The sequence below is a fragment of the Neopsephotus bourkii genome, unplaced genomic scaffold (assembly GCF_033783945.1).
Source record: "Neopsephotus bourkii isolate Nb327-2 ecotype Australia unplaced genomic scaffold, CSIRO-AGI_Nbou_v1 NB_1638, whole genome shotgun sequence".
NCBI lineage: Eukaryota > Metazoa > Chordata > Aves > Psittaciformes > Psittacidae > Neopsephotus > Neopsephotus bourkii.
This window is the reverse complement of record NW_026902113.1, coordinates 7,971,730-8,093,388: the sequence shown is the minus strand read 5'-3', so window position 1 is coordinate 8,093,388 and position 121,659 is coordinate 7,971,730. Positions and strand designations below refer to the sequence as shown.

Here is a 121,659-nt window from a genome sequence, read left to right as displayed (position 1 = left end):
GGATAGTATTCAGGGTAAGCAAGACACTAACAAAAGGAAACAGTTCTCATGTTTTTCAGATTACATAGAGCTAAAACATAAGATTGTATGGCAAATGATTAACAGAGGACCAACATCAATGCTTACCCATTTTTAGGTGATACCTTGAGGAATTTTAGGCACATAACCGTGTTTTGTAAGCAACTTATGTTACCTTACCAGTATTATTATAAGCCATTAAACTGGCTGTACATAACTACCAAACTGTTTTGTTATATTTGTGTTTTGTTTATATTGTATATGTTGTGAGTGCTGACACAGTGAGAAAGAAAATAGCTGAGGTTCTTAGGAAGCTAATGCTCTGAAGCAATTTTAAATATTGATCCTGGGTGAGCAAGAAAACCTGAATGATGCAGAAAAAGTAATTTATTATTCCTGGGCTGATACCATCAAGCCATGAAATGGATGGAGATAGAGACAGGCAAGAGTGGCATCTCAGCTGGAAGTCTCTTACTTTCATTTGTTTAACTCATTGTAACAGCTAGCCTAAATAAAGAGGCCCTATGAGACCAGGAAATCAGGTTGTGATAGAACCTGACTTTGTAAGTGCCATTTAATATCTGTTTTAATATAAGTAAATAAATGCTTAATTAATCCTTCCTTTTGGCTCAGCTGGGAACCTTGGGGAATAACATACTTGTTCCTAAGTTGGGCACTGAAGCTCAGAACATGTGATTATTCATAGAATCATAGACTAGTTAGGGTTAGAAAGGACCTTAAGATCATCAAGTTCCAACCCCCCTGCCATGGGCAGGGACACCTCACACTAAACCATATCATCCAAGGCCTCGTCCAACCTGGTCTTGAACACTGCCAGAGATGGAGCATTCACAACCTCCCTGAGCAACCCATTCCAGTGCCTCACCATCCTAACAGGAAAGAATTTCCTCCTTATATCCAATCTAAACTTCCTCTGTTTAAGTTTTAACCCATTACCCCTTGTCCTATCACTACAGCCCCTGATGAAGAGTGCCTCCCCAGCATCCCTATAGGCCCCCTTCAGACACTGGAAGGCTGCTATGAGGTCTCCATGCAGCCTTCTCCAGGCTGAACAGCCCCAACTTTCTCAGCCGATCTTCATATGGGAGGTGCTTCAGTCCCCTGATCATCTTCGTGGCTCTCCTATGGACTTGATCCAACAGATCCATGTCCTTTTTATGTTGAGGACACCAGAACTGCACACAATACTCCAAGTAAGGTCTCATGAGAGCAGAATAAAGGGATAGGATCACCTCCTTCGACCTGCTGGTCACACTCCTTTTGATGCAGCCCAGGATACGGTTGGCTTTCTGGGCTGCAGGCACACACTGAAGCCAGCTCATGTTCATTTTCTCATCGACCAGCACCCCCAAGTCCTTCTCCTCAGGGCTGCTCTGAATCTCTTCTTTGCCCAAGCTGTAGCTGTGCCTGGGATTGCTCCGACCCAGGTGTAGGACCTTGCATTTGGCATGGTTAAACTTCATGAGGTTGGCATCAGCCCACCTCACAAGTGTGTCTGATGCCAACCTCATGATTCATTAGTAAGGGTCTGTAGAAGTAAATGTTAGCATGTAGGTTCCACAAAAATACTTTTTACAAATAATTCTGCACATTGCACAAGTTCATATGAGAGAAAATGTATTTTCAGCCAAATAGACTTCTATGTAGCCAGCTACCAAAAGAAAAATAAATGGTTTGTTGTATAAAGAAATGCAGGTTTTGCAATGTCTTTATTCAGACCATCACCAAAATAAAGTTCATTATTTGAAAACAGAATTTAAGAGCTATTATAAGGATTGCATTCACTTAGTACTTGGGTTGCTTTAAATGAGGCTTTAATAAAATCTATTGTCATTGCTGTAGCTAAAGGAGGGTAGATTTCCTCTTGCTGGATCTGAACACTTTGAGGATGGCTGGATTATTATTGTGGAACACAGGCAGAAGTAATAGTTCAAAAATAATTAAACTTGACAGCCAAAGTTGATGTTTTCATTTGATGATAACATTTTTTTTATCTCATGCAGGTATTTGTCAATAAGTTTCTTGTCATTGTTATTTAATTCTTTGGTTTGCTTTCTGGATGTTGAATTCAGTAGCACTGACATAATATTTTGCTTACTTTCACCTACCACAGATGAAGACGAAGGAATTCTAGATCTGCAGTGAAACTGAATTGTAAAAACATTTTCTGAATTCTGGAATTTTTTGTTTGAGGCCAAGATTTTTGTTTATTTTTAAATAATGTACATTTCACATTCATAGAGTCTTGGGAAGACAATTTTGTTTTTAAAATGAAAACGGTAAGATGTTTCACTGGAACACACAAGCAGAAGCAGGCTTTTCAAAATGTATAAAGTTTATTCAAGAACTCAGTTTTCAGTTAATTCTTGCAACTTCCTTTTGCATCAAGCTATATAAAGACAAACAAATGTCATTACTAAAGGACTGTGAAATAGGAACAAAGAGGGTTGTGTTTGGGCAATCACCAATGAAGTTTTGCTACCATTTTGGTATTTTTACTTTTCCACTGTGTAACAATACCAACCAGTTACTAGAACTGTTGTAAATAATTATTTTTGAGGGTAAAAAAAATGCAAACAATACAGTTCACTGATGTGAACACTGGGTAATGTGTTTTTTTCTTCTCCATTTGCATAACACATTTGAAAATAAACTAGAGAAGTGCGTAGTCACTTTCCTGTGCCATAATTTTCTGTTAACCTCTAACTGCTTACTGAAGTTTGATTCAAGTAGAAACTGTAATTTTGAAGTATTGAAGAGGGATGGAAATGCATCCACACAGAGATATCAGAAAAGATACTATGTGTGAACCACACTGAGATTAACAACAGTTCAGATTCTGACTACACTGCGGTAATTTCAGCATAAACTTCATTTCTTCACTAGCCACACCTAAAAGGAAAAAAAAATCCCCATATTATTCTTCAGTGACGCAAAATTGCCATTCATGCTTTAAAAAAACTCATATAATGCAATTATATTTTCAATGCCAGTTTTGTAGCATAATGAAACTAAGAATGGAATTTAAACACTGAAGAGGGGCAGATTGGTGTTCTGGTTGATGGCAGAGCTGATGCTTGTACAACTCAGGATCTTCCTGTGATCTGAGGCAAGTCCAAAGTTTTACTTCCATGAGAAAGGCAGTATCTACTGCAATGTATAACTGACATGCCAAAATGCTTAGTAGCGTTACTAGCCAGGAATTGCACCCCTATTTTCCCAGCTGTATACCACGGCTTTGTAAAAATAACTAACCCAGAGCAACTTTAGTGTAAGGAGTTGTAACAGAAGTGGCTTCCAAGTACTCAGTAGTTTCAGCATTAAGGGTTAGTTTCCAGTAGTAACCTGGGAAGCCAAGATTCAGTCCCTTGGTCTGTATTAACTGCAAATCACATTTGAAAATGTGTGTCCAAACCAAAGGCTTAAAATGCATTAACTTTAAATGCTATGTTTTCATTGCCAGCAGGAGAGGCAGACTGTAACTAATATACTTATTTACAGTATCTGGCTAATATTTAGGGGTTAGATTAGGTGAATGAGTAGTTTGGTACCACATGGAAGTGGGCATATATTCCTTGGTGCAGGAAACATAGGTATGGTGACAATTCAAATGCCTTTGCAACTAGATAGTAGCTGAATTCTCTAAGGACTCAAGTCCGGATTTGCTGCTATGGTGAGTATATAAAGGACTGGAGACATTACAGCCCTCCAAGTTACTTGTAGCAGCAGTTTATCAGCATCTGGCACATACAATGGAATTTGCTGTCCTTTATTTTAATACTCATACTTTCTACCCGGTGAATAAGCTAAGCCTGCTTATAGGTTTTTTTTGCAAAGCCTGCAACATGGAGCTGGAAACACCTAAACTGCCTTAAAAGGAATGCTGGAGACCGTTTCTGTTAGTCTACCTCAGCTGAGGGCTTAGTTGTAGAAAGATATAGTTGAGATTTATAAACAGATATAGTTGAAAGATAATAGTTGTAGAGATATATATTCATCCCTTTAGGGCCAACAGCCCTAGATTCACTTCTGAAGGTAGACATCTAAGCACAGGAAAAGGGGATTTCAGAAATGGAAGATGTGTGTCTTCCTCCTTTTCCCTTAGGGAACATGTTAGCAATCAGTACTCTCCAAACAACATGGGAGACCTCAACTCACTTGCCTCCTTTGCCTGGGGGACCCAAAAGCTTAGCTTAAGCAAGTCTCCTACTTTTCCTATTGAAGCGCTTCTAGTCTGCATTAATTACTGAGGGCTCCACCCTGCTAATGAAGGGCAATTTTAGTATTGTACACTAGACTCATTGGATAAATTACAAAGGCAGCCCTTGAGGCAGGGACTACCCAGAACTTTTACCACAATAGCAGTGGATACTGCTAAGTGGGGGCTCTTTCTCAGCTCAGTCTTTTGTTGGTATCTTGGATCATAACTGAGTGTTGGGTTTCTTCGCTTGTCCACCAGAGCTGAAGTAGAAAGTTAAAAAAACAGCATAGCTTTAATAATTCTTTCATTCTGATTCTCCTGCTTTAAGGATGGTGATTCCTTTCTGTAAAGGATGGACATTCCATGACTGAGAAACAGTTACAGGTTAAAATCTCTAAATAGACACCAAGGCACTATGTGATAGCAGCTCCTACCTGGGTAATAATATCATTGAATATATAGAAAACAGCATCAAAAGAGTTAAAATCCCATGATTTTAAAGAACAGACTATTCAGTGCAAATCTTGCTATCCAGAGGTGTGCAAACAATTTATTTGTGTTTAGTGCAACACTGTACAGGGGAATAGGTCTGCAGTTGTGTTTCTCTACAAGGTCAATAAATGGTTTGTCAGCTCTGGTGAGCATTTATTTTGTATCCAAATGTAAAAAATAATACCGATTAGTTTTACTCTCTCCATTTGTGATAGCATCTCGCTCTGACAGGATCAGAAGTATCAGTCAACAGCTGCAGATGGAAATGAAACAGTCCTCTTAATTGGATCCTGTGGGCTGCAGAAAAGGACTTTGTTCCCCACCGCCCAAACAGTTCCTTGTGTCAGACAATCTGGAGCCATATAGGGTTTTTTTTCTTTTTACTAGTCCAGCTGGCGAAGCAAATTGCCCTGTTGAATTAGCATGGGGTTTAAATGAGCATGACAGTACGGGCAATAAAACAAACTACTGCTATTATAAAATATATTGGCATATTTCTCTGTTGTATAGTGAACATATTTGAGACATAGGTGGCATAAATGACTCCTGAAGCTTTTTGTATTGGTTATTTTTATATGAATCTCAGTAATAAGTAAATCAGCGTATATGCTGACAAATTAAAACAGAAAGCTATTTGCAAATTAACCTTTTACACAGAACTTATACAAATACCACATTTTTCAAATCCTGTGTTATTGCAAGAACAAAATTGCATAGACCATTTGCTGGCACTTTTCGAATTCCCCAACTAATGCTTTGTCTTAGCATTATTCCCTCAATTTAATTTCACCCACTAATGCAGTAAGTGTTACATGTAGTGAGAGAAAAAAAAACACAGAGCTCAAAAATATAATAGTGACATAATCGTCTGACTAAGTAATAGTTCAGCAAGGAAACATATTCCTTTCTTTTATGCTCTCTGTAAGGCTGTTTTCAAAGTGTTACTGATAGAACATGTAATTTGATTCAAGTCATTCTTTTGAAGCTGAAATGTCATTTGTGCTCTTCTTCCCTTTTCACCCTGTAGTCCAGAATAGCAGATACAGATTTGTTTCCTAACTGAAGTACTTTGTTGTCAAAACTCTTAAAATTCTGGTTTTGGTAATGCTCTTCAGCAGTAATATAAAGACCAAACTAGCAAGGTTTTTTTTTCTGGTGCCTCACTGGCAGACACGGCTGTATTCATGGCAAGTGGAGCCCACGCCAGCCACTGACAAATAGAGCTTTCCGTCTGGGCAAACACAGATTTCGTAGAGCCCCTGAGAAATACCGGATCCACCCCTTGTACCCTCGGGCAATTTGGGCAGTCGCACAGTTTCAGCATCCAGCAAAAGCTAAATGGGAGAAAGCAAGACAAACGGACTTGTTAGAGATAATACATACAACACACAACAGCCTGACTGTCTAAGCAGTGATTTAAGAATAGTCTTCTACCCAGACTTGTTACAGACAAAGCTCTCTGAGACCTAGGCTCTCACAAAACACTGGAACACAGGAGAGGGATAAGCTGGTGACTATCCTGTTCCTTTGCAGTGACCTTCATGTAGTTCAACAAGGCCAAGTGCAAGATCCTGCACCTGTGTTGGGGCAATCCCAAACATGGATACAAGCAGGGTGATTGGGGATACTGGTGGATGAAAAGCTGGATATGACTCAGCAACGTGTGCTTAAAGCGTAGAAAGCCAATCACATCCTGGGCTGCATCAAAAGGTGTGTGGCTAGATGATTCTCTCCCCCCTCTACTGCACACTCGCTGAGACCCCATCTGCAGCACTGTGTTCGAATCTGGAACAGTGTTTCTTTATCAGAAAGACATGGACCTGCTTGAACAGGTCTAGAGGAGGCCACAAAGATGCTCCAGACTGGAGCACCTCTCCTATGAAGACAGGATGAGACACTTGGTTTTCTTCAGCCTGGATGAGAGAAGGCTCCTGGGAGATCTTAGAGCAGGAGCCTACAGGAAAGATGGGGAGACTCCTTATCAGGGAGTGAAGTGATAGGATGAGTGCTAACAGTTGTAAATTGATGAGGGGTAGACTTAGATCAGATAGTAAGAAGAAACTCTTCCCTGTGAGGGTGGTGAGGCACTGGAACAGGCTGCCCTGAGAATTTGTGGATGCCCCATCCCTGAAAGTGTTCAAGGCCAGGCTGGATATGACCTTCAACCCTGCCCAGGTTGAACAACCTGGTTGAGTGGAAGGTCTCCCTACCCATGGCAGGGTGGGTGGAGCTAGATGACATTTAAAGGTCCCTTCCAATACAAACTATTCTATGGTAAGATATGGAACCCCTGCCCATACACTGAATAGCAGCACATAGGTGCTGCTGCTGCTGGACTTTCGTCTGTCCTGGCTTGAGTGCTGACACTTTGCAGCTGTGCCAGCTTGTTAGGGATGGACATACAGGTTGGTCTGGAGTTCCTCTGTGGAAGAACTGGCACTGTACACTCTCACGGATGCGCTAGACAGTCTGCTGCACGAGGCGTGCTGCTGCTGATGGGGCAGTTCTTTGTGACACCTCCTTAATTTATCAGCTTTGGGGCTGAGTGTCTGCTCTGGGTCAAGGACCCTATTTGGGTGCCTGGGGATCACTGTGCTGGTGGGGAGCTGAGTGCTACTGCAGTTTTATTAGAGAGCATTTATCTAAGCTAATACAGCATTATGTCAATTGGTGTTATTATTTAAACTGACCCATAAATAAAAGTCTTATTATTGGCACTATTAAGTTTACTATCCTGTCTCCTAAAATCTAAGGAACAAAAATAAAAGAACTTGAAAAAAGACTTGAAGTTGTTATTTATATTCAGATAGCAACATCAACTATAGTTACAGAAACAGAAGGGTTTGTACTCACCACACCATCACTGCTGTGAAGTTTGATATCCATCTGGGAAAGAGCTTCAATATTCCCAGCTTGCGCTTTGATATTAATTCCTCGTGGTGCATCCATGCTCAAAGATCGAGTTGGTGATTCCAGCCTGAAAGCAGGAGCAGGAAATCTGACAGTAGCACATTCTCATACGTTCCTTTATTTTTGAAAAATAAGTAAACTTTGAACAAGCACTTGAGGAATCTCGCCTGAAGTCATAGGAAAGATGCAGCTCCTGTTTTCTTCAGGCAGACTTGCAAAAGGAGGAAACTATTTAAAAACACCGAAGTACCCCTAACGAAAAATACAGATGAATTCATAATACGAACAGAAGGTGTTATTTCCGTATATTGGTAATTTATTCTTTAAAACTGAAACCCATTTTTACATTTTTCAGTTTGAATTTATTTAGTTTTTGACATAATAAGTTACTGAAATGAATACAAGTAGTGCCATTTGGAAGTTTCATAATCAATGGGAGTTTTGACACTGCTATCAGTCAGAGCAAGATCTTAATTTGTGTGTTCTTTAACTAGATGTCATCTGAAACCTAAAAACCAGTAACTCCCTTTGACATAAAAAACATGCACTACGGAAAGCTGGAAACCCTACAGTGCCACAAGATGGCAGGAAGGTACTGCAGGAGCTGAGTAGTCACCTCATCAGGTCAGCTGTGCAGGATGATGATTTCTGTTTTCCAAGGAGATAAGGCTTTGTTTCTTCACAATTTTGGTATCGTTTCCACACTAAGTAGCAGGGATACAAGTAATAATTAAAAAGCATGGGATGAAAAGAAAAAGCCCAAGTTCAGCAACAAGCTAGTGATTATATTTCTTCTTTCTACCATCACCTAGAACTGCTTCCTCAGGAGACATGGGGAACACTGCAAGACCAGAGTTAATACCTACTGGGTTTTGTTCCTGATGACAACATCCTGAATTTTATACTATCAGCCAGTACTAAGCAGGTGAATATTATGGCTAGAGAAAATTAACCAGTTTACTTTATATCCATGTTACCTTCTCTATTCTGTATGCTCCCTGGACACGCAAAGAGCTATGTGGGCTTTGTCCACAATGCAGAACTCAGACGTGTCCCTGCTTCAGATCTGCATGTGCTCACCCACCGTGTCTTCTGGAAACGTAGGGGTGGTCATGTATATGTGCGTGCACATGTATGTGCACGCACTCCCAGCAGACACTGTGTTGGGTCCATGCATGCTCAACAGCTGCTGCCAAGCTGGAGGAGTGGAGGACTGTGCCCCAGCAGGTCCTTTACTAGGTGTGCATTAGGTACTGAGCGTAGATACTGACTGCCAATCAATCACATGCTAAAGGAATTAAATGCTTTTAAACACAATCCTGCTGTAGCTCTCATGGGTTTAATTCACTCAGACTGCTTCAGTTCTTCCCTTTTTAGCAGTTATTTCATTAAAACTAGAATTTAAAAGTCAGTTGTGCTTGTGAAAAACTTCAGTTCTATCTTAGAATTCTGAAGAGGCTAAATACAGCTGCTATCTTAAAACCTAAACCCATGATATCTGAGCACAGTCTCTGAAACTTCATCTTTTATCCCCAAATCTGAAAATAGGCAATATTGGCTTATCACTGCTGACCAGAGGCAGCAGCAGATTCTATCTTTGATCTTCAAAGGTTCCTTCTAACCCAAACCTTTCAATGATTCTATGATTTGCCTCTCCCCACCATCTCCTGGGTTAGTCACTTTCAATTAGTTTAAACTTTGGATTGATAACTTAAATTCCTAGCAATGGATGACTGCATCATGGCTCCATATTGGGACCATATCCATAAAATAGTTTGATGCCTTATCGCATGTCTTGGAGATGGCACAAAGTTCAGTAATGTTCATGCTGAGTACAAGGGCACAAGTATGAGTCTGTTCTGCATCAGACACCTGATATACTGTTAGCAATATTTATTAAGCAGTGTTTGTGATTTAACAACTTTTCTATGACTTGTTTCTTCAGATTTACACTTTTATGAAATTGAAAATCAGTTTTTCCTTGAGTGATTTACACAGGATGTCTGCTTCATGGCAATATTTGTTGATGCACATTTGTAATCATTGTATAATGAAAAATCAAAGTCTGTATTGTCAATATTTAAAATTTAATATATAAGTGTGTGTCAAGGTAGTTGACTTGTCATAATTTGTTTTAGCAAAAAAGCTATAAACAGTGAATTTTTTTTTTTTTTGCAAAGTATTTCACCTATGTAAGTAATCAGTATGAAGGCATAAATTTTTATTTTTAAGCTCTATTAAATATTACAGGAAGGCAGACTGGGACAGATTTTTGAAGAACATATCAGACCTGGAGTTTGAAAAGCAATCAAATACTGGAGAAATATTTCTTAGTTTCTACCAAAATTAATGCTGGCAAGAAGCCTACAGATTTCAGAAGCACTTACAGATTTATGACATGACCTACATACAATTGAAATTACATGTCAGAATTAGGTTTGCTATATTAAATTAGGTTTGCTATATTAATCACAATCCTATATTTCTGCTGTTTATACATGTCCTATTTCTAGATTAACTAAGGGTGGATTTACTTAACTGAGTAAGGCATTGGAGCTTCCTAAAGATGGAAACTACAGTGAAACTTAAGCAGTGATTTTAATGCTTTCTGGAAGTACAATGTGTGAGATTTTAGCAAAGGCAACATATGAACAATGTGTTTCTTCGTAATGCATTCAAAGCTTCAGTGTCTCAAGCACGGATGTACTAAAAGGGAAACAGGCACCTAGAGTAGAAATGTAGATCAAGTTGAACCTTGACTTTGAATGTCCCTTCTCAGTTCCCAAATGGATCCTGAAGACACATGACTTCCTCAGCCCCTTAGATACTGACCTTAAAGTGGCCTAAAATTCTTAAGTGGTCCTGCCCCTGAGGCATTTCCAGTCTGTCACTGGTGGGCAGGTTTGTATTTCTCCTTTATGCTTAAGGGTCTAGAGACCACAGAACTACTCTAGCAGAAGAACCGCGTGAAGGAGATACTTGTACAAGCTCAGAGTGTCTTGGAAAGATACAAATATAGCACTGGTGGTGTTTTAAATAGACATTTATAAAGCAAAATAGGCTTTTCTTAAAATCAGTGACCAGTGGATATACTTTAAGCACATGATGGGAGGAATGATTTAATCAGTCAGAAAATACATGAGTGTGTGCACATAATGGCTGATAAGAATGTTTCAAAATCTATTCCCTAAGTAATAAAAAGGAGAAAGAGAGCACGCTGGGCTGAGCAAAACATTGATGTGCATCCCTCAAAAGTCTTGGCAAAAGAATTTGGTTTGCTTGCAAATGCTAGAGGGTGCTTGAAGACTGAGAGGACAGAAATTGTCTTAGAGGTTTTGGTCATTATACAGTGTTTGTTCGAATTTGAGCAGTAGAATGATGAAGGAATATATTGATACCAGTCACTTTTTTTTTTTAATTACAGGCATATAAATTATATTTAACAAAATGGAGTGAGGATCTCTATCATCTAGAGGAATTAATCTATGTAATGTGCTGTCCTAAATGAGACATCTGTCACAGCCTGTATCTCATTTGGGAAGATGGATTCTGTACTTAGGAATAGCTTCTAGGTACTGTGGTAGCTTCCAGGGGTCAATTAGCAAGTGGTGTGGTGCAAGAGGAATTGATTGGGATGGCACAACATTTGATGCCAAAGACCTGACACCCCCATTATATCTGTCCAGAAGAGTACTAGCTGATGCCTGACCCTGAAGACTGCATGCCCAGAAAGGTTGGAGCACATTAATTGTTCTCCAGGAGAGCATAGCTTTCAGATTGATTTCATCCAAATGTCACCCTGCTTATGTGTCCCAAACAGTTCCCCAATGAGAACCAAGATGTGGGGAGCTCAGGCAGTTGGGGGGTTTCTCCCAAAAGCACGTTCCTAATTTGAATTAAGACACTCATGTAGACATATCCATGGAACGTGAAGCAATGCAAACTATACCTAGGCCCACTTGCAGAATAGGTATTTTGCCTTGCTCTCCCTCACCTCAATTCCTGCAGCCACCTGGAGCTTTGTTGGCAAAGCACAGGGGAACTGCACAGTGTCAGCTAATGAAAGGCAGGGAAGAGTGGGGCAATCAGGTCCCTGATGATATTTCATAGCTCTGTCATCTGCCTGATATTGGTCCTCCAGTAGTCCATTGCAACTAAAGCAACCGGTTGCAAGGAGAGTAATATTTTTATCACCGTCTTCTTATTTGTTGTCAAGAGAGTTCCAGAAGGTGACTATACTGTCTTGGCTTGCTACTGAGGAAATCTGGTGCTGAGGTGTGCAGAATAATTAATAATTGATAGTTAATAAAGGACTGTGTGAAAGTCTTCTGAGGGAACCTGGGCAGCATTCAGGCTCTGCATCTGAAACCATCCCAACAACTTAAAGGCCTGGAGATTCCCACCTTTTCCTATAATTATGGTGACAACTTGTGGAGATAGCAGATCACCAGAAGTTGCTCAGCTGGGTGTTTAGGGAGATTGTGAGGGGAGTGACATCCTGCTGCGGTTGTGCTAACGCAGCAGCCAATAGTGCCTGTGCATGCTGCAGGAATATTGATCTCTTCTTTCATCCTGTTCCGGCAGGAGACAGAAGGATACCTTGCCGATCTTGTAAGTACCACAATGCATTAGAAAGCTGTGTTTTAATGCTGCAGAGAGAGTACTACAGTTTTCTGGAGCCCAAGTTTCCTACCACAATGTGGGGTTACTTGACTACTAGAGCAGGACAGAGGAACCGGCTTGATCTTGTTCCTTCCGGCCACTTTTTGTCCCTTCCATCTTGTGAGTCAGCATCTCTCCTGAATTCAAGGGGGACAGAATTCTTTTGTCAGACTTGGAATGAAAATTCCCCACGTGTATGCGTTCCTCCCAGCACCTACCAAAGGAAGACCAGCCTCACTGTAAGTGAACTGGACTGGCAGGTGGACACTGCCTCTAGAACTGTGATGCACCAAATAACTGGTGTGTCCACAAATAAATACAGCAAACTTTTTTCCTTGCTTTATGGTTAAAATAGCATAATCAGTTTTACCATACAGAGAAGACTGTATGAAATGTGAACTGTCACTAAAGTATTAAAGGTATGGTAAAGAATTTATCAGTGCATAGTGTCTTAATTATTAGAGTTAAATACGTTCTTGTATCAGTAAAGGAGAAATACCTATGTATTTTAGCCCTCACTCAGCCTTAATTAAAAAGGAAGGGCCCCTGCACATAAAAGAAAATAAAATATCAAATATACTGGACTTGATTTATTTTTCATTATATCAGATTATTTCACAGGAGTATGTTAGTTTAGTTCAGTAATAAGATATTGGTATGGTGTCACCTCTATTGTGGGTATTTTTTCTTTTGTGAAGCTCTTTTAACCACTTAAGGAACACTAGGTGGGTCCAGGCAGAACCCAAATGCTGGCTAGTTCATAAAGCCTTTTCATTAAAAGTCTTTCACAAATCTTTCCAGTATTGATTTTTATGAGAGTTCATAAAATATACTAATCCATCACTTCCACTTCTCTAATATATTCAGTCTTCTTCCCATAGTGCTTTAGTATAATTAAAATAAACAGATCCGTGCAAAAGTGCCAAATAAATACATATATATGTATAAAGGTTTGAGTTAAGAAGTCAACCATATGAGGGGCAGAAGGTGGTGAAAGACCCCACACCCCTTTCTTTCTGGCAGTTAGTCTCTGTAGGACTGAAAATGCTGCTTCACATTTGTTCCTAGGCGTTGACAGGTGCATGGGAAAGAGAAAAGATTGCAAAATATGAAGTAAAAAGAGGGCAGATAGATAGAAAATGCAACTCACTGGTCAGACAGGACTTGTCATTGGTGAAGCCATACTGACTGTCTCGAATCACCTCCCTGTCCTGCATGTGCCTTAACACAGGACAACCTGTTCCGTGACCTCTCTAGGCACAGAGGCTGACAGGTCAGTAGTTCCCAGGGTGCTCCTGTCTCCCTTTTTAAATAATCGGTGCAATGTTTCCCTTTTTCCAGTCAAAAGAGACTTCACCTGACTGCCATGACTTTTCAATTATCATGGAGTGGCTTGGCAACTACATCAGCCAAGTCCTTCAAGACTCTGGGCTGCATCTCATCAGGTCTGACAAACTTACAAATGTTCAGGTTTCTCTTCTTGAGAGAAACAAGAAGAGTTAGAAGAGCAATGGCTACAGGTCTTATTACAGTCTATAAAGATACAGAAGCACTTAGGTTGCTTAGGGTACAGGCGCAAAAATGGGGCATAGAGCATCAGATGCTGTTGGCAGATAACCGAAAAATCTTTTCACATTGTTAAGGAAGAAGCCCTCATAATGTCTGATGTGCAAAAAGGAGTCTTGACATGAACATCTGACCTTGAGTTCAAGTCTGACTTTGAACAGGTGAAAGGGGAACAGAAATTGAATTAGGCAGTGATTGGAAGTTGTGGAGCAGAGGAAGAATAGAAAAGGTAGGAAATGAAGTTAAAAAAAACCAACCAACCAACCAACCAACCAACCCACAAGGCAAAAGAAAGAAAAGAAAAATCTTTAAAAAAAGCAACCTAAAAGGATTCTGTGGGCTTAACTGGCCTTGGTTCTCTGTAGGTGTCTGCTTTCAGCCCTGCTTTTTGAATGCATGTTAAACTTTACATGGCGATAGGAGTATATTGGCTTTTTGATTAGTCTGAAAGCAGTTTAATTCTCTGGCAGTGAGGCTAGACATTGTAAGAAAGCAAAGCATAGACAAAGCTGCATTAGTTACACAGAAAAAAGGGTTCTCAGCATTTATTTATGGTCCAGTATACAGAATTTCAAACCATTTTCTCTCTTTATGAGGAAGCTGGATTCCTTTTGACATGAGCTGAGCAAAACTAAGCTGGAGTTGTAGAGGTAGATAGTGAGCAGCAGGTTCACACTAATGCCAGCTGACAATTCCCACCCATAGTCACTTATCTCCCAGCAGCTTGCTGTTTTGAGGTCAGGGAAGTGGGGACGGCGATCAAGATGTGGCAAGAACATGATTACCCAAAGCTGTGGATCTTGGTGTTCTGCCTTGTGGCTTTTGGTTGTTTGCCAGCATGTCCAAAGGCGAAGAAGGACAAAACAACAGGATTGAGCTCTCAGTCTCAGTATATGCCTCATTTCTGTTTTGTTTTGTAAAATCATTTTCTTTGGAACGGCTCCTAAATTACATCTTCTTACAAACAGGAAAGATGAGTTTCACACCATGTTCCAACAACCATGTATATCTTAAGGACATGGAATTATTATTATTATTCAACAGTAAAGTCCGATAGCTCTTACAGAATGTCAAAAAATACGAAATACTAATGACTCATTAAATCTTCCCTGATCAGTTTTTGCACAGTAATAGAAACACAGCAGTTAGTTAAGCCTTGGCACAAAATTCTGATTTGACATAACTACTGTAAATTTTTGAATGTTAACTGATTTTCTTTCAAAAATGCACCATTTTGCATCACACATACTGAATCTCTTCCCTTAAAGGTGCAATAATCGCTTCCTAAGATGATGCTGGCTCCTGTATTCCTTCCATTCTCTTCGATAAAGACTGAGCTTTACTGAGTTAAACTAAATGAACTATAATGAAAACAGTTGACTGAAAACCAGCATCCGTTTTCCTCTGTCAAGCCTATTAGTTGGTCAATGGTTATACTACATCACCCCAATTAGTGTAGCTTATCTCAAAGAAACCATTTTCCAAGGGTTATTACTCTTGGGATTTGTTTGCATAAAAATGCATACTTTGTTTTATCTACAGATACTGTAGTACCTACCGTGCAGATACTGTTTTATGTACAGGTCCCTTCTGCTGAACCCCAAGTTAGTCTGTTGATTATGTCACAGTAAAATGTAATATGAAAACTAGTATGTTTCTAATGCATCAAAATTATATAATTATTCAAAATTAAAAGAACATTTTTTGCAGTTTCTTTGACGTGCATCTGGCTACTTTGCTGCAGACAAATTTACAGGAAAACTCATAGCAGCACAAGATACAAGAACTGTACTTTCAACTTAAGTATGCCAAGGCTAACACCTCTCCGCAATAAATTTTTTGTGCTAGTAATAAAGAAGATGATCACCACCACCTTGTGACAATGCAGAAAAGTTGTCTGATAATATTGGGAGAAAATAAACAGGGTACAATTGAATTCAGAGCAACATACTGTGAGAACTTCTGTTTAGAGGCCAGTGTACATAGGAACTGCATGAAAGAAAAATTACTTGGCTGAATGAAGCAGCTGTACATAAAGCACCTCATTTTTCTAGTAATTCAGAAGCTTTTAAAAAAATCTTCAATAGCACTGTGTTGCAATTTAGACACCATAAAATAATGGAGCAATTTGTTATAATTTGGTTTTAAAAGTCACTTGTTTCTTGACTATCTTCTGCTTATTGCTTAAATGCATTAATGACAACGTCATTTTGGAAGGTCTATCATTTTGTCTCCAATCACGTATGAAAGCCTCAAAATGTGCTGGGCTTTTCTGGTAGTTTGTAACATCCCTGATCTATAGAAAACAGACAAATGCACACTGTAATGCATGAAACATCCCAAATACTTCAGTAATGGCAGAGCTATTCTAATAATTACACAAGGATGTAGTAGGTTCTGCTTTTTCTGGTAGCCTTCTTCCTTGGGACAGTTATGTTCTTGACATTTACATACATGAAAATACTGTCAGTCCTGATGTATAAAGCACTAGCAATTGTTACAAGAGGGCTACTAATAGCAGTACAGGACTTTGTATGGCATGTATAATACTGTTGAAGTATTCTTTCTTTTAAAAAATAATTCATTATGGAAAATTAGATTAAATCAAGTGTCAACACAGTTTAAAATGCTAATAATGTAGGGTTACTGAGCTTATAAAATAAACTCTCAAATCCGTAATGAATGTTGTATGATCAAGGAGATCTCTATTAAGAAGTTGCTGTTACCTTTATAGCTACATTTTCTGCAGCACACAAAGTTTATTAGATTCCCCTCCCAGATGTCTGTGTTCCTAAGGGAACATTACTTGATCACTTCAGGCTGAGTTTTCGATTCTGGAGGGGACAAAAAAGGACCACTGAACCACTTCCCTATTTCCCTTTCTGCCAAATCTCAGGAAGTAGCTGTCATATATGACACATCTGGGCTTATGGTGCTTGGCTGAACGAAGTGGAGCTACAGTGAAATTATAAAATCCCATTGCTATCAACGGAGTCAATATTTAATGAAAAGCCACTTGGTGGTGGAATGGAAAAACCAAGAAGACAGATCACAAATACTCACTAGGCTCAGCTAAGCGCAGCTCACCTATTGGGAATGCATTTTCTAAAGCTGAAAGATGGCCTTACAGAATCTTGAGTCACTGCAGTAATGGATTCTTAGACTCTGTGAGGTTTAGGCTAGCCAATCATTGGATAGAAATAAAATAATAATCAGATTCTATGGATAAATTCATTTGTCCACAGATCAAATTTTTCCATGTTTAATCCTTTATTTATTTTATCCATGAACTTACTAAAATCTTACAACTCTTAACAGCTGGGATATGGAGTCAAGTCTGTTACTTGCTCTACTAAAGAATCAGGGTTCCTAAACTTCAAGTACTGCAATATCAGAGCTGAAGAACCCAAGAAAACAAACTACATTGCGTTCTTCTAATGATGAGGACAATCAGTATAAGATTTGCATCCTCTTTTGTGCTTCAGGCTGTGAGCAATTTGATGACCCAAGATTTGAAGAAATGAGAGATTGTGCTGTTTTCCGCAAACAAAGTTGCAGATTTGCAAGCTTTAAGAATGAAGTAAATTACAGAAAAATATTGGAGATGAGAGGTCCAGAGCAGTACAGAAAATCAGAAAAACCCTCAGAACAAGAATTGCTGGAGTCAATAGAACAACTGTAGAAGATAACAAATATAAATGTAAATACAAGCATGGCATGCAGATGCACAGTTAATGAGATTAGTATAAAAAAATAATCTGAATTAGATGTAGAAGATATACAGAAGGTTTTGAAGAAAGAAGAGGTCCAGAAATGGATAGCAATGAAAACATTATTTTGTAACAATATTTTGAAATTCTCAAAGTCTTTAGTGAGTATAAGACAACTCTGTTTATTTACAACTTAGAAAGAAAAGACACTTCTTTTAGGTAAATATGATGGTGTTATCACTTTCGTGAAAAGACAAAGTTCTACCATGGCCAAGGCCTCCAAGCTAATTATTAGGTTGGAAGGACTCATTACCTTGTGCCTGCTATCAAACAAGAGCCAGTAATTGGCAGCATTTGCTAATCCTAGTTACAAGGTTATATAAACTATGATTAACGTTTTTGATGGATTTATGGAATATAGGGTTATAAGTGGAAGAACTTTACTCCAGGATTTGATTTCCCAGCACAGTGCATGGCCTTATTTCTTATGATGAGTTTTTATTTCTTCAGAGAAACGAAACATGGCATAAGTCCATGATTCCCTTAAAATAACGTAGTTGCCTACAGCAAGGAATATGGGTGATGCCCTGTGCACCCTTCAAAATGAACAAAGAGAAATAGGCATTGCTAGGGCATAATTAGTCTTATATAGTTTCAATGTCTTTGTTAGGATAAAAATGTAATACGCCCTAATGGTCCTTGTTGCCTTCCATCAAGAGGTGATGAGATTTGAGGTAGATAGCTACACTAGGTGTCTAAATGAGTTGAATCAATTCCATGCGAACTATCTGCCTGAGCAGCTGTGAACCCCTGGGCCCATGCTCCACATGCATCAGTCTCTCTGAAAATGCATGTGTGGGTGACTTGTGGGAGGATTCCTTCACACTTTAGTGAATGAATGAAAGGAAAGGAAAGGAAAGGAAAGGAAAGGAAAGGAAAGGAAAGGAAAGGAAAGGAAAGGAAAGGAAAGGAAAGGAAAGGAAAGGAAAGGAAGGAAGGAAGGAAGGAAGGAAGGAAGGAAGGAAGGAAGGAAGGGAGGAAGAGTGCTTCTGCTTGAAGAGAGGGGAATCCTATATCTGGATGAGCATCTGAGATGACCCTCTAGGTCTGGACTCTGGTGCATGAGTTCAGCCTGAATATATAAGAGCAAAATGGTAACCACAACTGCGTGCTGAATTATCAGCTGAATCACATGCACAAACAGTGAATAAATCATTTAGGATCAGCCAAAGTGTTAGGCAGATACAGATGAGGAGATTTTTATCTTTAAACCCTACTCCATATGTACAGGAAGTGTGGCTGATTTTTAAAGATGACTTTTTTTTTTTTCCAGCTTTTTTTTTTTTTAATGTTAAAAATGATAAAGGACGAAGGGCAGATCCCTGAGGGATCCTTTTGGGTGGCAGTCTTAAATGCTGGGAGTATTTGCTGCTCTTGAAGATGTCAGCTAGTATGTTCTTCAGCATATTTTCCTTTAATTAAAAAATTTCTTATAATTTCTTTTTATCTTGAGATAATCTGTGTTCAAAATTTGTTCTGTATTTATGTTCTAAATCTGAGTGGGAACAGATGACAGGAAAACTCAGTTAAGAGATTCTGGATTCAAGGGAATTGTTCAGCATATGCATAGCAGGCACCAACACGGCTTACGGCTTACGGGTGATCTCTGTGCACAAGCACAATTACAAAGCCAGATTTGAAAAACAGATGTTTCCAGTTCCCAAGGTTTTGATTAACAGAACTTAGTTCATGTAAGCAATATGAAAGCAATATTCAAAGTACTAAGACAAATGCACTTACATGTTCTCTTAGAAAGAGAATAAACCAGTGCTCAGTTTTAACAGCATTTTCAGAAGACTATAAAAGTTAATTTAAAACATCTATAACTTATTAAAAAAACACAGAAGATATGATTATTACAGTGTAGTTATGTATTTACTAGTTCTCCATCCATCTTAAATATTGAGGTATTTTTGCCTGTTTGTCCACTGTCACTCAATGCAGAGCTCCTGAAGGAAGACTAAAAGATCAGAACTGATGTATGATTAAAATAGAAGCTTCTCTCAAGACTGACAGTTGTGATAAAGAGTGGTAAGCAGAGCTAATTCAAAAAAGGTCTCTGTGATGACCTCAATTTTATGATTTTATGATGTGCTGACTCTCCAGGTAATTAAAAATGGCCAAGGCCCCACTGAATGTGATTGAATCTGGCATATCACAGATGTTCCAAGCATGGCTATCTTTTTCAAATGACTTTAATGTACTAAATAATAACTTCTTGTATTATAAAATTTTACTCTCATAACACTATTTGCATCACTGTTGTAAAAAATCAGGTTAGTATTTTAATTATGTGTATTTTCATAAAATTATCTTCCTTGTTTAAATTTGCCATGCCTTTTTTACATATCTCAACCAATTTTTTCTTTAATATGCAGAAACACAGAAAAAATCAAGTAACTGGAATTGATCAGTACATTCTGCTCATAGTATCCACTTGTTCTGCATTAAAAGAAACACTCAAGTGAGGAGGGCTTGGCTGACAATTGGGTTACACCCTTCCCCTCTTGTGATTCATTAGTACAGTGTCTGAATGTGCCACACTCTCATCAGATTCCTCACAACTGAAGTATCACAACTGCACACACAGGCAGAGGAGAAAGAGTGAGAGTAGCAACAGTGCATATGTACAATATATCTTGGAGGAATTACTGTTATCAGGAAATGCTTCCCTTTCTTCTTCTGGTGTTTACCACATGCACATCCTCATGGTAGGTGACTCCTGTTTCCTATCTGATATAGGTGCAGAGAGGTATGAGGTGAAAGATAGTAAGGGATACTACCCAGCTCAATGCTAAGTTTTAGACCAGTGACAGCACAATTACAGACTTACAAATATTGCTACAGGTGGTCATCTGCAAGGTGTCCGTAAGTGTGACAATCATTAATGAAGTTTTCACGGTAGCTTGCTCTCTGGTGGAGTATGCTGTAATCACTGAGGACAAGTTCTCTTGGCAACCTCCCTGAGCAGACTGACATTGTCAAATACCTAGTTTAACAGCGTTGGTGTAGAAAATCATTAAAACTTTGGTCTCTGCACTGCAGATATATGGCTGCCCCACACAAGACTGTCCCATACAAGCAGCAGAAATGACTCCTATTGATCTTAATGTGTTAAGTGACATCTCTGAAAACTTGAGGCTTTAGAATGAGCATCAGCAGCTACCTGACTGTTTTAACTGAAAGTCCGTTCTGACAGCGAGCAGAAACTTGCATGTATTCTCAGGGAGACCTTACCTTGCACAAAGGCCACTAACATCAGTGCATGGATTTCCTCTCCTCCTGATGTATCTATCACTCACAGATTTCAAAGGCCAGCAGTCCTTTGAAATAAGAAACATGTAGGAATTCAGGAGAGCAGCTCTGACTGCCACATGGAAACAGATTGCTGTGAAATGTCCCTCCTACCTCAGGAGTGAAACCTCTGTGAGAGCAGGACAGACTTCAGAGTCAGAACTACAGAAGGCAGGATGATCTAATCTGCAGAGGTTTCCTATGGTCATATGGTCCATATGTAAAATGATATATCCATCCCACAGGTGAAGCGCTATGGTTTGTAAACTAAATTGCACTGAACAAGATTTTGCAACAATATAGGTGCACACAAATAGAGAGTAACACAACACAGAGAAAGCGTATTGTGCTTGGAAAATGCTTTTCACTTTAGGATTAATATTTTCAAGTAAACTCACTGCTTAAAAAAGGCTGTAAGTGAAGTAGTACCCAAGCCTTTGCTAATAAGATATTTTGAGATACCCCAGTCATAAATCCTTCTGAAAATGTAATAAATATGATATCCTGCATCATCTGATCATTATAAACGATTGCTTTTTACAGATTTGAGTCCAACAGATAAATGGAAAGAAATTTTTAAGCTTGCAAAAGAAATATTTGATGGTATTCTTAGTTAACCTGAATGAAATAAAGTATATGAATGCAAATTTCTATCTAGTTAATTAATGCCAGGGCTCATAAAATTACATTGCAGTAGAAATATCTCACCAGTCAGGGAGCAGAGATGCTTTATAAATACTGAATCATAACCATTGACTTACTTCTCCATTACATAATTCATTCTCCTCTGACTGACTGGGCTTTTGATTTGCATAATGAGTACAAATAAAAGTCACTGTACTCCAATTAGTCAGATGGTATTTTTAGGCAATTAGCACGTAAGCATCAGTATTACAACTATGATTAAGCAATGATTTAGCAAATGTTTTTTACCCTGGTTGCTTCTATACATCTCTTACTGGATTTCCTTCATAATTACTACTCAAGCAACCATATATCCCCACAACTTCAGTTTCCAGCATTTCTCTCTGTCTTATTACACAGTTTAACCCTAGCAAATACTTCAAGTGCAAAAGGAAATCATATTATCAGTGAGAAATGGAAAGGATAAAAGTAAGCCTTCATAAAGAATCACAGTAAAGTAGAAGCCATAAGAAAATGGAGTTATTTGATGCCACATAACAGAAGTAAAAATTGAAGGGGACATATTTATTCTGAATATACAGATAGGAAGGTCTACCAGCAATCCATCAGTACAGTGATTTACCTTAACCAAATACTTAGAAGACACATAATTATGCCCTCAAATTATCAATATTCTATAACATGTAGTTCACAACCTAGAAAATATATATTTTTATGCTTTTAAGCACTGGACATAGGCATTTTATTAAAATATGAAGCAATGCTTCTAAAATTATATATTTCAAGTTTCAGTGAATGTCAGTATTATATGTTTGTTTAAAAAACATCTGCTTTTCTGGGAATTACTGAAGTCTTTTGAGAATACACCCACATTTGGATAGCACTTTATATATATATTTATAATGATACTTTAACAAAAGTTGATTCTCTGGAAGAGTGGAATCATTCCTGCTACAGTGCTATGCAAATCCAAGAAGGGTGGAAAGCTGTGGGTCACTTTTGAACTTGTATGTAAACCCTCAGTTGAAGAATTGGCAAAATACCACAAACTGACTGTACTGAGAGTTAATTCTCACAGGATTTGTGCTCAGAAGAAACAGTTTCTGGCTGTCAGACATCCATATGCAGCAAATATGAGAGCAAAGCTAGTACACATTCATGAGCATTATATTAATTATGCATAGTGTGCAGTTAGTTAATAAATGGAAAGATGTCACTTTTGTAAGCACATTCCCCTAAGTTTGGGAAATGTGTGAATGCTCAGCTCAGAAACATTGTTTTGAGATTTAAAGAATTTTGCTCATTCATTGTTTTGCCTTAGCCATGTAGACCACAAGAAATGAACAATATCAAAATGACAAAACCTTCAAGGATATAAAATATAGAAAGAATAAAATAATATGCCAAAAGTATTCTAAAGTGCTATAAATTATTAGAAAACTATGTTAGCATCAGACTGGAAAAATGTCTAAACTGAGACGCTAGTTTTCACATCAAGATTCTTATTTGATAACTGGGGATATAAAAGGGTATGTGTGCTGGCATGAGGCTCTCAAGAATACAAGAAGAGGCTACTTCCAGTAACTAACATGGAACTTGTGGAGAAGCTGGCTTTTAGGAAGTTTCTATAAAAGTCTCTCTCTACATCTGCTAGTTCCATTAGTTACTGTTACAGTTTTCCCACCTACATTTTGGGTTACAAGATATGTATTTGAATATGAGCTTCCATAATTCTATTTAACTTCCTTCATTTAGAAAGCAAGGCACCCATTTTCCATTAAAATGTTGTTGGCATTCAGTTAGAGGTGGCAGCTAAATTCTATAGAAGCCCCTGGAGACCTGATAAAAAATAATCAATATTATAATATGCATAAACCTATATTACATATAACACAATCCTATTGATATTGTTATTCAGCCAGGAATTATAAAGCATCAGTTCCCTCGTCATCTTGAGGGAAATGAAACCTTTATCCATTACCTTCATTTACCAGACTATGAAACAGTTTGGCAGGCATAATGAGCTGGATTGTAGCAATCCTTGTGTTGAATGCAAGCCTTTGTACAACCAAATAATCCAGGAAGAAATAGCACAAATAAAGAGGAGACAAACTAGAAGCCAGGACATTCATCTGGTTCTTCTTCCAGGTTTACTTTTGTAACTGAAACCCCCTGGTATCCTCTGGCTCTTGGATGGATTCCCTAAACAAGAGTAACTTGTGCTTCCTCTTGCTTGCTCTGCTGTAGTCCCGTGACCATATGGAAGATCTGATTCAGCTACAGGAGAGGAGACGTGACCCATTAAATAGGTGCTTGTTGAGGTCAACAATAAAAATTGCTAGATCGTGGATATGAGCCACAACAACCCCATGCACCGCTACAGGCTTGGTGAAGAGTGGCTGAAAAGCTGCTTGGTGGAAAAGGACCTGGGGATGCTGATTGATGGCCTAACTCTGCACCTGGAAAATGTGAGGCATGTGAATTGCTGGGAAAAGTAGGAGTCCAGACCTATTTCTGTTCTTATTAATGATAACAGGCTAATTCTAATGAGGTACCTCCTCAGTGCTGTTTTTCTGCATAGGCTATTTCCTGGATGTATCAGAACCTTCCTGTTGACTATAAGCATGCCATTGGGATGTCTGTCAGAATTTTATTCTGTGCAATACCCTGCTTGTAAGTCTGTACTGGTATTGCAGTCTTATATTTTGTAAATGAAACTAGGTATTTTATTTAGATTTAAGAAATCCAGGAAAGGAATTAAAAACTAGGCAATGTTATTTTAAACCTAGGAAAGCTTCATTTTTGAAATTTCTGTTTTAGTTGTTGTAATTCTTCCTACCAAGTTGGAAGTAAGTGCAAGCATATCTCTTTATGGGTGAGCCATGAATTCAGTCTATTAGACTGAAAAAGACTCTATATGTTTCCTTCAAATTACGGAATGAAAAGACAGTTACTGACCGCAGTATAATTGCATTACTCTGTCTCCATTACTTAGCTATAAAAAGATATGTTCTAACACACTTATCTCTTTGTTCCCAGAAAAGCAGTCTATCTTGAAATTCGGCATTTGGACAGGAAAGCCAGCAGAATGTTTAAATCAGAAGGCCATTTATGTCAGCTTTGTTTCCAATCCTGCCCTAAATCTGAATGACAGAGAGTGAATATGGCCTCTGTTCATGTGACACTAGCACAAAAGTTATGAGCATTAACAGCTTTCCAATCAGCTCCTTGAAACATGCAACTACATTTGAAGTGGATGGGTTTTCTTGAAGCAGTATTCCCTATATTTAATGCTGCATACCATGGCACTTCATATCACATTCATCTAGCGTATCATATTCACATGCTACAGCATAACCACTGAAGGAAAAATAGAGGAAAAATAGAAGATTAATAGACAGTGAAAGTGTGACAATAAGGCTTGAGGTGAGCAAATAGCTCTAATGTGGAAAAGGAGCATATTCAAGTTTAAAATAGAAAAGTAATACTTAAAATGTCATTTTAAATTTTCATAGTGAAGCTTTTCAGTACGTAGTTTCTTGTATTTAACAATGTGGAATGAAACAGAATATTTATAAAGCATTAAAAAACAACCATTCATTGGTAAACGCATTTGAGCTCTTTCACAACAGAATGCCTGAATTTTGTTTACAATGGCATTTAAGATTACCCTTGAAAGTAACCTTTTTCCAGCATGAGTTTTATAAATTGTTCTTTTCTGCCTACATCTTAACTTAGCATCTACACTGCAGACAAATACATTTGCTTCTTGATGCTCCCCTCTGGAGCCTTCCATAGAATCACTGCCACCTCTGCTTTCAGACTTAATGCTGATTATGATAGGGAAAAATAAATAAATAAATAAAATTAAAGGAACAAGGTGCTTTGAACTGGGTAAGGGCCTGCCAGGACATGAGTGAGTGGTGTATGCATTGCACAGCTTCATGTCCAAATATTCAGCATTTTTCTTAGGGTTAAGCTAACTTGCCCTCTAGCACACGTGTTTAGCAGCTCTTAGGATTTACGTCAAACACTAAGGTCAGTTGCAAGTGTCAGTGTTGATGTAGCCATGTAGGTGTTTCTTTGACGTTATAATTCTTAGCAAACTTCTGTAAATTCTGGAAGAACCTGTACTTCCCACTATTTTAAGTTAACTGAAGACAGAACTGAATGAGACTTTAAAAACTACACTTGAGCTCTGCTAACACATAGCAACATTTTAGCTCAAAGCATGTGTTTATAATTGTGGTAAAAATCACTAAGGAGATAAGCCACTCATCAGGTTATTTGAATTAATCTCAATTAATTTGAATTGCCTTCAAATTACATCCTGTTTCAAAACCAGGGAAAATTTATAATAATAATAGTTTTTTATAGTCTGAAACAGTGTAATTGTTTTTGAATGAAGTGCAGATAAGAACTTAAAATTGACTACAACATAATGAATGTAGGATAAAACTATTAGCTTTAAGCCTGTTAAAAAATTAATTGATGATGCATATGAAGTGAAGTAATAACCACAGAAAAGAGTTGATATGTACCCAATGAAAATTTGCAGAGATTCTTGTCTTTGTAATTACAAAATTCAACTACCTACCTTATAAAAACAGATAATGACAGGAGATGACAAATCTACAACATAATGAATCCAATCCCTACAAAATCAGGCAACGTTCACTACCATGCATAATCCTACATATTGATCAAAGTCTGTCACATCCAAATTCTACCACAGTAGAAGACACGCACTTTTGAAAGTGGACATCAACACGTAAAAACTAATGTCTTAAGCTCATGTGATCTTCAAATGCACACATATCTTACTGTAAGTAAATCTTAAATATCAAGGAGAAAATTAAAAGAAGTATCTTAATGGTCTCCCTCTCATTTGCCATTCTTAATTTGAAAATTCAGTCACCAAGATACAGACTGTTTTTGAAAACTTTAATCATCTTCCATTACTCTCTAGTAGTTATCCCTATTGGAGAAAAAAAAAAACTAAGAAGAGAAATTATGACAGAAAGTAGCAAACTGCCAAGGAATGAAAGTACAGAAGTATACTTGTTAAAGAGATCCTCTTTCATTTCAAACCTTTCTTTGAACTGGCTTTTAAGAAGAAACATAACAAGTTCATGAACAGAATGTAATTTGAGTTTATTACCTCATCATAACCAACTTATTACAAGCTAATTTGGGATACTTAAAATGATGCAGAAAGAAATGCTATCCCTGAATTAAGGGGCTCTGAAACATACAAAGTAGTTCATAATGATTTTCTCACCCCAAACTTCTCTCAAACAGAACATTGCACATTTCCAAAGTGTTCTTACTAGTGTTTCCTCAGACTGACAGTAGTTTCTAAAAGTCTTGACTAATTATAGGTCAATGACCTGCTGCAGACAAGCAACTTCTGTCGCAACATAATAGAAAAAGTCACACCTAAGGTTACCAAAGCTGAAAAATAGAAGTTTACTGAAAAACTTTCCACAGTATATTATGCAGCATTAAATATTCACCACCAACAATAAAGCATTCATAATACCTTTCAAAATCGCAGAGCAATATATAATTTTCATTTAAAACAGTAATTTGTTTTAAAATACAGTTCTGCAAATGTTGAAAATGCCATGTTCAGAAAAAATATGAGTATCTATAGTAAACAATGTTTACCTATTAGATTTATGTTTTTATGCATTAATTCTTACCTAAGCTGTTTAAAGGCTTCTGCTTTCACAAGTGGTGTTTCTACAGAATGTTCAAAAAGAGCTCCTTCGGGCCCTGCAAAAAATAAAGAAAAATACTATATATAAAAGTTCAAATGGAAAGAAAACAGCAACAGTGATTTATATGGCCACATTGATATTAAAAAAGAAAATGAGTAACCATATATTAACAGTTAATAAGACAATGAAAATATAGCTACGGTACTACTATTACAGCATTGATTGGAACAACCCAATACATGGGTAATGTAAAAATACATGTGTAAATTTGAAAATGAAGTCCAAGAAGTGCAAAGACAGAGAAATTTTAAACTACTTGAGACAATAAAATAAGTAGCAAGATTTTTAAAGTGCAGCTTCCATTACAGTTAATAGAATTAAAATTCCACAAAATCTTTGCAAATGTTACAGACCTAAATATTCATAATGGCAGAAAGCCACTGGGAAATAGCAGCATTAATGCACTAGTGAGATGGGTGGTGGTGGTAGTGTAACAGGGAATGAAATGGCTTATCTGCATATATTAAGCTTTCACCTCTGAGTAAAACCATGCCTTCCTGTGAGAAAAATTAAGTATGACACTAAAACCCCCAAAATAATCTCAGGGCAATTTTTTTTTTTTTTAATGGCCCTAAATAGATTTCTTATCTTCATTACCTACTTTATATTTTAAACTGTAAAGAAATAACATCAAATATGATATGAATATTACTACATTTACTGTTTTATAGACTATTACTTATGAGTTTAATTCTACAATACACAAGCTCAAGATACTAATTTTCTTAATGAGAGGACTGAAGTCAGAAAGGTTGATTGATATCCCCTACACACCCTATCAAGCACAGACTATATGCCTCTTCAAAGTCTAACAGAATGTTTATTCATACCCTCAAATTGTCCCCTACTTACCTTACCTTCTGAGCAGAAGTGTTTAAATCAAACATACATCTTCACGTTGCACTTCAGCATTAACTACTCAAACTGTAAACCTTTCCATATAACAGAGCACTAGAAAATCACTGACAATTCTCAGCAAATCTTTAAGACATTGTGAAAGACAACCAAGCAGTACAAGTAGTAAACCGGAGAAAGGGCAATACAATATGCTTCTCCATAAAGATAACGATCCCCTCTGCCCTGCCACCTTTTCTTCAAGAAAAGTGGAGGCTAAGCAAATACATGCTATTAATTTCTTACCTTCTCACCACCAAAATATTACCCAATACAACAGTCATGATATATAAATTATACTTTGTACCTGTTAAAAAGTTTTTTTGTGCAGTACTTGAGACCATTTTATATCAGCTGAATGAATTTTATTGCACATAATTTTATCTGCTTTTTTCCCTTCTATGGACAGCCTTCCAGGTGGCAAGTTTGAAAGCCAGGCAAGAGAGTGAAGAAGTGGACTCCTATGGCTATGGACTCTAGCCATTTGTGCGGGAAGGTTCTGTCTCCAGCTAGTCCTGTGACTTCACTCCTACTGCCATGACAGTATTATTAGTTATAAAGCAGTAATTTATTTGCTAGCTAATACACTGTTACAAGGTGGGTTTTACTGTCACCAATGCCAACTGAATGTATAAAAACCTACAAGAAAAAATGTTGATGCTCGATACTTCTGTAGCAGAGTAATAGATGTCTGCAAAAGATGCAGGTCATTACTGAATATTGAAAAGATTGTAATTGGAGTACATCTCCGGGTAGCATTAGTTGTCATGAAGGGTTGAGCTGAGATTCATTTTCATACACTTAAATTTAAATGTCTTTGATGTAGGTGCCACAGATAACATAGAGGCAGAATTCAGTTACCTAATCATATGTACCTACTGTAATCTAAAACACCCTTGTTCATCATGCTTAGCCTTCAACTGCCATGATCAAATGAAGTGTCTCTTGTAGATAAAGTGATATCCAAAGGTGATTCAAATACTGCTGGATGATCAAGTTTTAGCATATGAACTCAGCCACTATATTCAAGGGAGATGAGTGAGCCGTTGAGCTCATCCTAAAGTAGACAACTGTATTTGGCCAGCAGAGTAGCTCTCCCCATGCCAAGTCTAGGTGCCTCCTTCATGCTGTAGACTGCATTGACTGTGTTGACTTCAGGTTCAATTCAGTTGTCTAAACCCGAGCATCAAGACCTGTGACCCTGTGAGGTACCTGAGACACCTTGCTGCTCATGGCTTTCCCCAGGCATTTGCCCTTATTAGGAGAACAAAGAGAGGGCCTGCTGCTGTTTCATTCTATCGTATGGGCCAGAAAACATCTAACTGAAATAGCATGAGGTCAAACATACCAAACTGTTGGAAAATGACAATTCCTGAGGTGTTGGATTGTACTAACTTATTCTTAGACTTTTAATTTTTCCTGAAAGATCCTAAATCACAGGCATTTGCTCTCTGCTACATTATATTTTAGTTGAAGCCTTTCAGGTTTTCTTACAAATTGTTACTGAGCTTTTCATAATTCACATAAATAAAATCAAACTAAAACTAAAATCAAATAGTCCCCTATATTGTATATAAAATATTGCAAGATGTTTGTGTATTTTAAGCCTGAGGTATTCTATTTCTTATGATATGAGCTTTGCAAAATTCCACATTAATCTTGTTCTTTATCTAAAATATTTAAAAAATTATCTCAGTATGCAAAGTACTACTAATTAATCCTTCATGCTAATAGTATCATTTAAATCACAATTTTAATAAATTAATTGGAAGCAAAGTAGGTATGAATCTCGTCTCACTCTTATTAATTTTACACTGAAATAGCCTCACTGAGTTGAATGGGTTTGCTTTTACCTTGTACTACAGTGTAAAAAAGAAACAGGCAACACGTCTTTCTACAGTATCTGCTAAAGTAAACAATTGTCCTTGCAGTGTAAAGACTAATATTGGAAAAGTCAGAATACATGTTTTAGCATAACAATTTAAACTCATGTATGAATTATTTTTCCTTACTTTGAGCAGAGCTAGACTTTTCCAAATCAGTTAACAATTATGCTGTTTTTCATATCTTTGTTAAACATGCTTTTCTATTAAAGTTTAGCATCCCATGGGCAAACAATAATTATTTGATATGGTTTCCTGGTTAAACACACTTGTAATTTCAATTAGGTTAAATAGTAAAAAACTTAAGATAAGACCCTCAGGCGTAAACAGAATTTATTAACACATTTATTATAACTTAACTTTGGCTTTGAAACACTAATTGTATATTTACGACATTTGTAGTTTTGCACAGTGACATAATATGAATATATCAATTCAAATTAAGACCTCAAGATTTCAGGGGACCAATAATTAGCAAAAGTTAATCATGATAGTTGCTCTCAGGTTAAAAATATCAAAAATGTAATTCAAAACAAGCTACAGAATATTTCTTGTTATTCGCTTTGATGGATTCTTCTGCTTAAGGAGAAATCACACCTTGATACATCTCCATTAATGCAACCTTATACCTGGAAAATGAATGTTGACTTTATCAGGTCATATGAGAGGAAATAGCTTTTCATGTGATAAATGACAACTTATTTTGTAAATGTGTACTTTGGTGATTTGAAGAAAGAGCCTAAGACAAACTTGTCTTTGAAAAATGGCATTTAAAATATATTACAAATACCATTCTGTCACATATGTCTACACACAAAGCAGAAATACAGTGGCTTTCACTTTGAAAGATAAAATCATACAAAAATATCAGAGAGAATCTAAAAACGTTTTCACAAATAAAACCCAATTCAACTCAATTTGTATTATCTAGAATTTTTTCAGCCTCAGTTAACTGTGCATTACAAACATTTAATAATTCAGAAAAAAACACACCGATCACTAAAATATACATATATATACAATTATTATTTTACTGTGATATGCATTATAATTTTGCTTTTAAAAATTCTTACTGATTACTTGCTGACAAAGGTTAGAATATCTACAGATTTCTATTCCCTAATGAGGTAAAACCAGAACCTGTGTTCACAAAATGATGTATTTAAAAATGGCATTTTTCATCGTGTTTTCCTTGTGGCTATTATTTGGACATTTCTCAAACTGTTACAAACCTGTGACTCGAAGTTTATCTGTGCCAATTACAACCTCATTTTCATCCACTGTAAAAAGTGGTTTGCCGTCCTTTGAGTTGATCTGAAATTGCTGACCGTGGAATTCTACCATTTTAGGACCTGCAAAGCACAGTAGAATAATGGATTAATTACATCAGTTTTCTTCATCTTTCTATATAAATTGCTAATAATTTGAATTGTAGTCTTAATAATTTAATGACACATTTAAGTATGTTAAGGATCATGAAGAATTCTAAGGACAGTGGCCCTGTAAGTACTGAAATTGGGTAAGTCTTATTTACAAGGTCAGATTTGTTCAAAACTGTGCCTGAAGTCATGCTTTCAAACTGGGTTTCAGGGAATTTAGGAAATCCCTGATGAACTGATCAAGACAAACATTCCTGCTTTTGTTGCTGAAACTGCTGAGATTCTCTGATCAGTGTGAGTCTATCATATCTTTGTTTTTTTTTTTTAAATAAAATCTAATTATCAAAGTCCTTGCAGCATCATCCCTTATGATTAGGGAGGCTTAAATGCTTTAAAATTACAAGCATCCCATGTAAGAGCAGGACCCTCAGCTCTTCATAGCAAATGTCAGTTTGGTGCCACACACCTAACAATTGTTACTGATCATGTTCCTAGAAAAGTTTAAAAAAGCTACAAGAATATTTGCAGTTTGATCTTGTACTCCCCAAATTAAAATAATTATCTGCAAGACAGTCTTTATGTATTATCAAATCGTAAATTCAGTAAAACATCCTGTTCTACAACATTGACTTGGTAAGCGGATATAAACCAAACCCTTAAAATATTACCCTTTCCACAACCTGATCAATTAAAAATTCATACAACGTAAATTTGAGTATCGATTTGAGAGTCATCATCTAACTCTGTGGTCAGAGTTAGAACTACAGAGAATGGTCAAAGCAGTTAAGACTCCTTTTTAATAAATGTTTTAAATAAATTTTTAATAAATGCATTTCACAGACTATTCATGGGAGCGAGAGGTGCTGAGCTGCTTCCTTTCCAGCAGGAACCTGTCTTACCATGCCTGCTCCCGTAAATGTTAAGTATATTCCAGGCAGTAATTCTCAAAAGAAACAGCATTAGGATTATTTTTGTTTTCCTTCCACTTAAAATGACATTAGGTGGTAGATGATAGGCTGAGAGAGTTGGGGCTGTTCAGCCTGGAGAAGAGAAGGCTGCATGGAGACCTCATAGCAGCCTTCCAGTATCTGAAGGGGGCCTATAGGGATGCTGGGGAGGGACTCTTCATTAGGGACTGTAGTGACAGGACAGGGGTAATGGGTTAAAACTTAAACAGGGGAAGTTTAGATTGGATATAAGGAGGAAATTCTTTCCTGTTAGGGTGGTGAGGCACTGGGATGGGTTGCCCAGGGAGGCTGTGAATGCTCCATCCCTGGCAGTGTTCAAGGACAGGTTGGACGAGGCCTTGGGTGATATGGTTTAGAGAGAGGTGTCCCTGCACATGGCAGGGGGTTGGAACTTGATGATCTTAAGGTCCTTTCCAACCCTAACCATTATATGATTCTATGATTCTGGTACTTCCTAAAATCTGCATGGTAGCTGATGTGAGAGATGCATACCAGAAAGTTCTACAGAATTTGCTTAGAGATTCTCTTGGCAGACACAAAGGATTGCTTTTAACAGCACACCAAGCACAGAAAGGGTGATAGAAACCATAATATCCTAAACTAAGGCAACATTTTTAAGGCATAAAACCTGATACAGGTTCTATTTAAAGATGGTTAGGACAGGAAGCTGAACTCTGAGGTAAATTATACTCTGCTGGACATGTGCACCCTGACACAGCTTTACACATCTCAATTCAGCTATTCTCTAGAACTCCTCCAAAGCACAACTTTATTCTGAGAAGTGTATTGCAAAAAGTGAAAAGGTGCTGAACAGTCATCTTTTTTACAGCAAAAAAAGCAGTTCTGGTTAACTGAGGCAAGGTTAGATCTCTATGAATGGTTGCCTTCCACAGATTCAGTTCTAAGCTGAGGTTTTGTAGTGTGAGTAATGTTTCAAATAGTAATTAGAAAGTGTTTTAAGTGTATTTGAATTATTGTGCAAACTTGTGAACAATATGAAGTGAGTCTAGAAGACTCACAAATACATACTGTTAATTTATATATAATTGTTAATTATTTACACACAATTACAGAAAAATACTTTCATGTGATGAAGATACTGTGTGTTTAGAGGAAATGTTATCTACTGATTTCCTTGGTACAAAGGCAGTCATCTTTGAAAATGAATTGCCAGGTCTCAATAGTGGCCCTTCTGCTCTTTCCTTCTCAATACTTTGGTAGACACAGAAGTTTTAATAACTTAATAACACATTGGGAAAAAAAAAAAAAGAAAAAAAAAGAAAGGATTTGAAAGAACCAGAGTGTGACCTGACTTGCACGAGGCCTAACTTGATCCCTTCTAGGAGAACTGGCTGAAGGAGAGAAGCCAGAGAGTTGTAGTCTATGGGGCGGAGTCTAGTTGGAGGCCTGTATCTAGTGGAGTGCCTCAAGGGTCGGTACTGGGACCAGTATTATTTAATATATTCATCAACGATTTAGATGAGGGAATTGAGTGTACTATCAGCAAGTTTGCTGATGACACTAAGCTGGGAGGAGTGGCCGACACGCCAGAAGGCTGTGCTGCCATCCAGCGAGACCTGGACAGCCTGGAGAGTTGGGCGAGGAATAACTTGATGAAATATAACAAGGGAAAGTGTAGAGTCCTGCATCTGGGCAGGAACAACCCCAGGTTCCAGTATAGGTTGGGGAACGACCTGTTAGAGAGCAGTGTAGGGGAGAGGGACCTGGGGGTCCTGGTGGACGACAGGGTGACCATGAGCCGACACTGTGGCCTTGTGGCCAAGAAGGCCAATGGCATCCTGGGGTGTATTAGAAGGGGGGTGGTTAGTAGGTCGAGAGAGGTCCTCCTTCCCCTCTACTCAGCCCTGGTGAGACCTCATCTGGAATATTGTGTCCAGTTCTGGGCCCCTCAGTTTAAGAAGGACAGGGACCTGCTGGAGAGAGTCCAGCGCAGGGCAACTAAGATGATTAAGGGAGTGGAGCATCTCCCTTATGAGGAAAGACTGAGGGAGCTGGGTCTCTATAGTTTGGAGAAGAGGAGACTGAGGGGTGACCTTATTAGTGTATATAAATATATAAAGGGGGAGTGTCACGAGGATGGAGCCAGGCTCTTCTCAGTGGCAATGATAGGACAAGGGGAAATGGGTACAAACTGGAACACAAGAGGTTCCACTTAAACTTGAGAAGAAACTTCTTCTCAGTGAGGGTGACGGAACACTGGAACAGGCTGCCCAGGGAGGTTGTGGAGTCTCCTTCTCTGGAGACATTCAAGACCCGCCTGGACACGTTCCTGTGTAACCTTATCTAGGTGTTCCTGCTCCAGCAGGGGGATTGGACTAGATGATCTTTTGAGGTCCCTTCCAATCTCTAACATACTGTGATACTGTGAACATTTATCTTCTCGATTTGCTGAATCTATTTCACAGGATGTCTCGTTAAAAAAGGGTTTTTCATGTTTCTCATAGTAAGAACAGGAAAAACCTTTCTCAAACAGCGTGAATTGATTCATCTAATGTGTGTATCTGCATATTGCCAGAAAATTGGCAGTTATTTGTTAATTCTATGTTATGGAATGTAGATTAATTCAGAGAGATGTGACGTAAAAAAAGAAAATAGTTGTAAGATCATCATAGAATCATGAAAGAGTTTGGGTTCAAAGGGACCTTCGGAGGTCATCTAGTTCAAACCCCCTGCAGCAAGCAGGGACATCTTCAACCAGATCAGGTTCCCCAAAACCACATCCACTCTGGTCTTGAATGTGCCCAGGGATGGTGCATCCACCACCTGTCTGTGCAACCTGTGCTAGTGTTTCACCACCCTCTTTGTAAAGAATTTTTTCCTCACGTCCAGCCTGAATTTCCCCTCTTTTTGTTTGAAACCATCATCTCTCATCTATCACAACAGGCCCTGCAAAAAAGATCTTTTCTTATTCTGTTCTGCTATCCATAATTTCTGATAACCAATGGCTGTCACCTACTCTGTATGCTTCACTTTTCTCCTATCACCTAGAATCATTGAAGTGTTGAATATAAGCCAAAAACCTGAGTGCTTTGGGGTATTGCTATGCAATTTCATTTTTTAGTTAATTTTTATTAAAGCACCTTACTTAAAATAAGATCTCAATAAAAGTGTATTAAAAATGTAATACTCCTACAGATTCAGTTCTAGTTCCATGAGTAATACAGTACCTAAAGATGTAAAGCCATTGCGTTCAGAAGCATAGAATTAGTCAGATTTTTCATATGGAATGGTGTGGAAGTACTTGCTGGTCTTTTGTTAGAATTAATATGTTATTACAGAGAACATGCAGCACATTGTGTGTATACGTTTTATGTCCAAATCATACATCTCTCATCACCTTGAAAAATGGCTCTAATACTTTAATAGAACACTTGCTGTTCCTGTTTCCTCTTTTTCTCTCAGTTCTCCTTTTATGCAATGGATACAATTACGCCCTCTGAGACCAAAGTAAGGATGCCTTACTGTCAGCACTTCTTATACTTTGTTGTTCTCTATGATTAAACACAAGTCTAGAGATCTCTAAAAAATCAGTTCTGAATGATTATTACAGACACTGATCATGCAAACACTGGCAACTGGTACTTTCCCCTCTCAGTATGATTTGCTAACTAAATGTCTTTATCCATCTAGGCATTGTCTTCATAAAATACTCAATATAAATATAAAAAAAACAAACCAGTGAAACATTTCACTGTAAAATGGATTATTGATAAAACGATGGCAGGAATAGGAGATCATGTTTCTCACGCAGTGATGTGACAGAAAGGCTATGGTGTCACATTTTCTCTCAGGCCTAATGAGTCCAGAATGTGTTGCATGATGAATAGCTTCATCGGGAAAAAGTGAAACATGCAGTCCTCACATATGTAAAATGGAAAGGCAACTACCAAAGGAGAATGAGGCATGATAATTTGAAACCCTGTATAAAGAGACAGCAGCTGATTTGAGTCACTCATCCCTGAGTGAATACTTTAACCACTCTATCTTCTCCATAATGGGTAATTCTTTTTCCTCCAATTATTATTACTATAAAGAAATCCATGGGTGTATTTTCATAAGGCCAACTCCAGCACTGTGTTTCAGGAGTATTCTATTCTTGCCTACTGATCTGAGCAGAGGACAATGTGAGAGGACCAATTAAACAGATGGGGCATGACTCAGTTGCCAACATAGCTGTCCAGTGCCATTACATATACTTTGGTGTTCTCTGCCTGGCCTTCAGCTTATTTTAGATGCCCTAGAATACGTAAGACTTCTGCATTGGACTAGAAAGTCTGACATGGGGTCTGTAACCAACCTGGGTCCTTCCAGAGTGTCAGCTGAAGACAGGGCAAGACAGAATCACAGAAGAATGCTAATCAGAGGTCACCTCTGGAAGTCGCCTAGTTCTACTGCCTGATCATAGTAGGGTCAGCCTCATTGGAACCCAGGTGAAGGTGATCATGGTCTTGTTGAAGTGGAATTTTAATACCTCCGAGGAAGGGGATCCACTAGCCTCCTTGGGCAACCTATTCCCATGGTTAACCTTTCTAACAGCCATGTCCTGGGTTTAGCAGTAGCAGTCAATTTTTCTCCTTCTTGGTAGGTGGTGCTACCAATTGTTTTTTTTGACTTTCAGCCTGGGAACAACGTTGATAACACCGATGTTTTCAGTTGTTGCTCAGTAATGTTTACCCTGACCAAGGACTTTGTGAGTCTCTTGCTCTGCCAGGGAGGAGGGGAAGCCGGGAGGAAGCAGAGTCAGGACACCTGACCCAAGCTAGCCAAAGAGGTATTCCACACCACAGCATGTCATGCCCGGTGGGGTAACTGGGAGTTACACAGAAGGACACGGGGGCTTCTGGGTCGGACTAGTTTTTTTGGCGAGTGGTATCGTATGCTCTTCCCCTGTTATTTTTTCTTATAATTGTTGTCATTGGTGGTAGCAGTGGTGATTTGTGTTGTACCTCGGTTGCTGGACTGTTCTTGTCTCAACCCATAGGATTTGAATTATTTCGATTCTCCTCCCCATCCCTCTGGGATTGGGGAAGGGGGGGGGGGTAAGGAAAGAAAGAGGGAGGAAAAGGGGAGGGGGAGTGAGTGAGCGAGCCGTCTAGCTGGGTTTAAACCATGACAGTTCTTTTTGGTGCCCAATGTGGGGCTGCAAGGGGGACTCTGCTGTCAGCTCCCCACCCTCACACCTGGGGGGCCATCTCTACCAGACCCCCCTGCCCCAGCCCTGCTCCTGCCCATACTGTCCCACACACCCTGCCACTCATGACTGTCCAGCCTCGGGGAAAATCTCTTGGTCCTCCTATATCGTCGTCTAACCCCAGAAAAGACCCAAACCTGACTCTGCTTAAGTTTTGAAATCAGACGAAATGGTCGTGGGCAAAATACACTCTGTATGCGTGCCAACATGGTGATCCCCATCACAATCAGCAAACAAGTCTCAACAGCATTAAAAGGACATTAAAAAACTTGAAAACTCAAACGATGCTGTAAATGGTCGGGGGGGGGGGAGGGGGGAGATCTCCTGTCTTCTTTCTTATTGGAGCAATATTTCTTCCCCTTCTATCCAGTTGCATTTTGCTTTAATGCAGCCTATGACTGTTGCTTCTTGCCCTTTTGCTGTGCATCTCTTGAGAAAAGTCTGTCATTTTGCCTCTTGCCCTCCTAGTAGCAGGCAGAAGTTAGAAGCCCCCTTTAGCCTTCTTTTCTGTAGGTTAAACAAACACAACTTCTTCAGCCTCTTATACTTCCACTCCCTGATCATCTTAATGGCATCCTATGTGACACTGCTCTGTTTGCTCATAGCTGTCATACTGGAGAGGGCTTACCACAGCATTCCAGATGTAAGGCTGGAATGATACAGACCAGTATGCTATTAGATCTCACTGCCACAAGGGTACACTGCAGATATGTTCAAGTAGTATTCCAGGGTGGATGTGCGTCTGTGTGTCTTCTGCAGATCTGCAGAAATACAGGGGTCTAGCTCCTTTTTTGCCCACTAACTGCCACTGAGAGTCTCCTTAATTTTATGAAGGAAGCATTGTTACACTTAAAATGACTAGTCTTTTAGATGTACTTAATGACCCAAATTCTACAACAGATTATAGTCACAATGAATTTCAGCTATTTTAAGATGACCTTTACAAATTCAACTAGCATCTACCAATGACAATAATTCAATCTTCTCATTACTTTAAAGGATGAAAACACAGGAACTATACTCGCCCTCAGCAACAGCTATTATCTTCAAATTATCATCCAGTGACTTATGTTAATGATTACTACACCATACGAACCAAAATATGTTTGGGATTGCAAATTTACTGAAGACTGTAAAAATTGAGAGGGTTATAAAATATTGAAAAATTCCCTTTTTTTTCACTTATTTTGAATTCCTTCCTCCCACTGAAATAAAGACTGGAGCTACTCAGATGAGTAATTCCTCTCTGATGAGAGAGGGGTAAGCACTATCTGCTTCTTTTTCCAAATAAAAAAATATTTACCAAACATTACCCTTTTTTCAGGGCTGAGCTAAGCTCTACAGATTTACACGTATACTGCTTTCCTTCTAGACACAGTCAGAGAAGTGACAGCATAGAATTCAAATCCCCTTGGCCAAGATAAATTTTCCCTTAACTGTGATGCTGGCATATACACATATTGCAAGTTGGCAATACACATAACCACCTGATTGCAGTTGGTTATGTTAGTTGTCTAAAGGATGTTTAAAGTCTGGCTTAAGTCAGCATTGCTGACCCTGAACATTATCACGTGTTTCCTCACACAGATTATCATATTTGGGGACAGGCTCTGTAAATCTTGCTATGGTAAGCATCTTACTATAAATGGTACATAGACTATAATGACTGTTTTGGGGGTTTTTTTGCAAAGATGCTTTTCAATGGACTCTAAATATTAAAATGCAACTGTAATGACTGGTTCTTTTTGTAAGTAAGTTTTCATTGATATATTCTTATCTATCTTTAATTTAAATGTATATTCATTGCTACTTTTTTCTGCTATTTGTTTTAATTATTTTCAACATTATACTAATTGAAATACACAATGGCCTTACAAAAGACTAATAGCATATGCATTTAATGTAGAACAGAAACATGTTTTCCATGGAGTAAAAGAGGGAATTAGAAAAGAGTATCAGACAAAAAGTCTGTAGGATATTTTAGAAGCCACCTGTTGTTCTCTAAATTTTGCCTGATCTGAGTCAACAACTAAATTTTACTTTTAAATAAAAGTGGCATGTGTGTGTTGATATAATCAGATTCACTGAAAGCTAATATTTTTATACTTCTGAAAGTAAAAATCCTTACTTTAATCTCCTTGGAACAAATATTGTAAGTTCATGATCACAGAAAGACTTAATCACCTCAAAAAATACTTCAATGAAGTTTCTAATTTGTATTTCTATTAATTGCTCCTATGTTGTATCTTTCCTTCTTATAACCCAGCTGGAGAGCAATAAAAGTTGTACAAATAATCATCTTCCTGCAGTACAAAAGTCTTCAAGAAGTATGTCCTGCCTTTTATCTTAAAGATAAGAAAGAACTTATTTGGACAAAAATGGAGTTTTTAATGAAAGACTTCTGGGAAAAATAGAAAAGAAAAAGCTAAATGATTTTACAATGTCATTAATTAAGTCAAGTTTATGAAACTGGCTTCAGGGTTTTCCCTGTGAAAACACCATCAAACTCTTCCTGCATACATCATGCTTCCTTAACACTGTTTTCTTTCTATTATGTCTCTGATGAAAAAAATACCATCACTTGAAAATGAAATATCGTAAGAAATATATGATAAGAAAGCCAGAAATTATTTGATGGTGGACAGTAGTGGTTTATAGATGGCAATTAATGCTAATGAAGCAATATATCAGGTACTGGCACTTAGTTTCATTAGAATATTCTGTTTGAAAAAAAAGAGGGGTGGGTTAGCACAAATGCTCTCATTTTAACAGCTGTTCAGATTAATTGATGGACATGAAATCTCTAGACATAAGTCTGAAAAACAGATCTTTTCAAAAGCTGACCCTACTTTTCAGTGAAGATAGTTGGAAGCATGCTGCTTTTTAACTACTTTCTACTGGAACACCACTGCCAAATCTGACTGCATTACATTCACCCACTGGTAGGCTATATATATAGGCATATGTTTGCTTAGGTGAACTATCATTTAATGTTTGATACCAATGTTGCTCTTAAGTATTTGATAATTGACTATGTATTCTGTATATTTCTTCTACATATAGTTTTTATTCATTATCATTCACCATTGACGAAGTTTGATAATCTTTTAGACTAGGTTGTTTTATTATTGCCAGGTCGATGAGAACCTTGGGCAACATGATCTAGTGTGTGGGGTCTCTGCCCATGGCAGGGGAGTTGGAACTAGACTATCTTAAGGTCCTTTCCAACCCTAACCATTCTATGATTCTACTACGGCCCAGGGTGCTATATTCCTTTTTTGTTCTAGGACTGAATAAGACTTTGAAGTGGTAAGTACAGGAATCTTCAAGATGATGGTTGGCAGCTTTATTTAACTGCTTTCTTGGATTATTGAAGAAAGTTCTAGATATTCAGCTCTGAAGGTTGATGAACAAGCTGTGATAATAAAATCTGAATCTTATTCATGATTTTAAACACAGGAGCTATTCTAACGAAAATAGTTACCATCTGTTCTGTTGACATCCTTGCCTTGCTTATAAGCATCTCTTCCTGTGGTGTTCTTAACTCCATCTGACTCTTCCACACCTTTCCACATCTGTGCTTTCCTTCAATTCCCTCCTTGCTGTCTGTTTGGTCAACATCCTTTTTAAGTCCCATTTCTCTCAGAAATGTTTCCAAAGTCCCATAGCAATCACATGTCCGTAAACCCTCAACTAAAAGTCCCATTTCCTTCTTTTTTTTTTTATTATTAATTTTTAAATAGAAATTATTTACTTGCTTTTAATATTAGTTTCTTTGATCATATATGAGTTTTAAATGATTTAAAAGAGTAGCTCAAAGAAAATGGGTATCTCTGTCAACCAGAAGGATACTGAAGTCAAAAATGATTAAAACACAGAAATTTAGTCTTTTCCTGACAAGCAGTTAGTTAAATACCTTTGCATTGAGTGAGGCTTCTGAAAGCAGTGTAATTATGGAACACAGTCCAAAACAACAGACCTGCAGCATGTTTTTTTAAGAGCTACAATGTCCAGATATCTCCTTCAAGAGGTACGTCATGCAGGTGAACCAAAGAGCATGCAGAAACTTTAAAACTAGAGTGCTCATGGTGGAAGTTGCTTGCATTTAATGTCATTTGCATACATCTGTGATTCATGAGGAAAACATTTCTCATTCTTTCATACTATGTGTCTGTTATCTTCATGTGACGAATTTCATAGAACTTCTCAAGTAAAGATTTATTTCACATCTGTCTCGTGAATTGCTTCTATGGAAGACTGGATATTTAAATCACTCTTAGTAACTTATTAAAATATTTTAACGGATAATTTGAATCACAATCTTCTTTGAGTTAAAAGGTATTTCTGTTATGATCTTATGAGTAATACTGTATTATATTGTCATCTTTGGAACAATCCAAAATTGATCTATACAGTTCCTTCACAATGGCAATTGCTCCTATTTGTAAGATGAATAGAGTATTAAGACATAATACCAGCATGCTGACAACTGTGGAAGGCATTAATTCTTTAGAAAAGGCTTGTGAATACAAATTTAATCAGCCACACACCTATTTTTCACACTTCTAAGGAAACATCATCTTACATGCATGCATTCTTTGACTGTCTAAGGACAATGGCTAAAAATATCAAGCTATGTATAGATGGTTGTTTACTTCAACATACTGCCACTTACCCCAGTCACTGTTATTTGGCCATGTCTTTAGATATTAATAGAGTTCTTTACAGTATTAAGTTTCTACTGTTTTTTTCAACATTTTCCATCAGTCTAAAACTAGTCTGATTTCGTATTAGTAGTATTTCATGTTAGTATTTACCAAGGTACCAACCACACCAGACAGCAAATAAGTCCAATTATTAATGAATTCAGTAAATAGAATTGCCAAAGAGATTACTTAAATATCAAACATTTAAAATAATATGCAAATGCACATTAGCACTTTCTTTTGATGTAGTTTTGATTTTCCCAGGCTCAAATCATTTTTTTACCCTCTTACCTAAGTATTTCTTGTAAAGCAAGCCAGAGTGCTGTCAAAACTTTCCTACTTCAGTGTTGTATTTGAACTGCCTTTGTACTCTGAACACATTTAAAAGATGTGAGATGGAGGTCTTCCAGTGTACGCTCTCTTCCTTCCTACTGGTTTACTCATATACACAGCCCCTCTGCACATCTGGGCAACTTCTTGACTGGTCAGCACTAAGTATTTGGCTTTTCCTTAGGAAAAGGTTAAAGATGCTTGAGATCAGAAGGTACAATAATACAATGAATTGCAAGTTACTGGGAATAGAGCCAGAAAAAAACAGGTGATGAAAAGTGAAGAAACAGAATCACATTACCAATAGGGAAAAATACAAAATATGGGTAGTACTTGCTCTAAATGAGTCATTACTTACAAGACAGTTGCCATTCAGCGGAACTCTCCCCACTAAACAGCACAGTCCATATTCTACAACACGGGTATGTATTGACCCTTCTTTGTCTATCAAGTCTTCAGTTTACAAGTTTTCTTCAATCTAGATGGAACCAAGCCCTACAGAGCAGATATTTTTAACTTTATATTTATTTAAGGCAGGACATTCCATCTCACTTTCTGTACTGCTCTTAACACTCTCAGAAGACGATTAAGAGGTGACTGGGAAGGAGAAAAAAAGAAAAGATGGTCTGAGATTCGTTGCTGCTTTTGCCAGGCAAGGTAAGTTCTATAGCCAGTGCCTGGCACAACAGAACTAGAATTTCTTTCCTCTCATTAAAATATATCCTTTACACTGCTTCCAGCACAGAAGCTCTGTTAACAGGAAAGATACATTATGCATGAATAACTAAGACTACTCATTTCTGGACCTCAGTTACATTATAGGTGCCAAAGTCCAAACAAGAAAATCATCTGCATCTCTTTTCAGTGCTGACCTTTTTTCCCCAGCAAACTCTCTTAATTGTTCATGCTGAAACATTGTGTGAGAAGCCATGTACCCTCCAACTGCCAAAAGTACATCATGTTTCCATCTTAAATTATGAAGTTGCCTTATTTCAGTAGGGACACAGCCCCCCAGGTGCATCATGAGTATATTAAACTATGGTGACAGAATTGAGTTCAGCAAAAATCAAAGCAGCTTTTTTCACTTTCGTGGAAAAGCACCTGCTAATGATGGGGTCACTCATCTTACAAGTGGCTAAACTCAATACAGGACTGAATATTCATGAACTTCTGCATACCACACCTTTCCTATTAGCAGTTCTAGGTCATGCAGGCTGGACACAGCCTGTCAAACAATGCATTATGCCTTTGGGCTACTGTCGGACATGATTATATCTGTAAGTTTCTCAGACTTCGACAGTGATCAGGTTGGGCAAATTAGTGTGGTGGCCAATGATATGTTCTGTGGTTTGCCCTTCCAAAACAATCTCCTGACAACTTCTCATTAGGCAGGATAGGCACATGACCACAGTGCAGATACACGTCCAGTCCCATGATGGGCAGCCACAAACAGTACAAAGCAGACAGAATCAACACTGTAAGTTACAGAAACTTCAGGTTTGGTCTTGTGGTCACTGTATAGATAATTATTGCAAACTATTTACTAACTTTACTACTAATATCAAATTGTGCATTTTAGCCCTTAATTATTATCAGAATGAGATATGAATGCTACTGTCATGTTTTGATAAATGTTTAGGGACATTTTCTTATGAAGAATAATTCAGACCTTAATTATTAGCTTGAATTACAAGAGATTTAAAAAAAATTGAAGGCCAAATTGTGATTAATTGAATAATTATGCATTTTTAAGGGCAACAGCTGTCTCCTTTTTTACTATACTTTTTATTTGAAGTTTGTTTTAAAACAGTGAAGATTGCAGTATGTTCAATGAATTGATATCTTAATTCTTCAAACGGGAACTGTCACAGAATTTACAGCCCCATCAGCATGGAAAAGTTGCTCACCTGGGCCTCAATCTAGTAAAATATTTAAGCACTTAATAATAACTTAATAATACTAAGTTAAATAATTAGGAATGTATGCTTTGCTGCATGAGAATCTTACAAGAAGCAAGTTAATAAATTGCTACATTTTTCTCTAAAGTCAAATAAAGGTTGAAAATTATTAACAAAACTATGAAAAATGTGTTGTATGTGACACATATTGTTGACATTCTTGCTATAAAAATACAACTTAAAGAGTAATACCTGCTTATTCTTTCTGCCATGATCTATCACCTACATCTGTCTAGATCTATTGATTGCCTCATGTAAACCAATGTATTTTACTGCTACCAAATACAGTAAAGTATGTACATTTCTGTGAACTGGTTTCCTTAAAAAAAAAAAAAAAGTTACTTATTTTTATTCTATACTTTTTTAATTTTAGGATATCTGCTTAAATGTTTTTGTCTCTGCTATACTAGGAAATGAAGTGAGACACACGAACCTCTAAGAAAAAATTATTTTCTTAGAAAACAATTTGCAACTATCAATAGATTATTTACACAAGAAAAGGAGTAACTTCTGCAGTGGCCTTTCTTGAATAATTCTGCAATAAAGAAGTGCTTCAAATATTTACAGAATCAATGCTGAACTGAGCAACTGAAAACATACTGTCGATACTCACTGAGTGGCAGCTGGACTATCAATATATGGCCATAGCAGTAAAAAATGATCACATTTACTGCTTTGTATCCTCAAAGCTCCTTGCAAATATTCATTATAATGCTTCCTAAACAGCAAACAAGGAAAAGTCACTTAAGACTTACCCACATTTAATCTGCCTGTGACTTCCCCATTTGAATTGCGAGCATTAACAGTCACGTTGTGAGTAGACTGGAGAAGCAGTGATGAGTCCTGGAGTACAGAGGAGAAAAAAACCATCCACAGTGTCATCAAATAAACTGGGCTGGTATTTTTCAATAAACTTCAACTATATCGGGTTTAAAATAAGAAAAACCTAGAGAACATGTTAGGTGAACAAAATCTGTGTTTCTGGACCAGTGAACATGGTTGCTAACATTTGATCTTTTATAAAAAAATGCTTAAGCGCTAGATCAGCTACATTTCAATACATAATTGAGAGTCTATTTAAGTGAATTGTGAATACCCCACTCTGCAAATTTGCACTGTTATATTAATTGGTGTGCATACTGATTCCTCAATGGTCCATGCAGCCTATATGCTTTATCTTGATTTTTGACACCTGGCACTGATTCTCCCAGCAAGGAAACACAGAGAGAGTGATGGAGAAAGTGGCAGGTTGACTAGCTCAAAGCTGACTTTAATACATGACAGTACAGATAAGAGTGTCAATCTAAATTAAATCGTCTCCCTGTCCTCCACTCAGAAAGATGACAGAAGTGTATTAACAGACTGCACAGAATCACCTGCTTGTGCACATCTCTGCACCATGATTTGACCCTAAAACACTCTGTGCTGTATCTAGTGTTCCAGAATACTAAATCACATCGGAAGGTCACAAAGCAATGGTGCTCATAATCGACTTAATTTTCCTGCACCACAGCTGGGACATATGCAGAGCAACTAGATCCTCAAGGCTATCCATGGTACTTACAGAAGCCAGGGCATGCTTTCTGCTGTAACTGGTATCTTCATTCACTCCTAGCACACCTTATCACAATTAAGAGTCTAGCTATAGTAGACAATTCAAAATGCAACCAACGTGGAATTACTTCACCAAAACCAAAACATACCCTTGTGTTAACTCATGGCTTGGTGTACAGGTGCTTTCATACTAAAGTATACTTTCTGTCTAAAGGACAGGAACCTTTCTCAGTTGCCAAAATATCAGGAACATGATATGAAGACAGTATCAGTAAGCTGTTGGCTTATGACACTGGTGATACTTGTTCCTAGATAAATAAGCGATTTTCTAACTACTGAAATATTGTATATATTGTATATATATAGTACATATATAGCTTCTAGTAGTTCTTCTAGACTCAAGAGTTTCTGCAACGCCTTGAAAGGCTGACCCCTGAAAAGCACTCCCAAGTCATGTTTCCATCATAACTTAATGCTTAGAGTGTGAGATAACTTCAGAATTTTGAACACATTTTATGTGAAGAATTTTACTACAAACACGTGTTTAATAAGTGATAGAAGGAATACACAGTTTAGAGTCCAACTTATACTTTCTTTTCTTAAACAAAAGGCCAATATCTTACAAGTAGGAAGATAAGCTCTCTCAAAAGGAGTCACTAAGTGAGCAAAATAGATGAATCTCATTTTGTAAATTATATCAGGAAAATGTGAAAGCACAGAATTGACAAAAATTAGGAAAAGTCTTAAGAAAAAAAAGTAAGCAGTGTGATAGAATGAACATTAATGGTAACAAGTTAGTATGAGGTGAAAAAGGAAAGTCGACAAAGATCAGGTAAATATATCACAACGAAGTACACATGATAAATGACTCGCAAATCTGAGCATCTTTATTACACTGATCTGACTGTTGCTGGTCGATTTAAAAAATAAATTAGTAATTTTCAGTATTAAATGAGACCTGCAGCGTCCACATGTATGTTGCTGACTAATTAAAATTTAGTAACATATTTATAAATGCTCATCTTTTATCATTCATGAATATGTATTAGCTAATATAGTGGATGAAAGATTGGACTTGAGCTGGCAATGCCTACTAGCAGGCCAAAGGCCAATCATATCTTGAGCTGCATCCAAAGGAGTGTGACCAGCAGGACGAGGGAGGTGATTCTGCCCCTCTAATCTGCTCTTGTGAGACTCTCCCCCGCACAGTACTGCATAAGTCTATGTCTGTCCTCAGTACAAGAAAGACACAGACCTGCTGGAGACGGTCCAGAGAAGGGCCACAAAAATGACCACAGGGATGGAGTACCTCTCCTATGAGAAAAGGCTGAGAGTTGGGATTGTTCAGCCTGGAGAAGACTCCAGGGAGACCTTATTGCAGCTTTTCAGTATGTGAAAGGGTCCTATAAGAAAAATGAGGAGAAACTTTTTAGCAGGGCGTGTTGTGATAGGTTGAGGGGTGATGGTTTTAAACTAAAAGAGGGGAGATTCAGGCTGGATGAGAAGAAGAAATTTTTTGCAATGAAGGTGGTGAAACACTGGCACAGGATGCCCAGAGAGGTGGTGGATGCACCATCCCTGAACGCACTCAAGGCCAGGCTAGATGTGGTTCTGGGCTACCTGGTCTAGTTGAAGATGTGTCTGCTCATTGCAGGGGGGCTGGTCTAGATGACATTTGAAGGTCCCTTCCTACCCAAACTATTTTATGATTCTGTGAAGATGCAATGGTGCTGCCCACAGCTCTGTGCTGGACTCATAATGAAGGCATAAACTTGTGATAGGTTCCAGAAATGATGCGCAGCAAGTAGATTTCAGTTAGCAGACTGCAAGGAGAAAATTATTAAGGCAAGAAAGCTGCTATGATAGCTGAGTGGCCTAATTCTCTAACAGGCAAACTTAGAAAAAGAAATCATAACAAATAAGCAAATTTATGAGAATAAATATATAGATGGCACTCAGGAGATCAAGGTACAGGCTAATAAGCCTCTATAGAGTTCAAATATTTTAAAGAGCAAGCTAACAGATAAACAGAATACCCCCAAAGAATTATCGGTTCATAAGGGGCAAAGACATGCAGCAGCCTGAAGGCTTTAATTAATGTATGTTACTATCAGGACAGTTCATTAGACAGCTAAACTTCTAAGAGCTGCTGCCTTACCTCTTACTATATAGGACTATATGTACTAAGGCCTGGAATGAATACAAATGAGCTAAACCATGCCAAGTACAAGGTAACCATGCCAAGTGCAAGGTCCTACACCTGGGTCGGAGCAATCCCAGACACAGCTACAGGCTGGGCAGAGAAGAGATTCAGAGCAGCCCTGAGGATAAGGACTTGGGGGTGTTGGTCGATGAGAAAATGAACATGAGCCGGCTTCAGTGTGCGCTTGCAGCCCAGAAAGCCAACTGTATCCTGGGCTGCATCAAAAGGAGCGTGACCAGCAGCTCAAAGGAGGTGGTCCTGCCCCTTTATTCTGCTCTCGTGAGACCTCACCTGGAGTACTGTGTGTAGTTCTGGTGTCCTCAACATAAAAAGGACATGGAACTGTTGGAACAAGTCCAGAGGAGGGCAACGAGGATGATCAGGGGACTGGAGCACCTCCCATATGAAGATAGGCAGAGAAAGTTGGGGCTGTTCAGCCTGGAGAAGAGAAGGCTGCATGGAGACCTCAAAGCAGCCTTCCAGTATCTGAAGGGGGCCTATAGGGATGCTGGGGATGGGCTCTTCATTATGGACTGTAGTGATAGGACAAGGGGTAATGGGTTAAAACTTAAACAGGGGAAGTTTAGATTGGATATAAGGAGGAAATTCTTTCCTGTTAGGGTGGTGAGGCACTGGGATGGGCTGCCCAGGGAGGCTGTGAATGCTCCATCCCTGGCAGTGTTCAGGGCCAGGTTGGATGAGGCCTTGGGTAATATGGTTTAGAGCGAGGTGTCCCTGCCCATGGCAGGGGGGTTGGAACTTGATGATCTTGAGGTCCTTTCCAACCCTAACTATTCTATGATTCTAATCTATGATTCTAAAAGAGCTTAACATTGCATTAACATTTTTGGAGGGAAGAGGGAGTTCTTAAGTGTCACCTATGCTGGTCTTAAAGAGTTACATGCCTTAATGGATAAATAAACTCAAGAGAAATTCATTTAAGCACAAAAAAAGTTTTCCCACTGCCTATGAGACAGAAAAGAATACACATAAAATCAAACCTGAAATACAGGTTTAGTAATGCAATTTCACCTTCTAAGAGCTGCTACTGGAAATACTTGTTGCAGAAAAAGAAAGGCTTAACAGATGAAAAATATGCTGTCATTGCTTAAATTTCAGTAATCAAGCATTTTAACAACCTCCTTCTGATAAATTTATTTACATTTTCTCTTGCTTTATCAATACAAAGACTACATTTTTCCCTAGGTTCAGAAAAGTCTCATAGCCAGCTATTTGTTCTTGGTGAGGATGATTGCAAGTTTGAAGTAATGAAAGAGCCATATCGGGCTTTTATTCTCATTGAATAGTACTTGAAAGGTGCCATTGTTTGACTGGTTTATAAAACATGGGTCATTTCGTAAGAATTTAGTTTACAGACAACAGCTCTGAAAAAGATTCATTTATTTGGGCAGAAACAGATACTGTTCTACAAAAAATTCACTAGAATAAGTTTCAGAGTTCATCTGGCTAATTAAAAACAAATTCATATTCTCCCTTCCTCTTAACCCAGTACTTCAATAAAAATCTTTTCTACCATACACATTCTCAGTGCAATTTTAAAGTTAATCTGCTTCATTAATATTTTCTTTGACTAAATATGTTATTCTTTCTTTACCTCAATAACAACAGTTTTCTAGCTATGTAAACATGATTAAATCCTGAATATTTCCATTTAGTCTGGTAGATTTTATATATGTAGACATATAAAGATATAATACATTTAATATCATTGTCCTAAAAGTGACAAAACCTGAACTTATTGGAGAAATTGTAATTTTTCTGATAGGATCCACTGATTTTAGAGATATTGAAACTATTATATAATGGGTGAATAAACAAAACAAGCAGCATGACAGGGAAGTCTGCACTTAAAAAAAAGTATCAGTAAAAATAATGAAAACCTTCCTCCACACTCTTAAAATGTTAGCATTACTTACATATAATGTAATATTAAGGAATGTAATAAAAGGAATTTAATTCCTTTTAGAGCTACTTCTTATCACATGCCTAAGAGAAAAACAGCAATTCTTCCATAGCATCAGAACACTGAACTGACCATTCTTGTAAAGTATGCAAAAATGTGTGCATAGATGTATACACACACATACATGCACACACGCACATGTATTTATATTTCCATGACAGCTGCTTAGAATTTGCCTAAATTCAACTGTTCATCAGTGCATTAATGTAGCATTATTGAAAGATTATCTGCTTAGTGGTAAGATTATCACTTACCACTCGAGAGTGGATTTCTTTGGCATAAAGAGGGAATAAGAATTCAGACTCCCCTTCCAGACGAAGGCCTTCTTTCGTAACACGCAGGTGTCCCATTCCAGTCTGAGGAGAAGATGCAAGAATTATTAGCATTTTATTATTGGTGCTGTATTTATCTTTTGTTATTTACACAAACTGAAAATTTCCAGAGCTGCTTGCCTCCGGTATATTGATTTAGATAACCATACTAATGCATTTAAAATTCTGAGAGTTCCTCATCTCTTTGAGGAGTGTTTTTCTTTAAGAAATTGTAGCTTTTAAGAAAAAGTTATTAAAATTGGGATATTTTTAAGGAAAAAATATAATATTACAGTCATTAACTTCAAAAGAAGTGTGTTTGTATTGACTGAAATAGTCTTTGTACTTGCTTTCTAAAAATGTCATGAGCAATAAACTTTTACATGACTCACATAAGACACACCTTATGTTAATGTTTTAAGTTTATCAGTAATGTACAAATTTTACAAGGAATATAATACTTCTAAGCTTATTGAGGAGACAATGAGGAAATTTTACTTGCTTCCATTTTCAGTTATTACTTCTTTCTTTTTAATTCATTTTTCCTTCCTTGGTTTCCCTACCCCCCCCCCCAATTCTAGGTCAAGGCTCTATCTTTCATGCTATCATCTTCATTTCTATCACCTACTTGTCGGTTTTTGTACCTTCCTCATTCTTAGTTGTTCCCTCATAATTTTAACCCAGTTATACTTTCCAGCCCATATCTTATTTCCTTCTTTTTACTTTCCTTCATCATTATTATAATAGAATTGATAATGTGAAAAATGAGTAAGGAATTGCTTCATTAAGTACATCTGAGGACTTGTGAGCTTCAGCTGCCAACTATTTCACAGGTATTTAGCCAATTTGCAAAGGATTCACCCCTCCCCCTGCCAGAAAAAAATGAGAGAACATTTGGCAAAAACTTTGCAGCCTTACAGCTCCGGCATATGTGAAAATATTTCAAGTCAACTGCTTCAAACTACAAAAAAGAGGTGAGAGGGCTAAACAAGAAACTGTAAACCCCAAAAGTATTTCCACTGTAAATATTTTTTAAGGTTGCTCTTCACATAAGTAGAGAAGAAAAGGGTGCCGATGATACATCAATAAACTGTTCATCTAATGAATCAAGCCTACCACCAATAAAAGTTATAACTGAGACTGTTTTCAAATCTATGTGCTGACCAATGTCATTATATATTTTATATATATGTAATGCTAAATAATATGTCTAACCAGCCTTTAATGAATAACTGGAGCACTGTAGCTGTTTTTTTTTAAAACAGATTTGAAGAGAGGAAAGGAGGAAAACAAGCTTTGCTTAAATTCCATAACGTAAGACAGATTCATATCAGCAGTTTGCACCATTGGAGAGTACAATGTGATTCTTCCTCAGCAAGGATTTATTTCAGGAAAGAGGCTTTTAGAATAGCTATTTATGGAATCTGTTATTCAGGGTCAAATATTTTACTGCTTTGAAATATATAATGTACTGACTTTTCTCAGTGGAAACAATTTCCAAATTCTAGACCATCACAAAGCTTTTAAAGAGTATGCAGTATACAGTGATACATCTCATGAGACAAAACTGAAATGATACCTATGATGAGCCCCCTACGGCTTTCATACTCACTATTCCTAGCCAGCATTGTGCGATTTAGAGCTATGTTTTTCTAGAGAAGACTATGGACAGTTTTTTCTAACTTGTAACACAAAACAGAGATCAACACCAGAAATAAACATAGTTTTTAAGACAAACACTTTTGAAAAATATGACATGAAGTATCAGGATATTCTAAAGAAATACCACTAACAAATGGCACTAATTTACGTAATTCAGTTTACGGTGTCATTACTTGATCTGATCCTATGCCTTTTCTTGTCAGGTGAAAGTACATTATATTAGTCATCAGGTTTATACACAGTTTGCATATTATTCTGGAATATAAAGAGCTATTATATATATTATATATATATGTATAATATAATAACTATATATAGAGTAAGCATAAAAAATAACATTGTCAAATCTTAAATTTATAAAGGCAGAGGAAGAAGAAACAATTATTTCTTGCTCTGAAGCAGACTGGGGAAAATTAACAGGCTCCTGGGTAGGAGTCTCTATCCTGCCTTTGGCTTTGAGAGGAAGAAATTTTTAGTGGAGACAAAACCCCTATAACTGATGTTGAAAAAAAAGATTATGCAATTGAATATGCATACTCTTTTAAATGTATTCAGATTTTTAGGCAATGATTATTCTAAAAATGCTATATAGGTAAAGGAATGTAATATCTTTGACATCAAGAATAATATGATATGCGACAAAATGCAGCACTTACCTGTAAATTCTTATTTTTCAGTAAATACAGTCACATCATTCAAGATTACTTTGTGTGAGTATGTTCTGAGTATGTCCTATTTTCTTCATCACATATTTCATTTAAGCATTGACACAAAACTCACATTCTCATATGTTTTAATAAGAGTTTCCTTATCCATTCTCATTGATCATGAGGGAAGTGCAAAACTGTAAGGAATTTCAGACTTGGGCTACCTGCATGTATGACTATCTGTCATGATTAACAGACAAACTCTGTAAAGTGCAGGAGAATCTACAAAAATTGCATTTCATATAATGAGCCACACTTCTATTACTTTTGTGATTATAAACAATTGTTATTTCCTTAGTACTATGATATTTGAGCATCCCAAGATTGTAGAACTGAGTTATAAAGTACTGTGAGATGGAGAAATTCTATTATGCCTCTTATAACTGGCAAATTGAAGTTACATAGAATATAGAAAAGAGGGATTTAGGATAAACAGCCACCCTCATTCACTGAGATCCAATGCTAAGTTCCATACAAAGTAAGAGTATAATAGTTACATATAATGTTCTCTCAACAACCACTCTGCTTCTTACATTACCATTTAGGAAAAGCCAATTATTATTTACTGAGTATTGTGATTTCCTCAGTTATGAAAAACCTTGATGCTTTCAATTTCGAGGATTTGACTCTGTTCCTATTCAAATCATTGAAGAAAAATATTTCTCTTGACTTGAGGAAAGGGTCCAAATATCAGTTAGATGAGGATTTTAATGCAGTTATACAATGAGGTATTGACTGGGGGGTAGAGAACTGCTTCATTAAACATAGCAGATGTACGGCAAGTCTGGATTCTTGTTACCCTGGTGCTGGTGACTGTCACTGCTTGAGTGTGCTGGCACTGAGCTGTAAGACATTGTTGTGCATATAGCCATGAGACTCATGTTTTCTAATTATTGAAAGCCCTCGGTGAGGCAGGGACTGAGCTGTGCAGAACAGGAGGATGAAATGCTATCTCTGTGGACACTAAGCAGATTTTGCTATTGCTGCACAGAGTTGACTGGCATGAAAACTGCTGGCAGCTGCCAAACCCTTATGCAACAAAGACAAAATTTAGCATTAGTGTTCACAAAGGTGTGACCAGTTTTCATTTCAGAACTGCTAGGCATATTCTAATTGGAGTAACAGGATGTCTTCAACCACAATAGAGGCATTTTTCATCATTTGAAAATGCTACCAAGGAATTAAGTGCTTGCAGAAACAGAGACATGGCCTTCTACAAAATTTCAAGCTCTGAGTGTTCAAGTCTCATAAAAGCTCAAAAGGCTCTTTGATCCAGAAATCATGGTCTAAAGGATATTTGACAGCTATTCAGTGAATTGCCTACATAGGGATACTCCAAACCATCTGCAGCGAGTAGCCACCACTACTAGTAGCCTAGGTAAGACTCACTGTGCTATTGATCATCTGGATGGGAGTACCATCTTGGATGGGTTACTATTCTCTTAGACTCTAAACACAACAAATGTAAAATATTTTTCCTCTGAAATAAGGAGAAGCAGTCCCGTTCTTCACAAAGCCAGTAGACAAGTGCAGTATGTCCACAAACTATGGAAAGGCCCTGAAATTTATTTCAGAAGAGTATAGAAGGTCCAAGTCTTTCATCAGGACCAAAAACTTCCAAAAGCCATACTGATGGCTCTGGTGGTATGGCCACCTTCTTCTAGCTATGAATATCTGTGTTGAGGAAATTGGAGGAATGGCTGGATAAAGCAAGTTTGACAGCACTGGTTTGGCTAGCACTAAGGGCATATCTTGTTAAAACAGGATGCAAAAACTTTCCCTCTCACCTGTTGTTATTTTGGGACCTGCTCTGGCTCATGACCAACAAAGTCATGTAGAAAGTGATGCGCATTGCACATTGCTGTGGGACTCTAGGACTGCAAACATGCAGATGTAGATCTAGCACTCTTGCACTCCCTGTGACTTGCTCCCAGGTAGCTAGCTGAGCTTCATGCTGTCTATGGCTTACAGAGCCAATATAATACCTACCTCCCAAGCCAATATAATAAAATACAGGTCTTCTGCTGTTGGCATTCCCTAGAACTGAGGGTGAGGAACATTCATTCAGTTTACAATGAGTATTTCTAGTCATGTGCATTCAATCAATAGCTGTAACTTTATTTCCCTACCAACACAGAAACTGATACACATGGGGCAGTCACTATATTGGGTAAGTCATTCTTTGTATTGGATTGGATTGGATCGTATCAGATTGTATCGTATCATCACTGTTTCTGCATCTTCTCAGCATTAGATTCAACTGAAGTCTTCAGACTCCTCTAGAAAATAGAAATTAGACTTCTGGGCATGTATCAGCCAATAGCTGCACATGAAGATGTGAGAGATCAAATACTGGAAAGACAGGCATACCCATATATTAGCTTGGTTACAACAATAAATTCTCTAAGTGGATTCAAATATTACCTTTAACGTACACACACACAATTCAAAACAAGTAGCTCCTTTCTGAGGAGTTAAGAGCATGTTTGATTGCAACAGCTGCATCCTGAATATTCAGATTTTCCAATACTAGAAGTCCACAAATGCTGTAGCTGCTGATCCGAACTGATATTAACTTCAGAGTAGAGAAGATGCAGTATTTCCATTCACATAACATCTTTTCTTACTTACAGTATACTTACATCCTACTCCTAGGCCAGCCCAGGGAAAGACCTTAGCAAGTTCAGTGCAAGACGTCACTTGTTGTGCCCCAAAGCTAGTTCAATTAATGGCTTTATAAATCCAGCTTTCACTGCAGTACTTCTTGCAGCGATTACTATTTAGAGAACTTGCTTTGCAAACAAGAGTGTACTGTTTCATTGAGATAATAGGGCTGTGGGTAGAGATTGTTAAAGAGCAATCAGCAAAACAGGATTGGTAATGAATCTGATGAAACTCTCTGTTTGACTTATCTATTTTGGAGCTAAGTACGTGCTTGGTGTAATAACATTACTGATGCCTCATCTCATTTTCTGTTGCAAGGACTCTTAATTTCTTGGGCTCAGAGAAAGAAAGCTATTTGACTTCTTATGTGACAGTAGAGCCTTTTCTATCAAATACATTGGTCAAATCAGAGCCCTTAGCAACAGCACTCCTGGATTAGGGCTCAATACAGACTAAAACACCTTTTGCAGATAGGGCTAGAAAGTGGGCAGGGGATCAACTGCACCCTCAGCAAATTTACAGACAACACGAAGTTGGGTGTGTTGATCTGCTGGAGGGTAAGGTTCTGCAGAGGGATCAGGACAGGCTGGATTGATGGGCCGAGTCCAAGTGTATGAGGTTCAACAAGGCCCAGTGCTGGGACCTGCAATTGGGTCACAACAACCACACACAATGCTACAAGTTTGGGGCAGAGTGACTGGAAAGCTGCTTGGCAGAAAAGGATCTGGGGGTGCTGATGGTCACTGAAGATAAGCCTGCTTGTGCCCAGGCAGCCAAGAAGAACAACAGTATCCTGGCCTGTATCAGAAACAGCAAGGCCAGCAGGGCCAGGGCAGTGATCATAACCCCGTACTTGGCACTGGTGAGGGTGCACCTCGAATCTTGTGTTCAATTCTGGGCCCCTCACTATAAGGGAGACATTGAGGTGCTGGGGGCATCCAAAGAAAAGCAACAAAGGTGGTAAAGGGAAAGAACAAGTCTTAGAGGAAAGGCTGAGGGAACTGGAGTTGTCTAGTCTGGAGAAAAGGAGGCTCAGAGGGACCTTCTCACTCTCTGATAGGTGGATGGAGTAAGATGTGTGTCAGTGTCTTCTCCCAGGTAAGAAGCAGTAAGGTAAGAGGAAACAGCCTCAAGTTATGCCAGGGGACATTGACTGAATATTAGGAAAAATTTCTTCTCCAGAAGGAGTGTCAAGCATTGGAACAGGCTGCCCAGGGAAGTGGTTGAGTCACAAACCATGGAGGTATTTAAAAGATGTGTAGATGTGGTGCTTAGGAACACAGTTTAGTGGCAGACTTGGCAGTGCTGGGTTAAGGGTTGGACTCAATGATCTTTAAGATCTTTTCTAACCTAAATGATTCAATGATTCTATGATTCTTGGAATAAAGGACATTTGCATGATATATACAATTACACAGACTATGTATTGATTCAATACTGTAAATCCTATCATTTGTATTAGGGACATTTCATCTAATGGTCTCAATGCTCTATGCCTTGAGTAAGCACACAGTGACAGGCGTCTCCAATTACTAAATCTCAGTTTAAACAAGCATATGTACTAGCAAGCCTTCATTTGAGAACAATGATTACTCTTCTGTCTCACTGATTTCTACCAGGGCTTGGCAGGCTTAGGTCATTTTTAGTGTCAGTCTCAAAAACCACCTCTCCCAAGAGCCCCACATGGAAAAATGGCAGTTCAGTAACTGTGCCCAGGGAATGTTTCTGATCAGAAGACTGGATTTCATGCATGAATGCATATGCAATTATTTGTATATGGGGGAATTAAACCCAAGTTGTCAAATTTCTCCATCTCATGGTTATGTCAGTAGGCTGGGCTTGACACTGGATACTAAACTGTGGAGCAGTCCCCCATCCTTCATGTCTCTTTAGGAAAGTGGATTTTGGGCAGGAGAGGGTTTGCAGGTATTACTCCTGTAATCACTTGAGATCAAGGTTGGATCTCACAGGCAGGCAAGCTTGCAACTACCATGTCCACTTGGATCCAGGTACTGGAAAGTCACACATTTTGAAAATGTTATTTGTTATCATCAGCGTCCTCAGCCTCAACCATGCTGTGTCAACTTATGTTACTGTAAGAAACATTACAGTAATTTTTCTCTGAGTATGTGAATGTGTAATAGTACTGTTGAGAAAATAATGAACTAAAAATATATAAAAAGTCTTCAGGGAGTCTTCTGAAGTCAGCTGATAGCACTAAAAAAAATTCATGGACAGAGACCTTTTTCACACTTCAGCTACACAGACTGTAAACTTCACCACCTCTACCATTCATCATTCCCAGCCCCTACATTAGAACAGCTTTGCTTGCTCCTGGGAACAAAAATACATGCCAAGACCCCAGGACAGTGTGCAGCTGAACAATACTGATTGTGTCTAGGCTCAGCAAAGAAGGTGATACATCAGACTATGATATCAGAACATCTGTTTTTTTCTTTGGCACAGAGTTTGACAAGAGCTGCTTTATTTAAGTTTCCCCAAACAGCTTAAAACTAGCAAAGTACAGTCCAGAGCTGCAGTCAAGCCCTTAGGAGCTCAGCAGTCCACACTTCTTAAACTTGCACATACACTCTAATGTCAGTGTACTCAGATATTTAAAAATTCTTTATCAATATTATAAATTATTCCAAGAGTAAACTTAGGTGTTGGTTTTTGGTTTTTCCATTTAAAAAAGTGTTGTTCCACACTTTTACATATGCATGATTTGAATAATAATTCAGATTAATAAAATGCTTTATGTAAAACAAATATGTATTGCACTACTGAGAAGCCTTGCTTTCTTTGATAACAGTAGTAAGTGCCTCAATCTTTTTCTTTTCAATGATTATTCTTTGCATAAAATATGTAAATATTCACCATCTGATAGAGACAATGGGAATAATCGTGGCCTGGTTGAGGGTAAATTATATTTGACTTTATGGAAAAATAGCAAAATACAGCTGCTCAGGATTATTCAGAATAGAAACTATGCAATATTGGTGTTTCAACCAATAATGAAAATATTTTAGTGAAAATTAGGATGAGAATTTGTGAATAATTAAATATATATTTTATTTTAGTCTTAAAAATGTGACATTCTCAAAATAGCAAATAATTCCATGGACTGTACACTATTAATCATAAAACTCATGGAAAGGATGTACGAGTTCATTAGTGTATGTTTTTGCAGTGATGGAGAATTTTTGCTGTGAATGAGTGTTCTTTACTGCACATTTTTATTGCTGTCTAGTCTCGTTTTAAGTGTTCCACATGATTGGGATCTCCAATTTAATATGGCATGCTATTATACCATCTAGTAAGTCTCACTGTCGGAAAGTGTTACTTGATTTTCAGTTAAAATTTTACTTTCTTGATTCATCACATTCCTAGTTTTGCATTTTTTCATATTTCCTGAATAAATTCTATCTTCAGCACCAGAATTTGTCAAGTGCCTAAACAGGTCTTTACAAAAGTATTTGATTATATTTTTTTCAAAATACATAGCATTTCTAGATCTAGACCAGTATTATTATCAGCCAATCTGTGTATACATAGTAAGATTATACATACTTAGCTTTTTAGCATTTTCTTATACAGTATAAAAAAGTTGTCAGTTCCTTATAGAAAAGCTTGAAAAATAATTACAAACCATTTCTAATGCTTTCTCTATATTAACTATTAACTGCCCATGAGAACTCAAAGATTTGCAGTGTGGTATGCTTGTGATAATAATTTTGGGGGACAGGTATATGGGTAGAGCACTCACTAATTACTTGTGCTGTTCTTAGGAAGAACCATGCTTAGAATACACAGTGATGGACTGGATATTGCGTGCATGGCCTTTCATATAGCAAGTTCACTTCTGCCATGACAAAGGTTATTTTAAGGCTTAGTATTAGGGCTTGACTTTCCTCTTGTTAATGACTCAAACCCAAGTAAGGCTTAACATGGGTGGCAGGAGAAAATGGGACTGAGTGCAGATTTGAGTCATGTTTGACTGACAGTGCTTCTAACCCAATAAAAGACCTGTCTGCCTCTCTCAGTCACACTGCTTAAAATTTTGTCAGAGAAAAACCTGTGCTACGTGCCAAACTTCACACTGGAGAAAGGCAGCTAGTTATACTGGGGAACACCCTTATTTCATGACTATCTGTCCTTATCAAACTGAAATACAGCACAACTGCCTTGACCTTTCTTATTCCAGGAGAGTGTGATACCTGTGGCATCCACTAAAACTCATGGAAACATGGGTTTCTCCATCAGAGGCTAAAAAAAGTTAGGAATAATCTTTGGTACACAACTGTTCCTGACGTTATGATAATGTTGCACAACCTAAATGATATTAAAACTAAATCAATGTGGGGTTTCTGAGCAAGATTTGCTGGTGCATCAGAAATGGAAATCATCTGATTAGGTGCATTTTTCACACATGAGTCTTAGAGTACTAGTGTGACACATTGTGAGATTCAATAGTGACCTAAAAATTTTGGTCTGAGTCTTCACTGATTACAGTATCGACACAATAAACCAATATTATGGGTGAAGTTCTGAAGATATGAGTACTAATTCTCTATGTGATAGCAGGGTAGGACAGCTAAAGATAGGTATATTCAGAAAAAAATGTGACATCAGACTCATGAACTTGGCTTTTGATAAGGAATACAAAGATAATGTAAAAGTAAAAATGCAAAAAGAGAAAATCCCTCAGAAATCACTGAGGTAGCAATATAAGCAAAAGATTATAGTTGTGATATCGTATCAGTTATGTAACAAACTAAGAAGCCAAATACCTCTTGTTAATGCTTCTTATCGAGCAGCTAATCTCTGTAAAGCTTTCAGATGCTCAGTGTTATATGAAACATTTTAATACAGATTAGCTCAACACCAAATTGTTTGCCAGTCATGACACCTACTAAAGTCATGCCAATATGGAGTTTATATGTTGGGCAATTAGTATGGGAGATACTGAAATAACTTATGTATCGAACACCAAAATATAGATCCCCAAAATTCCTACTCACTTGTCCAACAGATACAGCTAAAATTACAAATATATATTAATAATGTTAAATATAATTGTGTAATCTCTTCATAATATATATAGGACATATAATTAAGAAATTAATTAAGAAATTAAAGAAGTGTTATCACAGCTGACAGATTAATATTTGCCACATAACTGATGACTGCATAGCCTAATATTTCACAATTACTTTTAAACTCTTCCCAATAATGGCAATGTTTAATTGCATAAATAGGGTATATATGAATCAAGTGATTTCCTAAATAGCAAATACTAATCAAGCTTGGAACTCAGCAACCATAAAAATCTGAGAGTATATTGTTATCTTTCTTTTTCAAACAATAACCAAAAACTTGGAGGCATAAATGCTTAATTCCATCAGGAAAAGGGTTCAATGACAGTATTGATAATTTCTATGACTAAAGGCATTACAGTTAAGTGACTTTTTAATTGGGTATGTCATGAATACAGGTTCTTTAACAGGGAATTAGGAAAACCCTCATTACCCTGTCATTCACAGTCCACTCTGTGAAAAAATGCCAGCCTGCACTATTTGAGCTGTTATTGCACTGCGCTTGATGCCAAGGAAGAAGGACATTGTCCTTCAGTGGATGATCAAGACATTTGGTGCCTTCCTCACAGATAACTAGTATGAGATAGAAGTTCTCAGAAGTGGAGTTTCTGATGCTATTTTTTAGTCCTGACTGTTATTAGAGAAGGAATATCCAGTTTCATACAAGCAAACCAAACTAACATAAAAAAATCTTAAAAAATCTTAAGAATATAAATGTGAGCCACACAGAAAACAGTTTGAAGTTATTCATATTCTCAGACATTCATGATGTGCAATCACTAAGTGTACATCTTCCATGTGAATTGCATAAAAGAAAAATTGTATGTGATCTAAGATGTTCTGCATTGTATTCTGTATGACAATTAACAACACTAAAAATAATTTACTTTCCCCTGTCAGATGAAAGAAACTTGATGGGCAGCACTAGTAACTATATTAGCAAGTAGGACTTAAAATTAACCTACCTTAAGAGAAATTAGAGTATAGAAACACTTCTATGAAGGTGAAATGGCCTTAATTTAGTGACAGAAGCATAATAATGATAGATAATGAGAACTTAACACTTTCTTCAGTAGCAGGGGCAGATTTTACAATTATTTTTATCAAAACAAGTCTATTCAAATCATCTCTGTATCATGATTGCAAGTTAGAACAAATTAGCTTAGCTTTAATATTCAGTGATGCATTTTATTGCACTGTGACTAAACCTACATCTTGCAGACTTCTGAGAGTTACCCTTTAATCTACTACATGCAAAATTACATTATAAATATTAAAATATATATGACAGTGGAAAGACTAAATTTATTTCTGAATAATACATCTTAGCCTCAAGCATGATGTAGTAATAACTACCTCTGAGCTATAATTAATTAGTCAAATAAATTGTAAAATTTTAGATGCTGATAAACAGGAGAGGGAATCTACGGAAAACCAGCGCCTGTCAGCAATAGTTTAACACTAAGAATTCAGTATGAGATAAAATTACAGCAAACACATTTATAAAACATAAACTAAATAGACACTTTGAGACAACGGTAAAATACATTCTCTTAGAATGGTTAGGATTTATCTCAATATAAGGTGTCAACAACCTCAGTAGTTTAAAGATTATCATCAATACAGAAATTAAAGGAAGTATGTTCAAATATAGGCATTGCTTACATACTTTCAACTGAAGTACAAATTACAGTTGGGAAGGAATTAAAACAACTATCACACACAGAAAAGCTCATGCACATACAAAATAAGTGAAGTGGTAAGGCAGGGAAGAGAATATGAAAAAAATAGAAAATTAAAGGGGACACTTACTGGGGAAAACCACATCACTTTAAGAATCCAAATTGTCAAAGAAAAATTCACAACTAGGATGATAAGCAGGAGGAGAACAAACAGGTAGAGGCAACGCTTTCTCCAGCCATAAATTCCGATTTTGTAGACATATTCATTCTTCGGCCTCTCTAGGCTAGTGCCTGGTGTTGTTGTAGTGTATTGTTCACGTACCATCTGCTATGTAAAGAAAAAAATGGAGTGCTTAGTTGTTTCAGTTAAATGAAAATATTTATATAAAACCCCAGAGGAAATATGAGCATATAATTGTAATAACAAGTTACTAGACACTAGAAATCCGTACGAAGTTTTCCGCAGAAAGCATTTTCATCATGCCCAATTCAAACTACACTTACATGCAACTTCTTGGTACACATGATATGATGTTTTAATATACAAACTGCATCAATTCCCATTTTCAGGAGGCTTAAATTTATTTTATTCTATATAGAATGACAACACTTTCCTCCCTTTTTTCATAATACTCTAATTATCCCATCACAGAATATTTCGTTGTATCAGATAATAATCTGATAATAATCAGATAATAATATGTGGCTCACAGAACAATATTATATTTCTGTAAAAATAGTTACAAGTGGTAATGGTACCTTGTAAGCACAGGTTTAAAAACACTTCTACATATTCCCGCAATTTAGTAATAAAATGCATTCTTTGTGTTGCAAAACTTCACTGTGTCTCACTGGAATGTCAAATATGTTAAGCTTCAGAATATGTATCTATAAAAATAAATGGTTGTTAATAATGTAAAGATTATTATTTCTCAATTATTTACATTTAAACATATATTAGGAATAAAACCATTACTTACTGGATTTAAACAACTTCCTTCCCTTTATATTTCTTAAAGAACCACGCTTTGAATTTAAGAAATATCAACAGATCGCATGAGTTAAAACTAAGTTAAAAAAATAGTTAAAACTAGTTAAAACTAACTTTGACCTTTTACAGCACAGACATCACCACCACCTTAAGCCATTCATTAAACCTTACAATTTTAGCCAAGTGAGTAAAATCTCAGCAGCTGAAGCTGCTTATCCAGGAAAACACTGGCAGCATCTGTCTCATTACAACCAATACAAAAGAAAAAAACCCCACCCCTCCATGTTTTGACCATGGATGTCAAAAATAAAATATGTATTGTAAGTTTAAGCACTTCCCATGAGGGAAGTATATCCACAGGTATCTTGCATCCAAAAATTGATCCAATTTCCTACAATAAAATGTTCCAAATGAGAATGCCTTCAGACAGGTTTCACACAAGGTCTCCTCTCAATTCTGAATTTACTCCTAGGAATGAGAACACTGTGGTCTGCCCAGGCAGCTTTCAAAATGTGATTAAAGTACATCTTTGTCCAGCTGCTGGATTTACTCTAAGTCGTTAAAGAAGCTCTTTTCAAGTCTCCTTCAGAGACATCCTGTGTCTGTAAAAAGCTTGTGGGTCCCACTTCTAACCCTTATCTTTAGGAAGACATCATCTTTTGTTCCTGTATCTTCCTATCAAACTACAAGACAGAGAATTCAGTATAAGTTTACAATTGGACAGAAGTAGCTCATGCATCATCTCTTTGCATATATACAGGAGTTTTCTTATTTCTGAACTTCCACTCAAAAATCTTTTAATTTGTTGTTCACTTATGTTAAAAAATGAGACTTGATCATCAGTAGTTCATAATCTGTGCTACAGCCATTATGGGACAATATTCTGATGTTTTTTTGCTGCTATGTGTTTTAGTTGTCATGATACTGCTTATATAAATCTTTTGACCTGCTGAAAATACTGAAAATAGTATAATGATTCTGAAATAACTTAGCTTAACATTACTGCATTGTAGATTTACAAGATGTTATTTGATATCACCACATGAAATACACTAATCATAGTATGACAAACTATATCACCCACACAGAAGCTGCCCTTTATGTTAAACCTACTTTACTATCTTCTGCCAATGGCTTTAAAAAAATGCTTAGAAAAACCTCTACCCTTACTTGCACACAGGAGTATATACCCTAACATAGTTTGTCCTCTGAGTTTCTTACTGTTTCTTGCATTACACATACTTGTTAAGAGCCAATTTTACAAGAAAGAAGATAGATTACAGCTACAGAAAGTGCCATCCTAACAGAAGTCCCCTTCACAAGACAGCTCTGTCTGTTCCTTGTGTTGCTATTTGCTGCATTTTCAAGGTAAATTTTACAGTAGAAATGCCATTTGACAAAGAGTAAATTAACTCTCAGATCTTCATGTTTTCTATCAGCCTCATCATGGTAGTCTCTGAGGCTGGGATTCATCTTACAATGTTAAGATACCAACAATTTAGCCTTCAATATCTGAGCCAGTCAACCTGGACTCCATTTATGGTTAATGAAGATAAAGCTACCCCTTCCAGGAATTATTTATCTGCCTTATTTCAGATTTTTAGACATCCAATGAACTGCTCCTTTGAAGTGTTTAACTTCTCTATAAAAACAGAAATAAAGAGAGCCTTGGATGATTTTTTCCTATGCACATGCCTCCATGTTTTAAGACATAAGCATTTGATCAAATTAATTCCAACCAGAATGATTTCCAGAAGCATGTAATTTAACAAGATTATTTTGATTCCTGTCCTCTGTTCCATTTTTACTCTGTTGTAAGATGTTTGTTGTGTGAGTTGAGGGTTTCATATATAATTTATTATGTACTGCTGTTTAATGAGGTGAAGCCAAAATCCATTATGCATTTCACCAAAACGCCTATGAGTTTTGTGATTGTTTTTATTCCTTCAGAAATTCCACAGGGGACCGCTCCCAGCACAGCACTGTTCCCTGCACAAATTATTTTTTTCCTGATAGAAAACAGTTCTGTTGATCCTGAGCATTATTAATACAGCCAAAAATTATTTTGGTCCTACCAAATGGGTAATGGTGGCCTAGACAGCTGACTGCTTTTGAAAGGATTTAATTTTTCATTTAATATCATATTTCATGATTTTAAAGCAAATTAGTGGCCCAGTACCAAGTATTACAGAGGAAATCCTTTAAGAATTCATACTGTTGGACTGTCTTTCCTGGAAAAATCATCTTTCCATATTACTGACTTACACATTCACAAGCTGAAATCATACAGGAGAGTAATCTCAGACCTATCTGGAGAAGTCAGAGAGAAATTTTTCTATAGGTTTGGGATGTTTTAGGAAGCTGGGCTGAAGGGAAACCCTGAGACAGGCAGATCTCATAGTTGGCTGGTGAAGTCTGCCAGGATTCAAGAAGGATTTTTAAAAGAACAACAACAGATATTTGAAAAATGTGATTTGTAAATGTAATAACCATAAACTTTAAGTTGGTTGTTTAGGAGTAAACTAAACACACACCAAGAAGAAAGTAGTTACTTAGACACCTGGATGTACACAAGTTAGTTGGAGAAGCAAGCAGTCTGCAGAATGAACTATGACTTCAGTAACTGTTATCTTTATATTCTCTTACAAAGACGGCACAGAGTGATGAACTACGATGAGTAATAACAATCCTGGCAACTGACAGTGCAGGTAAAATGGCAACTGAGTTTCAGAATGAAAAATCTGACATCATTCAAATGGGCCATGAAAACATGCTTGCATCAGGTCAGCGGTACCATAATAAAAATACTTATTTGGAAGTGGAATTTCTTGGTGTTCCTACCCAAGGGCCCACACAACCATAAGTCAAATAAAATTAAGATCACCTACTTGCATATTCCTTATGGATTTCTGTATATGTGGCCATAAATCCAGGGATTAAGCTTTATTATGGTAGTCTCCTATTTGAAAGCATTTTCCAATGGTCATCATCTGTTTTACTGGGATCCATTTTTATCATATTCTTGCCTATTTGCTGATTTCAAACAGATACTGAATGCTAATTAGCTGCCAAAAGATTTGTGATAGATTTTAAATGATAGACATAACTTGTGAACTACTTGTACACTGCAGATATTTTGACCACGTGAGATTTTCTCAGGTGTTCAGGCAGTATTTGTAAGTGTTGCACATAATGCATGAAATTCATGCCTACAGGAATACATATCTGAGTGCCAATGAAATGCTTTTTACACTGTTACTAAAGGTGAACTATAAAAATATGTAGCCATGGTAAACATTTCCTTGGCTCTATTCCACCTTTTCCTATTCGACTTCGAGACTGGCCCCTGTGAAATTCATGATTCAGAGGTCCAGGATATTTTTAGATTAGTACCTAGATATTGAAAAACTGTTCATCAATAATGCTACTGTTTGATTTAGGTCAGTTTGGATGTCAAGTTCAAAATGCCATTATGACATCTCTGGACTACTCATTTAAGACAGCTGAGTTTTTAAGAAGGCATTTGCAAATTTATCAGTAAGTCTGCTTGGGAAAGCAAGCCTGAGTAGAAGCTTGTAAATCGTATTATTTTCAGGAATTATTTGTCTGTAGAGAATTCTAATTAAAATAAGCAATTTTAGTCTGTTTCAAATGCAAAAATGTTTGCACCGTTGTTCATAAATGGCTGTTATTTTATTGAATACAAATAAAATTCTCCTTCAGAACTGTATTATACAAGTACTTTGTCCTATTGTCACTAAACAACTACCAATATTAAACTATGAGAAAGCATAATATAAATATGCAACTAGTTAGTTTATTAATACTAATAATCAACTATAACTCCATGAATAATTATGTAATTATTAACATTTTACATTTTTGGACTGTTTCAAACTTTGTTGGGATTTTGAGCAGAGACAAAAAGCTAAGCACTCAAGAAAACCTTTTCAAGTAAAAATTAAGGGGTTTCACAAAGAAATCTGAACCACTGATGCTCATACTACATGTTCTTTTGAAAGGAACTTCAGTCATCAGTGCTTCTACCCTCTTTACAAGGTGCATTCACATGCAAGAAAATTCATAGTAAGTGTGGGAATGAAAGAGGTGATAAACTTAAACTAAAACAGTTCAGTAGAAAGAGCATTTTAACAACTTAGACTAAATTCTTGTGCTATTATAAATTGTAAACTGAAATAAAACAACGTGTCAACTCAGGCAAGCAAGAACTACTTTTACAATCTGCATACAGTATCTTCATGGAAAATTATGCTCATTAACATTGGTTTATATGCTGCATTGGGCTAGATGGGTATTATTATATAGAATGAACTTTGTCTTCACACTTTGGTGGCATCCAGGTATGCATACTTCTGTCTTTGTGGAGGACAGAAGAGGTTCACTAATTAATGTCCTGGTTTCAGCAGTAGCAGTCATTTTTGTCCTTCTCAGTAGCTGGTGCAGTGCTGTGTTTTTGACTTTCAGCCTGGGAACAGTGCTGATAACACCAATGTTTTTAGTTGCTGTTCAGTAATGTTTGGTCTGACCAAGGACTTTCTGAGTCTCATGCTCTGCCAGGGAGGAGGGGAAGCTGGGAGGAAGCAGAGACAGGACACTTGACCCAAACTAGCCAAGAGGTATTCCATACCACAGCACGTCATGACCACTATATAAACTGGGGGCAGTTACCTGGAAGGGCTAGATCACTGCTCGGTTGGGCTGGGTATCCGTCAGTGAGTGGTGAGCAGTTGTATTCTCTTCCCTTGATATTTCCCTTATCGTTATTATTATTGGTGGCAGCAGCAGTGATTTGTGTTATACCTTAGTTACTGGAGTGCTCTTATCTCAACCAGTGGGAGTTACATTCTTTAGATTCTCTCCCGCATCCCTCCGGGAGCAGGGGGAGGAATGGGGGGGAGTGAGAGAGCGACTAGGTGGTTCCAATTACTGACTGGACTTAAACCACGACAATTAACCAACAAAAAATAGGATGAGTGACAAAGGAAAAATAGTTGAGACAAAGGTGTCATTCAACAGAAAAAGAGAGTAAAAGAAACTTTTGGAATGCATATGGAAAAGCTTTCAAGAAAAAAAAAACAAACCAAAATTAATTCCTTTCAACCCTCCCGTGTTCTGACATCTTATATTTAATCTTGCCCAACTTTGCTTTGCTGAGATGTGTGTATTATATAGTTTATTACAGTTTGAATTGTAAACTTCTGTCATCAACTGAAAAGAGCTGGATCCCTGCAGCGTAATTTGTGGAAACGGGCAAAGAAATTCATATGGCCTGGTTAACTGTTTACATCCCCTGCAGTGAAAATTTACATAATAACTGTGACATGGTCAGAATTAACAGCTTTGCACGTTTTAAGTGCCAATACAATAGCTGAAAGGTAGACACTGACAGCATAGCATGAAGTGCTTTATTAAAGATGGTTGTCCAATACCTGTGTATTTACAGTATCATTTACAGTAAAAAAAGTTTTAAAAACATTTTCAGTCCTTCAACTTGATTTATTTTTCCTCCTTTAACAAACTCCCCAAACGTTAATTAGATCAGACACATCCTTCCGAATCAAGAGGCCAAGAAAAAACATTAGACAGATTCTTTTTCTAAATTATTTTTAATTTTTGCAGGCTTTTTTATTCGCCATCATTTCAAGAAGTAGCTAGTTTTTGCTACGAGAAATCCCATCTTTCATGCAAAATGCCTTAAAATGCTTTAAAAAAAAAGTGGATCTTCTCTCTTTAAAACTCAGTCACCATCTCAGCTAAATTTCCTTGAGCAACGTCAAGTAGTGTTATGTGGAAAAAAACCCCAAAATTAAAATATCACAATTATTTACTTTCTGGAGACTTCCAACATATACTCTGACTTGGCAGACAACAGAAACCTTTCAAGAATACAAAGAACATACACTCTGACTTGGCAGACAACAGAAGCCTTTTCAAGAATACAAAGAAATTAGAAGAACTGATGTAGAAGTGATTGGATGATGATGTGGATGTAACACCCACATCTAAACAAATCTCATCCACAGAGCTACTGACTAGACCTCATGGGGTTCTCATTACTATTACAGATTTCAGAAAACAGTCTTCCAGGAGAGAGAAAAGACCAGTCTGGACAGCCATTGTTTTCACCTAACAATGAAAGCCTGTGATCAAATAATGGTGTCAGGATCACTTAAGTATATCCTTACTTATTGTTGCCTGTGCAATGAACTTGTATAGTATCAGTGTGGAAGTCTTGTCCTGTTGAATGTAATTCAGTGTTTCTCACTAGGGATTACTACAAAGACATTTTAAAAAGTTAAATCTAGAACAGGTAATTAATCTTTTCTTAGTAATACTTTTTTTATCCTTCAACCCCTTTGAGAAAAGGTATCTCAAAAAAGTTTTATTATTTTGAGGAGATACTAAAACTGTGATAGTGAATATTTCCCTTTAATTGTGAAATACATTTTACTCTCTGAAGTCCAATACATTTTTTCCCCATAGTAGTTGCTGTTCAAAATAATCTATTTTTTCGTTGAAAGGCTGCAAGTCCACCAGGAAAAGAAAAGATACATGACGTAGTGCAGTCAATATAAGAACAGAAATTATTGCAGGCTCTTCTGGCTGTGAGGTTTTTCTCTCCCTCTCTTCCCTGGACTTAGATCTACTGTGAAGCAGAAGCCAGAATAGATTCATTCCAATAGTTCCCTCTTTTTCTTTAATCATGCATTTAACAAAACGTTTATAATTAAGCTAGGTATAAGCTAAATTACTTTAATTATGAGAAATTTAAATTCTCAGTTAAGTCTTTCAACTAATACAAAGAAAGTAGAAGGAGACTGCTTACTCTGCTTTCTTGTTCTCTACAGCATGACAGAAAACAGGAGCTTGTTACGGAATGATGGAATACCCGTGTTACTGTGTTCAATTGTTCATGAGGTGATGAGAGCTAGTCTTTGATTCCTCATGTAACAGTTTTCCCAGAACAGAACCACAGAAACCACAAAACCTGAAAGTTGAAAGGGACTTCTGGAGATCATCTAGTCCTAGTTCCTGCTCAAAGCAGAGTTAACTTAGACATCAGAATTGGTTACTTGTTGGGAAAAAAGGTGCAACCATACATTGTCAGGACTTCATTTTCTTCAGTAGCTTTAGCATCTCTGAATAGTCCTGCTAAAATCTGATTGTCCACAGTCTCTGTGGCAGCTTCACATTCTATTTAATTTAATCTTTTTTTTTTTTTTTAAGTTCTTAAGTACTGCTTGGACTCTCTACTGTTGTGTTACACTTAGCCTATTGGAGTTTGGATCCTTTTTATCCCATTTGATACAACCAACATGTTTATTAATTCCTTCCTGTTTCTAACAACTTCTCTTGTCCTCTCTTTAGCTATACTAATTTAGCCATGTCTTTTAAATATGTATTTACCCTAAGCATACGTTTTTATATAGTCACATGCAAAAGGTTGTTTCCTTTTCAGAGGCTGCTTCCTTTTTACATAGTGCCCTTCCTTAACTTCAGAACAATAACTAAGATTCTTCAGCTCTTGTTTACTCTAACATCAACATGGCTGATGTTACAATACACTCCTTGACAACAATAGGAAAGTGACCTTGTGCACTGCTCATTATTCAGTCAGGAAATTACTCTGCCTCCTGAGGAACTGTTCCCAAACCCAGTCATTTGTGGGATCTAAAAATGCGGTCTGAATGTTGGACCTAATTATGACATTTATAATACAAGGGTAAAATCAAAAATAGTTTCCTCTCACATTGTTTCTAATCCACTACAGCAAGCCACAGCTACTGTAATCACCCTGGTCAGGTCACTGGCAATATAATTAATATTATCAATCATATTTGTATGGTTAATAATATTGTTCTGTTTAGATTACACATTTCAGTCCATGAGCATGTTGATAAACTGAGTCTTTGATACAACTGATTTATCAATCTGTCTTTACAGTAAACTTCTGTTAACACATGGCATCGCTCGCATGTCCTAGTCTGTCTTTCCCAAACATTTTTAACTTGGTGTTACTCATTGCTTTCTTTGTCATATTTTCAAATATGACAAATAGATGACTATTCAAGTTAATTTAGTTTCTTAGCTCCTTAAAGTGAACCATTTTATTTTCCTGTTGTATTCTGAAGCTATATAAACATGTACACCTTTCTTCTATTTCCAGTCTTCTACCCTCCAATTTAAGTGAGACTGTATTTGTTCATCATATCCTACTGCCAGGTTCTTTTTTATTTTATAGCTGGGGATGTATGTTTTTTATGACTTCCTTCTTCATATCTTTCTGAATGTGAACCTCTGTACCATTCAGCTTCCTCTCAACATGAAGTTTAAAAAACTCTACTCTTTCTAAAGAGCCAGGTGCCTGGTTCCATTTCTGTTAAAATGAAGATGACATTCCTATTATTGCTTCCCTCCAGTTCAAAAATATTCTCAGATCCTAATGAATTTGCTAAGATGAACTGTTTAACTGCCTCTGATTACATGGACAAGCCTTTAAATGATAAGATTTGCAGAATCAGTCTTGAAACAGGTGGAAGAAAGGAACAATTTTAGGCAAGGAATGAGAGAGCTATCTTGTCCTTAGGGAAGGGTTAGCAGAATTACCCTTCCTCTTCTCCGTAAAATTTAATAAAAATTCTATCTTTATGGAAAAGAAGAATCATGTACATTTAGTCTACTGTGCAAAAGGTTTTCTCACTATAAAGGACAAAGCAAAATTAAGCACACAGGGACGACCTGAGGATTTATAAATTATAAATTACAGTCTTTACAGTATTATAAATTACACTGGGAGCTGAATAACACATTCTCTCTTACTCTGATCATTTGATCTTTCCAGGTATTAAAGGGGTTTTCTTCAGGTGAGAGTGGAAGGTTTCCCTTCAGTTTGTCATTCTTTGGGAGTAATACAGCTTTACAACACAGCCTAGGTATTACCTGACACTCCAAGAATAGAAACACAGAGAAGATGGCTGACAAATTTACACAACTTTTATTATAAGCTACCACAGGTTAATTTTGCTCACTAGGATTTCCGCTCTTTTATTCAGTGGCAGCTAAATTATTTCCTTATTCAGAACAGACATCACGTTACACTGGATACAGACAAGGCCCTTCTAGTCAATCCTAATTTACACTAATTTACGGAAAAAGTCTGGCATTGAATTCTTACAGTCATTTGCAAATAACTTAATAAACAACATTCTGAATAAAATATCAAATTACTGAATTGGGTATAATTTCAGATATGTAAAATCCAATGACTGCTTAGGTTACCAGACAAGACTATGATAGGTCCTGTCTTTAGCAGATAAATTATGTTTTTATGATATGTGATCTATCCCAGACATCCATTTCAAATTTGTTACTTGGGTTATTAAAAAAAAAAAGAAATTAATTAAATCAGGCAACACAAAACCAGTTTAAATTAGAAGTTAAACGTGACAACCAAACCTATATATTTAGTTAAACCAAGATTTGGCAACATCTTGCTGTATATTTATGTACCCAAGCCACTCAATAATGCTGCTTGCTAACAGTACAAACAGCTGTCAACACAATTTGATACAGAAAGTTGATTAATTTCAGTACTTACCAATATCTTTGAAAATATTCTGAATTTTTAATAATTGCAGGGATAAAAATTCAAGGAAAATATTTTTTATAACTCATTAAAATGGTTCATGGCATCAAAGAAAAAAAAAAAGGAGAAATAATTCAGCATGACCTGAAAACTGGAACATGATTCTCTGGGATATAAAGATACTTCTTAGGATACAGTTGTATCATTGAAAAGTCTCATAAACTGTTAAAGTATTATATAAAAATTAGTGATCCTTTTTTATTTATTGATGTACTTCTTCACACATTAATATCTCTAATTCTGGTGTTCAAAATGTTCTCTTCCAACCTCTCAGATCTATTACTTTTGTAGTTCCACAGTTGCTGACAGTGAACTGTTAACTAAATGAGTGAATGCAATTTCTTATAAGTCAGCTCTTCAGGCATTTAAGTATAGAAGAAAAAGGTCCAGTATTTTTCCTCCAACGGAACACACTAAGCCCCAGAAAACTAACACTGAAACAAATGGGAATGTTGTAGTCTAGATGTCAGCAGTTTCTAAACTACAAATTATGAGATATTCTAAGCAAAGAACACAAATTAGCTCACAAGTCAGTCCTCCTCTCTCCTAAGAAAACTGACATTCAAAAATAGGTAATGTAATTACAAATCTACAGAGAAAACTAGACAGTTCTTTTCTTTGCCAGTCTGCCAACCAATATAGCACGTTCACTGGCTGGAAGTCTGGGTTTCCTAAATATTCAAAACAGACATTTAAAAAAATTGTCATTTCTTTCTTATAATTACTAAGTGATAGTATGGTTGTGGCTTCTCTGTTTTAGAGAATAAGGGAGTTTAATAGTGTGGATACTAGCCACTCTATTCCTGCTGGGCTGTTCCATAGGCATGTTTAAATTAGCAGTACAGATCTAGCTATTAATTTAGATTTTTTTTAATGTTGCTATTAGAATGCTCTGAAGTCTTTCAACTTCAATTTCTGTTTTATGTAACTTCCTAGAAAAAAACAAACAAAAGAACAAAAAAGAGAAACTATGACATACTGTTCACTTCAGACTAACCTGCAGATTGTTCATCTTTAGATCTAGTGTACAGATCTTGGTACAACTGGTTGCAGCAGTAGATGATAGTGCTCTCTATAGACTAGGAGAGCTCTCCAGCATTAGGAAAGAACAAGATACTGTAGCAGTGCATTTCCTATATATATATATATTTCATTTTTTTTCAGCAGGACAGCCATAATACTAAGATTCCCTTCTAAACACAGGGCAGAAGAGTCTTACTTCTGTCCATCTGTCCCAGAAACTGGATCGCCTCTTCCCATGTAGAACTATCCTTACACCTTCTTTGTTTTCCCCTTCTCCATGCAGTAAAGTCTCAATTTCTTACTTACTCTAGCCAGGCCTGTCTCCTTTCCTATCAGCTGCATTTCTCCCAGGTTTTGTTAAACCTTTCTCCTTCCCTGCTTTCTTACAGTTTTAACATATTTCACCCCTTACACAATCTGTCTTCCTTTTCATCTTGCCTCCACTCCAGTTTTCTGACTCCTCAACATACTTGCCCAGCTAAGGCATGCTTTCATTTATATCTTAAAATGTTTCCATTCCTGTTCCTTTAACCTTCACACTTACTGGTAATTCCAGACTCTTTCTCACATCTGTCGCTAGCTTTTCTCCCACATACAACACTCTTGGCTGATGCGGCTCAGTTCCTATTTCTCTTGAGGACAGACACCCTAAATCTATCTACTTCTTTCCTCTTCCTGTTTGGCTTTTGTTCTCTCTGCTTTAAAATTCATCTCCCTTACAAAAAACAGCAGAAGTGTAGGAAAACATCTCACTGAGAGTATATATTCTTGCAGGTGACAAGATCTCAGTTCTCATTTCTCATTTCCAGACCCATACCCATTGCAGAGAAAACTGTGCCTTTTATGCTAAGGTCATTTTTTACAGTATGGATTTTCCTACCTTAAAAGTAGAATAGTAAACTAAGCAGGGTCAAGGCATGTGCTGTAAACACCCATGCTGTTTCACTGACAACATGCATTCTTGAATAACTTGCCTACACTGCCTGGCATGGACAAAGCCACACAATGTTCTGGGAACAGCACAGAGGAAGGCTCCCAAAAGGGCACTCCGTTTGCTATGGATGACAATTGGTTATACAGATGCAAGCTGTGTCATGTTATTTGCTGAGGCTCAGCCTCTGTTAGCACACATGCAACTTACTAAAAAAATCAAAAAAATCCCCTCTGTTCAAATGAACATTACCCTAATTTTCCACTTAAAAGCATTTCTTTTTTTGTTGGTTTGTGTTGATGAGAGTTTGTGATACATCTTAAGTGATCTAAGTTAAGTATATTGGACAGAATAGTAACAAGTTCTAAAATAGTAAGCAAGAATCATTTTCCTACATACATTAAATATAATGGACATTTTATTATCTTTCTTTTGAGGAGATTACCAAGCAGTGAACAAAAATGCCATCCGGTACACAGTTTCAAACCTACTTCTCAGAAAAAAATTGTTTTTAAAAAAAGGAATAATTCCTCATTTGAAATAGAAGAAGTTTTATCAACTTGTGACAGTTCAGAGGAAGTGAATTGTTTTGCATCATGCGGTAGCTCCATCAGGTTATTTAACTACAATTTATGTTTCTACTTAAATTTGCATGTAGGCACAAAAGATGTAATTTTACATTAAAAAACCCCACCCTGGAATAGGCTCTGATATCTATAGGTCCATTTTTCATTTTTCCCTGCTACAGCCTTTCCAATAACTACTCCAAATTGTAAAATATTTGAAAATTCTACCAAAGGTAAAACAGACTGGTGCTCTTTAAAGATATACTTCTGCTTTTTGCATTAGAAATTGGAAAGCTGGCAAACAGTATGACATTTCAGACATCTCATGCAATTCAAATTCTTACTCTTGATAGGATGTCTTTACACCACAACCTGTTGTACCTGCAAAAGCAATACATTCAAACCTGGAAGAAAGTGCCAGATGATAAATAAGGACGTGAGTCTGCCATTCATTTCCAGACTGCACTACAGAACTATTCCTGTACTCTCAAATATATATTAAAATCTCTACTGTCCTCCAGAGAAAAGGTCTTTCACTTGAATTTATAATGTCACTGGGAAGTCCAGAAAACTACAGCACTTGTGAGACAGCTACAGGAAATGTGTATCTTAAAGACACTGCCTTTGTTGTTTAAGTAAAGCCTTCATACTGCATTACACTGGATTAGGAAGATGTTTACAATACCTTTGGAATTCTAAGCTCACGCAGTATTATCCTCCTATTCAAGGGTTGTAATTTAAAACATTCTTCTCCAATTACCTGCAAACATCTGATGGTCTTTGTTTGCCTACTCTACATCTTATTTATTCATAAGAGACTCTTCCTTTGAAATCCCTCTGTAATGTTTATAACATTTATAAACAGAACAAAGGTCACATTTTGGCTTAAATGGACATTATTGTTCTTTTATTTATTCAAAATATCAAGACAGGGATAATCTGCCTAGGGGTATTCTACACACTCAGCCAGTGCTGAAATTCCCTCTGTTTGCCTACAAAAATTAACAGGAATTGCATAATATTTGAATATTAATGTGTGTTTCTCATCACTATTCTACTCCATACTCCAGGTCCTAGTAGGATGGACAGTGGGAATATATTGCTGAAGCAATGGTAGAATCATGCAGTTAGCAATACCTAAATATATCAGAAGCTCTTGGGGCAGAAAATTAAGATGAATCTGTGTTTGATGCTATCTTGCTTCATTTACCAGAAAGGCACACAAAGAACATTATTCCTTCTGAACATGAGTGAATACCACAGTGACAGAATAATTATTAATAATTGTATTGCTTTTCTCCAAAACATCTTCTAATGGCTTTTTTTTTTTTTTTATCCATTTGGGACATTCCTTCAGAGTCATCCTCCAGAAAATGGCATAGAAGAATGGTTAGGGTTGGAAAGGACCTGAAGATACTGTAGTTCATAGCCCCCTATCATGGGCAGAGATGCTTCCCATTAGATCAGGTAACTTTTGCTAACTTGGTGAGGAAAGCATTAAACTAGGTATATAAGGAGACAGTTGCTATAGCCTTAAGAAAAGTGAACACACAGGGTGCAGCAAAGCATCCAGAGGACAGCATGATGGAGATGGCTCTTTCCCTTTCCTTATAAAGGAGCGTAGCTTTTGGCCTATCTATCCCCAGTGCCTGTACATGAATGAACACAGAATGAGAACCAAACAAGAGCAATTAGAAGTCCATGCACAGCTACAGAGCAATGATCCCACTGGAATTACAGAAATACACTGGATAGCCTGCATGACTGAAATGCTGCAATGGATGGATAAAAGTACTCGGGAAAGAAAGGCTGGAAGGGCAAGGAGGAAGAAGGTTGTGCTGTGTGCAAAGGGCTGAGTCAAATACATACAATTTTGCTCTGAAACAGAAAAGGAGACATTCAGGAGGTTATGAAAGCTCAAAGGACAAGTGGTGTTGTGCTAAGAGTCTGCTACAGACTCTCAAATCAAAGTACAGGAGGAAGATGGACTAGATGATTTCCTGAGCCTCCTTCCAATCTAAATTATTACAGGCTTCTGCAGTATTTAGTGCTGACCTTTTATCTCTATTAGTAGTTCACTTATTTTTTTTCCTGAGTTCTTTCAGAGGTCTTCAGTGAACAACTTCTGATTTTGAATACTATTGTCTATTTTATCTACATGTCTTCTACAGATAAGCTTTTCCTATAGTCCTTTTATTCTGAAATAGATCCTTTGGTAAGTACCCATAAAATGAGGCTCTAGCACACAGAGTGATCCAGTTTCCTCCACAATTAGCAGAAACACAAATAATTAATTTTACATACTACTTATATATTCTTCACTTCTCTAATTGGTCTGATCATCCATTTAACATACAAACTACCTGGCAGGTTAACAGTTAAGAGAATAGTCTTAATACAGTTCTTTTGTACTACAAGTTATGCAGGTTTTAATTTATCTCAACAGTATTTATTTATCATACTCCTATCTGGAAAGAACATCTAAGAACTCCCCTTCAGTCATCATACTCAAACTTTTATACTCTTAACTTGGGTGATTAAATAGAATTCTGGCTACTTTAGAGTGGTTTGTTATGTCTCTGGGTATCATGGACTTTAAAAGAAGTCTATTTGACAAAATGGATACATCCCATGCTGTTCATACATTTAAATTGCTGCTCTTAATTACCTTTTTCTTTTTTTTTAGCTTCAACACACAGTGAAGTTAAGCTCTGCAGACAGGATCTGATACTTTATTGCTTTAAGTTTCAGTGAAGATTAGGTTTCTGTGTCCAAAATTTAATTTCTTAAGGACCATTAAATGGAGGTAAGAATTGGTTTTGTGGCTTTAATTTTCTTTCACTGGAGACAACACCAGGAATCTCAAAACACTGCTAGGAATAAACTTCTTAAAACCTTTTTTTGTCATTTGTCTTGCTTTCTTTAGTTATTTATAAACTTAAGGGAAGTGTAATAGATGTGCAAGAATTGCAAAGCTAACTTGAGGGGAGAAATGCTGCAAGTAATCTTCATTGAGGTTGTTGAAAACACTGAAAGGTTTGAAGTTCTTTATACATGTGAAGGAAATGAAAGCAATCCCTCTGATGAAGACAAATCATGAAAGAATCTCTGCTATCATAATCTTATGTGGATGTCTACAAGACAACTAATTTTATAGTTTTGAAAAGCACTTAACCCCCAACAATTACATTTGTTTCTATTTACTTAAAAAAACTCCAAATAACAACAAAAATACCCCCCCCAAAAAAAAACCCAAACAAAACAACCAAAACCCAAACCCAAACCAAACAAAAAGATGTATTTTTATTTTCTAGATGTGTGATATAGATCTTTTCTATCATACAATGATCACTAGCAAGGCCAAAATTTATCTTGTAGAAATACCAGTTGGTAGTAAAGTCCTACTTGGTCTGAGCTTTTAGCAGAAGTCTTTTAACACTGTGCTCAGCTCAGTGCTGGGAAGAGGTACCCTCTGTGAGAGCAGAAAGAATAAAAATATATGCATTGGCATAACCTTTTCTCTTTTTCCTGTTCTTGCTACTGCTTTTATGAAAGTGCTACTTCTAGGTAACATGCTGTTATCTCTTCAGAGGCATACTTACAGTTCATACTCTAGCCTTCAGCACAATTACAAAGCAGCAAACTCCTTTCTGTAGTGCTTTCATATGCTGGTTGAGGACTGTCCTGGCTTTGGTGGGGCTAGAGTTAATTTTCTGTTATAGTAGCTGGAATGGGGCTGTGCTTTGGATTTGTGCTGGAAACAGTGTTGATAACACAGGGATGTTTTAGTTACCGTTGAGCAGTGCTTACACAGAGCCAAGGACTTTTCTGTTCCACACCCTACCCCATCAGCAGTAGTTTGGGGGTGTTGTTGGGAGGGGACATAGCTAGGACCTCTGACCCCACCTGACCCAAGGAATATTCCATGCCATATGGAATCATGCTCAGCATATAAAGGTGGGGAGGAAGAAGGAGGAAGGGGGATGATGTTCGGGTTGATGGTTGTTTTCTTGAGTAACCATTTTTTGTGTGAGGGAGCCCTGCTTTCTTGGGGATGGCCAAACACCTGCCCGCAATGGAAAGCAGTGAGTTAATTCTTGATTTGCTTTAATATTAAACCTCTATCTCTTCATCTCAACCCATGAGTTTTTTCACCTTTACTCTTCTGATTCTCTCCCCCAGCCCACCAAGGGGGAGTGCGAGAGCAGCTGTGTGGGACTTAGCTGCCGAGCAAGGTTGAATCATGACACGACCTTGAGAAAAGCTCTTTATTTAGTGTTACTAAATTATTTCACATAGTAAATGGAGTTATACTGCTACCTTGTGATGCTTTCTTTGAATAGTGAAGTGAAAATACACCAAAGAAACAAGGAATTCAACTAGAAACATACAGTAGAGATGAAAATTAAGCCTCATGTCTTCCCTCTCAAGTGATCTATCACAGCTGTTTTAAAAACTATGAAAGAAGAGTAATTCAACCTTGCATCTAGAAATTCATAACAGTACTTTTTTTGAAAAGTCACATGAAACTAAACTAAAAATCAAAAGTTCACTTTCCTTTTCAGTAGGAAGGGAAGCAAAATGCTTTCCTATCTATATTGTGCCTCATTATATATTTTAAATCCCTGACCTTTTCTGATGAATTTTAAATGTCAATGAACACAAACTGATGTGTTCCTGTTGCATTTCAGCCCTGGCTATAATAGCTTTATTACTCATTTTTACTTACACAGGGGAAAAGCAGATTAATTTAAATGTGTATTAGACACACAAGGAAATCATCAAGACGTCCTACAGAAGCCTTTTTTGGTGATGCTGACTTCAACTCTTTAGGGAGCAACTGACTCTTAAGTTTCTTCAGCAACCGTGACAAGGCAATAATGCAATGCAAGAAACACAGAAGATGAAGATCATGGCAAAATGTACAAATACTGGTATTGATCAGTATACCACTTGCATTAAAACCAACAGGAAAGAGGTAGCTGATCTTACAATTAACTGCAAAAACGAAGGATAAACAAAACCCAGGAGTACATGTTAAGTATGCATGCATTCCAAACTAAACAAAGAGCAAAATCTCTCATTCGATATAGTATACATCATCCTTCTGCCTGAAAGTATATTTTCAATATAAAATACTTAATCTGAAATTTAAATAAGCAGTTACTATTAAAATTCTTAACTTTCAATTAAAATTGGCTTACTGAAAGAATAATTTTGCTTTCTGTGGCATCTGTTTGCATTATTTCACATTCACAGAATTATACAATGTTTAAGGTTAGAAAAGACCTCAAGATCATCTAGTTCCAACCCCTCTGCCATGGGCAGGGATGCCTCCCACTAGACTATGTTGCCCTAGGCTCTGTCCAACCTGGCCTTGAACACTGGCAGGGATGAAGCATTCTAGACATATGCTTTACAGCAGTCCTAAATCAAAGTGCTGATTTCTAGACAACTTTCAAATGCTAGTTTTGATTTTTTTTTCTGACTTAAGGCAGACATTACTGTGTATCTGAGGATTTCTGATACAGGAAGATGGTAATTTTAATGTTCTTAATTTAAATAGCATGTAGATGTTTTCACTATGGCAAAGGGAATATGGCTTTGTCTTCTATAAACATGACTAAAATCAGTTAAAAGAAATCACCAAGTTTGAACCACAACACTATCAGTTCAATAAATGTTTAGCTAAAAACAAAATAAAATATATGAATCTAAACATAAAAAATGAGTACTTTCACAGATCATGAAATCTTTTATTAACAGAATTTCAATGAAATAGACAATTGAAAAATATTGTGAGGTACACAGATAAACACAGAGTGGTTTTATGAAATATAGCTTATATGCAGTTTCTTCTCCATTATAACAATACATTAATAGTCTTCTACAACTTCATGAATATAAAACCTGCATTTCTGTTTGAAAGCATTATCTTCAAATGTGCATTCCACATAATTATTAAATGACTCGTGAAATCATGCAGAATGAAATACGCTATTTCATAATACTGTTCTGTGTTTAAGCAAGGTAAGTTTTCAGACCCCTTCCTCTGTATTTTCATTAAATGGAATATAACTATCGTAATGACACAAAACTAGAAGTAGAATATTACAGGGAATATAATACAATACAGTTTTGTGGCTAAAAGAAGTATCCCTTATTACACCAAAAAGTAGGACTGAAAAAGTATACAAGTTTGAGCATTTGAGACTAGAAAAATAGCCTAAAAAGTAGCACAGGCAGCATAGGACTACCACCTTCTATCCTGGTTTTGCTGCCCCATCCCACAGAAAGTTTTGCTCCATCTCCATAGAACTCTCCACTACATCCATCCACATTACATAAAACTTTGCACTGGGTGTCCTCTGGGTAAACTTTCACTTCTTTAGCTGTCAAATATGTCTTTCTGTAAAATCAGAATATATGCAGCCTTGTCTGCCTCATCCACGCTGACTTTCACGAGTGTCCACCATGCTCACTCTCTCCTCTTTGACACTTGGCCAAACACCAGCCAGCCTTTTCCTCCTCCTTCTTATCCCTACTATGAAAACTTTCACACAGGCAGACAAGTTGAAGATGTCCCTGATCATTGCAGGAGGGTTGGACTAGATGACTTCTGAAGGTCCCTTTCAACCCAAACTATTCTACGATTCTATCCCATTATTGAAAATACATGATTCATACAAAATAACCTTCAGGATATACGCATGCAAGCACACACATAAACATACCATATATCTCAGTAAAAACTGGCTAACATCAGTAATATCCAACACTTAGCACATACCATACTCAATTTTAAAAATTATTTATGTACTTTATATTCCTATTCACATTATTTTACAGAAGTACTTCATCCACCACAGAAACATAACCAGCCATGGCATGATATGTAGCAGCTGCTTAACAGCTTTTGGCAGATATACAGAAAGGTCTAATGAGAAGACTGGCCCAGGTAGCCAAACTTACAGATGAATTAAATAGTGAGAATATCATTACTAAGCTGAAAATTTGACCAGGATATTGAATTAACCTGTTATCCAAACTGCCATGATGCTCTTTAATAAATAAAAAAGCCATGGCACTCTATGTGTAAATTGTCTGTCTGCCATTCATTTCCCTCCCTCCTACAACAGCTTGAGTTTCTTGGCCAATTTCAACCAAATTCAACAGACAAGTAGAGATCTCAGAAATACTATATTCCTACAAACTTTCTGAAAATGAGACACAGAGAGAAGAAGCAGCCTCATTTGTCTCCACTGAAAGACTGCAATAGGCAAAAAGACCTTATTAGATATCAGAAAACGTGTATGTGAGAAAGACCTTGTAAATGTCTGTTATGGAAAACCTTCAGTCACTGCTCATTAAACATCTAAGACAATCAACTCTGAGAATTAAATCCACAGGAAATCCATCTCACTTAATCAAAAATCATGAAGATAATTAAAAAATATCAGGACCTGGGATTCGTACCTCATGTAATAGGCATTACTTTTCACATTCTATTAAAGGAAAAGGACACACAACTTTTCTCTGCCTTTTGACAGGGGCTTGGGTTTGTCAGATACACTACATCCATTTCTTTCTTTCAATTCTTCCTACAAAGGTCTTCTCCCTTAGCTTAAAACACAATGTTCTCGCTTGAGCATTCTCAACACTAAGCATAGTCACACATCTGTGTAATTACAAACCTACTAAAACCTTATGATTAAGAATAAAAACTAAAATATAACCTGCTTTTAACCACTGAGTTTTCAACCAGAAAAAAACTGCATGTTATTAGCAAAAGTGTAAAAGTTTAGAAAGACATTTTAACTGGCTCCCTTTAATGCTGGGCTTAACTTAGCTCCTTTTATTTTTAATTTATCTCCATGTAGTGGTTCTTACCCTTTGGTGGTATTCTAGGACTACTGGATCTTCATTATGTAATGGAGAGGAAATATGTATCTAATATGTAAATATCACACTTGTTTAGAACAGACATTCATTTCAGCCAAACTGGTATCAGTTGTGACTATACATCTCCAGTAAAAATTCCAAAATCTTAACAGACTGCAAAATTTCAGAACTCTATGGCACAAAGGTACTACAATTCACTCATGTGGATTACTCATTTGGATGTGGCTATGCAGGACAGAATTCGTCTCACTAAACACAGGTAGAATCATAGAATAGTTAGGGTTGGAAAGGACCTTGGGATCATCAAGTTCCAACCCCCCTGCCATGGGCAGGGACACTTCACACTAAACCATGTCACCCAAGGCTTCGTCCAACCTGGCCTTGAACACTGCCAGGTATGGAGCATTCACAACCTCCCTGGGCAACCCAGTCCAGTGCCTCACCACCCTAACAGGAAAAAGATCATCAACATCAACCATACTTACCTAGGCCCCCTCCACAGACAATGAAGAGAGGCAGACGCTTCTAGGACATTATTAATCTCTTGCTCTTAGGAGGAGTTTTAAGACAGATATGGTGAAACAACCCAAATCTCTACAAAAGCAGCCTAGATGACTGTTGTCAAATCAGTAGTCAAATCACATTCCTACTCTTTGGCAACAGCTTGTTTTAGGAACTTATGTGCTTATTCTGATGCATGGTTAAATATGCAGTGCAACCACCTGTTGGTGAAGACACACCAAGTATCATCCAGTAAATCATAATGAGTCAGTAACCAACTGATACCTAGTTAGTAATTTTCTTTCAGTCAGAGAAATTATTCAAGTGAAAATGTATCTGAATTTAAGGAGATTACAAACATGTAAAAGAAGTTCTCTATACACATAGTTCAATGTTCAACATTAATTCAAGTGTGTTTCACAGAACTTAGAACTGATTTTGGTAACAGTTCCTCAGATGCAAGGTTATTATTACACTGTCAAACCAAAAAAAGGAATACTCAGCAGAAGAACAGATCCATTCTTGACTAAATTTGACTTTTACTATGTGATCGATAAACTGAGAAAGATTTAGAGCTGCAAACATCAGGGATTCACTATTGCAAACTAGATATTTATGTAAGTATAGTAATATGATATTGTAAAAGATTTTAAAATTACTAAAAGCTTCTTAATATTACACAAGTTTAAACTGTGCAACTTAATACTGCCTTTAATTGTAGAAACAAGCATAATTAAACTATCAGAATCTAAAATAATACTTGTATATAAAAATTAACACTTGAATTTGTCCTAAAATAAATCATGAGTACCAACATGATCCTTAAATAAGGACAGAATCACCCTGAAATGTTGCACAGAAATCAGATGGGCGAGAAGCTCAATACATTAATGCAATAAGCACTAACAAAACCCAACTCAATTATTAATATGCTAATATTTTAATATAGATATAAAAACAAATTTAAAGAATTGTTACTTACCTTAGAGATCTGAAATAATGTGGACTTCTGAATAAGCTACAATCAGTCTCTTCCCAAGAGAGAATTGTCTAACTTTTCCACTACTTTCAAATCTGGAGTGGGAGATATTTTGAGCCTGGGCAAATATCACTGGAAGAAAATTCGTTCACATGTTTGGCTGTGTTTTGCATTCCATCCTGTTGCTTTGGCGTACAGACGCAGCTAATTATAATCTGTGACATAAGCGGCTAATTCTACTGCTAAAATGGTTGTGTACTGACTCCAGAAATGAACTGCCCCACTGTAAGACATAACCAATCCATAATGCATACTAAACTGGCCCAACCTGTCATGTAACACCAACTGCTTTATTAAAATCTCAGAATATGCAGCACTTCATAGAATCTGCATGTAATATAATTAGCTGCTAACAGCACAAAATGTAAAGTTAGAAACAAAAAACTTATTTTCCAAACCCACATGTAACATTCAACTAAATTTAAATAGTAATTTTTAAAAAAAGCTTTTTAATCTTAATGCTAACATTATTTTAACTGTAATCTATACTGGCTGGTATATAAAGTCTCTTTAAAAAAAGGAAATGCATATATTTATAATAACACAGATGAATTTTATACAATAACTATACTAACAATTACCAACATTTCCAAAAGGTTAAGCCATTTTTGGTACTTAAGAAACCTACATATAAATATCAAGAGCTACAGAAAAAAGTTGTACATATTACATATTTTAAGATAATATTACAGAAATTCTAAGACATCTTTTTTTCAGTGCCATTTAAGCTTTGAGTTCTCAAATGCAGAAACAAAAATTCCAGCCCAGCACTGCTTACATTAGGCTGAATATACAAACACTAACCAACCAACTTTCTTTAAACCTATTACATCTTAGAATTTACGTTTCTTTCAACCTATGTCATCTTAGAATTTATGTAGGTAGCTGCAATTTAAAAAGCATTAAAGCTTTCATTTGTAAGCTTTACAGAATAAAGTTTTGCTGTATGTGAAGCACTGCAATCATCATCCTTATGTTTGGACAATTCAATTTTTCAAAGCACAATGTTTCCTTTTTTCTAGCTATGCACTCGCATGGTTATCATGCATTAGAAGATGAAGTTCCTATCAGATGTTTAACAGCTGCAGATCATAAATTTAGCACTGACATAAATCCAGCTGATCACAGGCTTACAAGAGACCTTTTTCTCTTTATGAATTCTTCGGTCATTAATCCTTTCTCAGACTCCGTTTACATATACAAATGGAGAAAACATTTTCTATGCAAAGGAATTAACTCACTGTTATCTGACAAAAATGACAAATATTTTTCAGAAGAAAATATTTATCAATATCCTTAAAACAGCTTTTATATTTAATCTCATGGATTTATGAAAGATAAATTGGGACAAAAGCATTATATGCTGCATTAACACCAAAGCTTTTCTTTAATTGAAATTCCCTTCAAGTATTAGAGAAAAAAACCTATAAATGCCAGATAGTTTAGAAGGCTTCATTGTTTAGAAGGCTTTGTTATTTAGTCATTATTTAGATGACTGAACATTCATGTTCAGGGATTTCCTGCAAAATATTTCATCCATTCTTGGAGAAATACAGAGGATCAGATAAAACTCAATAGAAGACCTCCCCCCCCAAAAAAGCAACACTTTAACTGCATTTTAATATGTTTCCTTTTGGCATATTTGAAATTATTTTTATAAAAAAATTGACTAAGATGGTGTCCAGCTACAGAAAGAGATTAGATCAGATCCCAGAGATTAGACCCAGCAGCTCTCCTTACTGACAGAACTTTTGTGTTATTTTCCTTTCATGATTACTCTTCCTGGTCTAAATTCATTGCCTCTTTTGTATGTGCTCTTCTACCAATCTAATAACTACAAAGTAGAAATCCTAAAAGTGAAAAGAACAAATAAATACCTCAGTTAGTATCTTCTGAAGTTTTCATGGAGTAGGACTGAAGCAAGAGAAACTGTCAGTGAGTTCTGGATCATCTGAAGGCAGCTGCCTTCCTATATAAATGCAAAGAATGGAAAGAGAAAGGAAAAAAACTCATGAATTTTGGAAAAGCCAAGAAACATTCTTGAATTGTCCTCTTTTAATTTTTAACTGACATCTTACAAGTAATGGACCAAAATGCACTGAGATTAAAACTGCAGAACACAAATGAAATACTGGACACCCAACGCTTGTTTGGACTGCAAATGTTAATTACAGCATGGCTTAGAGTAAATGAGATACCAGCTTTAGTAAAAAATCTGTGAAAAATAATATAAAAGATTTCTGTTGCAATGTTAAAATTCCACCTAGCATTAGGATGTAGTAGTACAATGAACAATGATTTCAGTTGAGGTTTCATTGCATTTCTACAAAAACTATGTCTTCCTCTCAGTCAATTCTCTTCACAGCTCAAAAATGCTGATGTCCCATTTCTCACCAAAACTTGCCAACCTCCTTTTCAACTAAACTTGCCAACCTCCTTTTCAATTGGGTTTGGAAAGTCAGTGAGTGATGACTTAGTCCTAGAAAGGTAACTAAGCAAACACATTTATTTTCCACATTGTTAGAGTCCACTCGTAACAGCACTTGACTAACTAGAAGTACTTGCAAACTTAACCCATAAAAGAAATAATGAAAAAGATAGGTAAATTGTGGTTTGAATATTTTGCCATATAAAAGATTTCACCCTTTTTTAGAGCAAAAAATCAAGAATGTTATAAAAAAATTCTGTGTATACCTATAAGAATTCAAGAACATCTGTTTACCCCTCAAAGTACAAGACAACACAACATGGAGACAACAGTGACAATCACATACCAGTTTAACTAATTCATCTAAACCAGACACAGAATCTATTTGGTCGTATCTGTATCAACTTCTCTAACTTAGATATTTTTTAAGCCCGTGATGTGTTTAAAGAGTGTGCTAAGGGTTTTCTAAGCAAAGGGTATTTAGGGCAAAAGAAGAATATTCTAGCCTCTACAGAAAACAGATTTTATCTTTGAAATAAACTACTACACAAGAATTCTACCATTAATAATAATAATCAGAAATTTTAGCTTTATTTTAGAATAGTGGCAGTTGGAAGGACCTACAAGTGATCACCTAGTATAACTACCTGACCAATTCAGGGCTGACCAAAAGTTAAATCATGTTCTTAAGGGCACTGCCCGAATGCCTCTTAAACACTGACATGCTTGAGGCATTGACCACCTCTCTAAGAAGCCTTTTCCAGTGTTGGACCACTCATTATATAAATGCTTCCTAATGTCGAGACTGAATCTCCTGTGCTGCAGCTTTGAACTACTCCAGTATGTCCTGTCACTGGATACCAGTAAGAAAAGATCAGCAATTAATAATTTGAAAATTTAATGCTAGATTTCCTCTATTTGTCAAAAGACAGTATGTTTCCATAAAGGCTTATACACCGAAGTCAGGAAATAGATTCTTAGCTCATCTGTGCAGTCAAAAGAATATCTTAGCTAGAACTGGAATCATGCTTTTGACTTCGTTTGCAGTATTTTTCTCTTTGTGGCCTAAAATTAGTCAGTCAGTGGCGTTCTCTCCTCAGAAAAAACAAGATACCCCAAGCCTCCTGTACCCCCAAAATTGCATTGCAAGAGATAGCTAATAATGAAGTTAAATAACAGCTGCTAAAAACTCTATATGGCAAACACTAAACATAGCTAAAATTCAGCTGTATGGATTAGAACTCCATATGAAATAGAAATTTTGCCATATGAAATACTATGGATTGCCCAAGGAAGCTGTGAATGCTCCATCCCTGGCAGTGTTCAAGGCCAGGTTAGAGGGAGTCCTGGGTGACATGGTTTAACGTGAGGTGTCTCTGCCCATGGCAGGGGGGTTGGAACTTGATGACCTTAAGGTCCTTTCCAACACTAACTGTTCTATAATTCTATTAAAACATATCTTGAAAAAGGTTCATAAAGGTCAAGTAGTACAGTAAAAGCAATTAAAATTCATTATAAAATGGCACGTACTTTAGGAAAAAAGTAAAATTCACAGGAAAATAAATACCTTCTAGAATTACCAAATGCAAAAAACCCCTTAAAATCACATACAAATATATATCTATTAGAACTACTGAATGCAAAACCCGAACCAACCAAATTCCTAAGCGATTAAAGTGTGGGGCAATTTTATTAATGGTCAGAAAATATAAAAAGTAATTAGTTACTAGACATGCTGGACTTCCAAGAACTGAGGGGAAATGTTCAAGTCTTCTCCATTCTTGTTCCTTTGCATATCAGTCACTTGTGAGTTTGAATAATGATGCAACAGAAAAATCATGTTTTCAAAAGAGATTTTTTTTTCCACTTTTCCTGTCTTCCCACTGCTGTTAGAGGCTCTAATATGATACAAGACAAGAATTGTTGGAAATGTTTTTTTTAGTATTTCCCTCCAAAGCATTTTGAGATGGCTGTATCTGAGGTGCCTTTTAAATCTGTAAGGGATATGACAGCAAGACTTGCCCCTTCCTAAAAATAGGGCTATAGTGAGTACCTAGAAAGGGATGTCAGCTTCTAAACCTGAACAAAACAATGACCCAAAGAAGGACTTCATGTGTTCACATATAAATAGAAAGAAACATTGGAAAGTTACTGTTGCACGTATTAAAGCTATAAAAAAAAAAAAAAGTTTTAAATAGTTAAATGGGGGAAAATAATCCAGGAGGAACCTTCTAGAATATAAATACAGGACCCCCAGACATACAAGGCTTTAAGGGAGATCTGCCTAGACTATTTCATTACACAGTATGTATAAGGATGTTCAAAACAGCTTTGAAACTAAGAACAAGAATAAACTAAATCCGAAATCTGAAAATAACTATGCAAGACAGGACAAAAATGAAAGGACTTACAAATAAGTATCCAGCTGCCCAGCATGTCAGTGCACAGCAGGTCCTTCTGTCTGGTTCCTAGGAATTTTTTCCCTCTGTGAGCATGAACAGCTGTCTGTGGATCTATTGTGTGATCATCCTAGCAGTGTTTCAATCTCTGCTTTAGCTTTTATCTCCCAGTTCCTTACTGCCACACTCCTCTATCCTTCTTTTTTTGCCACATTTCATCACCTGGGCCCTACAATGATGATGGGGAGGGACTCTTCATTAAGGACTGTAGTGATAGGACGAGGGGTAATGGGTTAAGACTTAAACAGGGGAAGTTTAGGTTCGATATAAGGAAGAAGCTCTTTACTGTGAGGGTGGTGAGGTAGTGGAATGGGTTGCCCAAGGAAGTTGTGAATGCTCCATCCCTGGCAGTGTTTAAGGCTAGGTTGGATGGAGTCTTGAGTGACATGGTTTAATGCAAGGTGTGCCTGCCCATGGCAGGGAGGTTGGAACTAGATGATCTTAAGGTCCTTTCCAACCCTAACTATTCTATGATTCTATGACTTTCCTCCCCAGTATGTTCAGTGGCTCCGGAACAGAAACATTTTTCACCTCCTGTTCACCTGCTCTACTCTTTTTCTCTCTCTTCAAATTAACATAGACACAAGTGAGTTTGTATAACAGATTCAAACTGTCACAGAGGGCTTGTTGTTTGGTTTTTTTTTTTTTTTTGAGGGTGTATGCTAGATGTGGTCTTCTGCTTGGATAGCATCTTCAGACAATTTGATTAAAAAACATTCAATTTCTGTGTGTTTAATTCTGTATGATTGTTTAAAGAGGTTAAGTAGTGAGGCAGCAAGTGAAAAGCTACATGTGTGCTTTGTACTCACTGCTGTACTCAGCCTCATCTTCGCAGACAGCTGAACTGGAATAGATGTGACAGGAGAATAGCATATTTACAGTTGTATTCTGTACCGTAAGTCAAATCACTTCTACAGCAGATGCCAACAATACTGACAATCAACAGAGAACCATGTTTCATGTTCTTTGGTCATATCATTTCCTTTTACATCACTTGTCCTTTACTAAAAGCAAAAAACCCCAAACTCACTAAACATCCAGAGCAAGATAATCTGGTCTTCTGCCATAAGATATCTGAACTCTAAAGAATTCAAGTGAAACATAGGATGGTTGCCCAGTATAGATGGCCATATAAAACAGAAAGCCCTCCATGGTAGAATAGGTTTCATTGGTCTTGGAAGCTCTGCATCTGTACCCATATTCTCATATTGCAAAAAGGTTGGTACAAATACAAACCCTAAAGAACATGATGAGTTTACAACTTTCTTTTGTTTTCTTCCTATTTTACCTCCTTTCATTTTTTTTCTTTTCCTACTCACAGATATATCAGACGTATAGCCAATCGAGAGATACATAAAAGCTCCCCATTTTCTTTTATGATTCAATGTTATTTTTCAGTAACATAATTCTGACGTAATAAAACAAGTACATCTAATCTGTACCTGAAATAAAAAACATGTAAAAGTCACTAAGTTCATTAGTTAAATAGATTTTTCATTTATTAGTAGCCATGCATCTTCCCAAAAAGAATGGCAGCATGAGAGGGGAAGGAAAAAAGAAGTGGAAATATGAAAATTACACTGTTCCACAGGCCAGGCCATGACAACAGGAATCACAGTTTCAGAGCTCATTCCCTGACAGAATAAGTGCACAGAAAGTGTTAGTGGATTGCGATTTTATATTTGGAGCAAATGACTATTCAGTTATTACCACAAGAAGAACCTGAATTAGCTTATTTTTCTTAAACCTGCAGTCATTGGTAACTGATAAAAAGATGAAACACTGGTTAAATATTTATGAGAAAATGATAGTGTTACTACACGATAGTTTACTAACAGTGTTTTATGCCTATTAAACAACTGGAGAAAGTTATTGTGGGAGGGTCATACTACAGACCAATATGAATGCTCAAAGAGAAAGACTGGCTTTTTAGCTCATATAAATTAAATGAGTAGATTCTTAAAAATTTGTTATGAGTCCTAAAGAGAACTTTGGGACTTCTTTAATTTCTTTTGTTGCGCAGGTTCAGCTTCCAAAATCTCAGAAGTACTTCCAAAAATTAACTACAATTTAAAAGCTAACAGACCAAAAAAGAAGAAAAAGCAAAACTGAAGGAGGCGTTAACCCAAAGGTGTATTTTAACTCATATGTAAAATGTGGTTATTTATCTAATTAAATCTTGCTCCAAGAGAAATGAGGATGTTAGCAAAACCAATGACTGAGCAAAACAAGCACACACAAAAGCTATTTTCCAAATTTTAACAATAAAAGTTATAAATATTTTAATTTCGTATGATTGCTTATGTTCATATGTTGTCATGAATACTCAGTGTAACAGTAAAACAGGAATAATTAAGGCTTCAGATGTATAATAACGTTATATGAGTTTACATGATCTATTTCTAAATAGTTTGTCTTTATATTTACATACATAAAACAGAACTTTCAAGTGGATCTGCTTAAAAGTTTTGCTTACAATGAACTCCTCAAAGTCAGTAACACTATAAAGTATCTTTTCATTTATTTATTTTTAAATAGAAAGCCTGGAAGCAGCCAGGTAAAGGCACATGATAAATAGGAAAAAGCTTATAAACAGGTAATTTTCCGCCCATTTCTCTTTATTCAAAGAGAATCCTTACTCAAAGACAATCCCTGCTTTCAGACCAGATGTCTTTCCCCTCAGTAATTTTATGAGTTGCAGAAAGCTCTGAAGTTTCCTCCAGAATCAAGGAGGTTTCTATTTTATTAGTGAAATCTTACTTGCAGCTCTGTAGCCTTTGCAGCAATTTCTCCTCTTGACTGTTGCCCTGGAGCTGCAGGCTCCTAGACCCTTGCTGTGTTTCTCTCTTGCCTTTTTACTCCTGTTTTCTGAAATCATATTTTCTGGAGGATTTTTCAATGTCCTTAAGCAATGAACAACCTCCTCTGTTTCCATGAGGTCTTACCTGATTCACTCACTCTTACTGGTGGAACACAGCAAGTAAGAAAAACAAAAAGCCCCAAAGTTACACAGTCTACCTTATCCCCCTATGTTTACATTAGCATTGTATGAAGTAGAATGAATTCGCTAATGGACAAAAGGATACATTTTCCTTCAGCAGTTTGCACAATATATGGTACACTGTAACCATATTATGCGTTCTCTGAAATCAGGCCTATTTCCCCTGTTACTGCATAAAAAACATTTGTTGCAGACAGTGTAGGGAAAGCTTTTGTCCAATATTGATTATCATGCGTTTTTTTGGGGTAGCCAAGAAAAAGCCATGTTCCCAAAGCGTTTTACTTTTCCTTTAAAGCTATGCTATAAAACACAAAATGATTAACCATTTCCCATTTCACAAGCTGCCACTGTAAAACTGTTCTGAACTAGATTAATCCTAATTTTGCACTCAATCATACTACACCCTATGACTCACTAAAAGAATGTCAGGGAAAAAAGCCTTAGCATTTTAAAATACCAACAATAGGCTGGGGGAGAAATGGCACAATAAAAAACATTTTTAGTGCTATAAAGTAAAGCGGCCTAAAACACATAACGCATTAGCTATTGTTTTGGAAACTAGAAGTATACTGTATTTTGTAGTGTTTCCATTTTTCACTCTGGAATCGAGTCCAAGCCCCTGACTTCTAAACCACTAAGGTCAGTTTAGACCTGTACCACACAGGTACAGAGCCAACCCAACAAAACGGTTCATAAGAAGAATTCCTCACCTTTAATGCTTTGGCAATCTTTGGTTAACAAAATGCACTTCCATTTAAAAATATAACTTAATTGATCATTGTTTTAAGTTCACTCCATGAAGACTCTGTACTGAACCTTATTTAAGAATGCCAGATTGATGTGCTTAATCCAGTCAGTTTTCTGGATCAAGATGATTGTGCTCATCAGGAATATGATAGAAGCTCAGCATTTAGCTGAGATCTTCAGGAGTTTTTACCCCTTCTGGTGTTATAGGAAGACAAAAAGAAGGCTCATGGTAAGGAAGCAGAAAAAGGACAAACAATTTTTCTCACCAACCACCAAAATAAAATAGCAATTTGTGCTCCAGCCTTCTGTGGAAGAAACTCAAACAGCCTTTAAAGAGCAAGAATAGAACTGTACAGGAAATAATCTTTAAGAAGCTGTTTTGAAATTCTGAACTTGTATAGAAATAAAGCCTTAGTACCAAGGTCAAGTCATAACCCTTGATCCATTAGATCTTTTTTGAGCCATCATTCACTACAAAGACTGTAAAAATAACAATTATTAATTTTAATAATATACCCCAACAATCTGTTGACCCTACTGAGATTTTAGCTTTGCCAAAATGCAAGCAGAAAAATTAGGCATATGAGAAGTGCATTTAATTAGGAACTTGCCATCTGGCATAAGCAAGTAAATTGTAAGTGTAGCCCTTTTAATACAGAAGAAGCTATAATCAACTAGGGAACAGACCATAACCTATTTCTTGTTTGATTGAAATGCATAAATTAGGTATGGGAATAGTGTAATTACCTATTATTTTGAAGGGTTATCCATGAAGCTAAACTGTGGGCAACCACAGCAAGCAGAGTAAACATAGTAAATCTGTTGTCTTAAGATTGACAGACGTAAATCAGTAATTTTGACAGCCTTTAAGAATCTGTCACCTGTCTTATTAAGCAAAGTTAGAATATACTTGGAAAATAAAAAGCTGAACAAAAAAAAAAAAGCACACCTAGCATTTTTTTTGGAATATTATCTGGAGCAATGCTTATTATAATTTGGCATCCCATTCTGACAGGCTATTCTCAAAAAAGTAAAGAAAAGCCAAATACATAAACAGGCAACAAAATGAAGTAGCCTCTGCTTGGCTGCTCTTACTGTGCAAAACATGAGACAATTAGTTTGATTTTAGTAATAGACATTATCAACAAATGCCTAAGTTTCTTCTTTACTGAACTTGTGATTCATAATGAATTACCAGTCAAAGTAACAGAAGTTATGATTGGAAGTCCTTTTCACTGTTACTTCTTAAGAACATTTTACTTTGCCTCTTTACTCCTCACACTTACCTGGCTTTGCACCAGCTAAAGTGTGAACAGCTGTATCCTACTTTGTATGATCATCTCATTACTGCTTGGACAACTATACTACGTGGGCAGCCTGTTCTTAGCTGTGCAAACACCCAGTCCCTCAGCTGCTAGAGAACAGTTGCAGTACCAAATATAAAGCCAAGTCACAGATCAGCCACTCAACCAGGAAACAGCTTCCAGAAATCTACCGACCATTCCTTAAGATAAAGGTGTCCGACAGCCCCTGACCTACTCTGTTATGTTTTGTTTTTTTCATCCATCAGAGCAGGTAAGCACTGAAATCAGTGTAAAAGCATGTTGTCCTTGACAGCTATGGTACAAAACAGAATGGCCCCTTTTATTCACATTAAAATTACCTGTAAAACCAATACAACTATCTATACTGTTTGTAGCATTTTCTAAGTACCGTTCATGTATCTTTGGGTTTTTTTTGTTAATTTTGGTTGTTACACTTTACAATTAACTGATTTTACCTGCCTCAGAGAATTCTTAGAATTTGATTCTGGACTTGACAAAAGAAAAGAAAATGAAAAATAAAAAAATCAATACCAAACACTTTATTTTTATATTCTCAAAGAAGCTGTAGTAGATCCTTAACATACTTCTATTTCCTGATTAACTGTGCTTGATGTGCTTAGATTTCAAGCTTTTTCTAAAGTCAAGGACATATTTGTTTACTAACACTAGCTAGCAGTTCTGCTTTCTTATACAATTTAATACTCCTTGGCTGCCTTCTATAACATATCCCTAAAAGAAGAAAAAATAATGAATGAAGCTGCATTTTAGAAACAGACATATACCCTGATATGTATGGGGGTGCATGTGACACTATATATAGTTATCCTCCAGAATTCCCCTGCAAGTCTCTACTGACTGCCGCAGGAGAGAGCAAACTAAAGGGATGGTGTTCTTTCAGGCTACTGAAATAGTTCAGGAAGAAAAATTCTGGCCAATATTATATTCGGGTTTTCTCCAGAGAATGGTACAGGAAGATACGTACTTTTGGATACTTGTGTTCTTAAATTTTTAAGACTGAATCATGGAGGGATTGGCACTTCATTAGCTGAAGACTGGGAAGTCAGGGAAAAAAAAGCTGAGTGTTGCATCTGTGATATTCAGCATCCAGCAGCACACTGAAATACTCTTCCTGCAGTGACATTAATAGCCAAGTGACTGAAAATGTGAAGACAATAACTCACCTTCTTGTTACATATTTAGAAACTGTTTGGAAGGAGTCAAATGAAAATGTGTTTGGACTGTGGCTAGGAAAGTTCTTCAGTTCTTTGGGCAAACTTTAATGATGCTTCACGTGAAGGCCATATACTGAGAGACCAGGACAAGAGCAGATGGAAAAGTACTGTCGGAAAGTTATTCTAAGATCAACTAATGGAGATAATGTCACTGATGCAAGAGACAGACCCTGAACAAAGAAGGAACGTTCTGAGGTTGCTGTTTCAGCAGCACATCTGCTATAGGCAGATCTCTCTTCTGCTCTTAATGCTTAACATGGAAATTACACGTTAAGGAACATGGCATTTAAACCTGAACGAGGGGAGATTTAGAGGACATATGAGGAAGAATTTCTTTGCTGTGAGGGTGATGAGACACTGGAACAAACTGCTCAGAGAAGCTGTGGATATCCCATCCCTGGAATTGTTCAAGGCCAGGCTGGACAGGGCCTTGAGCAATCTGGTTTACTGGAACGTGTCCTTGCCCATGGCAAAGGTTGAATTAGATGAGCTTTAAGGTCCCTTCCAACCCAAACCATTCTATCATTCCGCTATGATTCCATGATTTGGAAAACTAGCTGTGAGCAACAAGTCAGTTCAGTGTACACTGAACATTTTCCAGTAACAAGTTCCTAAAGATGATACAGGAAATCAGTACACTCATTTAATCTTACAATGTGACCTCTACAGGAGAGACCAATAAGGAGAGATTGTTCTTTATTTAATTGTATCTCTTTGCTCAAGTAGCATTTTATACCCTTATATATTGCAATGATCTCGTATTTTTTCCCTTGTATTTCACTGCAAGAGAACAGATTTAATACATCTCTCATTGCCACTCAGTGGTTCTCTAGCAAGTAACAGCTGCCTTCTCCTAACAAAACTGGTGGTGATGATGGTGTTTCTTCACTCATGTTCAAATAATCTGAGACAACTGTGTGGGAAGTCTTAGGTAGATATTTTGTTAATCCTCAAACCATGGCTTCAAATGAACAAGTCATATAAGGATCAGTATTATGTATCTGTATATTTTAATCAAACAGACATGGACTGGGATACAGATATACACATGAAAGGGTCTGCACTAAGCATTATATGTAGGCATTGTCATACAGATTTTGAAGAAGTCAATTTCTGATTACTCAGTCTATGTTATCTCTGTTTCAATAATAAGTATGAAAAAAAAGAAAACATGTAGTTTATGTGTGTGTCCTCTAAGAACTGAAGCATTCTATTAGATCTTTTTTCCTAAGTAAAACAAACAGGTCTCTCTATCCATACTGCATATTAGTACTTACACTTTAGGCCAGACAAAACACCATAGATCACATACCTGAAATTTTAAACAGTTTTAACAGATGCATTAAATAAGCCTAAAACTCATTAGAAAAACTTAGTTGTTACACTGTTTTACTTCAGATTATTCATAGTGACAAAACTGGATTCTCAAGACAAAGTCCTGAAGATATACGTGCATGAATTAGACTATGTATTTTTTGTACTTCGAACGCTGCAGTGGCATCACTGGCAACTGTAACTGTAAGCATGAATTTAAACTTTCACATAACTGCATTCCATTTAACTGTCTGTTTGGTCCATATCTGGCAAGACCATTTTCAAAAAGATACACCAAGTATGTTAGTATGGTTTCATCGATTACATCAGTGGGGTTTGTTCATTTTGCATTATTATTTCTACTTGTAGCATATTCTTAAAGTAAGCCTATACCTTGGATAGCTTCTTTCTTTTCAAGCAGTCATCAACATTTGGAACCATGACTTGCACATGGGCTATACATTATAAAATAGCTCCATTTTAAATCCTCTTCTTATACTAATAAAGACAAGCAGGTAATTCACATCTGTTAATTATTTTATGGCTTACCAAAAAATATGTAGGAAATATGTAAATGTAATTCATATTTGCTTACACATGAATGTTATACATCCATTTATAATTTAAAAAATGACATAATTGACAAAATATTTGCTGCTATATAATTTTTAAATGGCATATTAAGAAATACGACAACCACAGATTCATAGTCCCACTTCCATGCTCAGTCAACACTAAAATTAACATGTTTACTTATATTCCTCTATGAAAAATATAACTACCTTAAAATCACTTTTTTCCCATTGATCTTACTCGAAATGCCATATAAAATGAACTGCTTGTTCTATGTAGGCCCAGGGAAAAGATCCAGAAGAGAGCTGTCCTGGGTTCAGCAGTAGCAGTCATTTTTCTCCTTAGTAGCTGGTGCAGTGCTGTGGTTTTGACTTTCAGCCTGGGAACAGTGCTGATAGCACCGATGTCTTTAGTTGCTGCTCAGTAATGTTTACTCAGACCAAGGACTTTGCAAGTCTCATGCTCTGCCAGGGAGGAGGGGAAGCTGGGAGGAAGCAGAGACAGGACACCTGACCCAAACTGACCAAAGCGGTATTCCATACCACAGCACGTCATGCCCTGGATGTAACTGAGAGTTACCCAGAAGGCCTAGATCACTGCTGGGTGGGGGCGAGGTATCGGTCAATGGGTGGTGAGCAGTTGTATTCTCTTCCCTTGGTATTTCCTTTATCATTACTACTATTGGTGGTAGCAGCAGTGATTTGTGTTATACCTTAAGTTACTGGCCTGTTCTTATCTCAACCCGTGGGAGCTACATTGTTTCAATTCTCCTTCCCATCTCTCGGGGAGTGGGGGGAAGGGGGGGAGTAGACTGCCTGGCTGACTTGCCGACAGGGTTTAAACCAGGGCCCAATTAGCAAGACAAGCTAAAAAGAAGCAAGACAAACAGATGGACACATATGGCAGCTAATAGTGTGTCAATTTATTGAGAACTAAATTTAAGAAAACCCAAAAAACAATCAACCCTTCTAGTTATTTAGCATTCCCAAAAGGCAACTAAGCATAAATGAGGTGTGATGTGGGGTATTTTGTCTTACTGAAACAGTAATTTCCAATTATTAACATAGTGAAGGTTCTGTGTTGCTCCCTCAAAACCAGTAATACTTTCAAACTTTGAGATATATATTTAATGTGCTCGGTGCAGAAAAAGTACTACTGATTTGTAAGTTTTCAGTATAGGTGGATGCCTTAGTCATCTTGCTTCTTTTTAGCTGCTGTGAAACTAACAGTCAGTCTTAAGGACAGATTTATTTTAAGGCAGAATGCCTGCAGTCATTAGAAAATCCTGACTTCTACAGAACAGTTAAGATAATTCTTATCACAAATAATTTTGTGAGTGAAATTACCAAAAGTGTGCCTAGTGTGTTACCTATATATCTATCTTACTGTACTCATTAGTCCGGGCTAATAATCAGAAACAACAGCCTTTTGCATAAACTATGTAAAAACCTCAATTTTTCACTTAATAAGTTAAAGAATAATTAAATTAAGGAGGATATTGATTTTATAGGAAAGGAAGCTTATGAAATCACTGAAAATTTACACAAAAAAAAAATCTCCAAAAGGAAGTTTTACAAATTAGCATGCTTTGAAAAACGTACAGACTTCAAAGCAGTTAAAACTAAAAACTTTAATAAATTACTCAAACTACAGAAATAAGGAGAATTTGGCTGCTACAGTACACTGCCGCATGTTTTCTATTTTCTTTACAGCAGCCCTAAAGAAATAGAAAGAGCCCAAACACAGCAAACTGTGGATGTGCCAGGTGTTCTGCCTGAAAGAAATGTTGTCAACCTATAAAGTAGAAGCAGGTAATCACAGAAGTCCCAGATAAGTTTAGGGCAAAAAATGAAGTTCTGGTGTACCACACCAGTCCTCCTGCCAGAGTTCTCTCACTGTCTCAATAGCTAGTCAGCACACAGCTAGAATCTAGGTCCTAGTATAGCAACAATTAAAGAAACACCAGAACTCTACAGAGATACAGTATGACATCAACTTTTTTTATTTTTGAAAAGAATAAGAAAACAAGCAGTTCCCTTAGGGATTTATGTAAGTTCTTAGAAAAGATTTTTTTTAAGTTCATTAAAGTTTCCCAAACTCTAAATTATGTGTTAGCTATAAACTAAATTTTACTTTCCAGGTTAAAATCTGATTTGATGAGTAGCTGTTGAACTCCATTTGAGATAAAAATTGTTCACATCATATTTACTTTTCAACTGCTTCAAAGAATAAACAAAAATATGAAAAAAAACTACCATAAAACCAAAATATCCACTCTCTACCATGCATCTGTCACTAAAGTAGATGATTTTACAGCTTTTTACCATAGGACTTCATTCAAGACACAAAAATAAATTCTCTTTTCATCAAGTTCCTGTCTGTGAAACTAATCAACATTACATGTGGAATTCTCCTATCAGCTTTCATAGACGCAGCACATTGCAGCCAGGCAGAGAAACAAAACCTACCTCCACTGTTTTTTTTTTTACCCTTATCCAGCATCTTCCACAGTTTCTCAACCAAAAGGGCTGTCCTACCTCCAGTCCCTTCTTTACACTGATATTCCTGCTCAGCTTCATTTTTGAAGCTCCTTCTCATGATTGTAACTTTCAAAAACAATGGGAAAAATTCTCCTTACCAGAAGTGGTGTTCCTTCCTTGGATAATTCACAAATGCATTTTAACAAAGAGGGTATTTATGCAAATCACAAAAGACTGAAGTCTTTCCTTGCTCTAATCCCTGCCCCGCTAGTATGAGACACAACATGCCCACTGCCATTTTCGTACCACTGCCACCTTCAGTCAGTTCCTTTTCAGATGCAGAGACACACACAGAAAAGATTTTGCTTTTCTGTTTAGTGCATGTATAGACCAGAAACCACTGTCTTCAAAGGACTTGCATATTCTAACAACAGCTGACGGGAGGCACTACCCAACCATCAATTAAAACAGTGGTGGTTTGAAAAGTTCTAAGAGTGACCATAGACTTTGGGAATGATGCAGTTCCTGATATATGACTTTATGGCAAGGTGAGGTGGGAAAGAACATAGTCACTGAGGTCACTCAAGTACCAGTAAAATGCTGGTATCACAACTGGTCCAAACAGAATGTCGCGTATGTTAGGACAAATGCTATGCTGAAACAACAGAACCCACTTCCCACAGTGGAAATTAAGAGTTTGGGAAAATTTCTGTAAGACTTACACATGCAAAGGTAAAGACTGAACACCTTGATGTTGAGCGCTTAACAATACAGAGCTAGACTGAGATGTGCAACACCAACAAAGAACACCAGGAGGCGAATCTCCTAGCCTGATTTACCTTTATTTTGGTACAATGAAGAAAGCATTAAAAAACCATCCTGAGGGACTTTGTCTTTCAAAAAGACAACATGGCAGTTGGACTAGATGATCTCTGAAGCTCCCTTCCAACTGAACTATCCCATTCTATTCTATTCCAACATACCTCACATTTCTGTAAGCTGGATTTCATTTGCCATTTTGTCTCATCTTACTCAGCAACACAAGGTCCTTCTGAAACTATTCAGTTGATCCTAATTCTTTGTTCTTTTGAAATATCAGACCTTTAAACCCCTGTACATCCCTTTTTCAAGGTCTTTTCTACGATAGTACAAGCCACATGTATTGTGCAGGACCTGTGTTATATGAACAGGTCTCAGCACAGACACTTGAAGATCTCCAAAGACAGTGCTATGCAACTGCAAAAAATTCAACATATATTCCTACTCTCTGTTTTAGCCATCTGTTTGTCCTTTCAGTACCCTACTGCTTGTGCCATGGCTGTTTAGTTTCTTAAGCTTCTGGTTACAGAATCTCTTGAAAGCTTTCTGGAAATCTGAGGAACCTATAATCAACAAGACATTTTTACTGATGTAGTTTTCCATGTGCAGGGACACATGATGTTGTATATCTAGAATGAAACTTAAACTGGGATTGCTCAAAAGGCCAATCTAAATTTTTAAAAGAAAAATATCTATCCAGATTCCAAGTAAAAAGTATACAATCATTTGCTTTACCTGGTTCTTGTCAAGGCTGCTTTGCCTTCATGATACATACTTCAGAAACTTAAGAGTTTATCTCATTTTTTTATTGCTCAGGGTACAACAACAACAACGTTAAAAAGCTGCATCTAAACCTCTCAGATGCATCAAAGGAGAAATTACACATGACAATGCTAAAGACTGACAGAATGCAAAGAAGCTTTTATTGTAGCATCCAATTTTCTGAGAATTAAAGAACAAGTATCAAAGTGGTAGCAGCATTAAAATGAAGGTTTGAAACTGTAAATTTTTGATAGTAAGATATTTTTGAAGTGTTAGAAACTAGTCAGATGTTCCTAAGTGAGGCAAATTAGCAGCTTAAATGTTCACGTTTACATGGAAAAGGTACACACTAAATTATGAAAAGTCTTTAAAAAGAGGCAGCTAATAGTTGACAGAAAGGCAGAAGAGGCTATTGAACCGGATACAATTCCATGGAAATGAAACAGCTTCTACCGTAATTAGAATTATTAATGGAAATGAACATGCGGCTTTCTTCACGTTAACTTACCTATTTAATAAGCCAGGGCAAGGAATTCTGAAAATCAACTTTGGCAACCTATCCAGGGTGATTTAGGCATTCATCATTCTTTCAGCAAAGAAACTTGTGGATGATGGGCATTTAAGCAATACATACATACAAAGGAACATTCCTCCATATTTTTTTAGGTACTTTCTAGATGTACATTCACAACGTGAGCAAGCTCACAAATCTCTGCCACACAAAGTAAGCACATGAAAGTTGATTTTAAAACCCTCTGAGGAAATCTGCTCTGCCAAACAAATGCAGCATCAGCCCCGCATTTCTCTGTAATAACAAACTGGTTACTAAAAATGTGAATGGAATTAACAATAGCCATTCTACAAATACTTAGGTTTAGTGTCTTTTTTAACAATTCCACCAATGTGGTTTGAACACAGCACAGACTCAAACTGACAGAACTACTTGGGAGCCTTTTAACCACTTGGACAGACATGGTGGCGCCTCTTTGATTTCCTGGTAACAGAAACTGCTATGTGAAATAATCTGAAGGATCAAGTAACTCTATCCTCCAGTTTTCTGTAAAACCTAGACAAACAGTGTACGAAGAGCCGTTTTCCTACTTACTGCTCTGCCCCTTTCTTCCCCCCACCAAAAAAAAACCCCAACCAAACCACAAACAACTGAAACCCATAGCGTTTGGGCAAGAAAACAGACATATTAACATCCTGATTCCAATTCCATCCTGGAATTCCAATGCAGCTTTGGAACTTTGAAAGGATTCTGAGAAAATCCTTGGCAGGGAAAACTACTGAATACAAAGGATGAGGCACAGGAGAGCTTATGTACCTTTAACTCATCCTGATATGATGATAACTGTAGCTAAACCAGACACCTGTGACACATGGAAATTTTAAGTGTTCTAATCAGGGTATAGTTATTATTAGTTTGCCTTGAATCCAAATTTGTACTAAAACTACTGTAAACAGAAGAATAAAGTGTACTGCAAAAAGTGTACTAAACCACTAATCAAAACCAGTATGCAGGTATTTTGTAACACTGTGATGACACAGCCAGATATAATGTATAAGTATTTCATGTAAATATGTGAGCAACATGACCACCAAAGGGACAAATGAAGCTATGTGTAGATGCAGTAGGCCTCCAAGTAACAGCAACTTGCCAAAGAACAAAATAAGCACAAGATATTAACAAGACAGAGAATTGCAAATAGGCAAAACATCCTGTCAAACACATCACAATGTTGACTGCAAAGACAAACAAAAATAAGCAGTATCAGGAGATGATAATACAGCCCTTCCCCCTTCTGTGGGGAAAGAGGCAAAGAGGATAAAAACATGAAGAAGAAATACGGAAGAAGAACCAAGCCTGCTTTAGTTCTGCCTTTACTCATTGAAGGAGCTCTCAAATCACCTTGATTTCAATGACTGAAATGGAAGACCACAGTCATTAGTGCTGATTGTATGGCAGCCATCCCTTTGGTTTTATATATTCACAGCTAGCCTGGAAGATGATTGTTAGAGACTCGTATTTTTGTATGTAGTGATAATGATGTAAGCACTAACAATTAGCAAAAATTATGTTGCTAATGACTAAATTTGGCAAAGTTGTGCTTTAAAATTTAAAACTGGCTTCACTTGTCAATATAAACACTCTCCTCCAATACAGCAATCTGCATTTCCCTGATTTTATATATCCATGTGCATACATACATCTACACATACACATATGCATACCCATGATTATACACATACTCCCAATTCAGCTATACCATATTCTCAGAATGGTGGAATCAGTAAGTGTGAATTTGAAGTATTCTTGACCAAGTTTTATTTGCATATGGCATTCCCAGTAAGTGGAAAAATTTAAACAATTGTTTACACAACTGTAGACATAGTATCACTCTGTTCCCTACTTTTCTGCTTCACAAGGCTGCCATAGCTCATGAAGGAGGTCCTGAGTGCATGGAGTTGTAGACTTAAGGGTTACAGAAGAATACAAAACAGATTTTCCATTCACCACAATTCCAGAAGCCACGCAATTCACAGCAAATAAAGCTCAGGTTTTGCAGAAACTTACATCTTCCATGGCAAAAAATGATGGAGAACAGTGATTAACGTATTTTTGTCACAGACTATGGCAATCTATCTTTTTATATGAGAACTTCACCTGTGGTAGGAGATTAAGCTACCATCATAAAATAGCCAAAGACTTAATACTGATGAACTGTTCAAATGCAAATCAAAGTGAGTTGGTAAATGGGTGTAACAGTCTTGCCTGGAATGGGGTTAATTTTTTTCATATGGTGCAGTGCTTTCCATTTAAAACCAAAACAGCCTTTTGGTCTATGTTTCAGATATTGCTGAACAGTATCATAGCCTTCTCTGTTCCTCACACTGCCATACTGCAAATGAGACAGTATATATAGCCACAGCTGTGAAAATACATCAAGAGATAGTACTGCCCAGAACTTCACAATGTAAGAGTATCCAAGTGAGAAGAATGAAGAACAAGAGGGAAGGACATGTAAGTTGGCTAAAAAGTCCCCACAAAACCTCCATAAACATCTACTCACATTTTAATGTTCTGGTAACTTTCCCATACACAGTCCCCTCTCCCAAGCATGATGTGGTTCAGAGCCTGGTATGTTCACACTGGTGGCACAAGTAGCATTTTGGGACAGCCTGAAGGACTTTTCTTTTTTGCAAAGAGGAATGGCACTCTGCTGCTGATCTCAAGGGCCTAATCTGTTTTTTTCCATAAGACATCTAAAACAGCTTAACTTTTTGATTTACTCAAGGTAGACGATAAAAACACGAATAGCTGTTACAACAACCAGTGCCTCTCGTGCAGCAGACACGAAACAATTCTTTGCTTTTCTTTTCCTCCTTCAAGTGCAGAAAAAACCCAACCAACCAACCAACCAAAAAAAAACAACAAACCACCAGCCCTCAAATGACTTCTGCCATCACTCTCAGAATCAGATGGTTACCACCAGGTAGCATGCAATCCTAGACAAGTCATCTATATGTGACCTGCAATGGAATTATTCCAGTCTAGATATCCACATAGAAAACTGCTCATTGTTCTTTCACTGTGTGCTTCAAGATGCCAAGCCTGGGAAACAGAGTCCAGCTACTCGGGACTAAAGTATCTGTTATCACTGCCTTCACTGACTCTGATCACATTTCACTCCATAGCTCACCAGTATCCAATCTCTATGTGCTAGTTCATCTAGCAGGAAGATACCTTGCAAATTACTTTAAACAGGATTACAGTTTAACTTCCAGGGGATGGTAGAAAACTTACTGACTAAAGGAGGATTCTTCAATTTAACTCCAGGCCCAGGGCCTGACTTCCTTCACTGTTTTCATAGGGACTTGCTGGAGTACAAAAACAGTGAAAACGCCACAGCAGACTATTATTTCAGAGCAAAGAGTAGGCACATCAAATGCAACGATGCCTCAAGACAGTCCTTATGCTAAGAATTTAAGCCAGATTGAAAAAGTGGGTGAAAAAATTCCTGGAAGAGGAATCTGTCTAAAACTCACATAAAAAGGCATGACATCCAGCTCTGATAATTCCTGAAATATGCATACAGTGCAGGAAAATATTCTGGGAATATCACAAAAAAGCTAAATGTTTCCTCTCCTTATATTCTTCCCTAGGCACTTGTTGTGAGCCACTGTGAAAGACAAGCTATTGGGAAAGATGAAGGTGTGGTAATACAGTACTGGAAATCCTGGCACCCCACACCCTTCTCTGTTTTATGTTAAGGTGAGCAAAGGCAGAATTCATTTCTTCCTACAAGAGCTCAAGAGTGAGTTGTTGTCTCTGTACTGGCTGAGTTATCAGAGAACAGCTGTCACCTCTAGCAGGGAGCAGGGCATAAGTGGCACCCATCCCAAAACAGACTAGCATTCTGAGACTGAAAATGACGACACCTCAGGAACAGAAAAGCATGTTATCCTGTCTATGTTGGAATTCAAGTAATTAGAAAAAGTCCCACCTATACAATGTACATTCAGCTAACAGAACAAGTCTTCCTTGGCAGATCACAAATCTCTGTAGAGAGCTATGCACTGCAGTTCCCACAGCTACAAACATTATGTAGAGAAAGACATGTAAACAGACACTAATACTCCAAGACAGATGAGAACTCCCCTTGAACATATTCCCTGTAAGTTTGGTTGTTTTCAAAATGGGTGATTTATGGATATATTTTCTACAATTGACTACGAAAAGACTCATGTTCAACTCAAGCTGAAGTGGTTCCTCAGATGCGAGCTGGGGGTTGGCAGGTTCTATTCAACAGGGAGAGGTGCCAAGAAAATGGAAGAGCCAGTGTCAGATATCCTAGGCTTCTACACAGAAGAATTCTAGACCAAATCCTGATCTCATCTCAATGGGGCAATCTAGTTCAAATTCCTCAACCAACAGTCTGTGTGGTGAGGGCTGACACTTGATGAAAGCAAACATGCAAAGACATGGCAAAACAGATGTGTTCTCCAAACGCAGCAATACAACATGCTAACAGATGCCAAAATACATTTCATGTTAGCTCATGCTGTTGTATCCCATAAACCAGGATAACCCTAAATAAACACTCTGGGATCACAGCTTCACCAACGGTGACAGTTACAGCAGCATGTCTAGGCAAGTACTGCAAAATAATGGCTTGTATAAATATAATGATGCCATCATGAAGCATTCAAGAGGTAAGCAGTTCAAGAACAAAGAAGCCTATGCTGTGAAAGTCCAGTGTTCTGAAGTAGCTGCTATACCATGGTATATCCCAGCTTACATGCAGCTAGGATGAACTTCTCTCTCCAAAGTCTCAGGCTTGAGAAGAATGGACATGAGCCAGTCCTCACTAAACACCTCAAGGTCAGTGGACATACTTCTCTCTGAAGTCCTTTTCTGATTATAATACAATCATAGAATCATAGAATCAACTAGGTTGGGAAAAACCTTTAAGATCATCAAGTCAATGTTATGTTCCCTGTTACATCAAAATCATTTATTCTTTGCTGCACAATCATCCAGCATGAACAGACTGGTTTGAGTGAACCTACCTAATATTAATCTGCAGTCTGCCTGTTACAGCATTCTCTTGGAAGATGGAGTAGTATGCTCCAAAACTAGTAATTTTCTGAATTTAGTTTCTCACTTCCCTGCCCCTTTCTCTAGCAAATGATCAAAAAGGTGGGCAGCTCATCAACCATACCTTTTTCCAAATCACATTAAATAAAATTCAGCACTCTCCAGTACAAAATAACTCCTTTGCTTCTGTTCTGGAGAGAGAATTTTGGACTTCTAAAATTTATAGCCACTGCAATACATACATGTCTATTTTACATTAACCATATGTGCATTATACACCAAGCCACAAATTATTTTAAAGACAAGTTGAATTATAAATCTGTAAATCTTTAGGAAACATAGCTCATAAATGCAACTTAAATTCTTAACATAAAATCCTAAAAACAGTCTGCCAAAACACATCAATATGAAGAAATTTACATTCACTTGGTTGACCTGTAATTTTTGAGGATGATGAGCTTGGCCCCAGAAGGGCAACTTTTGTAGCATTTAACTCATCCTTGACATCTGCTAATGTTTATTATGTCCATTATTACCTAGGTATGTGCCCTGCACCAAATATTTATCATAATACTTTAAACAGTGTGATATATTGAAAAAAATATCAATACTCCAAATATCCAATGTTTACAAATATGTAAGTTTTGTTATAAGAATGTGACTTTCAGTGAACTCACCAGCAGAATTTGTCCTTTTACTTATTCAACATAGGTGAGATCTGCTTTTACAATTTCATGTAACGAGTATAATTCACTTGATCCTTAGCCTTCTCTCAATTAGCCTGTTTTCCAGAGAACCTTCACTGTCAGGCTATAGGATGAACTAACTGTATCAGCAATAGCAGGCCAATCCACTTCTGGTGTTTTCTTTTCCCAGGATCCTTGGGACAGAAACTAAGGAACAAACACTTCACTGGACAAGCCCTTTTGGTGGTGCCACAGTTTCAGTGGGCTGATTTTCAAAGGACCAAAATCCTTTCGAAAATTCCACTTTCTGTCACAGTGGCACATGCAATCTCATGTCAAGTGAAAGGCTTTAAGTCTTCAGGAAGAGATAGGTGGCTGGAACTAGGCTACCATCACAGAATGATCCACAGCCTTTTCCCTGTGCTGTCCCATAAAGATTTTGGGGAAGAGTTCAGGAGTCAGACTAATCAATTGTTTTTGATGGCAGCAGCTCACCCCAAACTGTGAGTAGCACACATGGAAGACTACAGTGAGCACAGAGCAAGCCTAGTATTTCTGCAGTGGAGAAAAATATTTTTTCAAAATTACTCTTAAAATTTTATTTTCAGCTTTGCAGCAATATAAGGAAAAAGTTTAGGCCTGAGACGTTTGGTAAACGCTCTCTCCTTGGCCAGTTACTGTGACCTTGTTTGTTACTTATAGAGAGAAACAAAGATGGTATTTTTGTTCAGTTGAAATATCTGAACTGCCTGCTATGACTGCTTTTGATTAGCAATTACATGCAAGGTCAAGCTGCTTTGACACCATGCAGTTTGATAAGGTGCTTCCCTGGTTAAGCTACAGAAACTTTAATGTTACTATCAACTCAAGTTCGACATAAATGTGAAAAAGGGATTGAGTAGCCAGGAAATAATACATACCAAAATGTATCAGCAAGTCTAGCTAAAAAAGTAAATACGTAATCAAAACATTAAAAAAAGTGTTTGCTTAGATATATATACACACACTTTGTTTTTGTTTTTTTTTAGAGATACACACAGCCAAAAGGGGGTTGTTACTTGAAGCTTCACTGAGGTAATGTTACTATACACAGGATTCCATTCTGCCATACCTTGCTAAAGGTAAACAAGATAATAGGAAGGACTTGTCATAAAACACAACAGCTTTTATCCCAGTTATAAAAATGTTCATTCTGACATCTATCTGCTGCAGTAAACCTGTGAATTCTCATTACAATTGCAGCTTGGCTGGTCATTGGGAAAAAAAAAAAAGGGGGGGGGGGGATTTGGAAAAGTTAAAAACAGATAATTTGATTCTTACATGACTGCAATATAGTTTGACACTTCTAAGGAACACTATGCCTTCTTGCCAGTGAACAAAAGGTTACATGGCATAAGTGTCTCCTGTCACTAAATAAGCTATGAGATCTATCCACTTGGAAAGACAGGCCCTATTTAGTCTGTTATTTACAGAAGTTAGGAAATTATGATTTTGTTATAAAATTAAACACATCACCAGAGTACCACTTCCCAGTAACATGTATGCATTCTCTGTATTTACCTCAAATCGATGTTAGATTTGCTATTAAAATGTAAGCCAAATATTCTCACAGACATGAGGCACTCCTAATGACATGAAATGGCTTTGTGCCTTACTTAAGTATTTACTTCTGCAGACGAACTATTCAAGAACAAAGTCACCAGCAGAACCACAGCTTTAATTATATTTGTTTAATTCTGGGAAAAAGCACTAGTGAGTAGAATGTTCTCTTGCCTGTAAACAGACACTTCTGCAAAGGAAAAAATCCAAATATCTCTCAGAGCATCATTCAATAATGATGATGGAGAAGACATATAAAATTTAGAACTATCAAACTCATTGAAACAAACCTCATGATTTCTTATGACAGCTGTAATGAGAAAGACTGGTTTTATTTCCTACAATACACTAACTACACTTATAGATTCTTTAGCAAGTCAAAGCTCAAGGAAACTCATGTAACAAAATGTTTAACCTGCATCTTACTTAAAAGTAATCTGCAATGACTTCCTTGAACTTCTCTATGAGAAATCTTTCCCTAGGCTGCACAAAACTTCCTCTGCAGTGTCTCCTTCCAGTTACTGCAGCCTACTATGTAATTTTGCTCTGAAGCAAGGCCAGACAGCTTTCCATTGGGCTTTCAAAGTTTAACTGGCTTATGCTCAGTAAATGAATAGAAATAAAAAGTTATCTATACTATATAGATATATGTTTATATATATATACAATATAGATATATATATCTCTATATCTAAAGATAAGTGATAAGATTGTCTTACAAATAAGAGACATGAAGACAGGGGAAAAACATGCAAAAAACCCCAGGAAATAGATGACTGAAGCAAACAAAAGGAAAAGAGTGAGAAAGGGTGAAGATGGAAACAATCCGCAGTACTAAAGCACACTGGCAGGAAACAACTGCAGGTAATGGAATAGGACAATATATGGAGAAATAGGCAGAAGTATGAAAAGAGGAAGATTAAACAGTCAGGTGGAAAGTTACCTTCCTGCAAACAATATGAAATTCAACTCAAAATTCTCAAATCTTTATGTTTCCTGTAGAATAGCTGACTGCTAGCAAATTCATTAAAAAATATGTTTCAATGGCCTAGTAATAACATAAACAGTTGAGAGGACAATCCATTTACTCAAGTGATACAGGGCTGTATCACTAGATATGGATGATGACAACTCACATGAGGAGACAATATAACATTTACAGATTTTATTAATTAATTTTTAAAATTACCACGAAAAGAAAGCACAAAAATTAACTAAATCATAAAGGCAATGACAGTTATTTTAGCATTACACAAGCAAAAGCTATTAAAATCTTGTATCCCTGAACAGGAGTATCCCATCAGAAAGGATACACAGTATTTCATAGGAGTAAATGGGAAGGACTTGTTCCTAACAATCATTGGAATCTTAGAGAAGTTTTCATTTTCCTTAAGAACCAAAAAGGTTTTGAACCTTCACTTAATGATTTTATAATGAATAGAGATAATTACTGAAATTTCAACACTTAGCAAAATTTAATACTACTACTTAAACATTAGAAACACATAAAAATTGTCTTGCTTAGATAACAAGTCAACACAGACCACCAGAACTACCACCTCAGTATTAACCTGCTGTGTGATCAAAACCACTTCATTTCAGCTCTTAACTGAATAGTGAACACTGTAAGATGCAACAACTGTGAAACAGAAGTTACTCTTTTGCTTAGTTTGTAGAGATGAGCTTACCTGTGTCTACCTACAGGAAATGGAACTCTTCCCTGGAGAAAAAAGCATTTCAGCTACTTCACCTTCAGTATTTCCTGTTGGATTAGCATCTGAACACTCTGTACCATTTACAAGTGTCACAAACATTATTTTCATAGAGTCATCACCATATAATTAAACATTTGATCCTCAGATTTTTTTTAAAGTTAAATATAATGCAGGAAAAATTGATGCAGAAAAGAGAAATTTAAACTTCCCCACTTTCAGCTGCTCAAACCAACTCAAACACTAGTTTCAGAATATTTTGCTTAATTTTTCATAATAAATCAGGCATTTCTCAGTACAAGGCAGTTCTTGAGTTTAAAAGTAGTTATCAGTACAGATAAAGAACATGTAACATTAAAGTTTAGAGTATATTGGCAAATACATACATTCAGAAATAGAGAATTTTATTTTAGTTGTTTAATTAGTTTTGTGATTTTGTAAGCTGTTTCAAGAGTCCTCTTCAAACAATGTCATATTTAATAGTGTCCTAGTGTAGCATGTTAAAACTCAGCCAGGATACCTATTATGAGTAGATAAATGAAAGTGCTTTGAGTAGCTTTCAGACATTTTTACATTCTAATGTTGTGCTCTTCCTATTATTAATACCTAGTTCAAGATTCTCATTTGTTCCTGTCAACTGAATACTGATATAGTGCAAGACTGTTTTACAAGAAAAGGAGATAATATTTGCTTTCCATTCCCATCACCCTGTTTCCTTAATCTTCTGTGACTACTGAAGATATCACCAGTTATCCCTATTTCTCATACAGTACCAATTGCTTTCTTGTGACAAAAGCCTGCAGCATCTCAATTAGCTCTCATGATTATTTTTTTTCTTATTAAAGACCTAGATTTTGAAAAAGCACAATTCATGTCCTCAAGGCTAAATGAGTTTACATGTAAAACTAACAGAAGGAAAAGACATACCAGCATCTCCTTTAGAATACTGTCTGCATTAATAAGTTATTCAAAAGGATGAATATTATCAGGATCAGGCAACTTCTGTGAGATGTCTGTTGCAGCTGATTGCAGATAGCTTGTTACTAGCTATCAGTTGTACCAGATTCAGTCAGTCCACTCATGGTTAGGTATGTGTTTTCTTCTTTCTTCACGATTGCAGATAAAATAGTATCTTCACTGATGTTTTTAGTTAACTTACTACTTTCATATGGTAATTGTCTTTGGAGAATGCTGCAGAATGGAAAAGAATTAAGAAAGAAATATTTGCTATTGTTTATGTACTTTTTAAAAATTGTCATACTTATCTTTCATTTTCATCATTCATGTTTTTATGCACCACGTAAAGACAACCCAGTAATTTCGAATCAGTGAGGTCAACTGAGGCAGCATAGGAATTGCATGCATCCCAGAACCCTGATACGAAAGTAAAACCACTTTGAACTCTTTTCTTTATCAATACATTCCCAATGAACTCAGATTCCAACCTTACAAGATTTCAGGTAGAAAAAAAGGGAAGAGAGGCCAATATATGGAATATATTTGTATTTATATACATAAATACCTTTTCACAATGGCAGTCCACAAAACCTTATTTAGCGTACCAACAATTTTGTATTGATCAAAATAACATACACATGCATATTTTGCTGTTGAAAACTTTAAAGAAGTGTCATTTTGACTTTGGGAAATGAAAGTGTAATTCACATAAAGATGTGGATGGGGGCGGAAGGGGGAATCAACATGGATGCGTCCATCCATCAACTCTGTCAATGGACGACTTTCTCAGTTGCCACAAAAAAAAAAAAAAAGAGAAAGAAAAAGAAAAAGGTATTTTAGGTGCCTTAGAGCACCTGAGGCATCTACATGTAGCCATTAAATATAGAAGAGTCCTGTCCTCCTACAGCAACAATTTCTGGCCAGTTAGGACATCATAGGGCCCTTCAGTCAACTAAATTATGCCCCAATTGTCTACTTTAAAAGTAGTCTTGGATGTCTTTTTCTAAAGGTTTTATCAGCTACAAGCACAGTATTTAAATATGCATAGTGACAATTATGTTGTTCCTCTGGTAAATAAGATGAAAGCTGACAGGAGATTATTTCTCAGAAAAAACACTGTCACAGATCAGGGCTGAAGCCAGTGTGTGTGATAATCTTTGAATCTTTCCAAAGTTTTAGCAGGTCTCAGTAAGCTAAAACTGGATTTGAAATTCCTTCAGCGTAAGTTCACAATTCACAGGAAGGATCCTGTTTATGCAGACAACTAAGAGATACCTTCGTATTTGAGATGATGTTTCAGTAGGATGTTTATCCCTGTGAAAAATCTGCATATGGGAGACTGTCATAATTTATAAGAGACAGAAAAACCACACAGTAGGTCAACCTGCCAAGAAAATTCAAGGTTCCAAGGAGTAGTCTTCTGCTAACTACTAGGTATGTATTATCTTCTTAGTACTTTTTGTCACATGAATAAAACCATAATAGCCAGGAAAAATTAATGAGACACAGCTGTAAGGTAAGCTTGGAGTGAACTCATCCAAAGCTGTATTCCTATAGCCTCACTAGGTATTCCAAAACCTCATGGAGCTGCTATTTAAATGAAAACAGAATTTTGTATGAAATCATAAAAAAGATTTTAATCTACTCACTTCTGCTGTTAATTAGGATTTTCTGCACACTTTGCAGAAAAGACTCTGAGTCCATGATCATCATTTACACAGTGAGCTTGAAGGTGCAGTACTCATGGTAAAGAGACTGACCCTGAATCAGAGATTATACCTGAAAATGACAGTACAATCAATAGACCCTAATGATGGATAAATGAGAAGCAGATTTCACAGGTGGCCTCAGCTCTTGGATATTTGCATGAAGAGCTGATTTCTGGATAGGCATAGAGTTTGAAGTAAGCCTGCCAGCCAACAGTGGATGCAGCAAATGTCTCCTGGAAACATGGGCTGGAAAAAACAGAAAAAAATTCTGCACTTGTTCACCTGATGATAAAACTAAAGAAAAAGCATGAATCAGCATGCATGGCCAAAAATAATTATCTAGCAATATAAGGTCTTCAATCAGTTTTGCATTCATCACAGATAGAAGTCTGGCATGCTCAAAGACCTATGTGCAGGTGCCAAGTATATAACCAACCTGAGGCAAGAATTTACTGGCATGCTTAGGCACACTTGTCTTTTTTTTTTTGTTGTTGTTATTGGAATGGGGGACTGAATGGATTTGTTATTAGCATAGTTTTGGACTCAGCTGAGCAACCAATAATGAGATGCTGGTTTGGGGTTACTGACTGAACTGGCTGAAAGTTAACCTGCTATTCAGATACCCCTCAAAAAAAGAAAATCCTGAATACAAATCCAGGAGAAGAGAAAAAAAAAAACAAAACCCTAGAATTTACACACTTTCAAAATATTCCAAAGACTCCAGCAAGCGCTGTGTAAGAGACACTGTATAATGACAGTAACAATTCCAAGAAAAAGTGTTAAGGTACCCCCTGAGTCTTAAAGAGATTACCACAAAATAATCCCAAAACTGGCAAGAGTTTAGCAATCATAAGGCTTAACTAGCTAACTAACTTTTGCGATAGGACAAGGGGCGACGGTTGAATCTTTTAGGTTGAACCTAAAACGGGAGATTGAGGCTGGACGTCAGGAAAGAATTTTTTACAATGAGGGTGGTGGATGCAGCATCCCTGGAGACACTCAAGGCCAGGCTGGATGTGGTTCTGGGCAAGCTGGTCTAGTTGAAGATGTTCCTGCTTATTGCAGGGGGGTTGGGCTAGATGACCTTTGAGGGTCCCTTCCAATCCCAACTATTCTATGATTCTAACTACAAGATAATAATAGAATCATAGAATAGTTAAGGTTGGAAAGGACCTTAAGATCATCAAGTTCCAACCCCCCTGCCATGGGCAGGGACACCTCGCTCTAAACCGTATCACCCAAGGCCTCGTCCAACCTGGCCTTGAACACTGCCAGGGATGGAGCATTCACAACCTCCTTGGGCAACCCATTACAGTCCAGTGCCTCACCACCCTAACAGGAAAGAATTTCCTCCTTATATCCAATCTAAACTTCCCCTGTTTAAGTTTTAACCCATTACCCCTTGTCCTATCACTACAGTCCCTAAATATAGATACACAGTGCCACACTTAAAAGGAGGGATGTTTTCTTTTGGTATAAATATTTCATTTGTCTCAGGTTTACTATTAAGCTTCACTTATGGGAATAAGAAAGCAATGACAGTGAAAATTCCCTTATCATCTATATATACCTCCTTTATTACTCAAAGGCTAGTGTTTCAAAAAGTACAATTTATTACTATTCTCATGAAAAGCGTCTCTAAATACGCATTAGGAAGGCAGGTGCAAGCTGGACACATAGCAGAATCATACATATATCATAATTATACAGTATTAAGAACTCAATAACCCATGTTGATGGGTTACTGCAGACACTTCAGAAGTATAATGACTTCCCCTAAAAAGGCAGGTCTGATGAGACTGCTATTTTGTTCTCAGCCATCAATCAAATTTGCTGTTAAGTCGACAGCATATGCTAACAAGAGAGTATTATTAAAGAAGAGAAAAAAAGACATTTTCCCATCAATGTATATACTTTCCTTGAAGCCCTTTTATTGTAGTTGGAGGGTGCTGGGTGGGCAGGGGAGGAATTCTCACTGATGGTCTGAGTAAAGTTGACTTCGCCTTTCTTTTGAAGCTAGAATTCAAGATTTTTGTGGCCTCAAGTTTGCTATAATCCTGAACATGCGATGCTCAACATTAACATGAAACCAAGTATATTCCTTAAAACATAATACCTTTAACTGCATTTTAAATACCTTAACGTATGCTCTTGCATAAGAACCAATAAAGACCTGTGCAATAATACTATAATACTGTCACAGATTTCAAAGAACGTTCAGTTGCATCAAGTACTGAAGCACATCTACAGTGCTCAACCTGAAATGAACTTTTTTAAAAGGAAAAGTTTGTATCGGTATCTTGGACAAATTCTCTGCAAAACTTGACTTAAATGTCCTAGTAATTTCACCCTTAAAAAAAACGTGATGAAGGAATCTATTTATCCCCCAAACCACAGCTTTATTATTATTTTTCCCTTTTTTTAGTGGTATTTAAACCAAGTAGTATCACAACTTAACATTGTGACCATTAATGATGTTTTAGCTGAAAGGAATAAAAAGCAACTCAGACCATCTCGATTGTGTGCTGTAATTTTACACAGGCTGAAGACTAAACACTGAATGTTCTTGAATTAAAACACTATACTTGACAAAATAATAAGTTGACTCCAAGCATTCAAAAAAAAGTGTACATGAGGCCCTTAGTGACATGGTTTAGAGGTGGGCTTGGCAGTCCTCGGATAACAGCTGGACTTGATCCTAAAGGTCTTTTTCAACCTAATTGATTCTATGATTCACTAGACTATCTGAACACGTTCCTCTGAGACAGATGTCCATTTGCAGCTGAATGCTGCATCCATATCATACAGCTGAATACAACGGTGGCCATATATTATATATTAACTCACTAATTTGTTTCTGACAAAAAAGATGCTTATGAAAACAAAGTAAAAAACTAGTCAAGAACTGACACTTTCATCACTGGCATTTTCTTCTACCTCTCTGTGTTTGATACTAAGAGACCTCCTAGACCAGAAACTGTCTCTGGACCATTTCCACCTGATGGCTACCAGTGAACTCACAGTCCATCAATCTGAATACCCAGCTTTGAGGTCCTTTACACATGTGTCTACTACGACATGTGTGTGACAATGAGCTTGACAACTTAATACTTAATAATTAGTTTCATTTTATTGCTGACATAATTTCACGGATTGTTATCAAACAATGAGAAATGGTGAATAATGATCACCTTTTTTCAGGTCACTCAATGTCATTGACTTCTGTCACATCTTTCAGCACCTCTTTCACAAGCCAAAGACCTGTAATATGTTCTAGCATCTGCTGAAGAATGTATAGCATCTCCTCAGTATGTTTCCTGCCTATCCCCAGTTTGTTTCAAAACCTGTATCTTTTTTGATTTAGAATAACTTTAAGTGCCTATGGCACTTAAAATTAACAGAAACTTAACCACTTTTTTCCATTATACATTTTTTATATCGCTTTTGGTTCCTATTCTACTAATTTGTAATATTCCATTCAATTTTCTGATCATCACTGAGCTGTGAACTCACATTTTCAGAAAGTTCCACTCAGTAATTCCAGTACTCCTCCTTGAGCATTCAACAATACTCAAAAACAGATGACTGGGAGCAAGAGCTAAAGCAAAGATCCTTTGAGAAATTACTTAGCATCTATTGGGAATTAAAGTTACATGCTCAGAAAATAATACTGCTGTTTTAGTAGCAACTACCTTGATTAATTCACTATTATTCAGCTAAAGCTCTCACTTTCCTACTAGCTTTCTTCTTCAAATAATTTATGAGTTCATTGAATAGCATATGTTCCGGAATCGCGTATTCCAACGCATCACTGATAACCTGTCTCATCCGGCATAAAAAAAAAAAAAATAAAATTAACCATTTATCCCCACTCTCTTTTCCCAGGTATTTAAGGAACCTCTCAGGCTCTTTGCGAGTTTCTGGTAATAAATATTTTAGAAACTTCGAGGAAATTAATTGATAGTTCACTTGCATGTGTTCTTTGTTTATGACAGGCGATAAAAGGCATACAATTATTTCCTATGACACTATTCCAGAACTCTTTATGTCATATCATATGTCAAGGTATGCTGAAGCTTTTAACAAATAGACTAGGAATGTTCCTAGTTCCTTCTCATTGCTAGTAAAGGAGACCTCAGTCAGATTTGGTATAAGCAGCTTGGAAAACCTGCTCCTTTAAATTTCAAATCAGCTCTTTAAAAGCTTACACTCATTGTAGGTATGTGATGGGGGAGGAGAAAAACAGCAACAAGAATCAAAACCACCCTTTGTAGAACAGAACTTTAAAAAGCGTTAGTGGAAGCAAGTAATGACACATGACAAAGGGCTTTCGTACAGAATTTCTGTCTACAAATAGTGCCTTGTTAGAATGAACTACTCCTCCGAAATGATCAAACCCCAGTTCAGGAAAAAAGCATACAAAGTCCAGATGCAAAAAAAAGAAATAAATCTGAATTTTCACAGTCAGTAGAGGACTGGGTAAGAGTTGCTAAAATTCAGTTTCACTGGGATTCAAGAGGTTTTTATAGTGTCTCCTGCCTTTTTTTAATTTATTTTTTATTTTAAACATCCATCTTCCTGTCTATTATAGAATAACTGGAACAAAGATGCTCATCATCCTTCCTGCTAATGCTGGTGACAATGTAAAGCAGAAAGTGAGCTTCATAAAACCAGCAAATGATTCATAGATACATACAAGGTAGTTCTGCTCTGTCAGTTAAAAGTGGAACCTCCCGGAGGGCATGTATTTTTCACTTAAAATTGTACCATATATTAAAAACATTAAACAGTCTAGAAAGAATCTCCCTGCAGAATGTCAGAGTTGCTCTTCATAAGTCTTCAACTATTTAGGAAACTGGGTGCTGAAGCCAAAGCATCAAATGCTGTGCTAAAACCAGATGTGTATATTTTTATGAGTGCAATTATAAAGTTGGTTGCTATACACATCATTTGAAGTGATCTATACAGCTTACCATTCTTCCAGGTAAGAACAGAAAACCTATGTCTCACCTTTCGTTCTCCAAACTAAGGCTTTACTGCAGACTATCATCTCCCTAATGCAAAACTGTGAAGAGATGTAAAGTATTTTTGCCTGGGACAAACTGCTAAAGAAATAAACCTCTCTTTTGTTTTAGAAAAATCTTCACCTGTATTTTGAATACATTAATACTTTTTTTAAAAGCAACAAATTCAAAATAAAATTCTGCAAGGTAGTTTCAAAAGAGACACAACTATTAAAAAACAACCAAACAACCCTACACTTACACAAACAAAACAAAAAACAAACTCAAAATCCTGTGAATAAATGTGTATTGTATTGACAATCCAGGTAAGCTAACTGATAAAAAGTTAATTTCACTGGTGATATATCCAAAACATAATGTTTTCTTGACAAAGGAAACCCAGTTTCCCTTGCTTTTTGGTTTACGTAGTACACAGTACTATCCAGAGTTCTCAGCTCTCATCAGCGATTTCTGAAGTTGATGTAAGAATAATTTGTGTACATTTTGGACTTCCTGAACCTCAAAATATTGCAACAAATCAACAGCTTCTCTGAACCCCATTGATCTTGATTCAGACAAAACCCAACCTATGCAGTAAGCATCCGTATTTTCACTGACAGAGAAAAGTGAAGCAGCACACTGTCATGAGTTTGTTAACCTGTTAACCTGTCAAAAAAGGGAAGCCCTGATGTCTGAAGAATTAATCACTCAGTGCTCAAGCAGCTGCCATTTACTATAAAAAGTGAATTTACCACAAAATGTTAGTTGGAGAATATAAAGCACCAGGAATATGTATGCAACCATACAGTACACATACCAGACACTATCATATCTACCAACAGACATATCATCACTATCATATCATACAAACAGAAGTAATTCCCCAACCATAATGTGTCTTCCCACCAATGCCTACTGGTTTCAGGCCCCTAGAATGAAGCTGGTAAAATCACAATATGAGAGTCCATAATTCCTCAAAGAATTTTAGACTGATAAGAACAGGAAAGCGTTCTTCACACTGACAAGACCATTAATGTTTTTTCAACTGGACTTGTCTTGCACTGAAAACAGCAACTAAAGAACTTCCTGGGATGACCCTGCATTAGCCAGCCACTGAGCTAAAGGAGGAAGTAGATCTCACTGTCTAGAAGGCTTAGTGAACTCATCACATGCCCGAAATCCTGAGAACTCTTGTCTTCTTTCTAGGTCTGTGAAAAACACAGGTCATCCAACAATGAATGTCCCAAGAGAAGTAATAACATGACCCTGCACTTCAGACGTCTCTGGCCACTGCCAAGGCATAGTAAATGGTTTTCTAAAAATTGAACCCTCTTTCTAAAGACCAGAAGGCTTCAGAACCCAGTATCAGGTCAAATAACAGGGAGGAAGTGGTGGGCCATCTCTGGACTTCTACAGTTGCTGCTACCATACTCTTTTCAGGCGGGGTTACAATCTCATTTCTCAAATGACTTTGGCGATTTTGTTTTTTTGAGAGTGTAGTAAGAGATTCCGGGGAAAAAAAAAATCTAAAAAAAAAAAAAAAAAAAAAACCCAACAAAAAAAAACAAACCCAGACAAATCTTTTAACTTCTATTCTCTTTTTCTGGCATTTAATAAATACTTGCAGTTTTTTAAATTGGCACCAGGTAAAGACTGAGTACTTTTTATTTATGTGCATGTCCACCTACATTGTGAAAAATACATATAAAAGAACACAGGCATCTTCAAACCTTCTAGCAAAAATCTTCATACAAAACTTCATGGCCTGACAAAGTGTTGTGTCTAAAGAAATCAAGACAGGGAAACACAATTACGTTACGATTTTTCACAAAAAAATGTTGGAAATTTGTTTACAAAACTGCCATAGGGTGTGGCATAAACATATATATATGCCATTCTATCTTTTTGTAATTAATGCATGTTTCTGTTTTGTACACATACAGTTTCTTTAAGCTTGAAACTTTTCTCTCAAAACTCTTATTCTAAAACCTATCTACATTTCTACAGCACAGAGAAACATGTTTTTACCAGTAATTCTTTACAATAATAAAAAGCAATGTTGTTTACTATACAAAA

The 121,659-nt window shown here is 36.9% G+C and overlaps 1 protein-coding gene across 5 annotated transcripts; it reads right to left on the bottom strand.

Moving 5' to 3' along the window:
• Positions 1–4,751: 4,751 nt before the first annotated feature.
• Positions 4,752–85,247, bottom strand: SGCG (sarcoglycan gamma). 5 transcript variants are annotated; one of them, XM_061374315.1, is made up of 9 exons: positions 85,119–85,247; positions 83,624–83,683; positions 62,686–62,883; positions 50,688–50,789; positions 45,448–45,535; positions 31,372–31,491; positions 27,285–27,357; positions 7,586–7,730; positions 4,752–6,066 (listed from the first exon to the last, which is right to left on the bottom strand). In XM_061374315.1, exons 3-9 carry the CDS (start codon positions 62,878–62,880, stop codon positions 5,893–5,895), a joined length of 897 nt encoding a protein of 298 aa, XP_061230299.1. In that variant the 5' UTR covers positions 62,881–62,883; positions 83,624–83,683; positions 85,119–85,247; the 3' UTR covers positions 4,752–5,892. The 5 variants fall into 5 exon arrangements, with proteins under 5 accessions (XP_061230299.1, XP_061230300.1, XP_061230297.1 ...); XM_061374316.1 differs by having other exon boundaries at positions 62,686–62,880; XM_061374313.1 differs by lacking the exon at positions 83,624–83,683.
• Between the last annotated feature and the right edge of the window lie 36,412 nt (positions 85,248–121,659).

Bases quoted from the DNA above. Each gene is read 5' to 3' on its own strand.
- SGCG (XM_061374315.1), bottom strand. From the start codon at position 62,880: ATGGTACGTGAACAATACACTACAACAACACCAGGCACTAGCCTAGAG. The intron at 50,790-62,685 runs GTAAGTGTCCCC...TCTTCTCCTCAG, and splicing joins AAGTGATGTGGTTTTCCCCA to ACTGGAATGGGACACCTGCG. The intron at 45,536-50,687 runs GTAAGTGATAAT...TCTGTACTCCAG, and splicing joins AAGAAATCCACTCTCGAGTG to GACTCATCACTGCTTCTCCA.